The 141,673-nt window shown below is 50.2% G+C and overlaps 2 protein-coding genes across 7 annotated transcripts; both read left to right on the top strand.

Annotated features, from left to right (window-relative positions):
* On the top strand, positions 31,031–85,173 carry IGSF9B (immunoglobulin superfamily member 9B). 6 transcript variants are annotated; one of them, XM_021063168.1, is made up of 21 exons: positions 31,031–31,291; positions 40,232–40,429; positions 41,856–42,002; positions 47,261–47,412; positions 47,644–47,761; positions 48,941–49,082; positions 49,209–49,354; positions 51,820–51,962; positions 52,451–52,591; positions 52,672–52,788; positions 53,035–53,185; positions 53,964–54,087; positions 56,364–56,539; positions 57,810–58,036; positions 58,800–58,884; positions 60,660–60,821; positions 61,210–61,255; positions 61,818–63,488; positions 64,139–64,228; positions 64,911–64,956; positions 70,578–70,699. In XM_021063168.1, the coding sequence occupies exons 1-20, from the start codon at positions 31,228–31,230 to the stop codon at positions 64,954–64,956; spliced, it is 4,146 nt and encodes a 1,381-aa protein (XP_020918827.1). In that variant the 5' UTR covers positions 31,031–31,227; the 3' UTR covers positions 70,578–70,699. The 6 variants fall into 6 exon arrangements, with proteins under 6 accessions (XP_020918827.1, XP_020918824.1, XP_020918823.1 ...); XM_021063165.1 differs by lacking the exons at positions 64,139–64,228; positions 64,911–64,956 and adding an exon at positions 73,297–85,173 and having other exon boundaries at positions 53,964–54,075; XM_021063164.1 differs by lacking the exons at positions 64,139–64,228; positions 64,911–64,956 and adding an exon at positions 73,297–85,173.
* On the top strand, positions 119,036–125,874 carry SPATA19 (spermatogenesis associated 19). Its single transcript, NM_001177920.1, is given in 7 exon segments — positions 119,036–119,195; positions 119,361–119,417; positions 119,895–119,987; positions 120,163–120,254; positions 124,233–124,310; positions 124,571–124,646; positions 125,708–125,874. Coding segments are annotated over 6 exon segments (465 nt in total). The 5' UTR covers positions 119,036–119,117; the 3' UTR covers positions 124,638–124,646; positions 125,708–125,874.

The raw sequence follows: 141,673 nt of genomic DNA, 5'->3' as shown, positions 1-141,673 counted from the left end.
TTTTCTAACTAGACATTTATCACTCCTGCCTCTCTGTCCTTTCTATGATGAAGAGGGGCTGTGAACTTGGAGGGTGTTTGAACTCTGATGCTCTCCTAAAAAACAAAGAAGCGGCTACAGGGACCATGCCCTCTGGATCACCCCCTTTGGCGGTCCCAGCAAATCTCAGGTAGAGAAGGTGTCAGTGCATTTTGTCCCCCAGCACAACATCCCCCAAGGGGCCCAGGACACTCTTCCCACTTTACAAGGTTTCCTTCTGAGCCACATCTCTTTCTGTCTGCCTGGTAGGGAAACTGAGCAAATGGACTGGAGTTTGCCCCAAATTCTGAGCAGTTTTCTGTACTTCAGGTTGACGTGGACTGTGAGAAGCGACTGCCCAGGAGCAGGGTTGTGGCCAGATCTCTGCTCATGGGAGGGTCACCAGCGTGACCCCACCCCAAGGCCATTGTGTTCTACTGTCAGCACCAACTTTTACTGACTGGCCCCGGAGTGGCAAAGCATCATGCTGGCTCTAGAATCCTCCTCCTACCTCTGTGGTGGCAAAGATCTTCTTTCTATATGTCTTCAAGCACTCCCATCTCGCTCCGAGCCAGGTCCTAGTTCTCTTTTCTGGGTAGCAAAAGAGATCAGACGCCTCTCCTGCAGCTCTGCCCTTGATGACGTCGGAAGTCTCCCCGGGTCCTTTGCAGAAACCAAGCTGCAAAGCCGGCTCCCTTAGCCCTGCCAGCTCACTGCCATGCTCTCCCTGCACATTAACAGCCCGGGAAAGAGGAAAGGAACTCTGGAAAGAGCCCAAAATGCCCATTAGGTGATTGTTATTATGTTGGTGCCTGTTGCAAAGATGTAAGTCTGAGGTCTTCATAAAATCCAACAGTTTCTAGTGAGCTGTTGCTTAATTACCACCGTGAATACCGAGAACCTCTTGCCTTCTGCACCCTCCCCCCTCAAGTCTCTCCCAGTCCCGATGGCTCCATCAGCCCCAGACCGCTCCGTCAGCCTGCACACCTGACATCTGAGTTTGGGAGGTGGGGACCCACAGAGCTCAGGTCTCCCCTGCCTCCGAGCCAGGTCCTAGTTCTCACTACCTCCCCTTTCCAGGGGCCAGAAGGCTCTGGCCATCAGAGATCCCCATTTGGGTAAATGAAAAATACACAGATTTCCTTACTTGCCATGAAGCCTGGGGGACAGTTACTTCTGGAAAAGGCCACTCTGAGCTCGAGAATCTGTGGCCCTTCAAGCACAGGCTGTTAGAACAATTAGAGGTCTGGATGCTCCTGGCTGTTGGCATTTCCTCTCTCCCTCTCTCCCTTCTTTCTTCTTTCCTCCTCCCACCCTCTTTTCTGTATTTTTGGGGTCCGCACCCACATGTGGAAATGGGTGGGGGTCGAACTGGAGCTGTAGCTGCCGGCCTACGCCACAGCCACAGCAACGCTACCTCTGAGCCACATCTTGGACCTATACCACAGCTCACAAGCAATGCTGGATCCTCAACCCACTGAGCAAGGCTAGGGATTGAACCCGAGTCCTCATGGATACTAGGTGGGTTCGTTACAGCTGAGCCACCATGGGACCTCCCTTTCCTTTTTCCCTTCCTCCTTTCCTTCCTTCCTCCCTCCCTCCCTTGTCCTCACTCCCCCTTTTAAATTAGCTCCAGTACCTTTCCCTCAAAAGCATCTTCCCTGGGACCTCAGAGTGTAACAGGCAAGGCAGCACCGCTCTTGTTACTGTGCAGGCGAAGATGAGAGGCACCTCCCATCAGACCAACTTCGGACGTCTTCTGGAAATCAAAGGAGCACAGTGCACAAAACATGGATTTTAGTCTTTTCATTTTTTTTCTGGACAGAAAATGGATGGCCCGGGAGGGGAGGTCAGTTGCCCACTGTGGAACAGTCTGTTAGGAGCTGAAGGAGGGACTGGGTCTTGGGCTTGCTGCCCCTTGTCCAGTGTGTTTCCTGGGCGGCTAAGCTGGGAGGCCAGACCCAAGTGGGAGCCCAGCGGCTCCCACTCGGCTGGAAGGAAGAAGGTTCCCCCGTTAGAAAGGGGGCGGCAGGACCAAAGTGGAGTCACATGTGCTGAACTGAGCCTGAATACCCCACTTACAGTCTCAGCCTCTCCAGGAAGTGGAGTCTTGAACCAGTCAGTCTGCAAGGACCTGGTCAGCACTCGGGAGGTGGTCTGCCTGCCTCCAGCCCCCTGAGGGAAGGTGACCTTGCCACAGCCAACCTGCTTGTTGCTGGCACGATTTCCTTGTCTTGCCCCTCCGCATGCAGAAATCTCTCATTTTGCACAGCTCCTTGGAGCTCCCTGTCTGCTGGACTGGATGCAGGCGATTCATGAATCTTTGGATAAAGCCAATAAGAGCTTTGACATCTATTCGGTGGAATGTTGTGTTTTAAACACCCCAAACTGCACTAAAACCCATGTTCCTCCCCACCAGGCAGTGATGGCTCCTGACTGTGGGGGGAGAAGAGGGGAATCAAGCCGTCCTGTGCCCTCCAAGTCCTTCCCAGCAGCCTTTCCCCCCACGAAGGCCTGAGTGTGCTGCAGTGGCTATAATTTGGGCTGAGCTTGGAGGTAATTTCCCAGTGGTGCCCGCAGCTTCTTAATGCAGGCTGTCAAAATGATGTAAAATTGTGCTCTGCCAGCCGCCCGGCTGACTTTATTCAGATACAGCTAATGTGACAATTTTGTCAAAGCTCGTTTTAAAGAGCTGTTTTGACTGGGTGTTAATGCAGCCGTTCTAATCAGCCAATTGCTGCAGCTGATCCCCCATGCCAGGAACAGATGATTTCTCTGGGGATGAAGGTCTCCATCAGGGGGCGACCCGGCCTGGAGGCACAGGCAGACGGACGGTGGCCTGAGCCTGGCCCAGCTCTGCCTTCCCTGGAGACTAATAGGCCTGGGGCTCACATGCTGAGCAGAGAGGAGCAGGCTGAAGGCTGAGGGGCAGGTGGGGATGGGGCTTCAGGGAGGGAGGTGGGGGCCTCAGAGGCTCTGAGAAGCTAGAACCAAGAGCACGGTCAGGAGAGGTCCAACCTCTTTGCTGGATCGAGGCCTCCCGACTGTGTGTCTGGGCAGGAAGAGCAGCCACCCAGTACTGGGCTGACAGTGACAGCCTTGCTCAGAATCCCAGCCTGGTCCAGGTGTGGCCAAGACACCTGGCTCCTCCGAGTTTTGGGTTCCTCACCTGCAGACCTGTGGGGGTGGCACCAGCTGTGGAGGGGAAGTGCTGGCTGTGGGCAGAAGATGCAGGATGGCAGCCTCCATCCTCCTGTCCCACCTCTGCTTCTGGGCAGGATGGAGTCCAAGCCGAGCACCGTGGACGTGGGTAGAGCTTGTATACTGCTTCCCCTCATTCTCAGTAGACTGTTGTTTGTAATAGCCGTCTGGTTTTGAGCTGGTGTGGTAAGAGTTGAGGATTTATCATTTACTGCATGTTCCAAGGGCCTCGCATATCCCAGCAGAACCCCTGGCACCTGATTAAGTATGAGGCATTCCATCAAGATTCTCTTCTGTAATTTAACCCCTTTCTCTTAACAGTGAATCTTGTCTTCTGAAGGGCTAGAGAAGGGCTTGTGGAGACTTCCCCAGGCTGGCCCTGGCCCCACGGTGTGCCTGCCTCACACCTTATCTGAGGCCCTGGGAAGTGACTGAGCTTGGGCTGGAGCTGTCGTCCAGCACCAGGTCCAGGTACTTTCGAGGAGCATGATGGCGATGCTGAAACTGGCAGCTCCTTTCAGGGCTGGATCCCAAGAGGTGCGGGGAGAGGCGGCCTCCCAGCATCCCTGGGCCAGGCTTGCTGCGGGGTCAGATGTTCCATGTCTGCTTCTCAAAATGTCACCTCTTCTCTCTAGGCTGCTGGTTGGTTATCGATGTTTACTTTTGACTTACCTGTGATTAGGATGAATTGGAGCTGCTGCCACCAGCGCAGACGGTCCTAATTGGAGTGTTAGGGGTTTGGGCCTCTGCATCCCCTTTGGGGCTCCTCTCTGTCTCCACCCAGTTGAATTGAGTCTGGCCACTCTGATGTCCCATCCTGTCTGGCTCCCTGGACCCATAAGAAATTCTTTGGTCCTGTTTGAACCCCCAGGACCCCTCTTTCCCCTTGGCGTCCATGGGAACCTCTGTGCTGCTGAAAGCACTTTATTTCTCTTCATAAAACAAGAATTAAAAATAAAAATCAGGGAGTTTCTGTTGTGGCTCAGCGGTTACGAACCCAACTAGAATCAATGAGGATGCAGGTTTGATCCCTGGCCTCACTCAGTGGGTTAAGGATCCGGTGTTGCCATGAGCTGTGGTGTAGGTTGCAGATGCAGCTTGGATCCCCTGTTGCAGTGGCTGTGGTGTGGGCCAGCAGCTGTAGCTCCGATTCGAACCCTAGCCTGGGAACTTCCATATGCCACGGGTGTGGCCCTAAAAAAAAGACAAATAAATAAATAAAAATCAATAACCACCAGATTATCAAAGGAGGATTAACTCAACTTTTGGAAATGCTAATGAGATCTGGAGACCTAGCCAGTGATGCAAGGATTAACAATCTTCTGCTGGTCTAGGAGGGCTTTGCGAGGCTCTCGAAGGGGAGGCCTAGGGGCTTGGTCCCCTGTGACCTCAGCCTGATGAGGCCTGAGCCCCCAGGACCCAGAGTGAGACAACCCTTGGCATTGCCCTGCTCAGGGCACTGCTGGCAATGTGTGCCAGAACGCCACTTTCCTGGGAGCAGGGTACACTCTTGGGTCAGGACCCTAGAGTCTTTGGTTTGGGGGCTGTTTGCAGGGCAGTATGTAGGTATGGTGGGGCCTGGGGAGGCTGCTGAAGGCCCCCTCTATGAGCAGGGGCTCTGGCCAGCCTTGGGCACCCTTCTGAGCTTGGCTCTCAGGGATGTTTGTGATGTCACAGCCCAAGGGGTGGCGGAGCCCCGTCCTGCCGAAGCCTGTCCCACCCCCAAGCCCTCGTGGACTTTGATCCAGCAGGACTCTCCCCCACTGTTTCCTCGCCAGGACGCTCTCCCTTCAGGAATCATGAAGCTCCCCTCTCCTTCCAGTCTGGGCCTGAAAGTCTCCTTCCCCATTTCTGAGCCTGGCCCTGGCCCTGGCCCTGCACCACTGACACATCCTGCCCTCCCCATTCTGCCCCAAAGCACCTAGCACCTCCTGATACTCCATGCTGCACATTCATTAGGGTGGCTGTTCCATTTATGTGCACCCAATCACAGGGTATGTTAGCCCACGGGGGACCCCAGCCCACACTCACTCAGGGAAAGATGTAGAAAGTCAAGGCGTTTCTTCTCTTCCTCAGCCACAGTGAGGAAGAACAAAGGATTTACGAAGAGGACCCAAGGGTAGGGAGCACCCGTGGGTCCATCCCCCCAGGACACTCCTCAATGCACAAAGCATGAGCTGCTGGTATAAGAGACAGTGAGTGTCTTGCCTAGACACTGTGCTGGGTGAGAAAGCCAATCTCCAGAGAAGGCTAGGACCACGTGATTCCCTGTCAGGCATCACAGGGGAAGGCTAGGACCATGTGACTCCCTGTCAGGCAGCATGGCTTCAGGTTGGTCCCCCAGGGCAATGGAGAGGGTGAGGGTTTGAATACAAAGGGCTGGAGAAGGGAGTTCGATGAAGCTCTTATGGACCTGATCAGGACAGTGGTTACAAGGACATATACATGGATCGAAATTCATAGAACTATTCACCAAAGGGAAAAAGAGCCATATTTGCTGCTGTACAATAATGATAAGGTAATGAAACTCTCTTTAAAAGAGGAAGGGGGAGTTCCCGTCGTGGCACAGTGTTTAACGAATCCGACTAGGAACCATGAGGTTGCAGGTTCCATCCCTGCTCTCTCTCAGTGGGTTAACGATCCGGCGTAGCCGTGAGCTGTGGTGTAGGTTGCAGACGCGGCTCGGATCCTGTGTTGCTGTGGCTCTGTCATAGGCTGGCAGCTACAGCTCCGATTCGACCCCTAGCCTGGGAACCTCCATATGCTGCGGGAGCGGCCCAAGAAATGGCAAAAAGACAAAAAAAAAAAAAAAAAAAGAGGAAGGGGTGGAGTTTATCCCGAAGCACAAGTCCTAGGATTACTCATCGCTGGATTGTGGGCCCGGCAGACACCGCAGACCCTGTGCGTATGAATGGAGGGGTGTGTGCCTCCCCCGTCTGCGTGCACATGGCAGACATGACGCACGGGTGTCTGCGTGCCGCTTTGAAAGGACAGGAGGGTTTTAATACAGAGCAATAACTCTTTGGCGGACCATTTACTGTGATAAGAAGGAAATGCACCATGAATAGAATTTTCTTTGCAAATCCCTTTCCTGGCTTCAGACCCAGTTATGAATTTCCTGCTGCTAATAGATTTCAGCTCTTAACTTACTTCTTTGTGCCTGAGCTGCTGTGGTCACGCCACCTCTGCCTCCCGACGGTTCCCTTTGCCCTACACAGTCACCGCTGGGCATGAGCTGGGATGCTCCCAAGCAGGAGCAGCACAGATCCAGCCTGTGTGTGGTGCCTGGGGGATACAGAGCTGCTCTTGTCACTGTCACTCTTTCTGCACTGCCTGCCCTGCTGCGTCCTCACTAGGTCACATGTACCCGGTGTCTTGGGTGCTCAGACGCTGTGCTGGAGTGAGGGTCCTGCAGTGAGTGGGACACATCCGGCCTTGCCCTTAGGGGGTTATGTTCTGGCTTCTTCCTCCAGCCAAGTCAGGGTCCCAGCAACCATCCCCCTGGCATTCCATCTCTGCTCCGACCCAGTCCAGCTGACCCCTGTCCTCCGTGGCTGCCTGAGGCCTGGCTCAAATCTGTCCCCTCCTTTCTATCCTCTGCCATTGCCTCAAAGGCAGGAGGAGCCTGTCCTCGGGTCTCTAACCTCCACTCCCTTACACCACTGAGGCCAGAATTATCCTTGTTCAGAGGGGCATTGAATGTTAAAACTTCCTAGGGGACAAAGGTCAAATTCTTCCACAGAGCCCTTCATCCTCACAGCACCAGCCCTTTCTGGCTTCCTTTGAGACCCGTTCCCTGAACACAACTTGCCCTCTGGCCCGCAAGCGCCCTGGACCACTTGGGACCAGCATAACCCCCTGCCCTTGACAAAGCTGCTGTCTTTGCACCACCCCCAGCTCACTGCCAAGGGTCACAAGTCAGGTCGCCTCCGAGCTCTGCTCCTCCCTGCAACCCCAGGCTGGATTTACCTTTCCCTCCTCTGGGCCCTTACCGCACCCATTCCCAAAAGTGGGTGACCAGTTCTTCTGCCATGACCTTGGATGAGTTTACAGAGGGCATTTCATGCACCAACTGATGCCTGGTGAAGAAGAGAGAATTCAGTGCCTACAGGTTTGGAGAATCGAGTTGATTTCAGGTTCTCAGGTAGTCTTTTCCTGACACTGTGTGTGTGTGTGTGTGTGCGCAGATGCACTCCTGTGTATGTGTGTGTAGCTGCAGTGGGAGGGTGAAGCATGGGGAATGGTTCAGGGCTGAGATGAGTCCTCTTCCTTACTCTCTGGCCCCAACCCCCCACCCCCGGCTTTAAGCTTCTGTTCTTTCAGGAGGTGCAGGTGTTAGTCGGTCCTGCCTGACTGCCCCCCTCTCGGAGCCTGGTCACTATGGCTTCCAGTCTCTCTGGGGCTGGCTTCCAGAAGCTTCTTTTCGGCCCTGGGGGCCTGGTGCAGGTGGGTTTGGTGCAGGGGAGCCGTCGGTTGCAGCTTCAGAGGTCGTGTGAGTGGAGGGTCAACTCTGATACCCCTAAACCACCCTGATATTCACACCACATCATCTTTCTTGGTCAAGGAGGAGCCTTACAAGTTAGGGAGAGTTTCTCTTTTCTTTTTTTTTTTTTTTTTTTTTGTCTTTTTAGGATTGCACGTGCAGCATATGGAGGTTCCCAGGCTAGGGGTTGAATCAGAGCTACAGCTGCGGGCCTACACCACAGCCACAGCAACTCCAGATCCAAACCAAGTCTGTGACCTATACCACAGCTCACAGAAACACCAGATCCTTAACCCACTGAGTGGGGCCAGGGACTGAACCTGAGTCCTCATGGATACCAGTCAGATTCATTACCGCTGAACCGCAACAGAAATTCCTGTGGAGAATTTCTTTAGTTTTTGTCAGGAAATTCATGAGTTCTTCTGAATCTGAGAGTCCCCCTCACCTCCCATCTGCCCAAAGATCCCAGCTGGCACTGGTGACAGGACGGGAGCTGATGTTCTGGGGCTGGTTGATATTTTGAGAAATTAGTTTTTGATCCTGCTACACTTTCCCACCCCACCCCTTCCAAAGAGAGCACCCAGGGCTTTTGTATTCCCCCGTTGGCACAGATGTCTCTCGCAAAGAGAAGTTGTTCATAAACTTCCTTCCCAGCTCTTATTGTCTAAGAGTCTGGGCTCCTTGGAGGGATTCTGCTTCTAGGGAAGGAGGAGCTGGGGAGGGTGTTCGCAGCCTGCAGGTCTGTGAGTAAGATGCCCCAGGCTCCCTGCAGATACAGACTTCATATTCAGCCTAGAATGCTCCTCCCCCAGGTCAGAACTTGCTTCCCCACTTGTTCAGGCCTCTGCTCAGGAGCCTTCCTTCCGCTGACCCTCCCCAGACACACAACTAAAGCCACCTTCACAGCTTCTGCCCTTCACCGATGGGTTTTCCACTTAGTGCTGGAGCTGCCCAGCATCTTATATACATCTTGGATGGTTAGTTTGCTGTTTTCTCACCTGTGGCACGTAAAAGCTCCTGTACACTAAAGACTATGTTCCTGCTTACAGAACCTAGGTCAGTCGGCACCCATGACAGTTCACTTTAAGGGGCACCCTGGCTGGGTCTTGGTACCCAAAAATGTGGTCTAAACTGGTTGTTGCTATGAAGATATTTTTTTGGGTGAGATGAATATTTAAATCAGTAGGTTTTGAGTAAAGCAATTGTTCTTTATTATGGGAGAGGTGGGCTCATCCAATCTGTTGAAAACTTCAAGAGAAAAGGTCTGAGGTCTTCTGAGGAAGAGGGAATTCTGCCAACAGATGGCCTTTGGACTCAAGCTGCCACGTCACCTCTTCCTGGGGGCTCCAGCCAGCTGCCTGCCCTGTAGGCTTTAGATTTGCCAGCTCTAATCTCATGGGCCAGCTCCTTGAAATCCCTCTCTCAATCCCTGCCCATCTCTCACTCTCTCCTTCGCTATCTATCTATCTATCTATCTATGTCATCTCCATCCATCCATCCATCCCTCCGTCCATATATTTCTGTATATTTCTCTCTTTTTGTGGAATGCCTCATGATTTTGGGGTCATCCTTGTACAGGGCCATGCTAATCTCCATATCCTTCCAATTTCAGTACAAGTGCTGCAGAAGCAAGCATTGTGTATTTCTATATACATCCTATTGATTCTGTTTATCTGAAGAAATCTGACTACTATATCACTAATAAGAAAATATAGTAAATATTTGTTTTTTTCTTACAAATGCTTTTATTTTTATTTTTTTGATTGTTATTTCCCCAATACAATTTTTTTCTACTGTACAGCATGGTGACCCAGTTACACATACATGTACACATTCTATTTTCTCACATTATCATGCTCCATCGTAAGTGACTAGCATAGTTCCCAGTACTACACAGCAGGATCTCATTGCTAGTCAATTCCAAAGGCAATAGTTTGCATCTATTAACCCCAAGCTCCCCATCCACCCCACTCCCTCTCCCTTGCCCCTTGGCAACCACAAGTCTATTCTCCAAGTCCATGCATTTCTTTTCTGTGGAAAGATTCATTTGTGCTATATATTAGATTCCAGAAATAAGTGACATCATATGGTATTTGTCTTTGTCTTTGTCTTTCTGACTTACTTCACTCAGTATGAGAGTCTCTAGTTCCATCTGTGTTGCTGCAAATGGCATTATTTCATTCTTTTTTATGGCTGAGGAGTATTCCATTGTGTATATATACCATATCTTCCTAATCCGATCATCTGTCAATGGACTTTTGGGTTGTTTCCATGTCTTGGCTATTGTGAATAGAGCTGCAATGAACATGCGGGTGCATGTGTCTTTTTAAGGAAAGTGTTGTCCAGATATATGCCCAAGAGTGGGATTTCTGGGTCATATGGTAGTTCTAGTAAATATTTGTTGAACGAATGAATGAGTGAATGAATGAGGTGTGAGACCTCAGAAGAGAATGGCTTTATTGTATTTCTAAGAGATAAGAGTCTAGATTCTGGCTATCCCAAGAAAGCCCCTCTAGCTGTAGAGCAAAGTGGCTTTAAGGAATCTTGCTATGTGCACTTTGAAGGATTGGGGTGACCACAATAGATTTGGAATATAGGTGCTCTTTCACCACATGGGGTTCTTTCTCAGATTCTTGAGTGAGGTCCAAGTCAGGCTCATGGAGGGTCTTGGGTAACAATAATGACTTAGAGACTATTTATTTTGGTTTAGCAAAAATGAGGTATTATGACATTTCTTGAATATCAATATCTATGGATTCTTATCTTTCTAAGTTTTGAACATTGGCTCTCCTGGCTATGACCACTTTGCTCTTGTCAACAGTCACAGTGTTTGACTCATGATACCTCTGCTGGGAGTTTCGTTCATTCCTTCAGTCATCAAATGCTTCCTGAGCACCTGCTATGTTCTGCGAACTATCACAGCCAGGGGTATATATTGGCTACCTCAGCTGCAGATCACATCATACCAAAACTTTATAGCTTAAAACAGCCACCAACTTATTACCCCTTATTACTGCTCATAGTGTCTGTGAGTCAGAAATTCAGAAGTGGCTTGGCAGGGGTCAGCCTGGGTTGTGTCATCAGGTGGCTCAACTGGGGCTGGAGGCTCTGCTTCCAAGGGACTCAGTCACATGGTTGCAAGATGGCCTGGCTCTTGGTGAGGTCTTGCATTCCTCTCCATGTGTGCCCTCCACAGGGCTGCTTAATGTCCCCATAGCATGGCAGTGACTTCTGAGTGAGTAATCCAAGAGACCAAAGCAATGGCCACATGCCTTAATGGCTCAGCACAGGAGGTTACACAGCATCCTATGTGTGACCCTGGTCAGCCCAAAGGAAGGGGACTACATAAACACATGGGTACCAGAGGCCACAAGCACTGGGAGCCATCTTGAAGACTGCTTCCCCAAGGATACAGAGATAGTAAGATGAGCAAAGCCCCTGCAGTGCTCATGTCCTGTGGACAGGCTGGGGTGGGCTGGGCTGGGCATCATCTCCAGGTGATCCATCCTCCCAGCCAGGAAACTCTCCTCTCACCCCCAGGATCATCCTCCCCGATCTCCCATCCCTGCCCTTACCCATTCCCCCCAGCAGCCTCCCCCTTCTCTCTGTGATGCCAGCATTAGTAACTACTAAGCATAGGATGTCTTATGTCTGGGGATATCCTGGTGAGTGTGTGCAAATGACCTTCAGTACAGGACTCCTGAAAAAAGATACAGGCCTGCAAGGGCAACATGTAAATCCTAGGTAAGGGGTTTGACCCCAAAACAGGACAGATGCACTTAGTGACACCCTCCTCAAAAGCGCCATCAGGCCCATCCTGATGCATGTTTTGGTGTTTTGCTGCCTCATTGGTGCATCTGTAAATTTTTCCTCTAAGTGTGGGGGCGGGGGCGGGGTGGTTCTTCTCTCTCTGGCTATTTCTCCCTTTTAAGTCCAGGCACTAGGGGGAACCCAGCCCATGCCCTTGATTGACTGATGTGATTATTGTCATGAGGGGGTCAAAGACCAAGACCTCTCAAGGTTGCATCCCCAGGGCGTGACATGGTACCTCCATCAGGAATGAAGTTCCAGGACTGGATGATGCTTGCCAAGTAGAGGCTTAAGAGGAATTCTTTAAAGGCACAAATGAGTGCCGAGTCAGCTGTGGACCAGGGAACAACTCCCAGGTTAGCATGGTTCCAGCTTCACGTGCCTTATTCTGGATCCCAGCAAACTGTCAGAACTTTCACCTCTTTTGGACCTTATTTTTCCTCCTAGAACTTTTATACCTGAGGTATGAAAGAGGGGCTGTTGGGGGGCAAGGATATGTGGGCTCCAAACCCTGGCTTTGGATGCAAGAAGATGCCCCTGTGAGCTCTCCTGCAGGAAAAGGGGCTGACTGGCCTCCGAGGCAGGTGGGGTGCAGACACAGGGAGAGCAGGTGTGGAGCCCAGGAGTGAGGCACCTCATCACTGACAGCGAGAAGCAGGTGAGTGTGCATCGTTATCCTATGATTAATATATAATAATACGGTAATCACCAGGCAGAGCTGTGTGAATACAACATTAGGCTGGAAACAATGCCCTCAGGATACACCATCTGAAGCCTCCCACAGCATCAGCAGTTTGGCTTCTTTTTTAGCTCAGGTGAGGGTAAGAGGACCCTGAAGATGCAGAATAGCAGCCAGCTTCCTAACACTCATCAGCTGAAGGAACTTGGATCCCACTGGTTGCCAGGGGATTCTCCAGGGTTCCTCTGCATATTTCCTGCACAAGCGGGAAGGAGATGGGTTTTCATGCACCAAGGACAAGAATGGATTTGGGCCAAGGTGCTACAGGTGAGGTCTCTCCCCCAGGACACTCGGGCCTAGGAATCTCTTTCTCTTCCAAGTCTGACCTATCCTGACCTGCGGGTTCCTGGCAGGGGCCTCAGGAAGAAATGCTCTGATCTCCTGGTGTGCTCTGCTGTGCTTTCCTGTGCTGCTGGGGAAGTGGGTGTGGACAGGGAAGAAGGAGATGCCAGCCTCAGGTCTGGGCCACAGAAGGCTTCCTTGAGTGTAGCTTCCTCCCCAGGGGGTTTACAGCACAGACTTTAAGACCACGCTAGAGTTCCTGCTGTGGCTCAGTGGGTTAAGAACCCAACATAGTGTCCGTGAAGATGAAAGTCCCATCCCTGGCCTCGCTCAGTGGGTTAAGGATCTGGCATTGCTGCAAGCTACAGTGTAGTTTGAAGATGTGGCTCAGATCTGGTGTTGCTATGGCTGTGGCGTAGGCTGGCAGCTGCAGCTCCGATTTAACTCCTAGCTCAGGAACTTCCATATGCCATGGGTGTGACCATTAAAAAAAAAAAAAAGACTATGCCAGACTGGCTTTGATGGAGGCGTGAGGGCTCAGTCTCCTGGGGGAACATTATCTTCTAGGACAGAGTAACAGAACACCAATTCCTATAGGAGGTGGGGATGGGTGCCTTGACCTCTGCATGATCTCAGAATCTACAGAGTCTTCTGCATCCCTGGTTCCAGCAAAGGCTTAAGAAAACAGCTCAAGTGAGAAGAAATGGTTTTCCACCAGAAGCATCATCCAGAGGTTAAAGAGGCAGGTGGGTGATGCTTGCCAGGTGACATAGGGGACACAAAAGGTAAAAGAGCAGAGTCCAGCCTGGGAGATTGACCAGGGCCACAGTGACCCAGGCAGACTGTCTGTGTGCACCTGCTCTGCCGGACACCCCTCCCCCTACTCCATCTGCCTCCCTAAATTCCCCTGGACCCTGAGTCCTGTCTTCTTGGCTAAACCTCCATTTCTACCAGTTTCCCACCAAATGGGGTATGGTTGTAATTACTGCAAAATGTGACCCTATCTCCAACGCTTTTCTCCATGCTCACCCTGTAAACCAGAGCCCACCTGGCTGTTGCTGGTGTGATGGCAGCCCAGTGAGCGGGAAGCCACTGTTGGTCTTGTCTCCTTAGCAACCAGAGTCGGGTGTCACCAGGGACCCAGGGCAGTCGGGGCAAGTGCAGGCGTCACTGCTCTGCCACCAGAGTCTCCAGACAGATTCTCCGGGACCTGTTGCTGCCACTTTCTCTTCTTGGCCAGAGGAGATTGTCCCTTGGGCCACCTCCACTCTGAGAAGAATAACTACCTGCTTCATCAGGGCATCAGAAAAAGGCAGAAGGAGGCAGGAGAAGAGAACGTTGTGAGGCTGAGGGCCAAGGAAAGGGACCAGATTAAAAGAGGCTTGTGCAGAATTCCCTGAGCACTGCTATTCCTGTTCTGGAGACCATGGCCTCCCAGAAATCTGTCCAGGGGCTTGGGTGGGGCTCAAGATTCCAGGCTTAGAGGTGAAAAAATCAAACAAGCCAAGGCTAGCGATTCCTCCAGGCAGGTAAACGTATGGCCTTGGTGACAATCCCATGGGCAGAGAGTCCCGGACATCAGGTTGCTCTGGCATTGTCCTCCACCTGCAGGCTCCTGGTCTGTCTGCTCTCTGGGAAAGGCCAGCTCTGGCCAGCTCTGCTCGTCCTCTTTCTGAGCTAAGGGAACACTACAGACCATACAGTCTCTGCTTGCTGTGTCTTTTCAGGGCTGTATCCCAGCACTTCTGAATGGAAGAGACACCCCTACAGGCTGGTCAGAAAGAGGGCCTGACAGACACTCTGCTGCCTCCTGGGAAGATGCTAAGATGATGTGGCCTTGGAGAGCAAGGCCCCTTCCACCTGCTGTGCCCTTTGGGGGTCCATGGGTCCCAATATACTGTTCAGAATTCACTGCAACCCAAACAAGAGGTCTGCTTGTGGCAGGTAATAAAACACAGCCTGAAGCTTTATGGTGCCTAATTAATAAGCTCCTCATTAATCCCCAAACACCTGCAAGTATAAACTGAGCCTTTGTTATGACCATCTTGTTGCCTTAGTGGGAATCTGCTTTGCCTGCTCTGGCTCAGCTGAGGCGGGAGCCAAGCAACCTGATTATGAACCTGCCGTTTTTCCCTCAGTCCTAGGAATCCTGTAGTGCATTTGCTGTCTCATACCTTATGGGGGCTGCTTCTCCCAGGCCCTTTGCAAGGCTGCCCACCCGCCCCAGCTGCTCTGCTGCCTCACAGCTGCAACCTTCCCTGCAGAACCTTGGGAGGCTCTGCCCCCACCTGGGTGACCTGCAGCAATGCCTGACCACGCATATCACAAAGGCCAGATGCTTTTCTTTAAGGCAGAGTTCATGCTCTGGTATTCCAAAGGTGGGCTGGATATTATATGAAACCTGTCCTTCCTGGCTTCCTGCCCTGCCCATCCTCTCTGGTTCCTCCTGGGACCCCTCCCTTAATAAATCCCTCATATAGGAATCCCCATCTCAGGCTCTGCGTCTAGGGCACCCATCCTAACTCTGTGTGTGTGTGTGTGTGTGTGTGTGTGTGTGTGTGTGTGTGTCTGAGAGAGGAAGAGAAGAAATATTGGAATGGGAAGAAGGTAGATTCCATCCACTGAACAGTTTTCTTTCCTTTTTTTTTTTTAAGGGCCGCATTCGCGGCATATGGAGGTTCCTAGGCTAGGGGTTGAATCTGAGCTGTAGCTGCTGGCCTACACCACAACCACAGTGACGCCAGATCCAAGCTGTGTCTGCGACCTACACCACACCTCCAGACAACGCCAGATCCTTAACCCACTGAGCAAGGCCAGGGATCGAACCTGCATCCTCGTGGATCCTAGCCAGATTCTTTTCTGCTGCACCAAGACGGGAACTCCTCACTGAACACTTTCCATGGACCATGTGGCAAGGGCTGTGGGAGAAGTTAGCAGAGAACAGACGCACCAATGGACCAACGGCGGCGTCTTGCTGTCTTGAGTCTCATGGGCTGAATGATGGAGAGGAGGGGCAGCAGCAGGAGCCTAGTGAAGGGGCAGAGATTCAGATGGACCCAGGCTCATGCTCAAGCAGCTGGGCCTCAGTGGTCTATTGCCTCCTGAGGCAACCTTTCTTCCACAGGCATCTCTCCCTTTAGCTTGGCCAACTGGGTGAGTGAGACTCTACTCCCTTGGCCTTCCCGCTCCTCCCCGTTCATATGCAGTGTTTGTGTGGGCACCAGGCCAGGGTAAGCAGTTTGTGTCCATTGGGTAATTGTTTGACTGAGATGATACCTAAACTGCCCTTAACCCAGCATCACCTTGTTTGTCAAGGTTCAGCAAAGGACGATATCTCTACTCCAGAGATTCTAAGCAGAAAGGGATTTGCTATAGAAACACAGGGGCTTAGGCTCCTATTGGCAGGCAAGAAAAGCAGGGCCAGTCAGTGTCCACTGGGACATCCCCGAACAGTGCAGAATCTGGGGCGCTGTAGCTTCGAGGCTGCTGGTGGGCTGCACCCCATGAGGTCAGAGCTGCCACTGGCTCCCAGGGAACAGATATGAGACTCCGGGGATCAGAGAATCAGATGGAGAGGATGCTTTTTACCAAATAACAGACAGTAAGGAGTGAACACAGAAGCCCCTGCAGGACTTGTGACCCTAAAGGCCACCACCGCCAAAGCTGCAGGGACCTTGCCTCTATCCCTCTTCTCCAGATCCTGTGCAGGTGCGTGAGGTGGATGGGTCTCATTACTCCGGGAACCACAGCTTCAGGTGGTGTGGGAAACAGCTTCCAACCTCTTCATGTAGAGGTGAGGAGGGGAGCCGCAGGGACAGAGACATCTCTGGGGTCTCCCACTGGCCCCCTTTCCTCCCTCAGGCAGGCTGATGAATGGTAGTTATAGCCAGGGCCTGGGGGTGGGGGGCATGGTGCTTAGGCCCTTGAGGTGGGGCTAACAAAGCTCTGCATGAGTAAGGAGATACCACAGATCCCACAGAGGACAGTCAACCCAAGTGGAGAAGTGAGTTCGGGGACTTCCACTTCACATGCTAAAGCTGGGCTGAGGCTGGGGGTATATGCGTTTCCCAGATCCTGGACATGTCATCTGCTATGATCCTATGAACTGGTTCTATCTGGGGGGATGCTAAACCCAGAGGACTCCCACTGTCACAGAGGAAAATCAGCGGACAAAATGAGAGATGGAACCCTAATCAGGCTTCCTCCAAAGATTGAAAGCATCCTGGACTTTTCCAACATCTCCTCTTGCACGAGGGAGATCGAAATCACCAGCACATCCTTCTGAGGGTCAGACTCCTCCTCCTCCTCCTCCTCCTCCTCTGCTGGGGGTCCCAGGCATCAGTTCCCTGCAGAATTTCCTACTAGGAACTGTGAGCAGAAATGTGAAACCATGGTCCTTCCTGGAACAGCCTCAGTAGAAGGACTAGCTGTTTATGATTGTAATGATTTTCTTGGAGTTCCTGCTGTGGCTCAGTGGGTTAAGTATCTGACTGCAGTGGCTTGGGTCGCTACAGAGGCACGGGTTCGATCCCTGGCCCTGCACAGTGGGTTAAAGGATCCGACATTGCCGCAGCTGTGGCATAGGTTGCAGCTGTGCTCAGATTCAATCCCTGGCCAGGAAACTGCTGTATGTAGGGGGTGTGGGCATAGACATGAAATTGAGAAAAATTGTTTTCCTTCTGCTTCGTGCAAGTTGGTGGACATTGCGGGGAGGAAGATTTTGACTCTAAGAGAATTTGAGAACTTTTTATCCCAACCCTGGATGGGGCTGGTTCTCCATTTCCCAAGTGTTCAGTAAATGTGTTTATATGATGGACAGACACTTGTCCAGAAAGCCGTTCAGGAAAGGTGGGTACTGGGAGGCTGGGGCCAGGTGCCTGATACTACCTGGGGCTTTTCTGTTGTTCTGTTCTTCTATGACTTGACCCAGAGGTGGACCTGGCATGAGGCCAGTAGCCTGGGGGGTGTGTGTGGGAGGGTGAGTGGATGAACTTGACCTCAAGGGTAGGGGGCCGTGCCGTCTGAGGCCTTGGGCCATATTGAGTGGGGTTCCATTCTGCCTGCTCTCTGCTCTATATTGACATTGTCTTTTTGTCCCCACATCTGAGCCAGATGGGAGTGGGCTGCCAGCTGTCACTGTGCTTTGGCTTCTGGAAGGCTTAGCACCTCATTTCCCATTGTGGGGGGCCCAGGTGCAGACACGAGCCGTGCTCCTCTGCGTTTGGAGGTGTAGAGAGCCCAGCTGAGTTATGATGGGCTCTGCCTGGTAAAAAAGTCACTGAGTGTTTCTCCAGCCCCCAGAGAGATTAGCAGGCAGGGCACGTCCCAGAGGAGTGGGAGCCACCGTCCCACACAGCTGACAGACGGGCTTCTGCCCGAGGTGTGTCATAGGCACGTGGGGCTTACCACACCGTGACTCAGGCCTGTGAGCCCCTGAGGGTGCAGCTCCGGGTGGGAGTGTGGGATGGGGTGGGAGGGGCTGGGGAGGAACTAGAATTTTGCTCTCCGCTTGGCCAGAGTGTGCTTTCTGAGGCTCCAAAGTGCCTCTTCTAGCCAATGGCACGTGTGTGTGCCCATGTGAGTGTGCATTTGTGTATATTTGGTAGACATGCACAAGACTATCCAGGAATGGGTATCAGGCTATTTAAGTGTCCACATGTGAATATTTTGTGTCCTTCCTGGGCACGTGCGTGAGTGTGCATGCATAGTTTGGGTGAGCAGGTCTGTGCTGGGCTTTGCCTCAGGCTGCTGGTTCCCTAAAGGGTGAGTTTGGATTTGTCCTCCCTGTTCCGGGTCGATGGCATTGATCCAGCAGGAGTGAAGAATCAATTGTAATTTGGTTGGAGGGCTGGCGCCAGAGTGTGTGCAGAGTAATTAGAGGCGAGGAACAGATGCAGAGGATGGGGCCCCTGCCCTTGACCTGCTGGTAGCCTGGGGGCGGGGTGGAAAGAAGACTTGATCAAGGAGGTCCAAGCGATTTCCCTCGAACCCTCATGCTAGCGAGCCTCTCTTCCTCCACCGGGGTTGGGACAGGCTCTGAGGCGACCACTGAGGCTGAGCTTCTTGGCTTTGGCCTTGGTGCTGGCAGCGTGGGAACAGGGTCCCTCGACAGATTCTCTCCCATCCCTAACATACAGCGCTCGCTTACATAATAATAAAAACATGTGTAATTTATTCAAGGCTTCTAGCTTTTCAACAAGCTTTCACTTTTCTTTGCTCGTTAGAAGATTACAGCACAATTCGGAGCTGGAAGAACAAGCATCGCCCCCATTTTACAGATGAGGAGGCAGAGGACAGGTGACTGTGAAGTCATCACAGACAGTCAGGGAGGGGTTGTGCACTGTCCTGGCTGAGCGCTGGGCTGTACCAGTGATTCTCAAATGGGGCACAGACTTGCATGTGTGAAGGCTCATGAATAAGGACGGCTTTGGAGGCTGTTAGAGCAGCAGGTCCGCAATTGTGTGGGTCTGAGTGCAGGGGCCCTGCAGGGTGAATCCTCAGGCTTTTCCTGTCTCTCAGCAGGACTGGGTGCATCTGCGCTGGGCTCTAAATCTGAGATTTTCACCAGTACTCCAGGTGATCCTAATGCAGGTGGGCCAGGAGCCATGTTTGGAGAATCACAGTGTTAGGGGCTGGTAGAAGAGGGAGGATGTCAGGAAAGGCTTGTTCCAGCTCAGGGCAAGGATAGCTAGGAGGAAGCATAAGGAATAGGTACCCTGTGTTCCTGCAGCAGGTGGAAAGAGAAGGAAAGGTGCCACAGATAAAGAGGGGTGCCAGATGACCATCCTTTAAGGCCCAGGATGTCTGGACCTCACTGCAGCCCCTCACAGTGTTTCTAGCCTCACCAGTTTAGTGGGTCTCCTTATGAACTTTGTTCTTTGGGATATAGAGGACAAGCTGCAGCACCTTTCTAATGCAGGAGGCAGGGTTCAGACTGAGTTGAGGGGGACATGATAGGAGAAGGAAAAGGAGCGAGGACCAGACAGAGCTGGAATGCTTGTGTGCTTTCACTGCCCTGCTAACACTGTCAGGCTCAGAGCCATTCCTAATAAACACCAGCTTGAGGGACAGAAGAACTCTGTCCTGACGGCCATCAGCCAGGAGAAGAAGGGAGGAGGGGCCAGGCTGGGGAAGATTCTGGAAAGAAAAGGAGAATTGGGAAAAGGAGGAGGTGGGGGTGGTGTGAGGAGTTGGAAGGACCCTCCATCCCTGGCCAGTGACTAGTCTGTCTTAAGCAGATCCGACCTTTGATGGGGGAAGGAGGCTTCCAAAAAGATGGTGCCTTTCCCCACATCTGTGGAATGATTCTCTTGTAAGAATCAGAGAATCTTCTCAGGATGGGTCAGATTAGGGATCACAGAGTGTCCAAGGGTCTCCTTTTCCTGAAGTGAGTTGCAGAGTTCCTTGTTGCCACATTCTACTTTCAAAGACAGCAGGGGACCAACTCTGATCCACTCTTGACTTGGTTCTACTCTGATACCACCCTCTGCACCCTGGATGCTCTGGGCTATGACAGTGGCTATCCCATCACAGCAACTCGCATACATGTCACAGCAGGTGACACAGTCCACCCTAGGGGCTCTGCTTGAGGCTGCAAACAGGAAAGGGCATTGGTGAGACAGAGGTTAGGGTTGGGAGGCACATTTTAGGGCAACTTGGAAGTGATCTTAATGCTCCACAGAATTATTTGAGCTCCAAGCCAGTCATAGACTAAGGAGAGTGAAGGCTCACTAAAGGATGGCCGGGCTGTGGCCTCTGGGGCCCAACTTCTGCTCCTTCTCTTCTTGTGCCCGTCTCAGGTGGCACCATCCCTGTCCTGTTTCCTCATCCCAGTTCTCACTCCTGTGCATCCCAGTTCTCACTCCTGTGCATTACCCACAGCACAAAGCCTGGCCGGGCAGGGGGGCATAACAACCTGCGCTACATTTGCATTCTGCCTAGCCGTCTTCAGACTACTTTTATACCCATGATGTCATTGGTGCACAGGCAGGACAGTGTCACAGTTACGATCACCCATTTGGAGGCAGCTGCCTGAGTTCCAATCCTGTCTCAGCTCCTACTGCTGGTGAGAGCTTAGGCAAGTGCTGTAATTTTTTCTTCCATAAAATGGGGGTGATAATGGATCATTCCACTTAATGTCATGAAGATTCAATGATTTGCTCTTTGTAGGTGCTTGGAATGGGCCATGTGTGTGGGAAGCTCAGTGAGTGTTGGCTATTCCAAGTCAATGGAGAGAGAACCCAAGACTCAGCTGGGTAAGTGAGCTGCCTGGTTTCAGAGCTACAATTTGGTGAGGCTGGAGCTTGAACTCAGATCACCAGCTTATAGTCCCATATTACCAGTCAAATCAATATTCTCTGCACAGACTAGTCAGCTCTTGGTCTAGAGGTTCATGGAATGGAATCCAGAACTGCTGTCTGGTTATGGGAGCTTCTTCTGGGTGGTGATGGTACAGTGTTGGGAGCTTTATTGTCTTAGCTCATGTGGTCCTCACGGCAGCCCCCAGTGGCACGTGTTTTTAGACCCTGATGAGAGCCCAAGGTCCAAGGATGGGGACTTGACTCTCTCTGACTGCAGTGTTCTTCTGAATGCAGACTGGGAAGCTGCAGGGGCAGCCCTGGGCATTTAGGCAGGAGGCGCTGTCCACAGTGCTGACCCTGTTCTCCCACAAGCCGCAGACCCGAGCTCTCCTTGCTCAGAAATCAGGCTGCTGTGCTGGCTGGGAGAGCCATCCCTCCCGGGAGTTGGGGCGCCGAAAACTCACAGGTACAGCATGGAATGTGCAAGTGTGCGCACACGTGATGTGGATGCCGGTGCGGGTCTTGGCGGCATCTATATGTATCCCTGTGGTTCTGCGCAGGGCCGTATATATGTGTGAAAGCGCGTGGGTGGGCAGGTCTGTACGTGGTGGTGCAGCACCTGTCCGTGTGGGCGGTGAAGCGTGTGTCCCTGGAGTGTGTGGTGTGGAGAGTGTGGGCGGGGGTGAACAACTGTGGCGTGTGGTGCCGGTGGTGCCGGAGTGGAGAGGAGTCCCCTATGCTGGGCTTCAAATCTACCCTCCCGCCCCCACCCCGTCCCCACCAACACACACACACAGAGGCACACACACGCAGCTGCACCCCGGAGCCTGTCCTCCACATCCATGGGCATATGTAGCCCAGCAGCGTTCCAGGGCATACGTCCACACCAATGCCCGACCGCAGAGGAGGGCTCGCTGCCACCCTCTGCCTTGCCTTTCCACCCTAACCTCCAGTTTCCCTCTTCCCTGGAGCTCCCAAGCATTGTCCTCCCCTCCTCTCCCTTTGGAGTGGCTGTGTTCCGTCGGGTGTTCATGGTAGATCCATTCACCGGCCTTGGCCGTGGCACAGCCAGGAGGGTTATGCACCTGCATGGCCTCTTTTCCTCCAGAGACCGGGACTTACTCTCCTTGGTACCAGATGGTGTCACAGGAAGCCCCTACTGGCGCCACCTGCTGGCGGCCATTGCCCAGCGTCTGTAGCAGGTGAGGGTGGGAATCTGAGCCCAGGGACATGAATTGAGGCAAAGCCTAGGGCTTCCTGGACACAGGCCTGGGGTGAACTGAGGAAGGTGGATTTCACTGGACAAAGCTCCCTGGGGCCTGACCTAGGAGAGAAGAAAAGACTGTTCTCTGGATGCCATGCTGGGAATTCTGTCATGGAAGGCAGGAGGTCCATGCATGGGGGGTTGTGGGCCTGTGTGCGAGCATTGGGTGTTCGGAGCAAGGCCATGGCACCCACCTGTCAATGTGTCAGCTTAGGAAGATGCGGACATTCAGATACGTACAGAGGGGGACACGACAAATGCAGAAGAGATCCTGTCTGTGGCTGTGTACATAGATATCTCCTACGTTGTGTGTGTGATTTTGTGTGTGGGTGAGTCCCTACAATGGCGTGTGCACCACATATGTGCTTGTGGAGAGTTGTGGGTTCCAGCTGAATGAACACACTGTGTGATAAAGCCTTATCATGCCAAGCCCTCAACCTAGGCAGAGCCTGGCCTGTAAACTCCTGACCATGCACTGTAGAGGTTCTGCCTAGTTTCCTAGTTTCCAGCTGCTATTCCCTTCTCTCCCTTTGTGCCTCTCCTCCCCTTAATGTACAATTCATGGGGGCCAGACTCTGGAATTTCATGGAGATACTTCCCAGCCAGTCACCTTGGGGGTCTGAAGACAGCAGAACCAGCCACTGATCCCCTTCTCATTGGCCAAGAGCAGACCATTTGCTGCTAATAAGTGCAAACCATCCACTCTGCCCCCCGCCCTGTGCTTTTTCTCAGGGCTCATGCCTGAAAGAGCCTCCACAAAGGACAGCAGCCCAGGGCAGATAAAGGCCCTTTCTCCCCACAGCAAATGCTCTTTTCAAACCAGCCTCCCTCCTGTTGGAATGGCGCAGAGCCTTCTTGGTGCCCCGGAGTTAACCTTGGGAAGTTGCCAGGAGAGCAGCCGGCAGCAGCCTGCCCCCCATTCCCCTCCCTGTACATTCCTCCTTCCATGGGCTCATTGTCTTGGATCCCCCATGGGATTCTTTTCAGAGCCTCAACTCGTGTCTTCCCACAACCCTCCTGCCCTGGTCTTCCCTGGCAGCCATGACCCGCCAAGGCCACGGGCTTTTCCAAGTGGGTTTCCTAGAAAAGGCGTGGGGAGGGCGCTTAGCCTCTAAGCCCTCAGAAGTCGGGGCTCTGGATGAATTCTCCTCCTTTCCCAAACAGTGCCCATCCCTGTTGATATGTTTTCCCCATCCTACACCCAGGAGCACAACTTTCGCAAGCACACACACCAGAATCTCCCGTAAAGCTGGTCCTTCCCAGGTCGGGCAATTCTCTCTCCTGTATGGTTAAATCTTTAAGACCTCACATTGTATCCTGGTTTCTAACTACCTAGATACAGACACTGGGCTGCAAGCAGGGTGAGGGGTTCAGCATCATCTTCTGATTTTAACCAGCTGCATCCGAAGGAAGATAGAGAAGCGAGACTGCTCTCCTCACTGGGCTTCTGGTATACCTCCTGCACACAGCACCTCTCCAGCCCCTGCTACAGACTGGATATTGGGTGAACTCTGTTCTTCTGAACAACCCTGTCAACCATTAACTATAAATTCTATGATGATACGGATGTGTCTGTGTTGCTCATCCTGCACTTAGTAGGGTGCTTGGCTCACAGTAGGTGCTCAGTGCACATTTGCGAATGCCAGCTGCTGATTAAATGATTGGACATTTGTGGAATTTCCAGTGAAGCTTAGGGAAGTCACATGACTTTCTTAAGGATGTGCTGCTGGCAAGACAAGGAGGGTATGGGACGCAGGCCTCCTAACTCTGAGTTCAGCATTCGCTTATTTATAACACATTTACCTTGTGTCCAAGCACCATGGAAACTTGTTGCTGTGGTACCCTCTGTCATGGATGCTTTTTCCAAGAATAAATCCAGTTCTGTCTCCAGGCTCCCCAAGCAACTCTGAAACCCAACAAGGGGAGGAACAGAGAAGACGGGAAGGAGAGAAAATTGGGAAGGGAGGTCTCAAAATGGGGGGCAGTGAGAAAGGATGGGGCAGGGACAAGGGGTAGGGCTGCCATTTTCACCCGACCTCTGGCTCCTGTCTGGTCCCCAGCCCTCTTCCTGTTTCCTGCACCTGGTGGCGCGATGCTTGTGCCAAGGCTCTGGGGAAGGGTGGGGGGCCCGGAATAAAGACACACTGGGATCTCCCAGTATGCCCACACAAGGCCCTTTTGTGTGGGGGCTGAGAACTGCGTGTGGAGGGGCCCAAGAGAGGTCTGGGGGTCGAATGTGTGCCAGAAATAGACCCGCTCAAGCCCTCCAGCTGTGGCTGTGGGCCACTCCCGCCCGTCCATCTGTGGGTCCAGAGCAGCAGCACAGACCTCCTCACTCCTCTGCCTTGGCCTCTCATCCCTCCCTCCCCCACTTTCGCCTTGGTTTTATTGGAGCAGAGAAAGGGACAGAGAGGGAGAGAGAGAGAGAGGTGCTTTCTCTTCAGCTTGTTCTCACCTCCGCCCTCCTTCCCCCTCTATTTAACCACTAACTCACCCCCTTACTCCTGTCTGCCTCTGCCTGCTGCTCCTTCTCAACTTTCCTGGCCAACCTGGTTCCTCCTCCCCCAAGTATGGTCACCGTATCTCTGGGTCACCTCACTACCCCTTCCATACGTCCATCCCCATGCACCTCCTCTGAACACCTGTCACCTAGCAGGAACCAGGGGTTGGAGAGCAGAGAGCAAGGTAGACCAGCATTGCCCTCTGGGCTCACACACCAGCAGTTCCCCATTCCCCATTCCCCGTCCTGCCTCTTCCCCTCTGTCACTGAAAGTTTAGCTCACTCTTCACTCTCTCCACTGTCTCCACCTTTCCGGGAGGTTCCAGCCTGGGCCCATGCTCTCCCCAGGCTCCTGTTGATAGCATATTATTGCTCAGCCTCATCCTTCCAATGGATGCTAAGCTCCCGGGGGACAGGGATGGTGGCTTGTCACTTCTCTGCCCTCCTCCAGGCTTAGCCCAGTGCTGACTGCAAGCTGGTGTTCAGTGGCTGCTTGTTAACTGCAGAACTCCTTCTCCGGATGCTTCCTGAGCCTAGGCCCTTGATCTCTGTCCATGTCTTGCATTTAGCATGACTTGTTCTTTGGCTGATTCCCCATAAATTCCTGATCCTCTGCTCACATCAACCTTTAGCCAATTTCAGTGATGCCAGGAGCACCCATCCCTGGCTCCATGGGCCTCTGCAGAAGCTTCTACACTACCCTAGAAGCCCTGGTCCTTCAAGAGCCTTTGGGATAAGGCCAGGCCCAACTTTCCACCTGGATAATGCAGCTGGCACAGGACTGGACTATTGCTGTTGGAGAGACTGTTGGAGAATCTAAGATGAGAAATAGCACCTAAGACCCTCCAGATTCCTCTCTCCTGCAGATGTCATCTCTACTATCTTTTACTATTCCTTCTATAGATGGCAAAATTTTGACGCAGCAGCCCCCCAGCTTGCCAAGGCCAGAGCTGGATGGTGTCAGAGAGGCCTGACTCCTCACTGTCCTTGAGATGCCAGAAAGCCAGCATGTGGAGCTGGGGGCCACAGATGTCCACCTGCTCCAGCACCTTGCTACTGGCCTTCAAGGGCAGGCAGGGGCAGGCTCAGGTGGAGTCCTGCGAATCACATTTTCTATGACGCAGCCCTTGGTAAGTTGTGGGGTTTCTGAAGAGTGATGGCTGTGTATTCCTGTGGGCACTTCACAGGGAGGGTTGTCATTAGGGCTCCTAGGAGAGATTCCATGCAAAGCAGAGAACTTCTTTTCTGCATTCTTAGATTAAGCCACAAAAACTTGAAACATGTCTTCTTTGATCTTGTTCAGAGCTGGCCTGGAAAGCTAAGAAGAAAGAGGTGAGGGGTTGGGAAGGCTGAGAGGGTTAGAACCTGGTTTTCAGGAAAAAAAAAATCATCCTTAATTATGTACTTACTTTCTTCCTTTGGCAAGAACTTGTTCCCATTTTAGCCAGACAAGAAACGAATATAGTTTGGCTAAAATTCCAAACTGGAATTAATTGGTTTATCAATGAATTTCTATGAAAAATGCCATAAACATATCTTTGAGGCCTCCAAGGGAAAGAGTTCCTGTTGTGGCTCAGTGGAAACGAATCCAAATGGTATCCATGAGGTTGCGGGTTCGGTTCCTGGCCTCACTCAGTGGGTTAAGGATCCAGCATTGCCATGAGCTGTGGTGTAGGTCGCAGACGTTGCTCAGATCCCGAGTTGCTGTGGCTGTGGTTGGCAGTTGTAGCTCTGATTTAATTTGACCCTTAGCCTAGGAATGTCCATATGCCATTGGTGCAGCCCTAAAAACCAAACCAAATCAAACCAAACAAAAAAACCCGTAAGGCTCAGCGTATGAGAGTTCTGCTCTGCAGGTACACGGGCAGGTGTGGGAGGGGGTCACCAGCTGTCCGCCATATCCCACCATGCACATAGTGGTTCGTGCACAGCTCGGCAGCATCACACTCTGTAACAGGCAGGGTTCTGGTAGATCTTCTCCCATGCTTGGGGACCCAATGGGATGAGATACCATTAAATGTGGTGGGAACAGGTGTCTTAAGTCAGAAAGAACTGAATCTGTCTTGTCTGGTCACCACCACCATCTAACCAATATGTGGCCCTCACTTAAATTGTAACAGAGTAGGGGAACACTGGATAGTCTGGGAAATTTGAAGCATAATGAGGTTTGAGCTTTAATAAGAAATGTCTCTAGGAATTTATTTTCAGAGAGGACAAAGTGGACTGTTAGAAAAGCTATTTAGGTTGAGAAAACAACATATGGCCAGAGGCTGCAGGTAGGTGCCTGCAAAGTTCTGGGCATTTTGAGCCAAGGTGGAAAATTCTTATGATAAGAAGGTTTAGAATCCTGCAAAGCTTTCCACATTTCTCCTGCATCAGATCTTAAGATGAGATATTTATACTTCGGAAATCCAATTTCCTTTGTTTATTTTCTTCTCTCCTTCCAAGTTCTTTTAAACATGCTGACTGGTCTCTGGCATAGTGAGCGAAAACAAGACAGGATCTGCCTCACAAATGGGCTAGGCTTCTATTACGGTCACACTCACACCCCTGTGTGCCTGGGACCTGTGATGGCAGCTTGAATTCAAGTGAGTCAGTTCTAAGATCCAGATACTTTCTGTCTGCATACGATTTCTTTCTAGGGATCCTTTCAAAAGTTCATTTTGGGCTAAATTTTGGAGACTGTTTTCACAGCAAATTGCATCACCCCCCCCAGTGGTTGCAGCATGACCTCCCATCTCACAAGCTTTGGGATGTGGTCACTGCTCCTACCAAGAGGTAGGGATTTTTGCCTTGGACTTGGGCAGGGTTTTGACTCTGGCGGAAGTGACGCTATGTGTCTTCCAGGGTTAGGACATAAAGGGAAATACATCTTATACGAGGTTCTACTGGGAATACCAGCTCTTGGAACCCAGCCACCATGCTGTAAGGAAGCCCAAGCATCCTGTGGAGAAGCCCACATGGAAAAGAATTACAATTCTTTGCCTGCAGCCCTGGCTGACAGCCGGCATCACTGGCTGGCCATGTGAGTGAGCATCTTGAGAGCGCAACTTCGGTCCCCCACTTGGTCAGACGTCATATGAAATGGAGAAGAGCTGTTCCCACTGTGGAAAGTAACATATGTCCTTTCTATCAAAGGAAATCTTGGTTACTCCATTTTGCATTGGCTGAGACACCCTCCTGCAACCCCCTTCTCTTTACCTCTTCTCCCAGCAACAGTTCGTTTCAATTAGCCAACTAAGAAGAATGTGCACCATGACCTGACCAATGGGAAGGGGACAGGTACATCACACTGTTAGGGATAAATAGTGAGGTCTTTACTTCTTTGCTTTTTGGAGTACCCGCGCCCTTCTGCAAAAGTAGAGCCTTATCAAGATCTCCCCTTGTTCACATGTCTCACTTTCTGACACTGACGACCGGAGCCAGAGTCATTTTATTTCCCCAACACCACCAAGCCCTCCCCAAATTGCAGATGTGTGAGCAAATATGACTCTTGTTGTTTGAAGTCACAATATTCATTTTGGGATGTTTTTTGTTACACATATATATATTTACACACACACACACACACACACTCGCACACAGCAAAATAACTGATAAGAGTTCTCTGCTTAAAGAAACACTAAAAACACACTTTGCTGATCTCCCTGGGGTGAAGTGCTCTGAGTTGGAGCTCCCTCTCTTCCTCACATGCAGCTGTTATGATGGCTGTCCTAACCTTTTTTCTACAAAGAGGTCTGGGACCACCGAGGAAGCAGGGAGGCAACAGTGAGTGATCTATTGTTTTTGAATCCTATTTGCTCAATGGACATGGGGAGGGAGGAAGGGTCTCAGTCTCCTCTTCTTCCAGCCCTCCCTCATCCTCCAGGGTTCCAGAGGGAGGGGTAGGTAGGTGGTAGATGGTTTTACATGGAGGAACTGATAAGACTAGCATTTTGTATTTCCAAAAAGCAGGAGGGAATGACATCTACTCCCTTACCTGATGTACAACCTGCTTTATTAGAGACATAGATGGCTAAACAGTAATACCTGGAACTGCTCCTGGGAATGGCTTACATCCTTCCATTATGTCCCTATTAGACAGCTGGGGTCCATGCTCGCCTTGAGTATGTTACTGGATGTGTACCATCCTTCTTGGGTCTGAAGATTAGCCATATGCCAAGAGGAAAAGATTTAATTGGCCTCATCCCTCACCATGGCCCAATACTGTTGTCTCTTTTGAGCTGAAATGAAACCAAACTGAGACGTGTGATGACGCTAACTTTTCCCTTTGAACCTCAACTTTCCTTTCTGTCTCACTCCCTGGACCTACTTCATTTCGAACAGACTTATCCAGAAGAAATTTAATCTCCTTTTTAGATAGTTTGTTTGAAACCCTTTGCAACCAAAGTCATGGTCTTAAGCTCTTTCTGTAACTTTTTTCCCTTTCAATCTTAGTTCCCTAGCAGAAACCACCACACTGAGTAGGACAAAGTCAGTGGGCAAGTAAATACAATCAAGATGATGGTGAGAGTGGCTCCCTCCCTTTTTTAACCCCAAAAGTCCCTAGAAGAACCTGAGCACAGCACCGTTGCCATGTTTATACCTAAAAAGGGCTGGGGACTAGGTCAGCCCTGGGAGATCCAGCACTTCTCTTCAGGTCAGTTAGCTGCTTAGAGGTTTTGGAAAAATCAAGTGAATCCCACTGAGGCTTATCGCCTAGGACTCTGGATGCCTGTAGGTATGTGTGGAGGATGGAGATGCTGTTCTTGGGCATGCCAGCTGGGAATCAGCCTGCCATTGGGGGCCTAGAGATTCCAACCTTCTTCATATCCTTAAGGAAGGTATCTTGGCAGAGAACGAGACCCTAAAGTGATGGCTCAGGGAGAGACATCCTGCCTCATCAGAGTTACCTTTCATGACTGGAGTGGCTGGGTAGAGGAGGAGGTCATTCAAGCCTTTTGTTTTCTGGGTTACATCCAGATGCTAAAACTTTACCATACCAGCATACTTGCACTCTGCTGGGAAGGGAGGAGGCCTGGCTTCCTATCTTCTGGCTGGCGGTGAGCTAAGAGGGTTCATGTTTCAGGTAAGGCTGTTGTTCCTCCAGTGTTCTGGCCACTTTTGATGCATTGTGTGTGTGTATGTGCACACACACATGCTTTCTTTGAGGCAAGCTTTTTGGAGATTTATGTCCAAGATCCAGTGCTTTGTGGTCGATGAGTGCTTTTGCCAGGGTGACATTTCTGAGCTCTCCTTTGCTGCCCCTCTGTCTTCCCTCCTTGGCCAACAACACATCGTAGGGCGCTGTGCCACCCTTCCCACACTGCTTTCACTCTTTGAAAGAACATACGTCTTCACTGCAGCCTCAGAAGCTGGTGTGAGGTGATTGTTTGTAGTAGATGTTTCCATGACACTCGTTTATTTCTTCTGCAGATACAACTGTATTGGGGGAGGGGACGAGGTTGGGAAACATGAAGACTTTCAGCTTCCTCCTTATCATCTTCTGTAGAAATAGGAAGCCCACCTTCGCTTTCCTGGGTCCCCCTCACAGACCCTGGCACTGCTCCCCAAGTCCCTCAGCTTTGTGCTGCCAGGGTGGGGCCTGGCTCCCAGTCCGGTGAGGTTGGGGGAAGGAATCTTGTGCCTGAGGAGGCAGCCTTTGTGGAGAATAAGAAGAAACACTTTCACTGCTCAAAGTTGAAATTTAATGGTGATGAGCAACTATGACCCACACCGGGGGTGGCAGTGTGCACACGTGTGTTCCCAAAGGGGCTTGTGACACTCCCGCAGCTGAACCAATGACTCACCCCAAATCTTAGCGACTTTTAGAGGTCATTTTAGTCATTCCCCTGCCGTCAGTCTGGATGGAGCTTAATGTAACCACACATTTGGGTGGGAAGGGGTGCCTTGGGGAGGCAAGAGTGGCTGCGTGTAGAAGGGAGTGGGGAGTGGAGGTAACGTGTGACCCTTTGTAAAAGATCTCCAGCTAAGGACACTTCCAGCTTCCCCAGGCTGCCTTTTCTGGGTTTCCCCATCACTGAATCAGCACCGTCCTCCCGGGACGGCTTTTTGCTGGAAGGAAACCGGATGCTGGGTTCCCTACGTGGGCGGGAGCTCCAACCCCTTAGACCCGCAGGGTAGCCGAGACCCCAGGATCTCGTTAGCCAGCCCTGCAGCCACATTCCCTCCCCCAGAAACTTGCCATGCAGCGGGAGCGGGGAGCCGAGCCGAGCGGAGACGCGGCAGCGCCTTCTCTCCGGCAATGCGCATGATTCTGCGGCTCTGGGCTCGCCACACGTCAACGCACCTTGAATGGGCTCGCCCCCCTCGCCGCGACGGGCAGAGATTGTGGCCAATAGGACTCCGGGATCACCGGACGCGTCCAATGGGCGGGCGACAGGGGCGGGTCCGGGGCGGTGCGGCGGGGCTTCTCCGCGGCGCTGCCTGCGCTCCTCCCGGGCTCCAGTGCAGGTGCCGCTGCGCCGGGCGGGAGGCTGTGCGCCGAGCTGAGCTGAGACGCGGAGGGATGGGGAGCGGGCCGCCCGGGCTGCAGGAGCCGCAGGAGCCGCGGGAGCACCGACGCTGGGCGTAGGCGGCGCGGGGCACTTTGAGATAGGATGAGGCTCCTGGCTGGCGCGCGGTAGTACTATGATTTGGTATGTGGCCACTTTGATAGCAAGTGTGATCAGCGCCCGAGGTCTTGCGGCTCAAGGTGAGTTGAAGTGCAGCGTCCCTCCCCTGCGCCTCCCGGCGCTCTTGGCCGGGTCCTCCAGCCGAGCCCGCGCCTTCCCGCCGGGCGCGCTCCGGGCACCGCGGGGAGGGCGGGGGCCGCGGCCGCAGTCGCGGCAGGCGGAAAGGGCCTGAGCTCTGGCTGCCTGCGCTTGGGAGAGGACGCCTCGGGATCCGGTCCGCTTCTCCACCTCTGGCCCCAGGGCTTCACAGCGGGTGCGGCGCCCGGTGTCCTTCGCGGGCGCAGCCGCCGCCTCGAGCGCAGGGGGAGGCGGCGGCTTTCCTAACTCTGCCGCCTGGGAGTTTGCAGGTTCTCCGGCGGCTGCGGCACGCTGGAGCTCCGTGCAGCGCCGCGGCTCCGCAGGCTAGCCCGTGCGGGGCCCGGCACCCGCGGCTCATGGTCCGGGCTCCCAGCTCCAGCTCTCGTTCCTCCGGATCACACATCTTGGTAGCTGGAGGTCGGATCCCTTCTCAGGGCGGGGGCGCACGGAGCCCCTAGAGAGGAGAAAGCTGGTTCTGCGCGGGGTCCCTCGGCCGGCTGCGAGGAGTTTCAGCCTTCGGCTGGCCCTGCCCGCGTCCCGCTCAGCCGCACCAGAGCATGGCCGGGCAAAAGTTCCCTGGGAGCGCGCCGCAGCCAGGCACAGCTGGCCGGGGGCGAGGGCAGCGGGGAGGGGGTTCCCTTTGCCGCGTCTCGGGAGGAAGGAGGTTTTTCTTTCCGTTTTTCCGGTCTGAGGTGGGGAAGAGGCGAGAGGGAAGCCAGCGAGTTGGGTGATGCGCGCGTGAGCGCGCGGGCTTTTGCTTTGGAGACAGCAAAGCGACCTGCTCCTCTCTATGTGGCACCCCGGCTCCCAGCCCTTGTATGGAAACAGCGGCAGAGCCTGGAGGTTCCAGGACTGTGAGCTCACAGTGCTCAGCGCATAGACAAGACCCAGCTGCTGTAAGGTTCCCAAGGCCGGAAGGGATGGCTTCCGGGGAGATCCGCCGGGTGGACCGCAGCAGGGAGAGACCCCGAGCCCCGCAGGTTGCTAGCGAAGAAGGGTCCTCTCCACACCTTGTTTGGGGGTTGTGTAGAGGGAGGGGAAGTGATTTGGGAAAGTTTTTGGAATGGAATAGATCTCCCTGCTATTGGGGGGGGGGGGGTGGTATGAGAACAGAAGCAGAGGAAGGCGACCAGTGATTTTGTTAAATGGTATGTGATCTGGATGGTTTTACAACTCCCCCTTTGTGAGGTGGGAAACTGAGGTCAGAGTGGCAGCAGGAGCTCGGGGAGTGGGGGTGGGTGTGAGGTGGGTCCAGTTGCTTTGAGAATCCTCTCCAGCCTCATCCTCCCCCTACCTCTATCCCCTTGTAGTCTTCCAATGCCCTCATCTTCCTCCCCTCCAGTTTTTGGTATGTTCCTGCTCTGGGACTGTGGCTGAGAGCACAGAAGGATGTGCTGGGATCTTTGAATAAAAAAGAGACACTGAAGGGAGGCCCTGGAATAGCCTCCAAAGCTGAGAGGTCAAAGGGAGGTGCGTGGACTTTTTGCAAGTGTAAGCATAGAATCCAGGAAAATAGGTTTCTATTACAGCAGCACACAAAACGGCCAGACAGAAGGAAGGACTTTCCAACATTGAAGGTTGTTGGGCTGGAAGCTTATGCTTTCTTTCTGCTATGGGGAGATCCTTCTGTCTGGGGTGGCTTGACATGAACCTCTGCCTGCCACCCCTAAGGGTCTTGGTGGTCTTTTTAGTCTTAAGGGGCTCTGTGTGGCGGTGAAGGACCTAGGCCTAGTCATGTGACCTGGACTCAAATCCTGGCTCTGCCACTTGCTGACCTGTGACCTTGGACACCTTCCCTAACTTCTGTAATTGTCATTTGCCTCATTGGGGGTTAAGAGGATGAGCCTGTAGGGTTTTTGTGGACATTAGTGCTATAAAGCAATGGAAAGCTACCTGTTCTGTAGTAAGTGCTTGGGAGATGTTGATGATGGTGTGGTTTCACTGTTTGGGGGCCTGGGGGTGGGGAGTCCAAGCCCTTCTCAGCTTCTTTCCCTTGGGCCATCCAGGGAATCCCACCCAGGGAATCGGGAGCTAGGAATGTCTTGGGGGAGCCAAGTTTGCTTTCACGGGCTGACCTTGCCCAGGGAGACATGGAGGACTGCTCAGAAATCCTTTGAAAGATCTGCAAACCTGGAGTTTCGTTGGTAGCCAGAGCCTTGTAGGAGGGATGAGGGGGCCTCAGAGCCAAGAAGCTCATCACACAGCCTCTGGAAGCGGGAGACAGGGCTTGTGTGGCAGCCACCTCTCAGAAGCATGGCCAGTGTTCAGATGCTGCTGTGTGAGGGCTCAGCTGTTCTCCGACTGGCAGAGGTGACTTCCGGGAGATTCCTGAGGGGCGGGACTTTGAGATGCCATCTTAGGGCTTGGCTGAGCAGGGGCTGCTCCAGCAGAGGGGTGAAAGGGCTGGGGCAGAGTGAGGGATGGGCTTTAATCACGTGTGTCGGGGGGGGCGTGGAGCGGTTGGGGGGGCTGTGCAGAAGAGCTGGGAAGATGGCAATTGGAGTCCCTCCATCCCAGACATCTATGAAACAAGCTTGTGGGGAGGACCCTGGGCCTTTACTTCCAAGGCTGCATCCTCCTGTTGACCACAAATTCTGCGCTTGGATTATTGCTGACTAGCATCCCCAAATAAAGTGGGGTTCTGACTCAGATCCTGCTGCTAGCTGGACCAGAGCCCTCTACTCTGCCTGGCCTTGACCCTTCCTCCTTCCCGTTGGCGGCAAAGATGGGAGGGATGGGTTTAGACTTGGAGGCTGCTAGTGAGACCCACAGGTGCCTCTCAGCTGAGCAGGACTTGGCTCAGGAAGTGGCCAAGTGGCATGTGCATGTCCCCAGCATGCGTGCTGGAGGCAGGGGTGTGTCTGGCTGTCTGCACTTGATCAGGACAAGCTAAGGAGGGAACTCGTGGGAAGAATCAGCTTTTAGCTGCTGGCCCCAAGCTCGACGTGTGCTGGACCTGGAGTTGCCTGGACCCAGGGCCTGAGACAGAAAGCCGGGGTCTTGTTACCCAAGGGGCAGAGGCTACTTTCTTGGGAGATGCTGAAAGCCAGCATCTCTCTGACTGCCCTCTGTCCTGACTCCTGGCCCTGTACCCTCTGTCACAGCCTCGCTGTGCCGAGGGAGTAAGAGCAAGACCTGGGCTCCCAAGGGGGCAAGGAAGGCCTAAGATGGACAAACTCTTTTCTCCGTGAAGGGCTCCCTCTCCCCCTGCACATCCTGTGGTGCCTCAGGCTGGCCAAGGGTCCCTGGGAGCAGCTCCTGCTCTCTGTGCCCTTGGTTGGGTAAAGTAGCCTGGATGGAGAGTGGATCTGAATTGTGGAAAGAGCTGTCTTTGGTGCGAGCTCCTGGAGGTGCCTGCACATGCCTGAGAGAGCGTGTGTGTGTGTGTGTGTGTGTGTGTGTGTGTGTGTGTGTTTGCATGCCTCTAAGTACAGCTATGTGTTTGTGTGTGCATGTGAATACAGTGACAGGGGATCCAGAGTCTCCAGTTAGGAGGTGGGGTGTCACTGCCCTCCCAGTGTGGGTGCCATGGGTGGCACTAAGACTAGGCTTGCAGCAGACGCCTGGATCTCCCCATCCCCCCACTCTATACCTGAAACAGGGCAGCCCAGATGCTCCCAAAGTTGGAGGCTCAGCCCAGGGGCTCGGAAGGATGCCTGTGTCCCCAAGAGAAGCTACAGTGGGGAACACACACAGGCAGAACCCAGGGACAGGAGGAGGGTCTGTCTTGCTAAGGTGGGCTCTGGCCTCAGCTGCCCTGTACCCCAGACTCCCAAGTGGAGAAGGGGCTGGGTCCCTGGGGACGTGGGAGAGGGTGCTGGGGTACAGAGGCAGCATGGAGCCTGGCCTGCCGGGGCACTGCCCAGGGGGGCAAGCCCAGCCTGCCCGAGGCAGCTGACCTATTTTTCTTAGGAATCTTCCTGCTTTTCTGTTCTCTCTTGCGTGAATAAGCAGGAGACTGGTGAGCAGAGACAGGGCCTTTGTAAGGGTTTTGGAAAATAGTTCCTTGTGGGCCAGGCCTTTGAGTGAGGTCCCAGCCAGCCTGTTTGTCCTCCTGAGAAGAGAAGGGACTGGATGGTACCCTCAGGCTGTCTGTCTATCCTGCTTCTACCCCAGAGCTCCCTCCTGGTCACAGGCCCCGACACGGCTCATTGTGTAAGCTGAGCCTCTTGTCAGTCCTCCTTTTCTGGCTTCTTGGAGTAGGGAGCACTGATCCTTTACCATGAGTAAACATGGCTTCGGTCCCCGCCCCCCCTTACTTCTGCCCACCTGGCACATTATGCCAGGGTCCTCCCCTGGCTTTTGTGCACTTGGACCAGGCCTGCGTCCAGGTGGTGGGCAGGGTGGGTGTGGCTAGGCCTTTCTGCAGAGGAGGTGCTGAAGGAGCAGAGCCGGGTTGAATTACTGACTGCTTCCTGCCAGTGGCTCCTAGGGAAAGGGCTCGTGGAAATACAATCTAGCTGAGAGCAAATTAAGGTTGCTAATGGTGTAGCTGCTGCTCCGGGCTGGGCTGCAGGGTGGGAGCATTAGGGAGGAGAGGTGTCCACGGAGGAGGAGCCTGCTGTTCCTGCCCTTCCCCTGTGCCTTGTTAGAACCAGAAGTTTCCTGGCCAGGGCTGGTCTGGGCTCCCCTGACCTCTGACTTCTGTCCTGAGAGGTCTGATGGGGCAACGGGGCCCAAGGGCTATGAGGACACGGATGGTGAGACCGCAGAAGGTAGGGACTTCCCGAGGGCCAGTCTATGCTGGGTGTGGGGATCCTGGCTGGAGGCAGATTGTCCAGGTGACTTCTGGCCCACCTGCCTTCTGGAAAGGACAACTGAGATGTGACCTGACGTGGACACGGCTGTTTCTCCATCTTACACTTGGCTCTGGGTGGTATGGAACCTGTCTCTGCTTTCCTCTTGTAAGCCTCTGGGGCTGCACCTCAGGGGGTGGGGGTGGGGTTCCATGGGAGTCCCATCGCAGGCTTCCTGGAATTCCCTGGAACCCCCTGGCTTGTCAGGGAGAGCGATTGGGGGACTATTGGGGGCTGTGCCTTTTTTGGGCTCAGCAGGGATTATTTTTAGGCTGGCAGATGGAGGTGGCGGTGGCTGTCGCTGGTATTATTAGACAACAGGCCTGTGGTTTGGGAGTCTGGTGCCCAGAGGGGGAGGGGGGTGAAAGGAGGAGGAGGAGGAGGAAGTAGCTCCCGAGGACTGGTACTCACCTTGGTGGAGGTGGGTGCTCACCGTGGTCTCTCCTGATCACAGCCTCCCCCAGACCCAGCCAGAGCTCCTGGGTCTCTGGCGGAATGGGCTCAGTCCAGTGCCAGCCAGAGCCAGCCACCTGCCTTCTGTGACAGGCCCACCCAGTCGTCTGTCTGTGATCCAGAGCTGCAGAGGTCTGACTGTCAGAACTGTCCAGAGTTTGCAGTGGGGGAGGGGCTGGCCTCTGGCTCTACGAGGAAAGGGGAGGCACCGCTTCTTGGGTCAGTGCAGGGCCTGTGGTGGGCAGGATGGTGCGAGTGATTACGGGCAAAGGGGAGACACCATAGCTGCCACCTGCTCCCACCGGCTGCCTGGGTGGCTGGCCCAGCTCCGGGCTGGGGGCAGTTGGCTCACTCGTGAAATGGAGATGGTACTACTTCTGGCAGGTGGGCGCTGTGGGTGTTAAATGAAACTGGTGTCACAGCCCAGCACAGAGCTGGTGTGGCGCAAGGACCCAGAGGAAGTGGGGTTTGCCTGGCGCTGGCGCTCTCCCTGCCTGGTTCCCAGACCTCTGCTGTCCCCTTCTCCCCCAGGCCTGCCAGGGTGGGTGAGCTCCAGCTTGGGAGCGTCTGAGTGGCCGGGCCCTGGATGCCTCGTGGTCCTGTGCTCACAGGGGATCCAATGGCAGCCCTGGGTTCCTGCTGGGGACCACCTGGCCCAGAGGGCAGGAGGTTTGTATCCTGGGGCTTTCTGAAAGGTCAGCCAGACCACAGGGTACCTTGTCCTCCTTTGCCCTCCTGCTCTGTCTCCCTATCAGAGCCCCAAGATGCAGGTGTGCTCTGCTCCTTCTCTGAATCCAGGACACCTCCCACCCCCTGTGGTGCTCACCCTGCAGATGCCAGTATCCTTAGGAACTTCTGTGGTGGGGAGGAGTCTGGGTCTCCCCTCCTGCAGCCCTCCACATCTCAGGCCCAGTTGGCTGGGGAGGAGCCTACTCCTCCCTGGGCCCTGGGACCACCTCTCTGTCTCCTCCTGGTTTGGGGTCCTTGGAAGGCTATGTGTCTATGTCCCAGGCTGTCCTCTGTCCCTTGGGCTCTCTGTCTTTTTCTTTGGGCCTGGGGACTGGGCTCCGCTTCTGTCTGTTGGCACCATGTCCATTCCTGTCTGCTTTCTTGCCCCTGGAATCTCCTTCCCTCCTTGATGTGGGTTCGTGTCCCCCTAGGCTCGAGGCCACCGCTCCCCTCCATCAAGCCCCTCTTCCCTCTTGGCTGCCAGCCTATTTACTTTTTTTTTTTTTTTTTTTTTTTTTTGCAGTGAGCTTTTCTGGAGAAAGTGTTTTATTAGACAGACTTTGGCTCAGAAAGGCTTAGGCTGAGGGGGCAGCGCTTGTGGGTGATGGAGTGAGCACTCGCTGTGTGTGTTGAGGGGGGCGAGGAGATGAGGAAAGATGATAAATATTTTAGGATTCGGAAAGCCAGGAGGGCTGGCCCGAATACAAGGGGGCTGCAGCAGGGCCGCCCACCCCCGCCTGCTTCCTGGAATCCCTTTTTGCTTCGCTCTCTTCTCATCCCACTGGGTCCTCTCCCCAGCTGCTCGTCCCTGGTGGGAGAGGGCAGAGGTCTGGGTGGGCCTTGGGTGGGTGCTCAGCCCTGAGCCCAGGAAGGGGGCAGCCAGCTGTGGGAGCCATGTCAGACCCACTGCCTGGGCCTTGTCCCTCAGAGCCCCCCGCCTGCAGCTGAGCCTCCGGAGCCTCTGTGAGAGATGGATGAGCGCCCCTTTGTTCCCCCACCCCAACCCCCGCCCCTGTTCCTTGAACTGGGCCTGGTGACTGGCCCTGGGAGGACCCCCCCCCCCACTCCTGTCTCTCCACTTTTCTTCTCCTCCAGAGTCTACGCACTCATCTGTGCATGCACACACGTACACACACGCACATCCATATGCACACACGACCTCTGGCCAGGAGCTGCACATGCACACATGCACATTCGTGCACACACGCTCCTCTCTCTGCTCATTGTGGTGGCCTGCTCCTTGCCCATTTCCCCTGGGTCCAGGAGGAGCAGCCTTTGGGTGCTGAGGCTCAACCCTATCTGGTGGTGCCCCCCCACCCGGGAGGGGCAGTGGGGGAGGTGCCCGCTGTGCTTTTCCTGTGGGGCTGGGATTCAGACTTAGTCTGCAGCTGGGCTGGGAGGGTTGGGAATCCTGCTGGGGCCTCAGGCAGGTGAGGGCAACACTCTGCTCTGCTCCAAAAATACTCTGTGATCTTAGCTCTTTCTCTAGAAAACAGTGATGTCACCGGTAGCCAATCAGCTTCTGGAAGGGTTGCCTCCTCCCTCTTCCGCAATTTGCAGAAGGAGCTGGAGCGGGAGAGAAGGAGAGACACAGAGAGATACAGACACGGAGAGACAAGGCAGAACACGCAGGCATGCAGAGCAAAACCCCTTCCCTGCACAGGCGAACAGACACCCCCCTCCCTTCCCCAGCACAGCCCCCAAAGGCACACGCGCTGATAGATGACAGGAAGACAGTCACCCACTAGAGGGGGAGCTAGAGAGAGAGATAGAGACACAGAGACTTGAAGAGAGACAAGACATGGAGGAGGAGCCAGAGATAGAGACAGAGACAGACATAGAAGGGACAGGAGAGACAGAGAGACAGAGAGAGAGCGAGAGAGGCAGAGATAGACAGAGAGATGGAGAGACAGACAGAGACAGACACAGAGAGAGAGACAGAGGGAGACAGAGACAGACAGAGCTCCAGAGCTCCAGAGGCATGAAGGAGACGGTTGAGAGCAGCCCAGCGGGAGCCCACAGGGGTGAGAGGTGTGGTCAGAGTCAGACCCAGAGGCATTGGACTGACAGAGTACAGGGGCTGCTCTCCTGGGCATCCTCCTTTGTTGTTCCTGTGCTGTCTGGAAGGCCCACCCCCCCACCAAGGACACGGGAGGGTGGGGTCTGGTGGGTTGTGTGCCTACAGCAGGGGGGCCTCCTGGCTGCAGGCCCCTTAGGGGTCTAGGAGCAGCCACCAGGAGGCAGAGGTGGTGCCTGGGTGAGCCTCTTCTCTCTGGCGGGGGATGGAGGTGGTCCCTTCCAGGAGAATGGCTATGTCCCCATCCAGCTCGGTGCTTTGTCTTCTGCCAGAGGTGGGGGTGTTCCCCTTAGTTGGCTGAGGTTGGCAGCCGCAGGGTCCCCGTCCCGAGTCCCAGCATCCTGCTGTCCTGCGGTGATGCCTGGGACTTCTCAGCCTGATAGGCTTGGGGCTTGGAAACTGGGGACCCCTCCCGATGCCCTCTGTGTGGCAGGCGCCGGGGAGGAGGGGCAGCGAGGCCAGCTCAGGCCTTAGGGCTTTTCCTCTGCTGGTGTCCCGAGCAGCCTCTGCTCAGCTTGCTTAGGGATTCCCGGTTCCTTCCTGCGTGGAGTACACTTGTGCTTGAAAGGCAGGCTGAGTGGGGGTGGGGCACAGGAGGGCGGCCAGCTCTGTGCTCCTACCAGGCTCTGCTGCTGTAGGAGGATGTCCCACGTTTACGCTTAGCTGCAGCGCCAGGGCCAAGGCCCCTCTACCCCCTCAGTGGCACGCTCCTCAGACTTGGCTGGTGTCATGGAGCAGGGGAGGGCACCATCGGGCTCCACTCCCTGGGGTTGGGAGGGGAGGGGGCAGCCTTGGGCAGGATCTCCTGTCATCATCTTTTCCGCCAGGCGCCCACGGCCTGCGAGAGGAGCCCGAGTTTGTGACGGCGAGGGCCGGCGAGGGCGTGGTCCTGCGATGCGACGTGGTCCACCCAGTGACAGGGCAGCCCCCGCCCTACGTCGTGGAGTGGTTCAAGTTCGGGGTGCCCATCCCCATCTTCATCAAGTTTGGCTACTACCCGCCCCACGTGGACCCTGAGTATGCAGGTAAGGGCTGCTCCCACACCTCCCGCCGGGCTCTGCCTGTCCTCCCATCCTCTGTACCCTGGTAGGTGTGAATTAAGTGTTGGGGGTGGACAGAGCCTCCCCAGCAGCACCGCTGAGGCTGGAGGACGAGAAGGGAGGCCCAGGAGCCCATCACCCTGTCGGAGAGGAGGCTGGCGGGAGGAAGAAGCTGAGTCAGAGCCGCCACCGGCAGCCCAGCCGCCGCAGGGTTTGCTCTGTCTGGCTTCGCCCACCCCCTCTCCCTGCCTCTGAAGTCAGGGCCTCTCATCCCGTCTGTCCCCGAGTGTGAGGAAGTGTCTGGGCGCTGCTCTGCCTCCTCTGCCTCTCCGGCCTCCCTGCTACTGTATTGCTCTGCAATTACTCCTGCCAGCGGTGGCCTCACTGAGTCACTGCCAGGGCCTGCCCTCCAGGGAGGAGGGCGTGGGGCGGTGCGCATGGGGGTGTGTGCGGGGTGTGTGCATTGTGCAGGAGTGTGTGTGCACGCGTGTGCGTGTGTCAGGGTTTAAAGGAAGAGAGGAAGCTGAACTGCTTTTATCTTTACTTCTGGCATCTGAGGCCTGGATTGCATTTTTCTCAGCTTCTGTGTCTCTCTGTCCCTCTGCCTCTTGTGGCTGTGTCTCTTTGGCTGGGGTTGGTTGAGACTGTCTGGCTTGTAGGCAGATTGCCATTGTCCAGGAGACAAGCAGGAAAGCAGAGGAGGCGACGTTAGGGCAATGGGTGGGCCCAGTGGAGGGAAGATGCCAAGAGCAGCTCTGGGGATGGGAACCCCCTTCTGCTCTGCTTCTGCTTTCAGATGGGAAGGGGATGAAGTTATGGAGGGCAGCCCGGGGTCCTTGCTCTGCCTGCCAGCTGGCTCCTCATTCTTGGGTATAGGTCCTGTGGCCGTAGCTGGAGGCCTGGGTGCTGCTGGATGAACCTCTACTCTGGACCTGGCAGCAAGACTGGGGGGCAGGGAGATGCCAGCATCCTGGTCCCCAGCTGCCTTTCCTCTACCCACTGTGGGGAGGCCAGACAGACAGGGTGCTGGGCATGGCAGCCATGGGGACCAGCTGGGGCAGGGGGTTACTCAGCCTGCATGGGGTTGCCTGGGACTGCCCAGGGTTTGCCCCCTGCCCCCCAATCCCCTCCTGTGCTCTCTCTCAGGCCCCTCCCCCCAGCTCTCTATCCTCCTGCCTTCCTGTTGCCCTGAGAGATCTCCAAAAGGAACTGAGGCTTTTCTCCGTGTAGCTGGTGGGGCAGCAAGGCTGCAGGCTGGGAGGGGACGGCAGCTCCGGGCTGAGGCTCTCTGCCTCTCCTTCACTGCTGAAGGTGGAGCTGCTGCTGCTCTGGGGCCCAGCCAGGAAGTGGCCTGGGGTTATTGTGGGCACAGCTGTCCCTCGCCCTGAGCAGCCTTGTCCCCTCTCTACAGGCCGGGCGAGCCTCCACGACAAAGCTTCCCTGCGGCTGGAGCAGGTGCGTGCTGAGGACCAGGGCTGGTACGAGTGCAAGGTGCTCCTGCTGGACCAGCAGTACGACACCTTCCACAACGGCAGCTGGGTGCACCTCACCATTCACGGTATGTGTGCCTCCTCCCAGGGCCTGCTCTGGGGGTGCCCATCAGATACGAGCTCTGCTTCTCAGGCCCCCCCACTTGTCCCTTGCAGCCTCTGGAGTCAGTGTGTGTCAAGGTCGAGCAGCTCCGGGGCACAAGGGGGTTTTCCCTGAGCCCCTTGGAGGGAAGTAGGAACCTGGTTCTGGAAACCAGGAGGGTTGAGGCTTTGCAGGGTGGAGTTGGGAGTGGCTGGTGTATTTCCTAGCCTCAGGGAGACCTTCTCTCAGGGGTCCCTGGGTGTCCCACTGCTACGTGTTCCTTTTACATTAATACTTGGGTCCCTTGTTAAGTGTGTTTACTTGAGTAACCTGTCAGGTGCCAGGCTGTGCACTGGGTGATGGGAAACCACAGAGAGCAAACCCAGAAGCCAGAGAGGGTTCCTGCTGCTGTTGCGTTTGCTGTTGATAAAACCTCAGAGTCCTGCGAAGAGTAACCCTTGAGGTGCTGAGGCAAAGTGCCTTGTGCTGTGTGTCAGTGCTTTGCAAGCATCTGGGGGGCCCGTTGTGGGGCCCTAGTGGATCTGCTGAGCTCCTGGCGTTGGCCTGAGCTGGGCCTTGGAGTCTCCTGAGATGAAGGGTCCCCTGTGCCTCTGGGAGCCTTCATTTGGGAGGGGACATTCTGGAGGAGCCAGGGGATGCTGGGACGCAGAGAAAATTGAAGGAGAAGTGCTGGGAGGGGAGCAGGGTTTTTTGCTTTGCTTTGTTTTTCTGACTAGACTCTATATTCATTTTATGACACAATGTGTTCAGCCCCCACAGGCTGCTGTGCTGTTTGTGCTGTGCTGTGCATGTTTTGTTTGTTTGTTAGTCATATTTGTTTATGTGCATGTTTATGCTGCGCTGGTTATAGAGGCTTCAACAACATGGGTGCTTCGGACGTGCCCCACACAGCTTGGGTCCTTCCGGGTGTGATTAATGTCTGTGACCCCAGATCCTAAGTCGGGAGAGAGGAATTGGTGGTGTCCTGGCTCGCAGGCTTCTCTGAGAAATCGATGGGCCTTGAAGGACAGCTCTGGTGGGGCCATGAAAAGCCATCTGGGATCCTGGAAGAACAGGAGGTTTGGCCAGAGCACTGGCCTCTGGGAAATGCAGACTTAGGGATGGTGGCCTTGAGTTGGGTCCAGGCTGTCTGACCCACTGGATGTAGGCGGCTCCTTTTTGTCAGTCCCACGAGACCGATGGGAGGCTTATTTTAAATCTTGGGTGGGCTGTCCCCACCACTCGCAAGCTTTTGAGTCACCTCCTTCTGATGCCAGCTGTTGTGTGTGCCGGGAATGAAAACTCATCGTAATATTAGCCCAAGCAAAACATAATTAGGAAGGTAAATCTGCTGCCGAGAGCGTCACTGACTGAGCGCCGAGCCAAGAGTCCCCCACGCTGCTTGCTTTCTCGTGCCCTTTCCCGAGCTGGGCTGCCGTCTCCTGCAGCCCCTCCTCCTTCCCTGTCATCCCTGCCCATGTCCGGTGCAGCGCAGACACTCTGAGATGATGGGGACGTGGAGCTGCGCTAGGAACCATGTGTCCTGTTTGAGTGGGAGTCCACCGTTGGGAATTCCTCGCTACTGGAATGGACCAGCTTGGAGCGCGATCCAATGGAACTCAGTTTATTTTGTGAACCCGCCTCGTAGGCTGTCCGTCACCTCTCAGAGCTTCACTTTTCTGCTTCCAAAAACAGTGCCTGTTTGCAGGGCTCTTGTGAAGATTATGGGAGAATACGTCTGGCACTGCGTCTGGAAGGTTGGCTGCATGGGGTCACTGTGTATAGGATGCTGGCCAGCCTCTTCCTCCAGAGAGAAGTTGGAACCTGGTGGTGGTGCCATAGCAGGGCTGCAGAAGTGCAAGAGGGGTCTCAGGCTGGCAGAGGCAGCTGGTGGTGCTGGGAAGGCCCTTGAAAGCTATTCATGATCATCCATTCAACATATATCCCCAAAGTCCAGTTGGTGGCAGGCTCTGGGGACACAGCAGTGGGTGTAGGGGGAGTCGGGGAGGTGCAGAGGCAGGAGGCAGGAAGGATGTGGCAGAGTGGAGGGAACAGCATGCCTGGAGGGCTGGAGGAAGGAGACCTGCGCATTCAGGGATTAGAAGGCTATTGGGATGGAAAATCAGGCTTTAGCCTTGGGCTCATGGATGGATACTCTCCACCCTCCCACCCCCACCTCCACCCCATCCTCCCACGTTCTAGGTTATTTCCAGTGAAAATGTTTTCTTTATTGAAGGAAGAGTCTTGAGTACCAACATTCCGATGCTTCCAAACTAGAACATTTAATGTCATGAATTTCTGACTAGTATCACCTTTGGAAAATGAAAGGCCAGAGAAAAATTAGAATTACAGATCGTCTCATGCTCCTTCTGTGCTTTCTTGAAGGCCAGTTGGGTAGAAATAAACCCGATTATTTCTTTATTGCACATAAAATACCTGAAAAGTCCAGGTCTAATCATGCTTTGGGTTGGTGAATGACTTGGAGGAGAGGCCAGCCTATTTCTAACCTGCACGATTAATTATAGGGCACTTGTAAAACAGAATTAAGCCTGGAAATGCAGCTGGCAAGCTCGCACCTAATCCAGTAAATAATCGGGAGTCAAACCATTATTTTCCTGAAAACTCGAAATTGTTCAAAGTGCTTTCCTGATTAGCACCTAAATAATAAAGTAATTATATAATTAGTAATTAATTTGTCACTCCAGGACATACTTTAACGTATTATCTTTTCTTTAAGCATGACACGGAGGTAACAGAGGCCGTGGCTGTAAGCTGTATTTCATAGGCAGGCTGAGTACGGAGCTCTGCAGGATGAAGGTGCGGGCTGGGGCAGGAGGGGGGCCTGGACCTGATGCCAGTTCCCTTTGCAAGGATTTGGAATGAGTTTTAGATTAGATTAGACATGGGTGAGGGTTGACTTTCTTGAGGTTGTGTGTCAAGTGCAGAGGAGATGGCTTCTTAATCACTCAGAACCTACTCCTGGTGCCCCCTTCCTGGCTCACCTGTGCTGGGGGTTTGAGAGGCTGTCACAGATGCTTATCTTAGTCTTGTGCTCGGTTTTATGTTTTTGTTGGTCTGGTGTGTGTGTGTATGTGTATGTAAGTACATGTGTGTATGCTTATATCCTTGTGTATGTGTGCATGCGTATGTATGCACGTACATGTGTGTTTATGTGCATGTACATTTGTGTGTATGCTTATGTATGTGTGTATATGCTGGTATGCACATGTATGTGTGCATGCCTTTATATGCTTGTGTGTATGTGCATAGGTGTGTGTTCATATGCATGTGTGTATGTGTATATGTGTGTGTGTGTATGCATTGTGTTCATGTGTATATGCACGTATCTGTATATATGCCTGTATGCACGTATATGTGTGCATGTATGTGTGTATGCCTTTATGTGCTTGTATGTGTATGTGCATATGTGTTTGTATGCTTATGTGTATATGTATGTATATGTGTGTGTGTACACATGAATTGTATACATGCGTATATGTGTGTATATGCACGTGTCTGTGTATATATGGTTGTATGCATGTGTATGTGTGCATGTATATGTGTATGCCTTTATATGCTTGTATGTGTGTATGTGCATATGTGTGTTTGTATGCATATGTGTACATATGTATATATGCATTGTATACACGTGTATATGCATGTGCATGTGTATGTATATGCGTGGGGGTGTATGTTTGTGTGTGGGTGTATATGCTTGTGTATATGTGTATATGAATATGTGTGCCTGCATATGCCTCATTCATTGCCTTCATCCGTCTGCTCAGCAGTTGTTTGTTGAGCCTCTAGTACATGTCAGGAACTGTGCTGAAAGCTGGGTACATGCTGGGATTCACAGATCTCTGCTCCCAGGAGACCCAGTGATAAGTGCTTTGAACAGTCCAAGGGGACAGGAATGCAAGTGCCTTCTTGGTCTGGCTGAGCAGGTGAGGCAGAGGTGGCATTTAAGCAAAGACATACAGGAAGTGAAAGGGTGACAGCTGGGGACAGCCCTGGGAGGGGAGGACCTGGCAAGTGCAAAGGTCCCAGGAATGGAAGTTCTTGGTCCCTTTGAGGAGGACAAGAAGGCTGGTCTGGGAGCAGAGTTGAGGGATGTGTGATGGGGGGTGAGGAGGGCTCAAAGCTGTGGCATCTGCTGGGTCTGGAGTGGGCTGTCTCAGAGGAGACCCCTCCCACAGCTTCTCCTTAGGGCCTCCTTAAGCCCTGGGCAGCTGACAGTGATAAGAATAATGGCAAAATGACCACATTTTAACGTTTTAACATTTTGTAAGCTCCCTTCACAGACTTTATCTTGTTTATTCCTCCCATCAAGCTGCAGGGTGGGGAATTAGGTAGATCCCGGAGAGGCCGAGCAACTTGTCCAGGTTACACAGCAAGAGGCAGACTGGACTTGAACTCTGAGCTACTGGTGCCTAAGATGAGGTCAGAAGTCCCACCTGCCCAGTGTTGTGGACCCTCAGGCTGGTATCTAGCAGTGTCTATATGCTCCGCCCCCCCCCTTCAGAAAACCCCAGAATGATCGTACACAGGGTTAGGGTTGACCAGGTGACTTCTACAAGCAGCTCAGAAAAACAGGACTGAGTGTTAAAAATTGAGTATTCAAACAGGATGGGATTTTAGTCAAAGCCTCAAATGCAGGTGCTGGGGAACAGTCTGGCACAATCATAGTAGACTTTGGAAGGGAGCAACCCCCCAGAGTGGGCTATCTGCATCGCCCCTGGAAGCCAGCTAGGGAGGAAGGTAGGTGATTTTCTCTGCAGAGTCTGGGCAATTCCATGTCACCTGGCCTGTGACGCGAGTTGGCCCTGATGGGACTCAGGTGGCGAATGTCCCAGAAGTGGGCACCTGGCTAGGCTGGGGTTATGGAAGGAGGGTGTCTGGATGCTGACTGTGGGTGAAGGACTGTGGTTGATGGGCTGTCTATGGCGCGGGTGGCAGGTGAGCCCTGGAAGGGCCTTGAGGAAGCGGTCTTGTTTATCGCTGATCCCTGGTCTGAGCCTGATGGCCTCCCTGCAGGTGCTGGCCAAACAGTATTTTATGGGAATTAGGTGGTTGCTGTGGGGAAAATTTAGAATGTGACCCAGCAAGACTGTCCAGGTCGCCCTCCTGCAGGTGGGCAGGCAGAGCTTGTCACCTGTGTCCACCTCTCACTTTCCAGTGGGTACTGGACTCTCAGGGCAGCCAGCTGATCCCCCCACCTCTTCTGGCACCTTGGGTCTCTTGCAGCTCCTCCCACCTTCACAGAAACACCCCCCCAGTACATCGAGGCCAAGGAGGGTGGCAGTGTTACCATGACCTGCACGGCTTTTGGGAACCCCAAGCCCATTGTCACCTGGCTCAAGGAAGGGACGCTCCTGGGTGCTAGTGGCAAGTACCAGGTGAGTGTGGGTCTGCTGCCGGCTGCTGCACGCACTCCTTGCCCTCTGCCTCCTACTCCACGTGACCAGCTGGCGGAGGCACGGGGAGAGGGGACGCAGACTTCAGGGGACTGGCTGGCACCTGAGTTGTGGGAGGAAGATGCCTGTCTCTGTGTCCCCGGCCACCTCCACCTGGGATGGCTCTGGTGGGCCCAGGGATGGGTGCTGAGCCCTGTCTCTGGCTGGCCCTAGGTTAGTGACGGCAGCTTGACGGTGACATCAGTCAGTCGGGAGGACAGAGGTGCCTACACCTGTCGTGCATACAGCATCCAGGGGGAGGCCGTTCATACCACCCACCTGCTCGTCCAAGGTGAGAGTGATTTCTTTGGCCTTCTCATGCCCTGGGCCTTTTGCAGGAGTTCTGGTCCCATAGAGCTTGGGGGGGTTTTCACAGGGCATGGGGGACACAGGTGGGGGTGAGCAGCAAGCTGGGCGGGAGCTCCTCCGCATGACCGTGGCCCTCCCATGGGGTGGTGGGAGGTACCACGCTGAATGAGTTTCCCATTTCTCTCAATGTCCAGATGGTGCCCTGCCAGGCTCCACCTTCCCCAGGGGAGAGCCCTCCCCTCGGGTCTCTGTCCTCTAGTGATGGCATCTTTACCATAAGTAAAGACAGGAATTCAGTCCAAACCCCAGAGGTTTCCATAACACAAAGGGCATTTGGCAGGGCTGGTGTCTGCAGGGTTAGCACCTGAGATGCCTGTCTGCCCTGCTCGGGGCCCCAGATGCTCCCCAGTAGGGGTGGCATCCACCCACACTCCCCACCTCCCACCGCCACCTGCTGGAGGAAGAGGGTTGGTAGTGTCTGTGCTGCATTGCTCACCCCACTCCAGGAGAGCTGCCCTCTCTCCATGAGGGCAGGCGGCAGCTGTGGCCTCTCTGGTAAGCCAGCACCAGGTCTGTTGGAACGACACCCCCTTCCTCTGCTTCTCCTGCCCCCTCCCCAGCTGCCCTCTCCACCTCCGGCAGGTCCACAACAGCCTCTTACTCCTCCAGAGGCAAGACTATTCCCTGCTCTGGATCAAAAGAGTGGCCTTTCTCCTTCCTGCATGTGTGCTGCTCGGGGCTCAGCTGCAGAGAAGGATGGGCAGGGAGAGCTCTGTGTGCGTGTGTGTGTGTGTGTGTGTGTGTGTGTGTGTGTGTGTGTGTGTGTGTTGTGTGAGGAGGGCTTGGGTGCCTGCCTGGGGAGCCAGAGTTGACAAAGGGGCTGTGCATGGGGCAGGCACCTGCAGCAGGCTGAGGGTGCGTGGCCACACCCCTGGACCCCTCGCATCCCTGGGACCTGCAGGAAGAGTAAGAACCTGAGCACAAGCAGTAGCTGGGGCATCTTCATGGTGACTGCCCAGTTGTGCTGCCAGCTCCTGGACCAGTACCGTCCCTGCTGTCCTTCCCAGAGCTCGGGGTGCCCCTTCCTGAGGCTCAGCCTCCTGGGAGCCTGGTATTGTCCCCCCTACACCAGGTGAGGTCATGTTTGTTCCTGTCCCCCCAGGGCCACCCTTCATCGTCTCGCCTCCTGAGAACATCACTGTCAACATATCACAGGATGCTCTGCTCACCTGCCGGGCGGAGGCCTATCCTGGCAACCTCACCTACACCTGGTACTGGCAGGATGAGAACGTCTACTTCCAGAAGTGAGTGCCCATCCTGAGCTGGCGGGTCCGGGCCCCTCCTCGCCCATCCCGTGGGGGAGACCCACTGGCACGGTGCCCTGGTGCCTCACGGAAGACCCTCTCCTCCTCCGCCCCATGTCCCTGCAGCGACCTGAAGCTGAGGGTGCGGATTCTGATTGACGGGACCCTGATCATCTTCCGGGTGAAGCCGGAGGACGCGGGGAAGTACACCTGCGTCCCGAGCAACAGCCTGGGGCGCTCCCCCTCGGCCTCAGCATACCTGACCGTGCAGTGTGAGTTGGGGCGAGGCTCAGGCCAGACTGGGGCCCAGAGGGTGGCAGAGATCCCACACCACTGAGGGGGTGTGGGCACAGCTCAGGAGGTGGCCTGACCCAGGCTGGTCCACGAGGTGAATTGAGCCCCCCGCTGGACGTCTTCTCAGAACTGAATGTCTGCCTGTGTCCACTATCTGCTCCATCCAGGTGTTCAGGCTGGCTTAGGGACAGGCGGGCCTTCTGGATGCCTGACCTTGTGCTGAGTGTGGCCAGCACTGTCTGCACCTGAACGAGGTGCATTTTTATCAGTACCTGGGGGCGTGTACACCTGGGTGAGCTCTCCCGCCAGCTCTCCGAGTCCACACGCAGGGGACAGACCTTCTTCTGGGGTGGCTGACCCACTTCTGCCAGGACCTGGCCCCCTTGTGCTTCCTGGCCGCACCTCTCCAGGGCTGCCCAAGGCCCGAAGGGGGAGCTGCTCTCGGGCTTTTGTGCAGCAGTCGCTCAGCTTGCTAATCTCGAGTGCCTCTGCGGAGTCAGGGCTGTCCCACTCCTGGCAGGCAGAGGCTGCAGGAGAGATGATCAGTAATGAGGACTAATCTCTCCCTCTTGATTTGCCGATGGCTCCGTCACTCAGGCAACAGAGGCCCCCCTTGATGTGGTAGGTGACAGGCTCTCCATCACATGAGGGCTGGTGTGGGAGAGCCACGCTCCCCCACAGCATGGATGGGCAGGCGAGAGTGTGACAGTATGGAGAGGGTGGGCTGAGGACGTTAGTGGAGCACAGGTGTGGCGGAGGGGCCAGCTGACTGTGACCTTGTGTCCTCACACAGTGATGTTGCTGGTAGGGACAGAGGCAGCCTCTCTTCCATGGCCACAGCTGAGGAGGGCTTTCAGCTGCTCTCTCTCTCTCTCTCTTATTTATTTATTTATTTTTGTCTTTTTTGTCCTTTAGGGCCGCACCCGAGGCATATGGAGGTTCCTGGGCTAGGGGGTCCAATCGGAGCTACAGCCGCCTGCCTATGCCATAGCCACAGCAGTGTGGGATCTAAGCCGTGTCTGCGACCTATACCACACTGAGAGAAGCCAGATCCTTAACCTACTGAGAGAGGCCAGGGATCAAATCTGCATCTTCATGGATACTAGTCAGATTCATTTCGGCTGAGTTACGATGGGAACTGCCCAGCGGCTCTTTTACGTCCCCAGTTCTTAGGAGCTGTGAGGCCCCAGGACATCAGGTCTGTCCTACCCAGACCTGCAGAAGGAAACCGCAAGCCAGAGCTTCTATAAATGACTTGCTGTGTGCCTAGGCTGTGTGGGCTGTGGTGGTGCCAAGGGATGGCAAGCTCCTTTCAGAGCAGATCCCATCTGCTTGTCACCTGGGCACGGAGGGGCAGTGGCAGAGGGCGAGGACCATCCGGGGTGGTCTTCGAAGGATGGCAGTGCAACAGGATGAAGGTCCCATCCTTGCACCGTGGCCATGTTTCTGCTGAGAGGGGAGTGAGGTTTCCCCACCTGCCTCCGGCACCATCACCCACTCCCACTTGCCTTCAGAGAGAATCCGGGGGGTGAGATTTTCAGGTGGGTGAGACAAGGATCTTTATTTCTGCTAAAAAGCAGTGTTCAGAGTATTTCCCATTCATAAACCCTTTGAAAACTTGGAGAAAAAAAAAAAAACCCTCAACCATACAAAAGTAGGAAGCTGTGTCTAAATATATACCTCGGCCTGGTATTTATGTAATGCTATTCTCTGAAGGGCTCCAGACGCTCACAGAGCCGCCCCTTCATCCCCACAGCCTTCTGGGGAGTTCTGGATCCTTCTCCCCCGTGGTCCTCAGGGGAGCCTGGGAGCCTCGGGGGGTGACTCACCCACGTCAGGGGTTGCTGTTCTTGTTCTGCCAGGAACCTTCACTCCACTTTGTGGCCAGCTTTGCTTTCCACCTGCACAGATGGGAGACCAAGGCAGAGGAGGGCAGAGCAGGCTTGTGGCCCTGCCCCTGGTCGCTGTCTGCAGAGGGTGTGGAAACAGCAAGGGCTTAGTGCCCAGCAGAGTTGTGGAAGGTGGTGGCCAGAGGTTGGCTTCGTGGTGCGGAGTCTAGGGGCTGGGGAGGTGGACACTGAGGGTCCCCGCCGCCTGGAACGTCCTCGCGGGAGGAGGCGTTTGAGGAGAGTACAGACGGGCCAGGCAGGCTCGGGCTTGACTGGCTGGCTCCTCAGGAGGGCGAGGCTGGATACTCAGGACGTCTGTGGCTGGCACTGGGCAGTCTGCTGTGGCCTCTGGGCTGTCAGCTAGGGGGCTGGGCTTTGCGATCTCTTGCCCACGCTGGGCCTGTGCTGAGTGTGGGGACATAGGCAGCAGTGTGCTCAGTGGGTGGATGCAGCGAAGGCCTGAGTGGGGCCCTGGGCTGGGTGGTGGCTCTGTGCCCCTCCGACCCTGCGATTTCTCACCCTCTTCTTCCCTGCCACCCCTGCGGTCCCTGCAGACCCAGCCCGTGTCCTCAACATGCCCCCTGTGATCTACGTGCCCGTGGGGATTCACGGCTACATCCGCTGCCCTGTGGACGCAGAGCCGCCAGCCACCGTGGTCAAGTGGAACAAGGACGGCCGCCCCCTGCAGGTCGAGAAGGTGCTGCAGGGATGTGTGTGGTCGAGGGAAGTCCCCAGCCCTGAGGTGCTGCCTCTGGGGATCTGGTTCCTGCCAGGACTCCTCCACTCCCTGACAAAATTCTGGGAAAGTGGAGTTGCTGTTGTGGCTCAGCGGGTTAAGAACCAGACCAGTATCCATGAGGTTGCAGGTTCAATCCCTGGCCTCGCTCAGTGGGTTAAGGATCCGGCTTTCCCCTGAGCTGTGGTATAGGTCGCAGATGCAGCTTGGATCTGGCATTGCTATGGCTGTGGCATAGGCCTGCGGCCGCAACTCCAATTCAACCCCTAACCTGGGAACTTCCATGCCCTGGGGGAAAAAATACAACTCTGGGAAAGCAAAGCACTGCTTCCCATGGGGTTGAGTCCCCCAGGGCCTGGTCATCCTGCTTGTGGAGGGGCAGCTTGTGGGTCTGGGCTGAGGGTCCGCCTCTGACCACGGCTCCCACTCTGCTGTCTGTGCTCCGGCAGAACCTGGGCTGGACCCTGATGGAGGACGGCTCCATCCGAATCGAGGAGGCCACAGAGGAGGCCCTTGGCACGTACACCTGTGTGCCTTACAACACCTTGGGGACCATGGGCCAGTCTGCTCCCGCGAGGCTCGTCCTGAAGGTGAGGCCGGTCTGTGAGTGGCCTCCATGTGGGCGGGCCCCTGAAGTGCCCAAAGTCATGGCCTTGCCATGCTTTCCTAGGATCCCCCGTATTTCACGGTGCTACCAGGCTGGGAGTATAGGCAAGAGGCTGGCCGGGAGCTGCTCATCCCCTGCGCTGCCGCTGGGGACCCCTTCCCTGTCATCACGTGGAGAAAGGTACCTCTGGGCTCTGGGGCTCCCCAGGAGCATGGGGGGGTGGCACAGCCTGGTGATGGCTCCCTGGGGGTGAGGGCCGAGTAACGAGGGTAACTTTTGGAGGTCTAGGCACCCTGGAAGAGGGCAGCGGAGGGCTGCAGGTTGAGGCCCGGTGCTGCCCACCCCCCCACCCCACTCCTGGACCCCCGAGTGTCTGTGGCTTCTCTTCTTCCCTGCCTGACCTGGCTGCCCCCTTTTTTGGCCAAGGTAGGGAAGCCCAGCAGAAGCAAGCACAATGCCCTGCCCAGCGGGAGCCTGCAGTTCCGCGCCCTGAGTAAGGAGGACCACGGGGAGTGGGAGTGCATCGCCACCAACGTGGTCACCAGCATCACTGCCAGCACCCACCTGACCGTCATCGGTACGGGGCGCGGGTGGGAGGGCTGTGCTCTGGGTGGGGGCTGTCTGCTCTGTGGTCCTTTCTCTGAGTCTGGGCTGGGCCTGGCACAGCTGTCCTGTCAGCTGGGGCTTTGGGCACCTATGCTCCCTCCTCTGCCAAAAACGCTGTCCCTAGGACCTTAGTCCTTGGTTTTGCCTTCCCCTCTGGGGACAGACAGCATAGTCATAACAGCAGCCAAGACTTTCTGAGCATTTACTGTCAGCTTTAGGGTCAGTACAAGTGGTGACTCCTCATTTACAAGCTGCAGGGTAGGAGCTGGTGTTCCCCTTGGGTGTTCACTGAGACCTAGGCTCACCTGGGTTGGACACCTAGCTCAGTGTCACACTGCTCAGAGGTGGTGGGCCCAGGACTCAACTCCCCTTGGAGTTGTTAACTGCTGTGCTAGGCTGCTGTCACATTGGTGTTTGGGCCTTAGGAGGCTAGAGAGTTGCACGGGGCCTTTTGGCCTTGCTGTGGCCATAAGGAGTGTTTCTTTGCCCTCCTGGGCCTGGGCTGCTAACCAGGTCTGGTTTCCCTTAGGCCCTTATTCTTACTGCTCATGCCGTCTCCTGCTGGATGGACTGACTGGCCCTGCAGACATGGTTTCCTCCCCTAACCCATGACCCAGGAGGGCCAGGGCGCAGCTCCTTACAGCATCCTCGTTGCCATCACTCCACCTGGGGCCCCACATTGGCCCAACGCAGCGAGGTTGTGGGCACCCAGCTCGTGGCCTCAGTTCTTCTGTCCGCTTGGTTTCCAGGCACCAGCCCCCACGCCCCGGGCAGTGTCCGGGTCCAGGTCTCCATGACAACTGCCAATGTGTCCTGGGAGCCAGGCTATGACGGAGGATTTGAGCAGACATTCTCAGTTTGGTACGGACCTCTGTGAGTCACCCCTGCTTGCCTCGCTCTCTGCTTCTCTCCCCCTGCCCCCCTCTAGTCAGTCCCCGGGGTTGGGGAGCAGGTTACGAGGAAGGTGTGGTTCTTTGCCTGCCCAACCTCCCTCTGGTCAGTGAGGTGTGCCAGCTTGGCGGCGAGAGGGGGAGGATGTCTATGCTGCCAAAGGGGCTGGTGCATGGATGGCCCATCACCCTGGCTGCGCTTCCCCAGCTGATCTCACGGCCCCTTCTGCGTTTGTGGCTCTTTCCTAAGCTTCTGCTGTCCTCTGGGGTCTGGAAGAGACTCCTGATCTTCAAGGGCATTGTGACAGCCCAGCTGGGAATGCAGGATCTAATTTTTATTCTGTCCCTTCCCTAGTGGTTTCAGAAACCAGGGTGAAGTGGCAGTCACCTTCCTGGCCTTGTCTGCACATGTGCGTTTTCTCTCTAGGACCATGTGTCTCTCTGTTATCTTCGCCTCTAGTTACACATTAATTTAGCCAGATGCAGTGATGTCAGATCTTTGCCCAAACCTCGGGGCGGACAGATCCCGCGACAGTGCATGAATTAGGCCAAGGACAGGAAGTGTAGAAATCTGAAAGAGGCCTCAGCTGAGTTCCACCCTCACTTCAGGATTTCCTCTCCCCACATCCCTATCCTGAGCCAAGAGCCAGCCACCTGGATCAGGGCGACACCCTTGAGCGGGGTGCGAATCCCCAACCAGGATCACCAGGCCTGGGGAGGAGGAAACATACTCGGGGGCTCTGGAAATTCAGGGAGAGCCCTTCCCACATCTCTTAGCAGCAGGCAGGCTGAGCAGGAGCCGGCCTCTTTCCCAGACTCTGAACACCTCTTTTTTCCAAATTTAATTTTATTTATTAACTTTTTTTTTTTTCTTTTTAGGGCTGCACTCACAGCATTTGGGGGTTCCCAGGCTATGGGTTGAATCAGAGCTGTAGCTGCCGGCCTGTGCCACAGCCATAGCAGTGCTGGAGCCAAGCTGCGTCTGCAACCTACACCACAGCTCATGGCAACGCTGGATCCTTAACCCACTGAGGGAGGCCAGGGATCAAACCTGCGTCCTCATGGATACTAGTTGGGTTCATTAACTGCTGAGCCACAACGGGAACTCCCACCTAGGTGTTCTGTGTGGAGCACCTTCTACCCATCTCTTCCTTGGGCAGGCGGGGTGCTGCCAGGTGGTGGTGTGGCCTGGGCAGAGCATGTAGCCATCTTTGGGGAGGCCGAATGGAAGGTCTGGGCACGGACTGGGTTCCTTCACCGCTCTGGGAAGCTTCTCTGCTTCGCTCTGTCTCTCTGCTGGCCTGTTGTGGTGCCCAGGGAGGGTGGCGGGGCCAGAAGGGCGGACACAGGCTGGGGAGGCCTCCTTCCCCTTTTTTTCTGACTGCACCCAGCTCTCCTTGTCCTGAGTTTGGTGCTGGCTTCTTCTTGCTGTGCTTTCTGCTGCCTCAGCTCCAATTCCTGGGCACAGGTGGCTGTAAACCTGCAGGGACCTGGCCTGGTCCTTGGGGCTGCACAGGGCTGTGGCTGCTCCCATGGGACAATGTCTCCTCCCCGTGGTGGCACTGAGGCACTGCGCCTGGGCACTGGCCTCCTGGCAGTGGGGTGTCAGGTGAGCTGCACAGCAAGGGTGGACTGTACCCTGAGTTTCTGTGCTCTGCTCCCTCAGTGTGACCTCCCTTGGTTGGGACCTCTCACCTGGAAGGTGAGCTCCTGGTCCCTGTGGAGGAGAAACGTGGGTTATTTCTATCCTGTGCCCAGGACCTCCTCAGTGACTCAAGCCTGCTTGGATAGAGTGATCCCTCTGGATCACTCCTGGTCCTAACTCGTGGCTATCCCCAGGAGGCCAGGCAGTCAAGGGCACCTGACCTCCCCCTTGTCCTGTTGGTGCCCATACCCACGTTCCCACTTTGGCACCTGCCTTGTTCCCAGAGTCCTCGCTCCCAGGGCAGTGCCACTCTTAGGGCTGTGACCAGAGTGAGATTCTCCCAGAATGCAATTCGTAATGTGACCTGTGTCTCCAACACGACTGATACCAAGGATCCCTTTTATAGAAGAGGCACCAGCAACAGTTGGAGACTTGGCCTTGTAGGGACCAGCACAGCCAAAAGCTCGGGTGGATCAACTTGTCTGACCTGTTCCTGACCTCGAACCTGGGAGGGCTGGGATGGCCCCCCACCTCCAGGACCTGCGTACCTTCTCGTGTCTTCAGTGTAACCCACCCAGCCCCCTTGTCCCCGACCCTCTCTCTCTTTTGGTCAGGATGAAGCGGGCACAGTTTGGGCCCCATGACTGGCTGTCCCTGCCCGTGCCCCCAGGACCCAACTGGCTGCTGGTGGATGCCCTGGAGCCTGAGACAGCATACCAGTTCAGCGTCCTGGCCCAAAACAAGCTGGGAACGAGCGCCTTCAGTGAGGTGGTCACTGTGAACACTTTAGGTGAGGTGGGGCAGGGGATGCTCCCAGAGGAGCTGGGGTAGAGAGCAAACACTTCCTGTCCACTGTATGCAGGCATCTTGTTAAGTGCCTTATAGGATCAGCACTGACCTCCCAGTGAGGTTCTGTCCTAGTCCTATGGGGTCTGTCTGGACCCAAGTGCCTTATGCACATCAGAGCCACTTTGGGCTGGCTTGATGTGTCCTCAGATGGATGGAAGAGCTTCCAGAGTCCTCCTTCCTTGTTGGTCACGTGTCTGCATCTTCCTGTGGCCTCATGGGGAGCAGGGGTATGCCTCTCCTCCTCTGCACCACTGCTGGGACCTTTCTCTGACCCTGAGCCTCATGTGGTGGCAGGTGTGGGGCCGACTCTTCCTTTCTGGAACCAGCTGCTCACTCCATCTGTCTGGTTGCATTTGTCCCCTCTTTGGGACAGGCAGCTCCACACCAGTCTTGTCCTGGGTCCTTTACTGCTGCCAAGGGGGCAGCTGTCACAGAAGGCTTACCTGTCCTGGAGCTTCCTGCCCTGGGGCCTGTTTTTCCACCTGTGCTTGAGGGGACTGGATGGAGAGAGCAGGGTGCCGTGGGAAGATGCTCCTCTTTCCTTGGGAGAGAACTAAAGATGTGTTTTATAGTATCTTTTTTTTTTTTTTTTTGGTCTTTTTAGGGCTGCACCCACAGCACATGGAAGTTCCCAGGCTAGGGATCGAATTAGAGCTGCAGCTGCCGGCTTACATCACAGCCACAGCAACTTGGGATCCGAGCCGAGTCTGTGACCTATACCATAGCTCACAGCAACGCCGAATCCCCGACCCACTGAGCAAGGCCAGGGATTGAACCCATGTCCTCATGGGTACTACTTGGGTTCATTACCACTGAGCCACCATGGGAACTCCCTATAGTATCTTTTTAAAGATACTGTCTTATTGAAGAGATAATTACATTTATTTTCTCTATCTTCCTTGTAGTTCCTGATTTTATTCCTTCCAAGGGGCTTGATTCCTCACGTATGTTTTTAGAAGTGCTCTGGAGACAGGATCAGGAAGCTCAGGGTCCCCTTGCCCTGCCTCCTTCCCTTGGATTAAGAGGGCTCTGGATGGGACACTTGTCCCTGAATTAATGGCTGCACGGGAGCTTGGGGATATGGCCATCCTCACCTTGGGGTCGTGGTGCCTGCAGGGGTGCCTGCTGGGCCAGAGGGTAGCATGTGGCTGGAGGGGGTGCAGTGGCCACAACATCCCTGCCAATTGTGTGTCCTCCCCCCTTCCTCCCAGCATTCCCTGTCACAACTCCAGAACCCCTGGTGCTGGTTACCCCACCGAGGTGCCTCACAGCCAACCGGACCCAGCAGGGCGTGCTCCTGTCTTGGCTCCCACCTGCCAATCACAGCTTCCCCATTGACCGCTACATCATGGAGTTCCGCATCGGAGAACGCTGGGAGATGCTAGATGATGCCATCCCTGGCACTGACGGGGACTTCTTTGCCAAGGACTTGTCACAGGTCAGGGGCTTAGCTTTTCCCTCCTTCTCGTTTCATGATTCTAGAATCACTGGGAGCTCTGAGTGACCCACTCAGGTATATGAGGGCCGGCTGCATTACCATCCCAAATCTGCTGCCAGGGTTTGGGATCCTCAGGTCACCGCGGCCAAGGTCCACAGGTTCAGGGCCAGCTTTTTGGTAGCAGGGAGTCCTGTTGCCTTGCGGAGTCTCCTTGCACTGACACAAGCTGGGGAGAACGGGCAGGCTGGGAGCCCCGCTCGGTCACCAGGTACAGACTCAGCTCCCTGCTGGAGTCTGACGTGGGTTGGGCAGAGGACCCCCCAGAAGGGTGGTCTTCTAGCTTGACCCAGGGTGGGAGCACCTCCTTTAATGATTCTGAGCCCCAGGAGGAAACACATCATTTTTTTCCAGCTGACTCCCCTTAAACTTGAACATCTCTCTAGCTGGAGAGAGGCACCAGCTTGTTTGAAGGATGCCACGAATCTCACCCAGCTTCCCATCTTCCCGCCCTGGATGCTCTGGAGCTGGGATTGGCTCATGGTGGCTCCCCAGGACTCCTGTGTGCCTCTCTTCCCAACACTGCTCCCAATGACCTCACATCCCTAGCCTGAAATCAGCCACGGTGGGAGGATTTATCCCACGGAAACTGTTGGTGTCCTGTTCCGTGAGAGATGGCTGCAGTGTCGCGGGGCGGGGGGTTGGGGGGAGGTCAGTGGCTGTCTTGGGTCGCTCACCTGACAGGGTGTTGTCCCTGGGGCTGTAGGACACGTGGTACGAGTTCCGGGTCCTGGCCGTCATGCAGGACCTGGTCAGCGAGCCCAGCAACATCGCCGGCGTCTCCAGCACAGGTACTTGGTGGTGGTGGTGGGGTGGGGGGGGTTCTGGCTCATGTGGGAAGAGGCTGAGCTGGAAACAGGAGAGTGCTAGTTGTTCAATCAGTGTGAGTCTTAGCCTTTGTGAAGCCCATCAGGTGGGTACTATTTCTTCACCAAAGGAGCTACGTTTATGCCTGTTTCTCTAAGGGAGCCACAGAAAGAAATAGAGCTCATCTTCACGTTAAAGTGGTCAAAAAGGACTTAAGTCCTTTTGCTCTAAAATTTCTGTTCCTCCAGTGCTGTCCTGTGCTGTGGGCTGGGGGGCAGATGGGAGCAAAGAGACAGTAAAGAGGTCCGCCGTACTTACTGACGCCTCTCCTAAGGCAGCTTCATAATTATGGTGGTTTCATTTGGAAAATTGCTGTTTGGTGTTGTTTTCCTCTACTTCTTCCTCTCCCTAGATTTTTCAGGCTAAATAAAGCAACTCCCTAGCATTTTCTCCATTTATCTTTCTTTCTCTTGGCCCTGGTCCCATTTCCATGCGTCGTCTTCCAGCTACAGTCCCTGACACGTAACAGGTCCCTCCCCCAGAAGTGGTTCCCTGGGTTTGGGAAGAGGCTCTTGCTTCATGATCAAGCAGTGGCACATTTCCTGAAAGCTCTTGCTCGGGGCTCGTAGATGCACTGGGGCAGCTGGTGGGCAGCTGGGGAGGGCAGGTAAGAGTGCGTAGGGGGGAGCGTAGTATGACTTGTCTTGTATGTTAGGCACCACAGGGCTGTATTACCTTCTCCACATGAAGACACCTGCTGTAGGCAGCAGGACCCACCCAGCATACTTGTCGGGCTTCTCCCCAGGAAAGAGGGCTGCAGCCAAGGCCAGATCGGAGGACTTGGGGGTTTTGGGGACGCTTCTTGCCAAGTGTTCTGTATTTGACGGCTTCATGTCTGATTCCTGAAAGAAAACAAACGTAGTCGGAAGTGTCCTGTGGTGAATGAGGATGCAGCTACCTCAGCATCTGCCTTTAAGCCTCCTGCTCCCACAGACTGGGTACTCATTTCCTACTCAGCCAGTCAGCTTGCTTGGATTATTTTAATCCATTGTTACCATTGACATGACAATGAACTCTGGCTGAATATATCATAATACATAGGTTTCCCTTTTGATGAGGCTGAAGGGTGGCACTGACTAGCATAACTGTCAGGTGGCAGTGGAACTCAGTGGACTGGTCCAGTCCTGGCTCGGTCACTCTTAAGCTCCGCAAATTTAGGCACAAAGCAAGACTCACTGCGGCCTATAGAACAAGGATACCGTTTGCCGCCCCTGCACGTGCTGCCAGGATAGGTCGTGCTGATCCCCCTGTAGAAGCTGCAGCCTGCACTGGAATGCATTAGAAAGGGGTGCCCGAGTTCTAGAACAAGAAGGCCTGCCCCTGCTGCAGAGTTTCGCCCTTGTGTCCTGTTGTGTAGAGAAGCTGGTGGGAGTCGCCGTGATTATGTTGGCGCTCAGGCCCTGTGGCAATGTCCAGTCACGGGGTTTCCATGTAGACAGAGTGTGTGCTGGGCAAGTACAACCCATCATGGAGCTGCCCTCCCACAGGTAGGAGATATAGATGGCGTTTCTTCCTCACAAGCCAGGTAGCGATTCCTTGGCTCTGTAGAACCTCCTTCTCTGTCTTCTTGTCAGTGTTAAGGGCTGAGCCTTAGTGAGGTGTGTCCCCCGCAGGTAGGGAAGCATCTGGGCTGGGGTGGGCACAGGTGGGGCCGTGGGGAGGGAGAATCTCACCCGTGCTCCATCCCCCCATCCCCCAGACATCTTCCCGCAGCCGGACCTGACTGATGATGGGCTGGCTCGGCCGGTGTTGGCTGGAATCGTGGCCACCATCTGCTTCCTGGCCGCAGCCATCCTGTTCAGCACGCTGGCTGCCTGCTTCGTCAATAAGCAGCGCAAGCGGAAGCTCAAGCGCAAGAAAGGTAAGTGGAAGTCCCGCCCCTACCCACGTGGCCCACAGTCCCAGAAGCTCCCCCTTTAGGAGAAATAGTCAGTTTTCCTCATGTCCCCCCCTTGGAAATAGGGGAACTGGGGCCTTGTGAGCTGCCTTGGGCCTCCCCTTGGAAATAGGGGAGCAGGGCTGCCAGTGAGACTCACTTGAAAGGGGGAGGAAGGAAGGATGGTGGGGAGAGTCAGGGGGACCAGAGAGAGGGTGGAGGCAGGGCCCGGTGGGGTACAGGATCCTGGATCCAGATGTGCCAGACACTGAGCAGGCTGCTTCCCTGAGGGCTTTGCTCTGGGCTCTGCTGATACCTGGGGTGGGCTGTGTGGCCTCAGCCCTCAGCAGGCTCCCCCTCTTTACCCCTCCAGATCCTCCGCTCTCCATCACGCACTGCAGGAAGAGCCTGGAGTCTCCGTAAGTGGCCTGGCCCCGGGAGGACAGGGCACGGCTGTCTGGGGCGGAAGTCTGGCTCAGCCTCATGACAGTGTTTCTAGGTCATGTACCATTAATGGGTCTGCATGGTCATTTTAAGTTGTCCACACGAACAGTGAGAGCAGTGGTGTAGATGGCTCCAAAGAGCAGATAGGTTGTTTCTCTTTGACTTTGGAATGTGTTTCTTTGATTCCCTCTCACCCCATCCTAACAGATTTGTCTTTTCTATATGTTTTGCTTAAGTTATTATTAAAATGAGCTTGCATTTCTTGAGCAACCTGGGAATGAAGTTGCAGATGAGACTAGAGAGAGGTGGCAAACAATAGCAGCAGGCAGAATAAACGTAGAAATGTGGGCATCTGTTCAAAAAATGGACAGTCCACATCAGGGCAATTGAGCATTGGCCAGAGTATCTCATGCTGAAACGCGTAGTTCAGCTCCTCACTGTCATCCTACCAGGCGCTTGTGATTGTTTGCAGGGAGAACAGATAGAAATAGTGTCTCTGTGCTCCTCTCATGCCTCCTGCTCTCTCCCCATCCCCAGCTTGTCCTCTGGTAAGGTCAGCCCCGAGAGTATCCGCACACTCCGCGCCCCATCAGAGTCCTCCGATGACCAGGGCCAGCCGGCGGCCAAGAGGATGCTGAGCCCTATGCGTGAAAAGGAGCTGTCCTTGTACAAGAAGACCAAGAGGGCCATCAGCAGCAAGAAGTATAGTGTGGCCAAGGCGGAGGCTGAAGCGGAGGCCACCACACCCATTGAGCTCATTAGCAGAGGCCCCGATGGCCGCTTTGTGATGGATCCCTCCGAGATGGAGCCCTCTGCCAAGACCCGGCGCATAGAGGGCTTCCCCTTTGCCGAGGAGACTGACATGTACCCTGAGTTCCGCCAGTCAGACGAGGAGAATGAGGACCCGCTGGTGCCCACATCTGTGGCCGCCCTCAAGTCCCAGCTGACTCCTCTGTCATCCAGCCAGGAGTCCTACCTACCACCACCAGCATACAGCCCTCGGTTCCAGCCCCGTGGCCTAGAGGGCCCTGGCGGCCTGGAGGGCCGGCTCCAGGCCACCGGTCAAACCAGGCCGCCGGCTCCCCGGCCCTTCCACCACAGCCAGTATTACGGGTACCTCAGCAGCAGCAGCCCTGGGGAGGTGGAGCCGCCCCCCTTCTACATGCCGGAGGTGGGCAGCCCCCTGAGCTCCGTCATGTCCTCCCCACCCCTGCACGCCGAGGGGCCTTTTGGCCACCCCACCATCCCTGAGGAGAACGGAGAGAATGCTTCCAACAGCACGCTGCCCTTGACTCAGACACCCACCGGCGGGCGCTCCCCAGAGCCCTGGGGCCGGCCTGAGTTCCCCTTTGGGGGACTGGAGACCCCGGCCATGATGTTCCCCCACCAGCTGCACCCTTGTGACGTGGCGGAGAGTCTGCAGCCCGCGGCCGGCCTGCCCCGAGGACTGCCGCCCGCCTCCCTTCAGGTGCCTGCCGCCTACCCGGGCATCCTGTCTTTGGAAGCACCCAAGGGCTGGGCTGGCAAGTCACCTGGCAGAGGCCCCGCCCCAGTGCCCACCACCGCCAAGTGGCAGGACAGGCCTGTGCAGCCTCTGGTGAGCCAAGGGCAGCTGAGACATACCAGCCAAGGCATGGGCATACCCGTGTTGCCTTACCCCGAGCCAGCCGAGCCGGGGGCGCACGGCGGCCCCAGCACGCTGGGCCTGGACACCCGGTGGTACGAGCCCCAGCCCCGGCCGCGGCCCAGTCCCCGGCAGGCCAGGCGCGCCGAGCCCAGTTTACATCAAGTGGTGCTACAGCCCTCCCGGCTCTCGCCTCTGACCCAAAGCCCCCTCAGCTCCCGCACCGGCTCCCCCGAGCTTGCCGCCCGGGCCCGGCCTCGTCCCGGCCTCTTGCAGCAGGCCGAGATGTCGGAGATCACCCTTCAGCCACCGGCCGCCGTCAGCTTCTCTCGCAAGTCCACGCCATCCACGGGCTCCCCGTCCCAGAGCAGCCGCAGCGGCAGCCCCAGCTACCGGCCCACCATGGGCTTCACCACTCTGGCCACAGGCTACCCCTCCCCTCCGCCGCCGCCGCCGCCGCCGCCGCCGGGCCCTCCGGGGCCCGCGGACAACTTGGATGTGTTTGGACAGACGCCTTCCCCTCGAAGGATGGGGGAGGAGCTGCTCAGACCAGAGCCTCCCCCTCCACCGTTACCTACTTCAGGGTGAGTGTGAACTGGTCTCTCCTGCCCACCTTCCCCTGGTCATCCTCCTCCCCCTTCCTCCCCGCCCTTGTCCCTTCCATCCACTGAACGACAGGGCTTGTCTGGACATGCTACAGCATCCCTTCGGGAGGGGAGCGCTGGTCTTGGCATCGGCAGGGTGTGGTCACTGGGGTGGGGGTGCTGCTTACCTGCCCAGGTACCCTAGCCAGGAGCATGAGGGATCTTCTCCACCCAGCCCAGAGCTCCCAGGAGGCCCTGAGGGTGCTGGGGACGGCACCTGTGGACAAGTGTTGGGGTGTGGCATGTCCCAGTGAGTGGTCACGCAGTGCTTCTTGGAGTGGAGGGCCCACCACATCCCGGTGATCCTGGCTTTGGGTAGTTCCAGGGTTTTCCTAGAGACCTTGTATCCAGCCTCTTTTCCTTCCCTGGCCCCTCCTCCTTGCAAGCAGGTCCCTGGGGCCTGACTTCTCCGGATGACCAGGCTCCTGTCCCCACCCTCCAGTCCTTAGCAGTCTAGTGAGTGCCAGCCCAGCCCCTATCCCCACCCCCATGTTCCCCAGAAGCCGCGTCCTAGAGGCTGGGAGCAAAATCTCAGGTCTGTGAACCTGTGCCCAAGCCACATACCCCATCCCAACCTGTGTGCCTCGTAGGGAGCTGCAGACAGACAGACAGACAGACAAGCCCCTGCGATCAGCCGGCCTGAGGGAGCCCACTGTAAACTGTAGCAGCTGGTGTTCCAGGTACCAGTCAGCCTGGACGCCTGCCTAAGTTCTTTCTCTCTGGTCTTTCTCCCCACCCTCCCCGCCTCCTCTTCCCCAAGTCTGTCCTTCTCTCTGTCTCTTTTCCTTCTCCATCTTCTTTGGGTTGGCCCGACTTGCTCAAAGAGCCTGCACCGTCTGTAGTCCCCCATCCCTCCTGCCCCTTCCCTGCCTCTCTGGTTCCGTCCTTTGGTCTCTTCTTGATGTGGCCGCCTGTGCAGGGGAGCAGAGTCCAGAGGAGGCTGGCCTGGTGGTAGGGAGGTGGTCGAGAGGAGGGAGCCTGGCGCCCTTCCCCTGCCCCCTGCACTCCCACCCTCTCTGGTACCTGGAAGCACAAGCCTCACCTCCCACCCCCACCGGCTCAGGTGGGAAGGAGGCTCGGGAGGTGGAGGAGAGCTCTAGCTGGGCCACCAGGCGTGGAGCCGTGCGCTGTCTGCAGGAGATGCTGGGGGCCGTGCCCTGTCGTCTGTGCTTTGTGCAGCCCTCATCTGCTTTGTCCCATTGTGCCGTCTGGGTCTCTGTCTCTCTCCTCTCCTGCCCCTCACCCCATTCTCTGGCCTCGCTTGTCGGTTCTCTGGTCCCCGTGCTCCTCCCCCCTCTGGGTGTGCGTGGGTGGTTTCCCCGCGCCCGTGTTGATAACTGCTTTGTTTCTGATTGATCTCAGCTATCTGGGCAGTGTTGTCGAGACAAGCCTCTCTTCAGCTCAATAGGTAAGGGAGCTCCGGCTGGGTGGGCGGGGGGCGGACAGGCGGACGGGCTTCGGCAGGGCCATCGCTTCCTCTACAGGGGAATCCAGACCATAGCCCCTCACCCTTCTGTGGGGCGGCAGCCCCCACTCCGATTCCCCGCGGCTTCTGGGTTCCCCACATCATGCTGCTGCCACAGCCCACCAGGCCATGCTCGGGCACCACCTAGCTGCAGCTTTCGAGCGCCCTCCCAGAGCCTCCCTGCAGTCTTCGCATTCAGACACCTCGCCATCCTGCTGCCCAGAGCTTCCCACAGAAGCCCTTGGGGCCCTGCATGCACCCTGAGGGGCCTAGAATGCCTACGAGCGCTTTGCATCTCTGCACCTTGGAGACCTGTCTGGGCCACATGGTGTCCAGGAGCACCCTTCTGCCCTGTTTCCTCAGCAGCCTTAGGGGTAGAGACCCCCTTCCTCTAATCCCAGGATGCAGATCTTCCCCGGGGTTGCTGGCCCTCACTGTCCTCCTGGGGTCTTACGGATAAATGGCCCACTTAGGAGCACGAGCGTGGGCTGTGGCCCTGCTCCTTTCCCCACCAGCCAGGCTTTCCTCAGGTCCCGTGAGGGCAGGGGCAGGGAGAGGTCACTGCTCCCTGAGCCTGCTCTGCAGCCAGTTCTCGGTGGCTGCAGGACCGAGACGGTACCTAGCCCAAAGGCTCCTGTTGCCCTCAAGGTCTTGGAGCTCCCTTGGAGGAGAGGACAGAAGGAAGCTGAATTGGCAAGAGGCTGGTCAAGCACTGCTTTCCTTCCTCTGCTCTCCACGTGGGCCACCCCTCTTCCAGGTGGAGTCTCAGGACCTTGACAGCACAGGGATTTCAAGTCTCGAGAGAGGCTTTGTGGTCACCTGAGGCTCACTCACTCTCACCGTAACTGAGACGCTTCTTTTTGCTGTGGATACCACTCCCCTCTTCTGGGAACAGGCAAGTGCAGGCTCCAGGCCCTCCGATGGGAGCAGGACCTCCTCTGGGTGCTTCTGGCTTCCCAGGTTGAAGCCTCTGCATTCCTTCCCCACCTGGAAACACCAGGGGGTCTAATGTCCTAACTCAGGACTGTCAGTCTCCTCCAGTCATAAGAATGGCCTTCCCTAAAAAGGATGGCTGTGCCGTTTCTTCATGACCGGCAGTCATGCAAGTGTTAGCAGCAGAGACCCCGAGGTTGTGTGAGGCCGGCTGGGTGCCTTGCTGCGGCCATGAGCTCCTGGAGACCAGGAAGCATGTGGTTATGAGTGCCTGTTCTCAGGGCTCCTGGGGTCAGCTGCCTGCAGTGAGTGGACCGCCGTCCTGCTCTCCTCCCTGCCCCCCAGTTGTGGCACCTCTGCTGCCCCCAGAGGAGTGATGGCTCCAGGGCCTGCTCTCAAGTCCACCCGTGAAAAGTGCCTGGGCCTGTTTTCGTTTGAGACCCCCTTCCTGGTGTTCCCACTTGTCAGGCCCTCGCCAGGCCCGGGGGCTGAATGTCCTCTCACTGCTGTGGCAAACCCAGAATCCAGGGGCATGATGTGGGAGCACTGTTTCTGTTGGCCTGGCCAGCACCCCGGCCTCAGGGAGTCAGGTCCTCCGCAGCCCTGGAGTTAGGCCTCGCCGTGCTGGCTGCTGGGGCCCTTGCAGGCGCCAGGCTCCCCCAGACGCTGCCCTCATGCTGCGCCTGTGCACGTGTCCCCACTCAAGTCTTGTTGGAGGTGTGACTCGTCTTGTCTACGTGCGTTCTTGCTCTGTTCTTGTTTCCTTCACTTTCTCCTGCTCCTCCTCCTCCCTCTCCCCCTTTTCCTCCCTCTCCTCCCTGCTCCCTTCTCAGGATGGGCCGTCGTGGGTGGTACTGCGTGGACCTGTCCCTTTTGTAGCCGATCTTCTCAGCTCCCTGACTGATACCAGTAGTGGCCCTGTCCTCACATCCCCTCTAATCCCGTTTCCTGTTCATACCAACCTTGGCCTCCACTGGGCAGGTGGGTTGAGAGCGTGCTGCAGCCCCTTTTACTGGGTGAACCCCGGCAAGGAGGTCTCCTGAGTTCTGGGGAGAGAAGGGCCGTCTGTGGGCGCTGATCTCCAGACTCTGGCTGTCTGTGCTGTGATAGATGATCGGTGTACTCTGGCCTGGCTACACCGTGGATGTGAGTGGGTTTCCTCGGTCCCTACCCTTAGTCCTGTCGTCAGGACAAGCAGAGCGCACTCAGGAGAGGAGAGAGTGCTCTTTAGTCACAGCTCTATCGCTGGGCATGGTGGCAGCTGGTTGTTAACGGTCAGCTCTTGGGGCAGGAATGTCCAGAGGATTCTGACCATCCTGTCCTGTGGGTTTGTCTTTTTGAACCTGGTTGTGTCTTTCCTCCACTGTGTTGGCTGAACAGAGATAAGCAGCTAAGGCCTCTGGGGCTAGATGGTTGTGATGTGGGTTTTGTATGAATTTTATGATGAGTGAGATAGAGAAAAATGTTCAGGCTAATTCCAGGTCATTTTTGGTAGGTCTTGATTGCAAAGAAAGACCTGTGGGACAGAGAACTGGGGTCCATGGGGGAACATGGCCCAGAGAAGCCCTGGCTTTGAGGCCTTCACCTTCCAGTAGTGCTCGTACTTTCTGGGGAAGGGGCTCACAGCTGCTGCATTCTGTGTTCTGGAAGAATGGAGGCTGACTGGAATGAGAACTCTGGCCACCCCTCCCTCCCTGGAGGGCAGCCCACTGGTCAGCATGGGCTACCTGCCGCCTTTGTTCCAGGGGGAGGATGGAGCTGCTTTGCCCAGCCTCCTACTAAGAGTCATCAGCACCAAATGTCCTTTATCTGAAAGTCCCCAGATGGGCTTTGCCTTGATAAGGGGACACAGTCCCTCTTCCTAGAGAAGGGAGTTCAGTTTGACTCCAGTCTGCTGGAACCCACTTCATGTCACTTTTCTGCAAAATTAACTGAAAAGAAAGACCCATGTTGCCCCTCCCCATCACCATCCGTTCTTCCAGACGCTTGCAGAGCGTCCCAGTGCCTTCAGGAGCCTTCTTCTATCACATGTCCGTGTCTGAGCACTGAGCCAAACGTGAAAACAGGTGGATGGCAGGTGTCCTGGAGGGGCTGGAGCTTGGCAGCCTCGCGAGGGAAAACTGGCTTAGCCCCTTGTTAGATTGTTGCTGTCTAGGACTCACTGCCTGAGGACATCACTTCCGCCAGCTTCCTCCATCCCTGGTCTGTCTTCTCTGGCTCTGCCACTAAAGCAGAGCGTGTCAGTGACTGACAAAGAGTGCTTCCAGGGCAGGCTGGCTGCTCAGGTGAATGTGGAAGCTGTGTTTTCCTCCTCCAAGGCTTCGGTATCTGTTTTCATTAGGAGGAAGGTGGACAAGCAGCTTACCTGATGTTGAGAGTCCTGGCTCTGTCACACGACAACTGGATTACTAGGCAAATGGCCTAACCTCACTAACTTCAGTTTCTCCATCTGAAAAAATGGGGTCCTTATAGTATTTGCCTCTTAGGGTTGTTGTGAGGAGTAAAGAAAATAACTGCAGGGAACATAGGTCAATGCCTGGCATGGTAAGTGGTAAACAGCTGCTACATGATAAAAACAATAGTAGCAATAATATGTTGATTATAATAATATCATCTCTGGACATTTCAGCTGGCTTGGGGAACCCTGAGGAATTTTCAGGGGCACCCAGTACCAGTTTCTCACATGCCCAGTGGGTCCCCTGAGTTGTGCTGTTTAAGCTGGGCCCACTTGCTTGTCATACACCTCCTCAGACTGTCCATCACTCACTTGTACCGTCTTTTGGAAAAGGCTGGCCAGGACCGGGAGGCAGAATAGCGGGAGTGGATTCATGTCTTTGATTTTCCTTTTAGGCAGCACGAAGACGCCCTAATCTGGGATGACGAAGGGTGCTCCCTTGTGCCTTAGCCATCTCCATCCTTTGGTCTGCCTTCCAGATTTCCTTCCAGCTGCTGCTGTGTAGGGTCTCTGTGGGTGGACTGTGGAGTCTGTGAAAGTGGAAGCAATGGGAGTCGGGGGTATGTTGGTCTCAGGGCTGGAAGACCTGGCCTTTCCTGGTGAATTGGACTACTTCTCTCTGGAGGCTGTGTGTGTATGTGGGTGGGTCCTTCGCTCTCTGCTGCCAGGGGGCTGCTGAAAATCAAGATGCTGTCTCTGACTTGACTTGGGAGGAGCTTCTCCATCCTTTAGCTACTAAAGGGTGATGGAAGGATGGCATCCATCACAGAAGGTGCAGGTTGCTTCACTGTCAGTGAATGCAAGAAACCCCAGGAACCAGAGGCTTATCTACAATTATTCTGTATGTTTTCCTGTCTGATGTTGGGGCGATGCAGCTGTAGTCTCCCCCCTTTTTTCTTTACCTCACATGGCTTGCTCACCCATGGGGACTTCTCTTCCCTCACAGGTTTGGCTGTGCTACTTTCAGTCAGGACTTACCCAGCACTGTGATGGAGACGGAAGAGGGAAGTGTGGGGATTGAGGGTGTGTGACTCTCCTGCCCACATGGTCCTAGAGTGTCCCGGCTTCCCCAGTGGCATGCTAATGCCAGCACAGGCAGGAAAGAAAGAGTGGTCCATTTCTCTCTTACCCCCTATTATTCCTTAGGCTCCAAGTTTGGCTTACTTTGAGAGGAAATGGCATTGATAACACGTTGTCTAGATTTTCTTTTTTTTTTATGACGCTTGAACAGTTCTCTCCCATAAGCACAGGTTGTCACTGACAGTCAATCCTCTCAGCTCTTTGGACCCCTTTGTCACGTGGGCCACACAGGCCCACGTGTGTGTTCAGTTGTTGCTTTGTCCTAACATGCGGTTGCTCTGTCAGGCAAATGGCTACATCCACTCCACAGGTGGAGCAGAGGCACCAATGTCGGTGGTCTCCTCTCCCAACAGCCTCGGTTTCTCTGTCCAATCTTAAAATTGGAGACCCACAGCTGGATACTTGCTGCAGATGTCAAGGGCTTTGCAAGCTGTCCGACCTGGCCATTGCAACCACTATATTCCATCCCTTCCATTCTACCACGACTGGTGAGGTCTGAGCCTGGTCTGCTGCTGAAAATGTCATTAGATGACAGCTATTTGTTGCTATTGGCTGCCGGGGTTCTGCCTGAATCTTGGAGATGGAGGGGAAGAGCCTGGTGAAGTTCCATCTCACTGGGCACTGGGTTCCCATCTGGCCTGGCCGTGTCTCTCCTGGAGGAGGACAGTCAGTGGGGTCAAGTTTGCTCTCCCCCCATTTAATCTGCCTCTTTACTTTCCATCAAGGCCTTGCTTGTGATGCTTTCCACGAACTTCAGACATGGAAGCTGCTTCTTCCTGTGACCTTCCTTGCCCCAGCTTGAGTGTCCTGGGACGGGACTGCCATTAATGCCTGTCTCCCCCATTCCTAGGTCCTCTGCTGGCTCTGCAGATTGGTGTCCACCTGAGGCAGGCCTTCCGCTGCTGGCGCTGTGTGCTGGGTTTCTGTCTTCCAGGAGCAGAAGGGAGGCAGGTGTTGAGGAGTGGCCTTGGGTACCTGGGACTCGGCAGAGCTGCGCTCTGTCTCCTCCTGGTCAGCTACTGGCTTTCTTCCAGCTCCTCTTCAAAAGGTCCCTCTTTTGGGAGCTGACTCGTGCCTCTCCAATTGTCCCTTCCAGGACACATCCACCTGCACCTGGGAATGCTGCTGTACCTGAGAGGCTGGAGGCTCTGAAATACCAACGGATAAAGAAGCCCAAAAAGTCATCCAAGGGCTCCTCGAAATCAAAGAAACGATCCGGTAAATGTTGAGATGCGCCGGCCCCTCTCCCCCACTTTGACCGCCACCGTGGGCTTGTCTGCCTCAGGATCCCAGTCCTGGGTTCTCTGGAGTCAACTCTTCCAGCTTATCCTGGTCTTTGCTTCTCTAATACTGTCAAGTAGTATGCAAATATAATTTTCATATCAAAAGTGAGCAAAAAAAGGTTAAAATCTCTGATTGTCCTCCTAATTCTGTTTCATCCCACCTGGAAACCAGCCTTCTTGGGGGCATGTGTGTTTAGAACCCTTCTGTGCATATGCCCGTAGACCATATATAGTATTGTTTTAATGTACTTTGTTTAATACTATAAACAGCATTTTTTCCCCATTCTGCCGTATGCCTTGGAAATATCCCTGTCTCCTTATGTACTTCCTTTCTATCATTTCAGGTCTCTAGTTGGATATGGGAATACTGGGGTCCTTCTCAGGGTTAAGGGGACACTGTGGCATGGACTTGGTGTCTGCAGGCTGGCCAGACTTTTCTCCCTGAGGCAGAGTGAAACTGCCTTATAGAAAGGAGACTTCTACTGAGATGTGTGCTGTGTGTCCAGCAGTGATAAGTAGCTTCTAAGATAGTGCAAAACTAATCCAGTCCTTTTTTAGACTGAGATAGCTCCTTAATATTTATCACGCACCCTCTTTTTACGGTGCTTTTAGGAGTGCTGTGTCAGGCTGTCCAAGAAGGCCACCGCACAGCTTTCTGGCTGGTCTTTCCCGTCTTCTAAAGAGCAGCTTTCTGTAGAGGCTGGTTATGGAAGAGTGCTATCCAGAGGCCCCTTGAATCTCTGGGAGACAATGAGCACTTAGTTCACACTTAACCTTAGGGTGGTGGTGTTACCCTATTCGTTTATAGTTGGGAACACTGAGGTGGAGAAAAAAAAAAATGGATTTTTTAGGTTCTGGGTGAGAAATCAGAACCCAAAGTTGAATTTTCAACCCATTTAAGCTCATTTCAGTTTAAGACCCTCTGTCTACCTACCACCTTCCTGCATATCTGTTACCTGTCCATTATCTTTTTTTTTTTTTTTTTGCAAAGAGTCCTCTTGTTCTGTCCACAGGGGCCCTGTTCCCTGTCCTGTGCCCACAGTTCCCAAATGCCTGTCTTTAGCCCAGATCTCCTCCATGAGCGCAAGTCTCATATTTCCAGGTATCTGCTGAATATGCACTTGGATGTTTTAGAAGCCTCTGCAATGTCCTCAGAAGAGTTACTGATTCTTCTCTCTGTATCTACTTCTCCTTGGTTCTGCCCCAGTTTCATAAACAGCACTGCTACCGGCCCCATCACTCAGGCTACTTTAGCCTCCATTCTTCTCTTGCTCTCACATCCTGATCCAGTCCATTTGGTAAGGTCTGTTGGCTCAGCTTTCAAACACACATCCTGAATCTGACCATGTTTTTCTGTCTCAAATGCGGAGACTAAATTCTGAGTCATTCCCGTTTCCCACCTTGACCAGAGCAGCAGCCTCCTGTTTGGTCATCTGGCCTCCTTCCTGGCCCCCGCAGCATATTCTACACACAGTGACCTGAGTGATCTTTAGAAAATGTAGTAACATCTTCTTGCTTTCACAGGAGTGTGCGCACACACACTTCTGACTAAAACCTTCCAGAAGCTTCCCCCTGCAACTAGAACAGATTTCTGTTGCCCTTCCTACCTCACTGACTCTACTCACTCTGTGCTACCCTCCTTTGGTCTCCGGCATGTGTCACGTTTGCTTTTAGCCCAAGGCTTTCACATTGGGGACACTCTCCCTGGGGTCTGTGGAAGCTCATAATTCGAGACTGGCATCAGTGTTACTCCTTTGGAGAGCAGAAGCAGTGCCTCAGTCATCTTCTGTCTCATGATCCTCTTTTATCTTTCTTGGTAGTTCTTGCAGTACCTGAAAATTTTGTATCTGTAGTCTTTATAGTCTGTCTCTTCTTCCCCATCCCCACGCTGATGTATAATCTTCTAGAAAGCAAGGGCATTACCTCTGTTTCCCCAGAAGGACCGTGAAGCAGAGGGGTGGCCCTGGCCATTCAGGGAGGGCCAGAGCTGACTCTCATGTGGATGAATAAAATCCTGTGTGACATCCATCACTGCTTAAGGAGAGAGTGGTGGTGGGGAAGTGTGCCCAACCTCAGTACCCAGAATGATGCTTGGCATCCAGGAAGCACTAAAAGAGATGCATGGATATTTCTTCATTAGAAAAAAAAAGAAACATTAGATAAAAGATACTAGATAAATATCCTGAATATTAACAAGATGAAAAAGAGCTGTTGCTTGACTAGATATGTGACTCTGCAGGAAGCTCAGCCACACCCATCCTGCTTTCTGGACTCTCGTTAGAATAGCACTTGGGGCGGCCCTAAGTGTGGGTCCTTCATGGCTTCTCTGCTGCACTTTTTGCTCCCATCTCCTGGGCAGTGTGGTGATGCCAGCATGTGGTTCTAGAGACCAGAAACCAGGCCCTGCGGAGGACAGGTAAGTGGGTGAGGCTACCTTCTCCCTTTCACTGCTCTCTTCTCTTTTCCTGTGTGTATACCTGCTCCTCCCCAGACGGTTCTGCCTCCCAGGCTCAGCACCTTCCAAACTCTCAGGTCCTGTGGCCCGACGAAGCTGTCTGCCTCCGGAGGAAGAAGAGACATTCCCGGCCCGACCCCTTTGCCCGCCTCTCAGATTTGTGCCACCGCCAGCTGCCGGAAGACCAGACGGCGATTCTCAGCAGTGTGGAGCACGACGACCCTGGCCACGCCACTCTGCTGTGACGCTGCCACTTAAATGTGCCCCGAGTGAGGATGCTCCCCAAGGGGCAAGGGCGGGAGATGTGGGGCGATGGGTGTGTGGGGCCTTGTCCTCCACTGCTGGTGGAGGGGTGGCCTGGCTGTTGGTTTCCAGGGCTACTCAGACCCTGGTTCTGCTTGTTCTCCCTCTGGCCTGAGTGGGCGTCTCCTCTGCATCCTGGCCTGCTGGCCTTGTGTCCGGGACAGAGGGCTGGGGGCAGACTGGCTGCTGTGGGTAGAGCTCGGGAAGTGAACTGGGTATGGGGGAGATCTTCGCCCCCCACTCCTCTCTTCACTAGATTGATTTTTACCACCTCCTCAAGTATCTCTGGAGTAAAGAAGAAGAAGCAGTGGCCTTTTACTGCTTCGGTTTCAGTTTCTCTAGTCCTGGAAGAGGGCTGGACTTCCCATCGTCTTCCAGACACTACATATATATATATAGATATAGATGCAAATGCATATGCGTGTAGTTTGTGGGTTTCTCTATGTGTACATACGTACGTGGAGGCAAAGTGCCGTTTCCTTCTGTGGTCTACAGGCGAGGGAGGGAGAGGGAGGTGGGCATGTGGGCTTTGTGAGCACAGCTGGTGAGAGCAGGCTGGGGACCTGGTGTCTGTCTCGGGTATAGTTTCTACGGAAACAGGATTCATGCCTTCTTAGCCGAATTCCCCATTTGTCTCTACCTTCTCCCATCCAGAGCAGAAGTGGGAGCTTGCCATGGTCCTGCTGCCTGCTTTGGGAGCTCCACAGTGAGGTACCACAGAACTCAACACAGCTTTTCTTTATGTCTTGGTCTTGGATGAAGAAGGGTGGCCAGCTAATGGCCAGACAAGCATCTTTCTTCCTTTCATGATTTGTAGATGTAGAATCTGCTTAGCAGCAGGGCCAGGAGGTAGCCCAGTGCCCAGACTCAAGCTCATCATTAGCCTCTGTGGTCCAGCCAGGCCAGGAGCCCTGTGGCCGAGGGCCTACCGCCCCAGAGCCATCTGTGCTGAGCACCCGGCGCCGCGGCTCTATTTATATCCTGGCCTGGCTCCGCACCCTCTAGCGCTGTTGCAAAGCCCTGATTGGATCCCTCCTTTCCTTTTGTGGGAGCTAATTCCCCAGATTGATTAATTGCCACATGCGAGGAGCCCGCCCGCTCCTTTCCCGGCTCCCTACGTGCTGCCTGTCAACTCTTCTTTGTCCCCTGTGGACCCAACCTCCCACAGGATGGGATCAGATGAAGCTGGGGTCGGGGGGCAGATTCTGGGTTCTGGGGGTGTTCTGGGGCTCCTCTCCCCCAGTTCTGTTTATGTGGAACTGGCTGAGGCCTGGGAGTGAAGGTGGAAGGTGGGGGGAAGCTGGGCTCTCTCCTTTCTCTGCTGAATTCTTGTCCTAACTCCAATTCTTAGCACCCAGAAGCTCCTGTGAGCTAATCTTAAAGCAACTAAAGATGTATCTCTCTCTTCCAGTAAGGCAATGGTGCTGCCCACAACAGGGCAGGAGGCCTGAGTATGGATGGGGTGCGTCTAGCCTCTTTTCCTCTTGTGCAGGAGCCTGCCCTTTTGGCTGCTGAAAATCAAGATAGCTCTCAGTTTCCTCCAAGTACTTCTTTCTTGGTGCTGCTGTCTTGGTGGGTTTGGGGACATCCCCTGTCCCCAGTAACCTGCTTGGATGTTGGCCTGGTTGAAGCACTGGAGGTTTCTGTGGGTCTTGGCCAGTGACCCCAGTGAGGTGGTCCGAGAGTAGGGAGCGGCTCCTTAGGGATGTCCTCTGCCATGCAGACCCTGCCTGTGCTTCCTTCTCTCGCCCAGTGAGTGGGGACCAATTCTACCCTTGGGGCTCTGCCTCACAAGTCACACCACCACAGTTCCTTTCCTGATGTGACGCATTGTAGAGAGAGAAGTGGTAGGGGCAGTGTTTGTGGCCTCACCTTGTCTGCTGCCCAGAGCCCTGGATGGAACCTGCACCTCTGGCCAATGCACTTCACTGGGCACCAATTCCCAAGTCTAAGCCACCCTGGGCGGCAGCTCCAGTGAAGAAGTGACTCTTCTTTTCTGAGGCAGCACTACCTCTGCTGCCATGCCCAGCAGGTGACTCATAGGCACCTCTCTTCGGGCCCATGGGGTTGTGGCCTTTGTCCACTCTTAGTCGTTGTTTCTCGAGCAGAGCAGTTCCTAGTGGACTGTACGTGGGAGCCAGGGCTGTGCGTCTACAAGGTGAAAGGCCACCCTTTCTGAGCCTCATGCTGGGACTTAGGCCCTGAGGTTACAAAAGAAGGGAAGACAGAGGTGAGTGGCTCTGCTTCTTTAGGATGTCATCCAAGGCTGGACGTGCTTTCTGGAGACCTGCCTGTGCGCCATCTCCAGTGGTAACAAAGGTGCTGACTCCTTCCTTCCTCTGGCTGTGCCCCGTAGCTCAGCATGTAGCTGGGCTTTTTGCAGGTCACTGGGTAGCAGCTGTGCTGGGTGACCACAGGGTTGGGAAAGGACACAAGGCTGACTTGTCTCTGAACAGCCTTGGACTCATTTCTCCTCCCAAGAGAACTTCCTTCTTGTGACAGTGTGCATGGAGGCCAGAAGCGTTTCTGAACCGTGGGGAGCTCGCTCAGTCCTTCCTTCAGAGACTGCTCTGGAAATGGGCAGCAGACAGTCCCCTTTGCCCATGTGATAGAGGTAGGGATGTCACAGGCACACACTGAAGTGCTGGGTGTGTGCACGAGTGTGGGGTGTGGTTGTGAATGTGTGCACAGTGGCAGTGCGGCCATTTCTAGGGACCACAGAGACCTTTGCACTCTGCCCTTAAATAACTGCAGTGATGATGCTGAAGCTTCCTCTCACTTTCATGCTCAGCGAGCGGGAGAACAGGTGTCTTCCAAATTGGCCCTTGTGTGACCTGGTTAGGCCCTGAGGTACAGTCACATGGCCCTTCATCCTGCATCTTGCCTGGGCACTGCAGCTGTTTCAGTGTAGGTGACTTGAAGACCAGGGAAAGGGTAAAGTGATTCCAGAAGGGGCCAAGGATGCAGTTGTTTGGGGAGAAAGTGAGCAATAAGGAGAAGGTGGGTCCTGTTTCTCGATTTGCTGGCTGACCAGGTACCCTGACCAGCTGTGGTGGTGGACTCAGTCCCTGAGCTCCCGGCCTGTCTCTCTCAGCTTTTCTCAGGGACATGGGTCTGAGAAGCCCTTCCGAGAAGGGCTCCATGGGAAGGATGCTTCGTTTCACAGGGTGTGTAGGATCTGCGTGCTCTTTGAAGAGGGGGCCTGTGTCCCATGATTGTACTTATGGATGGGTCTCAAGCAGGGGTGGGTTCCATGAGTCACCATCAATGTTTTTCAATGCTTTCTGTCTTTGTTTTTGACTTATGATCTAAAATATTTGGGACTGAACTGATTTCGGCTGTTTTCCTGTGCCCTTTTCATGCAGAGGAAGACCAGTAGGATTCTGATATGGAATTTCTCACTAAGGCTTTTTTTGTTGTTGTTTTTTTCTTTCAAGGTTGACAAAATAGCTTCAGGGAGGAAACAGACTTCACAGAGCATCAGAGTGACTTTGTCACTTCCTAGGACTAGAATCCAGGGCCAAGGTGTGCATGGCTGGAGCTGTTTCTTCCATCTCTGTTAGAAAAAGCCTTTTAGGGGATTGGGGTGGGCTAGGGGAAAGAACTGTACATAAAGTACATTTTATTGTTATACAGAGAAACACAGGGAAAGAAAAACTAATGGTTAATCTTGGGCTTGCTTTGCTTGCATGTGACAGAGCTTTGGGGGGCATCACAGGGATTGTTGGGGGCAGCAGGAAGACAGAGGTGGGAGAGTGCCTGGGGGCTCCCAGAGTGTGTCCTGGCTCCCTCTGGGAAGCAGGCATCCTTGGTCCAACTCTGCCTTTCTATCTTCTTCCAAAATAAAGGCTAGAGGCTGGAGGCTCAGAGCCCCATGGGCTGCATTGCTCCTTTGAGGTGGGAGGTCAGGAGTGTCTGTGTCCAGGTCTACATTAAATAAGGTAATTGACCTTATTACCTTATTTAGGAAAGGGGGTTGGAGAGTTGAGGTGTGGAGAGGCAGTTAGCTTCTTTGCCATGTTTCTGTAAGGCTGGAAGGGGAGGAGACTGCTAGGTTGGCCCTGGGGTAGGTAGCGGGGATGCTGGGATGTGACAGTAAGGCCAAAGCCAGGGACATCGAGCCTCACCTTTTCCTCTGGTCATGTGCTAACACAGTGCACAGGGTGCAGTGTGCAATCTGGGAAAAGAAAGGAGAGACTACCCTGGGGTGGGGTGGGCTGGGAGTGCAAGCAGTGAGAAGCACCAGGGGGCAGGTGTGTGTGGGGGTGATGCAATCACTGAAAGAAGTCTGTGGGGGTGGGTCTTGGCACGTAGACCTGGACTGGATCCTGAAGGGATCTTGAGTCTTAGCTGGACCTTCTCACTCCCTCTAGAATCAGCCTATGGCACTGAGTGACCAAACCAAGCCAGGGTGTGTTCTTTGTGATGTCTGTCTCTGGGGGATCCTCTGGCCCAAAGCAGGGAGACTTGCCTTCAGGTTTCCACTCTACCAGCAGTTCTGTGTCAGTGGAGAAAAAAGATCTGATCTCATGAATTCATGTCTGTTCTCCTAAGCAGAAGGGCAGGTGGCCTCTTCTTCCTGTCCGTGATCTGAAACCGATCCTGAGACACTGTTGCTGGGGGTAAAGAGAAGGCACTAGGGCTTGGCTACTCCTGTCCTGCTGAGGGCCAGACTACTTCAGACCACAAACTACACAGTGGCTCTGTGCCTACAGCTTTTGTGCTCATCTTCTCTTACTTTGTGAGGTTAAAGTCACCAGCTTGGAGGACACAGAAGGGTGAACAGTTTCACCCTGAAATCAGCCATTTCTCTGTCCTCTGTGTTGTCTCCAAATCTGCCTCCTTTCAGATCAAGAGGCAGAATTAACAATCTCTTCTTTAGAAGGAGTTGATAAACCAAGAATCAAAGCCCAGATTGGACTTCAGCCCTGACTAGCAGTGAATCTACACTGGCCCAATGCTCTATTCAGGGCCCCCCATCTGTGCTTTCAAATAAGTCTTTCATGAGCAAATACAATATCCCCACCAGTTGTTTTGTGTGTTGGGTTACTAAGAGGGTAGAAGTGTTTTCATGACTTCGTTTTAAGCTAGAGTCTCAATAGGTTGAGTTGGATCCAAAGACACTCCCATACACCCAGGGTTTCTGTGTGGGATGAGGAAAAGTGAGGCATAAGTGCAAACATCATTACTGGCCACCCATACCTTCTAGACTAGCCAGAGCGTCTTGACTGTGAAATACCGGTAGAACTGCAACCACGAATGAAATCACTTGGATGGTCTCTTCTGTGGTGGATCCGTAGAAGTAGTTAGTTCTGAAGAAGGCTGATGAAAAGGTGACGCTTTGATCACTGGCTCGGAGAGCTAGATTGAGGGGTTAGAAGTGGTACAAGTTCTCAGTTCTTGTCCCTGGTTCCTTGCCACCTGTCTTTCCCACCCCACTAGAGGGTGGCATGGACGGCTTTTGGGTCTTGAAGAAATGTGCTCCACCCATCCCTTTCCCCTCCCTGGCACTGGATTCTTTGGATTTATTTTAGGAGACAGGCTATGCTCTCCTTTCTGTCCCATATAGATATCAGTTATCTCCCTTTCCTTCCTTATCCTACTGCTTCATGGCTCCAGGGATCTTGACCTTGTGCATGGTTTATGATGGAGAGTGGTTGGGTGGGAAGGGGAACCTGGAAGGGGCTTGGGCTGAGGAGAGAGGGGTTGCATTTTCAGTCTTAGAAAGACTGCGAGCTTGCTTCTGGATGATGTATGGGGTTTTCACATACATAGAAGGAAGGGGCAAATGCCAACTCTCCTCGTATTGGTAATGAGGGCTTAGAGGCTTTTGCTTCCTCCTGGCTTAAGGCATTTGAGAGATCTTGTTCCTGGCATGGAGAATAGACCTCCTTGTGATCATCTTGCAGTCTGTGGAAGGGAAATTATCAATCACTCTCAATGAATATTTTTATTGCCTACTGCAAACCATTAGGGGTCTGTCATGAGCAGACAGTGTCCTGGCTTGGGCAAAGAAGTGGGACTGTCTCACCTGTCCCTCTATGGTCACCAGGCTATCTCCCTGGTCTCTAGCCCTAGCTAGCTGTCTATCCCATTTTCCTTTCCTGGGCTCAGGAAGAAAGTGTGTGTGTCTATGCCAGTGAACATGCCTATGGTATGTGACGTCTGCATGGTGTGTGTGTATGGTGTGTTTGTGGTGTGTATGGTATGGTATGTTTGTGGTAAGGTGTGTTTGTGATGTGCTATGTGTATGTGTGGTAGGTTTGTGGCATGTATTTGAGTATGTGTGTGTATAAGAGGTTTGTAGGGACACACTAATTTGCCTGAGTAGCCTCAGGCCTAGGAGACCCTCTTCAGTCAACTCTTTCTTTGCGAGGCAACTCCTGTTTTGGTAGGAGGGTGAAATTAGTAATGTACCATCTTTAGCGTATTTTTTATGGAGACTGTACATAGAATTATATACATATATATATAATTTGTTCTATTTTAAGGAGAGAGGGGAACTTATGTTAGGGGGTGGGTGGGGTGCAGGGCTCCAATGCAATAGTCGAGGTTGGGAGGCTTCAGGTAGTGGGATGTCTGGGGAGTGGGAGATGGGAGGGGAGGAGACTAAAGCCGGGTAAGAAGAGTGGGGAATCGTGCCCTTGGCACACATATATAAATAGAAAACCTATATAAAGTCTATCTATCTAGCTTGACTATATATCTATATATCTATATGAAGTCATAGTTTGCTTTATTTTTGTACCTGTGCTTAGAGATGTTTGGAGCAGGACCACCTGGGGTGGCCTGGGAATCTAGCTCATGCCTTGATGCCCCCTCCTACCCCATCCTTCCTCCATGCCGCATCTTTTGAGTTGCCTGGGTCTTTCTGATGGAAATGTGTATATATGAAAATTTTAAAAAGTAACAAACAATCCTCTTATAGAAAGGACAAATGAGCCAAGGGTTGTGGGTGCTACTGGATCTGATAGCCCTGGAGAGCCAGGATTCATGGCATCTCTTGTCACTGGGAGGGGACACCATGGCTTGAAAGCTTTGGCACATGTGCTTCGTATAGTGAGTGTGGAGAGCTAAATACTCTGAGTCCGTCCTAGTACTGCTGGGGTGGTGCCCAGGCCCTTGGAAGGGCTCTGGCTTGGCATCACTGAAAGGAAAGTTTACCTGGGGGCCGACAGCAGCACCTGTCCTGGCTGGCAACACCCTGACTGGAGCACCCCTGAGGGGTGTGGCATCTCAAAAGAATTTTGTGAGGCTGACTGCATGGACTCAGTCTTGAAAAACAACTTGGTCATTTTTGCTGCAGATTCTTGGAACCAGTGTGGATGTGATATCTGGTATAATCATATCATAGATGCTTTTTCCAGTTATTATTTTAATTGGAAAGTAGGTGGCATTGGAATGGTCCAATCCTGGGGTACTGGGTGGAGGAGGAGGAATGAGAGGAGAACTCAAGGTGTGATGAGAACCATGGGGCCGGTGGAACTCCTTCTGGTACCTGGCCTGGGACATCTAGAGCTCAACAGTGTGTTGGAAGGGCTTGACCCAGAGCTGGAGATTCTGGGGAGTAGGTGCTCACTTGCATTTGAGCAGGAAACCTTGTGTGCCCTGAAGAATACCTCTCTGAGAACTTAAGACCTCACATATGCTGCAAGGACCATGTACCTTGTGGCCTCAACAATTGCCTCTGGGTGCTAGCTCTTTCTCTGACTTGCTAAGAGCTCAGAGTGATGTGTCTGAAGCTGGCGCAGGGCCAGATAGTGCAGGCAGCCAGGAGAGACTTGTGGCTGCAATCCCTCTGTCTGCATCCTGCTGGTCAACTGAAAAAAGGCAACACTAACTCCTCCTTCCCAACCAGAGTGTCATGCTGGCTTTTGGATACCTCAGCCATAGGAGGGCTTTTTACAGTTTGGGGTATTATGCACAAAGTAGGTGGGGGCGGAGCTTAAGTTTGACTCCTGACCCTTCTGTGGGGACAGTCATTGAGTCCCTGGCACACCTGCTCGAGACAGTTCCCATTTCCCAAGGACACTGAAGGAAAATGGGCTCTGTCCATGCATTACTGGGAGAGCTCCAACACTGGGTCCAACTGGCATGTGTCTGTCCTTGGCAGGTGACTCCACTTTCCTATGGTCTTCTCAGGAGGCCGAAGGAGCATACAGCCAGAAGTTTCTTATATGATTTTTCAGGGAGGTTGATCAAGAGGAAAAGCAGCACATTCAATAGCCCTTCCTAGCTTGCCGCCTCTTCCAAACTGCCAAAGCCTCCACACCAAGAGGGCTTTCCATTACCATTATTTTGGCTCTTAGAGTGACCCTCTCTCTCCACAGACCCTGTCCCATTTGTGGTACCATACAAACTGCAGGATAAATCACCTTAGCATCATAGGGCCCTCATAGGGTCGTACTCCTCCTAGGTCTGGGGTTACTCTAAAACTCTGCTTCTTTCCACATGAAACCCCAGGCTTGGTCTCTAGCATCAAGTTATACAAGAGCAAGAGTCACTGACCCATGCATCCCCATCCCATCCTTCAACCTCCAACTGGACTCTTCATCTATGGGAAGAAAAGTGAACAAGGGGCATAGCTCCTATCTTGAAATTCTGGAGTCTGGAGGGGATGTAATGTTTATCTCTACCCTTTCCATGATCCTGGTTCTTAGCCCCAGAAGGACGGTGAAAGGGTAGACACTGGCACGAAAGGACAGACAGCCCAGCCAAGAACTTCAGTTTCTCTGAAGAGCCAGCCTTTTGCAGACAAAAATGCATTGAGATCTGATTATATGTGGGGTAAGCACAACTTCCTACCTTTGAACTTCTCAGTTAATGGGATAGGTTGGTGGGACGGGTGCTCTGATTAGGTCTTAGAGGCCCGTAGCTACTATCAGGAACAGGAGCTGTCCCATGTGTTTGTGCCACACTCCTCGTTCCCACTGTGGTGGAAGGGATGTTGACTTTTGGTGCTTTCCCCTTTTGGTAGGTGGTGGTGGTGGGGTCTATAGAGTTGTTTCAGTTTTGCTACCTCTGCTCTATGGAACAAGAGTTTGGAGTAGACAGATTCACTGCAAGCTGCTCACCCAAGGATCAATGTGGGCCATAACATTTCCCATTGGTCATCAAGCAGTGACTTGGGGAAGAGGGGTCTGTCCATTGCTCTTTGGCCCTTCCACTCCTCTTTGATGTAGGTGTTCATGTTAACCCATTCTGGGCAACATCAGAGCAGGAGGTGGGAGAACAGGAGAACCCACATAGCACACTCCCTGCCCCTAAGGGACTGGCCCTGATACTGGCACATGGGAATCTCTTCTGTGCTGCTGTGCCAGGGCTTAGAGAGGGGATGCTCTGTGCAGTGGTCTTGATCGCTGGGACCTTAGACTCATTCGCTGGTTTAGGGAAGAATAGCAGCTTAAAGCTCCACTTGCCAAGCCACATACATCGATCTTAAAAGGTCTAAATGCCTCATTCAGATTTCCTTTCTGAATTACCATCTGTGGGGCCAGAGATAGAGGGTGCAGATGGGTGTGCTTTCACCAGTTGCTCCTTCTTTTCTGCAGCCACTGACCTGGAAGGAGTCCATCAGCTTCATGTCAGTGCCACCCAGTTCCGCTTGTCTCCAACTTTTTCTCTTCTACTGGAGAGACTTTATCACCCTGGGTATAATTCTTCCATCTCACATCTTGGAAGCAATGTGTATGGATTTTTTTTTCCCATTTCACCCAGTGGTCTGTAGACATACAGAGGGTGGGCTGGGAGGGGTCTGATGCCACTTCCCAAGGCCCCGTTGGCTCCGTACCTCTGGATGCCTAGCGGCCTCTTGGATTAGCTCTTTTCTGAGGGATCTGGGTATGACCCTCAGTTTGGTTGTGGGAGTTCTTGCTCTCATGGCAAACTTTTTTTCTTCTTTAACTTTCTTTGGGGGTTGCCCCCATCCATGCCTGGTCTTCTTGTGAGACCTTCCAAACCTCGTCTCCATTTCTTGAATGTCGAGTACTACAACGTAACTGCGCTAGGGTGCTTTATGGTGCTGTTCTTGAAGAGGCCAGCTGGACTGAACCTCCTTTGTCCCACTGGTTCCTTCAATCTTGCTGTATTTTGTCTTCTATTTGATTTTTTCCCCTCGGGGTTTGGGGTGGGAGACGCAGGGGTGGCTTTTGTGTTCTCTTTCTTCTGTATGTATGGACTGGCTAAAGTCAGTTATCATGGGCAGCTGACTTCATGGTATTGGTTGGCTGACTTTGGTTAACTATTAAAGACAAACCAACAAATTGTACAGCTGCACACAAACACCTTTGAGTGTGAATCTGAATGGCAACTAGAGGCTTACTTTTTGAACTTCAGGTATGTAACTCAAAAGTAAATAAAAACACTATTTTTTCAGTAAGCTTTTTTTTTTTCTTCTAAGAGACAACTTAGAACTCAAATGATAAGAACATTTAATCGGTGCTGTACCAAAGCCTTATATGAACATATTCTACACTCTGTACAACCTGTCTCTGGTGAGCGCCCTGCTCTGTCACCTCTTTTCAAAAGCCTGGGAATGCCAGCATGTGCCAAGCCTGGGGCTGGGTCTGGGGACCTGTGGGCCAGGGAGACCCCTTGGAACAGAGGATGATGATAAGATGGGACACAGTTCTGTTTCCTGAGTGGATTCAGGAAAGACACCAGGCATGAGTGTGTGTGTGCGTGTGTGTGTGCATGTGTGCGTGTGTGTGCACTGTGTAGGGGCTGAGGTGTATGTACACATGTGTGGGTGTGCCACAGGTGCACAGTGCCAAAGTGGATGCACCAACTGGGGGCCTGAAGGGGAGGCCCAGCTGGCTCTGGGAGTGGGCTGGTTGTAATGAGAGGGGAGGGTGTCCTCCTCTGTTTCCTGTCTCCTTCCTTTTCCTGTCATGGGATGGAGGTTTATGGAAACAGCTACACTCTCAACCAGGTGCTTTCAAAATCTCCAAAGTCTAAGCACTTACAAAGGGCCTGTCCAAGAGACAGGCACTTTCAACCACCAAATTACAGACTGTCAGGATAGGGAGGAACTTTTCTCCTCCCCACATCCTGCTTGCTTTTCTGGAGAGGGAGTTCCTCCTGCAGGGCCCCCTGACCTCCGGTCCAGGGCCTAGGCCTGTTCTAGCTGCCACCCCTCCAGGCTGTCCAACCTTTTCCTTCCCAATCCACCAAGAAGACCTGGCTGGAGGTGCCCCTCAGCCACACTTGCTCTGTGGCCTAAGCAATAACGCCTGCCCTGCCTACCACAGACAGTAACCTTTGGCCTTAGACTCTTGCCAGTTGAAAGCTGAGTGACAGCCCAAACCCAGTTAGGAGAGGACCTGTGGCCAGCCTTGGCTCAAGGCACTGTGCCAGGCTCCCCTCGCTGGCATTTCCAGGCTTGCCAGATACTAACCAATGCATCGCCAGTAACACTGCATGTTCATATAGTAAGTTAAAGAGCAAAACAAGCCAACACGGATATGGGCAAACAAGCAAAGGGAGAAAAAAGGGCACATCAGGAGACAAGATGTGTAGCCAGTGAAGGTATGCTGGGAGTGTTGCAAGTTAAACTATTAAAAAAGATTAGGATTTAATTGCTTCTCATGTAACATTACTCTGCTTCAGAAATGTTTTGTATTTTGATATAAATAAACATTTGCTAAAAAAGTTCATTTTCTAATTTTTATTTATACCTAGGAGGTAATTTCTGAGGTCTCTAATCTCATTTGGTCTCCCTAATCAACTCCAGATTTTAAACTCATGGTTGAACGTGATTCTGAAATGATCCGAGTCTGGAGATGGAGGAAGTACTCTTTACTCGTTGAGCAAATAGACTGAGGGTAGATTATGTGTGAGTCACTGTCCGATTCTCTCAGGATCCATCACCAACAAGTAGCTAAGGCTCTTGCCCTTCTCGGCTTATATTCCAGTAGTGGGGAGAAAGACAACAAGCAACTATGGCAGTAAGAAAATCACAAAGAATGTAAGACAGTGAGAAGAACTTCAGGGGAGAACTGGGGCAGGTGCCATGACAAGGCATCGTTGCAGTTTAAATCCATGCTGGGAGCAGGCCTCACTTGCTGAGAGAAGCTCCTGAGCAAAAGCTGAGCTGGGTCTCTTTTATCATAAAGTTCTTAAACTTGTATACTTTTCACAATGCTTGAAATCTCTTCAGAACGGGAAGATACGTCAGTTACGTAATAAAGTTTTCTGGCCTGACTCTGCCTGTGTAAGTGGGTCCCAGCCCTAGCAGGCAATGACTGTTCTGTGATGAACCACACCCTCCGCTCACTTGGAGGAGCTATTGTGTCTGGGGTGGGTCTGCTGGATTCCACTATCTAGATCAGCACGCCCTGCTCCTCTGTAAACACTGCCGCTCCTGTTCCTTAATGTTCTTTCTTCCTTATGTTCTATCTTGGCAAAACTCCTGTAATCTACCAGCTCCTCCCATGCTTATTTTTAGTTTCATTTGGTCTTTTGGTGGAGGGCAAATACCAAAATATGATCTCCCCGTTTATGCTCAGGGTTCTGAGTGAAGAAAACAGCTAACCCACCAGCCAAACAAAAACAGGTCCATCTACAAATTTAGAGACATCTGCCATGGTATAAAAGTCTTCCTGAGAGCCGTGCTGAGGCCGCCATGCCAGGAGGGTACCTCCCCCAGTCCAGCTGGCTTTCCTGCCTCAGCCAGCAGCCCTAATTTCCCTAGTTTGCACTTCCTATTTCCTTCACCTTCCCTTTTTCTTATCAGGCCTTAATGAAAGTCTTTTTGATATTTCATACACTCTGGTCTAATTTTTAAAAGCAGATCCTGAGAGTGTTTTGTAGTCTTCTGTTTCCCACAAATGAGACTGCCAACCCTTCAAACTCCTCTGTGCCAGGCTGTGAGCCTGGAGTCCCCTGAATTATTAATGGTTGAGGGTTTGGACAGAAATTAACCTTTCTGGTTAGATCTGTCAACTCTGTAGGCAAAGCTAAGTTTAAAAAAAAATAGGGAAAATAAATATTTTGGGTCAGGAGAAACTTCTCTGTATTAAATTGTGTTATTTCAGGTCCTTTAATCTGTTTTGAAGATGTCCCTAACTTCATGCTGACCCAGTGCTCCACACTTTAGAACTTTCACATGTTTATCATTTGTTGTCCATGGTGACTTTATGGGTTAAGTAAAACAGATGTTTCTCTTTTTGAGAGATAGTTATGGGTGGTAAGACCCAGTAGAGCCAACCAAACAATGTCTCTTCTTTCCTCCCCTCTCCCCTTCCTCCTCCCCTCCCTCTTTTCTCCTCCCCATTCCATTGCCCCCCCCCCAACTGCCTCCTACATCAGTCCTTCTTTCCTTCTATACCATGCCTCTCTGTTCCATAAAGGCTTTAAGGCAGCAAGAAGTTAGTTGCCTAGGAAGCAAGAAAAGGCCACAAACTTGAGTTCTGGTTCAGTACCTTTTCCCCCTTAGGCTAACTTTCAGATGGACATGACCCAGTCCCAGGATACCTGTGTCCCCCAGCAAGGTCATGTACTCCTTGAATCTGGGAAATGAAATTCTGGAGCCCTACTGAGCAATGTCAGTATGCTTATTAGTGGAAATTCACATAACTTAGTCACAAAGGAACGTGGAGAGAGACTATGTGACAAGAAAACTTCATAGGCTTTATAAATCTCACGACAATACTGATTTCAGAAGTTAAGACCCTTTGCCTTTAGGCTGTGGGGATAAAGTGGGCTGGTCCTAGGATAGAAAGGACCCTTGTCACCATGTAGGTGGCATGGTACAGGGTGGGGTGCAGGTCAGATCTTTAAACCACCCATAGCTCCTTTTGTGTCCCCATCCTCCCCTTTTGGGGTTCTTTCCCTTATTTTCACTGAATCCCTTTTCTCTATGGTCAGGGGCCTTGTACCGTTTGTCTACAAACATGGTATCATGGAAGGATTTCAAGATACTTTGGTTTCTTCATCAGTCAGGGGAGGTGGGCAGGATCTTTTCCCTGGGACTCTGAAATCCCAGATCATAGATCACCACTCTTGAGAAACCATGCATTTCTCCTTTATGCCTCAGTCCCAGCCCATAAACCATCTGCATTTATGATGTTTGCTCCCTATTTAGTAATTGGTGAATGTGAGCAAACCATTTAACCTTCCTGAGGGAGCTGATCTTGCTGGGTTCCCTCCTTCAGAAACATGGTAGTGAAGGGTGTGTGTGGGGGTGTACAGGCTCAAACATCAGGGGTCATGGGCACTGGTTGGTCCCCCGGACCTCCTTAGACACCAGGTTGAGTCATAGGCTCTGCAGCTCAGCCAGTGGCCATTCCCAGGAAAGAGATGATGCTCTCTCCTGCTGGCAACCCCAGCCTCTGTGAAAGGAGCCCTGGTTTTGGAGTCCTGTTTCATTTGGCTCTGAGGGGAGCACACCTTTCTGCCCACACAACAAAGAAGATGTGCCTGAATGTTTTCAGGCTCTCTTTGTAGTGTAGCTGCTCAGCACTGGAGCCTCCCCACACTGCCCCTTGGGAGGGTGTACTGGAGGGAACCAGCCCTCTCAAGGAGAGGCACGCAGCTCCTGTTTGTCCTCTGTTTGGGACCTGAGTTGCCAATCTGAAGGCAGCAGGAGTGTTGCCAACGAGTGCCCTCAGCACTGTTACACTTGCCTACTGTGTGTCTGCCTCACTAGTATGTGAGCTCCCTGGAGGTGGGGCCCTGTCTGTCCTGTTCACTGCTGGATCCTGAGTACATATCACAAAAGAGATCCCTTTTATTAAAAACTCACCAAAAGGTTGAATGACTGGTCAGAAAATGCCCATTCTATTTGGCAGCACTGCATGAGGTTATTGGTAACCTTGGCAAGAGCAGCTTCAGTGGAGTAAAGTGAAGCACATGAAGTGAGAGATGAGAGACACTATCTGCCATCAACACTTCTGAGAAGCTTGGTGCTTTAAAATATAGGAAATTTGTGTACAGTAAGGCCAACACATCAGGAAACAAGTGTCACTGAAAAGACACCCTGTTAGAGTTCCCAAGACTGGGGGACATGCCATATGCCATAATGGACCACATGAAGAAGCAACAGGGTGGTTAGGAACCAGGGGAGGGGCTGTGGGCAGTTTCCTTATTGTGGTTTCCATGGGAAAGGATGGGTGAGGCAGGGTGGCAGGCTGAGGATGGGCTGGTTTGAGTAATCTCAGCAGGGCATGGGGCTGCTAGTTGTCTGGTACCTGGCTCTGGAGTGATTAGGGTGAGGGAATAGCCTAGAGTGTGAAAGCCTGATAGAGGAGGTGGCTAGGTGGTAGAAACCGGATTGGTTCACCTGTATTTTAAAAGTGCACATGTGGGCAACTTATGTACTCTTTCTGAGAAGTGGCTAATCCTGGTGCAGTCCTTCCAGGTCAGCAAGGCTTCAGACATGAAAGCATACAGAAATACAGAAAATAAGAGACAGCTAATACACCCTGTAGCAAAGGGGAACATAGAAATGGGATGGTAACCAGTGAGGGCATAGTGTCACAAGGGTGAGCTTTACTCATTTTTAAGTCAGGAGATGTTAACGTATGTTTTTATATTTCAATAAAAAGTATGTTTTTGTGCTGCTGAAATGAACTGACAGAGGAGGAGACTAATGATAAAAGAGAAAGATGGTAACACAAGTAAAAAGTAATAAGGTCCTTAATACAATGGCAGTAAAATGGATTGAGAAAACCACATGTGGATAAAATGGCCTTTGAGAAAAACTGGGATATTTTATTGTTTGTGACAGGAAGGAGGAAGATGTCAAGATGGCATAGGAATGAAGGGAATTCTCATTTTTGCATTTTCTTATGAAGTTAGAGACAGGTTATAAGATGAAAGATCACAGGGGTTACAATGGTGGTGGAAAAAGTATGAAGAATAAATGAACTTTCTTGAGAAATGCTGAGAATTGCTGGCTGTCTTGTGTGTTAATTTGCTGTTGGTGGTAATACATTGGGGGTGGGGGTTTATCCAGACTTGTGGATTTTCTCAGAAAGTATGATGGTGGTAAAGGGACAAGGGAGCTGAAAGAGATTATAAGTTAATAACCATACTAAACCATTGGAGTGTAAGGCTGATTAGGAAATAAGACAGATAAATACAAATATAAAGTGATGAGTCCGGTGGTTTGGAGTCTTGATTAATACTTGCTCTTGAGGGAGAGGCAGTACTGAGCCACTGTATTTGAAGAATAGGCACTTGTGATGAGATCTTGGTAAGAGCATGTTCATAACTTAAAGGAAGAAGAATTTCTAGTAATGACTAGATTCATGGTATGACTATGGGAGTGGATGGCTCAGGTAGGATGACAGAAAGTACAGTGAACATGAGGAGCTCAAAGAGCTTAGAGGTGGTAGGTGGATCACCTAGGTAGGTCATCACTGAGAGGGATGGCAGAGTTGGGAGGAGTGGAAGACTGCGAGGCAGGTGCTAAAACCCTCAATGAATTAAAGGGAGTCTTGAGGAAGGGAGGTATCAGCAACGAGGAGAGGGGAAGGCAGTAGATGGGAAAGGCTCACACCTAGAAGGAAGAGGTTGAAGGGGAGAAGAAGGGCCAGAACCAGCAGATAGAGTCTCTGCTTTCCCACAGGCTACTTTCTGGCTAAGGTGAACCAGCTAATCAATCAATCAGTCAATCAGTCAATATTACATGGGCATTACTGTAATGGGCATTACTGCTAAGAGAGCAACTGATTTGCTGCCTCAGACGGGGTGGCTGGGGAAGACCTCTACAAAGTAACATTTAAGCCTTATCTCATTGGTGATAACAAGTGACCAGCCAGGTAGAGCTCAGCAGAGAAGAGCATTCCAGATAGAGGTGCAGTTAATGCAAAGACCCTAGAGCGTGAATGAGTCTGGTATGTTTGAGGGACAGAAAGGTGAGTGAGTGGCATTTAGCGGCTGACTGACACCATCCTAGGCCTGGAAGCAAGAGGAAAAAGAGAGATCACCATAACTGGGAAGGAGAAGGAGTCACATTGAGAGGAGCAGTGACAAAGGACACAGCCAGTCCCAGACAACCTCACTGGTATGGAACCAAGGGAAGAAATACCTAATCTCATTCTCCTTTCTCCCTTCAGTCTCCTAACAAGGATTCTAGCAGCTGAAGTCAACTAGTACAGAAGTCCATTGATGTAACCTACAAAATGGAAGAGGACAGGGAGAACAGGGTGGAGAATGGGTCTTGAGGGGCAGTGAGAAGAGTCTGGCACAGACATCTGCCTGAAGAGTCAGTACTCAGATTAATGCTCAACTCTCATGTTCTGTCCCACAAAGTAGGACCAAAATGCATGATGGATTTGGCAATTTTGAGCCCATTGACACCTTGTTGAAAAGAGTTCTAGTGGAAAGACAAAGAAATGAAGCAGTGGACTGGGTTAAAGGGGAGATAAAGAAATAGATATTGGGTGGTAAAGACTTTCAAGAAGCTGGAGAAGATAAGAAGAGATCTAGGGTGAACTAGACCCAGGAGACTGTAGGACTTAGTAGATGCCCTCAATTCTTTATCCCTCTTGTATTCAAACCCTTTGCTGCATAGCTTTTTAGGGCCTTCCCTCTTTGACTTTGCACCTGATCAGTTATCCAACTTTGGCCCGTGGGATTTCAGCAGCTGCTACACAAGTAAAAGCTTGAGTGAGCGCTACTGTGCTTCTGCCATTGCCATGAGAACATGCCCATGGTAGCTACTGAAAGATCACTGGGCCACGGAGCAGGGCCATGTTGCTCTAACTGCTCCATCTGGAGACAGCCTATATAAGAAGCCAGAGTAGGTTGGCTGATCCCCAGGTATGTGGGTGAGGCTAGCTAAGGTCAGGAGAGATGCCTAGCTGACACCCAACTGATTCTAGAAAGATCAGGAATAAACACTATTTTTCTGTGCCACAACATTTTATAATTGATTTTTTTGGCCACGCCCATGGCATGTAGAAGTTCCCTGGCCAGTGATCGAACTTGCGCCACAGCAGTGACAACACCAGACCCTTAATTGCTAGGCCAACAGGGAACACCCTATAGTTGATTTTTAATGAGGCATTACTGAAGCAATCAATAACTGATGCATGGGGTAAATTGATATTCTTAATGAACTCCCCCTAAAGTCAAGACAAAAATGTGAAAAAATATTTACCCTCACAAGCACTAAATGAAAACATAGATGAATTCCTATATAATTTACTATGACACGAAATTCAGGTGCCATTAAAAAATTAATAGATTTGATCACATGAAAGTTAGGAAAAGGCAAAAAAGGCCATGCAAAGCATGGACAGAAGTATTTAAAGTGATAAACTAGGAGGAAATATTTGCAACATAGAGTATAAATAGAGAGCCGATGTACCTAATATATAAAGAACTTTCAAGAAACAAAGAACTAAACATTCAATAGGGAAATGAGTAAAATGTAAGGACTTCACAAAAAATGTAAATGGTTCTTGAACAAATGAATAGATGATCAGTTTTCCTCAAAATTACAGAAAGGCAAATCATAGTACACAAATACACCATTTCTCATCTATAAGGTTGGCAAAAGTACAAAAACTTGGTAAAGCACTCTGTTCGTGTGGCCCTGGAGAACTAGGTATGCTCTCTGCCAATGGGAGTAAATGGTACAACCCTCAGCAGTGAAATCTAGCAATGTCTGACAAAACCACAAATACAGTACACATGGAGGCAGCAATCCTATCCCATGGATTTACCCTGAAGCCCCACTCCAATGGTGATATCAATAAATACACAGAGGGTCAATAACTGTGGTATTACTTCAGTAGCAAAATATTAGAAAAATATTCACAAAAGACTGGTTCAATCAGTTACACAATGCAGTGTTATAAGCTACAAAAAGAATAAGGAAGACCTTTATGACATTGTATGGAATAATTTATAGGATATATTATTAAATTTAAAAAAAGGTTAAAAATGCATACATACGCATTTAATATACATCTATTGCTTCATAATAAATTGCTCCTAAACTTAATGGCTTTAAGCCATAGTAAATATTTGTTATCTCAGTTCTTTTTGTTTCTTTGTGTCCCTTTTCTCAGTTGTAAGAACACTTAACGTGAGATCTACCCCCTTAACACACTGTGGGGCACACAACAGGCCCTCTGCTGCCTGCAGATCCCATTTTGCATAAATGAAACTACACACCAACAGAACAACTCCCCTTCACCCAGAATCAGGCTGCTTCTATGTGGATCAGGAATTTAAGAGCAGCTTCCCTAGGTGGTTGTGGATTAGGGTCTCTCATGGAGCTGCTGCCAAGCACTTAGCTGGGGCTACAGTCATGAAGGGCCTTCCTGGGGTTGGAAGATCTGCTTTCAACGTGGCTGGTAAGTTGATCCTGGCTGCTGGTGGAAGGCCAGTGCCTCTCCATGTGAACTTCTCCTCAGGACTGCTTGGAAGCTCTCCAATTTCCCTCAAATCAAGCAATCAGAAAGCCCAAAGCAGAGGATGAAATGTCTTTTATAAACTAGCCCTGTGTTCATAGAGTCAGTCATAGTCAAAGTCCAGGCAGGACAAGGCATGAATACCAGGAGTCAGGGATGGGGGTGCGTTTTCAAGGCTGGTGTGTGTGTGTGGGTGTATACTACATTTTTTAGTAAGAGGAAGGGGAAATAAGGGTAGATTTCAGAATTTCTGCTTCTGGGTTGGATGACTGCAACCCAACTTTAAAAAGCTGGACACATTACAAAAGTGTATCTTTTGGAGATCATACAAGCAACAGTAAAGAAGATAATTGGAATTCCAGAAAATCATTGCTAGAGATTTTTCTTCTCTGGAGGCATTCATTGATTCCAGGACCAGCCTTATGTTTAGTCTGTGCCCCTTCAGAGGGATTTTACTGGGAGACATCAGGAAACTTTAGGGATCACACAGAGCTAGTGTGACAGATAGGAAACTCAAGAGACTCCCAAGTGTACAGTAAGTTCTTCCCATAGGACTTTTTTCTGAGATTGGGGCTATGCAATAGGAGACTGGGGTTGGGGGCGGGGGGTAGGCCAAAGACTTGGAAAAGGCAGAGTAAAGCATTCTGCAATCTCATGGCACTAAGGAGAACAAGAGGGGCCTTCTCAAATACACAGCCAGCCTCTTCCTCGGGAAGTCTGCTTGATTCTGAAATTGCATGGCGGAGGTAGCCTGAAATGCTAAACTTAAAATCTTCAAAGGGCACAACTAAATGTTTAGTGGAAAAATATATGTGAGAACAGATGAGACATGGTAGAAGAAAGGGCTACGGTAATAAGAAATAGCCAACCCGAAGCGGGGAGACAAGAAAGAAAAGGTAAAGAGGAGGATCGATCAAAAGAGGTAAGTGGGACACAAACAAAAAGGTCTAATGTGTGTATAAGAGGAGTTCTCTGACAGAGAAGAGAGAGAAAGTGGGCAGAAGCATGGAAGAGATCTTGTCTGAGAAATTTCCTAAACTGGTGAAAGATATCCTGCAGATTCAAGATGCTCAGTCAATCAAAGAAAATACACCAGGCATGTCATAGCCATTAGAAACCAAAGATAAAAATAAAAATCTTAAAAGGTTCAGGAAAAAGATTATCTTCAAACAAGCGACAATAAGATTTATGACAACCCTTTCCAGATAAACAATGGAAGAGATAGTGAAGATACATCTTTAAAGTGCTGAAAGAAACAGCCAACCTGTGGGTCATTAAACAATGAACTAATTTAGAATATTTGATCTCAAATAAATAAGGAAGCAATAGTAAAGAACAGATTACATAAATAGGAAAACATACGATATTAATCTTAAAGCTATCTAAAATACATTAGTAATTACACTAACATAAAATGGACTAAATGATCCAATTAGTAGATAAACATTGTCAGCCTGGATAAAAACCATAACTGTATGTCCTTTATAGGAGCATATTATATAAGTAAGTAAAAAGATGAGAAGTAATAAAATTTAAAAATATATACCATGTAAATCCAAACAAAAAGAGAGCTGCTATAGCTATATTAAAGTCAATTTTAAGGTAAGATTTTTTTCTTGATCAATAGGGCTATTTAATGATAATAAAGTGGCAATTTAATAGTAGATACACCAGTTCTAAATTTGTATATATTTAACAGCATACCTTCCAAGTTGATGAAGTCAAATTGAAGGACCAAAAGAAAAAATACACAAATGCACAATCATAGTTGGAGGTTTTAGCATATTTTTCTCAAAACAAAGAACAAACAAAAAAATTAGTGAAGACATAGAAGGGAACAACACAATCAGTTAACTTGAACTAACTGACATATGTAGACCTCTACACTAAACACTTGCAGTGTACATATTCTTTTTTTTTTTTTGGCCATGCCCACAGCATGCAGAAGTTCTGGGGCCAAGGATCCAACCCACACCACCGCAACGACCCAAGCCACAGCAGTGACAACACCTGATCCTTAAACTGCTGAGCCATCAGGGGACTCCCAAGTGTACATATTCTTTTAAGTGCAACCAAAATAGACCATATATTGGGTCAGAATTACAATCTCAGTTAATTTCTTTTTTTTTCTTTTTTTCTTTTTGTCTTTTTAGGGCCACACCTGCAGCACATGGAGGTTCCCAGGCTAGGGGTCTAATCGGAGCTGTAGCCGCCGGCCTACACCACAGCCACAGCAACGCGGGATCCAAGCCACGTCTGCAACCTACATCACAGCTCATGGCAGCGTCAGATCCTTAACCCACTGAGAGAGGCCAGGGATCGAACCTGCAACCTCATGGTTCCCAGTTGGATTTGTTTCTGCTGCGCCATGATGGGAACTCCCCTCAGTTAATTTCAAAAGACCAAAGTCAGAATAGTCTTCTGACTACAGTGGAATTTTTTTTTTGCTTTTCAGGGCATACGGAAGTTCCTGGGCTAGGGGTTGAATCGGAGTTGCAGCTGTTGACCTACCCCACAGCGCACAGCAATACTGGATCCTTAACCCAGGGATCTAACCCACATCCTATGGATACTAGTTGGGTTAGTGATGTGCTGAGCCACAATGGGAACTCCAAATTACAAATAAGTAACTAGGATATCTCCAAAAGTTTTTCAGTTAAGGAACATACTTCTATACAACTTAAAGGTCAAAGAAGAGACCACAATGTAAGTCAGAAAATATTTTGGGTTGGAGGATAATGAACATATTTATGAAATGCAACTAAAGAAATTGTTCTGAGGCAATTTTTAGTTCTAAATGCATATATTAGAAAAGGAAGAAAGCTGAAAAGACAATCACTGAAAAGACAACCAGTGACAACACTATCTTGAAAAACTAAAACAATAACAATAAGCTGATTCTAAAGAAGATAGAGGGAAAGAATAAGGGTAGACATTATGAGATTAAACACACAAAAGGCAATCAACAAGAGATTGTTATATGAAAAAAATAATATTGACATACTTATAGCAAAACTAATGAAAATAAAGAAAAAATCATAAATTAGTATTATCAGCAATAAACAAGTAGAATCACAACAAATTCTATAGATATTACAAAGATGTCAAAAGGGTACTGTGAACACCTTTATGTGAATCATTTTGACTACTTAGATAAAATGGATACATTCCTTGATAAATACAGTATTAAAACTTACACATCAGAAAAACAAATAAGAATAATCCTATAAATATATTAAAGAAGTTAATTTTGTGGTTTAAAACTATCCAATAAAGAAACCTCCAGGTTCAGAGAGATGGATTCACAGATGAATTTCTCCAAACATGTAATGAAGTAATAATATAAAACTTACATTTATTTTTCCAGAGAACAGAAACAGTGAGCACCTCTAAATTTATTTTATGAGTTCAGCATAACATTGATACCAACATCTGACAGAAAATACACGAAGGAAAAATTACAGGCTGATATCCTTTATTATCATAGATGCAAGATCTGCTAAGACTATATATATATGTATGCGTGTATATGAATATAAACACTGAACAAGTGGGTCTGTCACAGAATTTCAATGTTGGTTTAACATCTGAAAATCAGTCACTGTAGTTCACTATACTAACAGAATAAAAGAAAGCCCATTAAATCATCTCAACAGATGCAGAAGTGGTAAAATTTATTTTTTTATTTTTATTTTTTGCTTTTTAGGGCCACACCCGCAGCAGATGGAGGTTCCCAGGCTAGGGGTTGAATCAGAGCTACAGCTGCCGGCCTGCACCACAGCCACAGCAACATGGAATCCAAGCTGTGTCTGCGACCTACACCACAGCTCATGGCAACGCCAGATCCTTAACCCACTGAGCGAGGTCAGGGATGAAAACCCCTCGACCTCATGGTTCCTAGTCGGATTTGTTGCTGCTATGCCACGACGGGAACTCCATGAAGTGGTAAAATTTAACATCCTTTCTGATCAAAACTCTCAGCAAACTAGGAATAAAAGAAAATATATTTAATTTGATGAAGGGAATCTACTCAAAACCTAGTACCCATTTAATGGTGAAACACTTTTAAGTTTGTTAACAAGGCAAAGATTGTTTATACCACTTCTATTCAACATTTAACTACTAAGATACTACCTAGAACAAAAGGGCTAGAAAAAGAAACACCATAATAATTAGAAAGGAAGAAAAATTATCATTATTCACCTATGACATGATGGCATATGTAGAATATCCAAAATAATCTATAAATAATTATTGCTAAGAATTGAATTTCACAAAGTTACTGGATACATGGACAATGCAAAAATTTTGTTTATTACCAACTAAGTTGAAATACAAGGAGCTGAAATAAGAAATATAATTGAAAGTTGCACTAAAATATCAGCTGTCTTAGAGATAAATCTAATGAGATATTCAAACTCTAAATGGAAAGATATAGCATGTTCAAGGATGGTAATCTCATTTTAAAAATATCATTTTTCTTCAATTTTAGCTACAGAGTCAATAAAATACTAATAAAATTCTAAAAGTTTTTTATGTTGTCAATTTTATTTTAAATATACATATGGAAATGCAAAAGTCCTAGAATATCCAAGATGATCATGAAGAAGAATAAAAAAGCAGGAGGATTTGCATAACTAGATATCAAGACCAAAGATAAAATAAAAATGAAGAAGAATGCCATTGGAGTTCCTGTGGTGCCTCGTGGCAATGAACCCAACTAGTATCCATGAGGATGTGGGTTTGATCAATGGCCTTGTTCAGTGGGTTAAAGGATCTGGCATTGCCATAAGCTGTGGTGTAGGTTGCAGACAAGACCCAGAACCTGCATTGCTGTGGCTTTGGCGTAGGCTGGTAGGTGTAGCTCCAATTTGACCCCTAGCCTGGGAACCTCCATATGCTGCAGGAGCGGCCCAAAGAAATAGCAAAAAGACAAAAAAAAAAAAAAAAAAAAAAAAAAGAAAGAAAGAAAGGTACACTTCTAAAATATTTGCACTTCTATGTATATTGTACGACAAAAATAAAACTTCTTACAAACAGGATGAGATTTCTCCAATTGCAGTTAATTTCCAAGTTCAACATAAAAACAAAATAAAATGACGTTAAAAGACATCACAAACCATTAAAAAAAAAAAGCCAGAGCTACAACTTGAATCTCAGACAAACTTTTATTTAGGGACAGAAAAAGAAAATAAGAGAGAGAGGTGAATACTTTTTATAAAGTTTGAAATATACAATGATATCTAACAATTTCGCACATATGCAAAAAATAACACAAAATGTTCATTCATTAAGATGGGATTATAATGACCTCTGAAAAATTGCACCTACATAAAAGCAACAAAAATGCCCAAAATTCTTATAATCAACACTTTCAGAACTCTGGAAATTAATCAAATGCTGGCTACGGTAATAAAAAATGATATGGTATTGCCATAAAAACCGACATTCTAGTCCATTGAAACAGAATTGAAAATTCAAAATAAGCCCATACATCCATGGCCTATTGATTTTTGACGAGAATGGCAATACCAGCCAATGAGTATGAATGGTCTCTTTAATAACTAGTGCTTCGATTAACTGGATATGCAAAAGAATACCAATGGGCCACCTGCTTCAACTATATACAAAAATGATCTTAAAATAACTGGAGTTCCCGTCATGGCGCGGTGGTTAACGAATCTGACTAGGAACCATGAGGTTGCAGGTTTGATCCCTGGCCTTGCTCAGTGGGTTAAGGATCTGGCGTTGCCGTGAGCTGTGGTGTAGGTCACAGACGCGGCTCGGATCCCTCGTTGCTGTGGCTCTGGCGTAGGCCGGCGGCTACAGCTCCGATTAGACGCCTAGCCTGGGAACCTCCATATGCCGTGTGAGCGGCCACAGAAAAGGCAAAAAGACAAAAAAAAAAAAAAAAAAAAAAAAAAAAAAAAAAAAAAAAAAACAATAACCAAAATGTAATAGCTAAATCTGTGGAACTTTTGGAAGAAACTTAGGAGTAAATTTTCATGACCTTAGATTTGGCAATGAAATCTTAGATATGACATCTTACATATGAGTAACAAAAGAAAAAACAGGTAATTGGACTTTAAAATTGAAAACTTTTGAAAGCTTTAAAGGACATGATCAGGAGTTCCTGCTGTGGCACAGTGCGTTAAGAATCTGACTGCAGTGGCTCTGGTTCCTCAGAGGTGTGGGCTGGATGGTCAGGCAGTGGGTTAAAGCATCCTACATTGCCACAGCCTTGAAGTAGGTCACAGCTGTGGCTTGGGTTCAATCCCCAGCCAGGAACTTTCACATACCTAGGGTGTGGCCATTAAAAAAAAAAGGACATGATCAGAAAAGTGAAAAGACAATCACAGAACCAGGAAATGAATGCACACACACACACACACTCAGACACACTCACACACACACATATTTGCAAATAGTATATGTAAAAGTGATTCGTGTTTAAAACATATAAAAAGATCCTCTAACTAGTCAATAGAGAAATGCAATTTCTTTTTTTTTCTTTTCCCACTGTACAGCAAGGGGATCAAGTTATCCTTACATGTATACATTACAATTACATTTTTTCCCCACCCTTTGTTCTGTTGCAACATGAGTATCTAGACATAGTTCTCAATGCTACTCAGCAGGATCTCCTTGTAAATCCATTCTAAATTGTGTCTGATAAGCCCAAGCTCCTGATCCCTCCCACTCCCTCCCCCTCCCATCAGGCAGCCACAAGTCTTGAGAAATGCAATTTAAAACCACAATGATAAACCACTTCATGCTCACAAAGATATCTGAAAGAACAAAAATAAATGAAAACCTAAGAAAATAACTGTAAACTAATGTGTCTGTGCGGACGTGGAGAAACTGGAACCTTCATACATTGATAGTGGGACCGGAAAGTAGCGCAGCCGCTGTGGAGAACAGTGCGGTGGCTCCTCAAACAGTACAATGAAGAATAAGAAGCCCACCTAGCAGCTCCAGTACTACGTGTGCGCCCCAAAGAGCTGTAAGCAGAGACTCAAGAGACTCAGAGAGTGGGGCTGGTCAGTAATTCAGTCACTAATGTAATATAGCCACATGGAAAAATACCGATTTTTGGATAATTCTTAAGTCAAAACAATTCTGAGTCGAGAAACAAAGGATAAGGTAAACAAGCAAAATCATAAAAGAACTGACATAACGTGTGACGTAATCTAGATTAAAGGACGTCCTTCTATTTAATAACTAACAACATTAGAAAAAAGCTACATCACACACACACAATCTTCAGGACCAAACAACCAAAACCAAAAAACTGGAGTCACCGTGAAGTGGTCACAGCCACCCCTGAAGGAGGGCCAGCTCCAGGAACAGGCGCCCCCGCCCCAGCCTCTGGGGCCGCGCGGATGAGAAGCCCTGGGCCGAGAGGGTGGCAGTCACCCCACTACCTGCCCCCCACCCCCAAGTCAGGAGGAGCAAGGTTTCCAGCCGCAGACCCTTCCCCTCCCCGCCCCCACCCCCCGCGGAGTCTGGCTCTGGGACCCACCTCTGAGCCGCGGACTCTCTGGCGGCGTCCTGTTGGAACTCTTCGGGGCCACCTAGTGGCCTAGGGCCCACCTTTTGGTCACAAGTTCCTCTGAATCACAGGTTCCTCGGTGGAGGGTTGCAGTCTCCTGAGGAGCCTGGCCTCTAGCCTCTCGGTCATGGAGCACAGCGTTAGGAGCTCCGCTGGTGTTTGAGGTCATCGTTACGTCAGGGGGTTTACGTCAGGGCCTCAGGTTTATGGCTGGGGAGGTTTACATCTGGTCCCCAGGTTTATAATTGGGTGGGTTTACGTCTAGGCTCCAGGTACAGCTGGGCCCCTGGTTTACGTCAGCCCGTACGTCCCCAGATTTACGACTGGGAGGCTTATGTCTGGGCCTCAGGTTTACGGCTGGGGGGGTTTGCATCTGTACCCCGTTTACGACTGGGTGGTGTAGTCTGGACCTGGTTTCGTGCTGCCACAGGGGCCACCTTTACAGCTCCCAGCTCTGGTGTCCCTGGCGGTTATCGCACCCTGGTTCCCACAGTAGAGTGACCGGTGGAGAAAGAATCTTTCAGCGGCCACCACCTCCAGGGTGCGGGAGCCCGTTCTTCCCGGTGAGAGGCCGCTAAGCTTCCAGTCACAGCTGCACCTGAGGCTGAAGGTAACCCTTTTTGGAGATCTGGCAGGGGGTGGTGGTGGTGGCAGCGGGGGCGGGCAGGCCTTGTGTTTTCCTCGCCTAGCTGCCGTGCCTTTGTGTTCTTTTGCACTAGACCATGGGCAATTGGGGTGCGGAGTGTGTGGGTCTGCTTACAGTAAGCATGAACTCTGGCATTATCACTGGGTCTGTAAGTCAGCACACGATACACAAAATGAGTTTGATATGGATCAGAGGTAGAAGTAGGAAAGCTTCTGAAATAAAGTTTCTAGGAACAACATGAGAACTTCTTCATGACAGGGTAGGGATTATTTCCTTAAACGTTATATAAAAGCATGATATGAAGACAGCATTGGTGAATTGAGGAAAGGGTCTGGGCAGTTAGTAGTTCTGCCTGAACTGGATTGTTGTAGTTGTCCATGATCTTAACCACAGGTCCTGGCAGTGCCCAGAGATACTCCAGTGGCTCTGCTGCAGTCCATCTTACTCTTCCTTGTCCCAGCCAGACAATAACTTTGCCTGTTGATTTAGAGGCAAGGAGCCCAAGGTGGCTGGGTGATGGCAGTAATGACCATATCCATGGAATCATTGTGTTTCCTGGCGGGAACTTCCCTCCCTTTGGAGCTAAGTTCTCTGGACTGGGAGTGTAAGATCATGGGAAGAAGAAGAAAAGATTTTGCTGGTGGGTCACTGGGGTTAATAATAGTGCCACTGCCATTTCCACCCTTTAGTTAACACAGACCCGTGAACCCTGGTTATGGGAGCAATAACACAATACATTGGCTATAGCTATAGAATGTGTACCACTTCCTGGAGAGCACTGCCCCAACCCCACAAGGTACTGTCGCCTAACTGATGCTATAATTGAGTCTTCAAAATGCCCTTCTACTGTTCAGTCAAGTCAGCTGCTGTAGTGTGGTAGGCAACAAGGTAAGATGAGAGAAGATCAGAGAATAGGCCCACGGCTGCCCTTTATCTGCTGCGAGGTCCCTTGATACGAATCAGTGCTATGTAGAACCATGTAGGCATTCTGTAAGTCCACTGATGGTAGTTGGGCAGAAGTATGGTATGGAGGGAAGGCAAAGCCATATCCAGGTAAGTGTTTGTTCTAGTAAGAACAAAATATTGCCCCTTATGTAATGGAGGTAGCCCAGTATAATCAACCTGCTGTCAGTTGCTGGCTTGTCACCCCTGGGATGACTCTCTAGCAGGGACTCAGTGTTGTTCTCTGCCGCTGGCTGACTGGAATGCAGCAGTGGCCATAGCCAGGTTGGCCTTGGTGAGTGAGGTCCATGTTGCTGTGCCCATGTATCACCTCCATCCTTGCCACTGTGGGTTATTGAACCAGTCTCTTGTGAATGTGCAATTCTAATATTTTGCTACTGAAGTAATACCACAGTTATTGACCCTCTGTATATTTATTGATATCATTGTTGTAAGTGGGGCTTCAGGGTAAATCCATGGGGTAGGATTGTTGCCTTCATGTGTAGTGTATTTGTGGTTTTGTCAGACATTGCTAGATTTCACTGCTGAGGGTTGTACCATTTTTACTCTCTCTGGCAGAGAGCACACCTAGTTCTCCAGGGCCTCACGAACAGAGTGCTTTGCTTAGTTTTTGTGCTTTTGCCAACCTGATAGATGAGAAATGGTGTATCTGTGGTCATGAGTCCATTGGGTGATGCCAGGGGTGGCTGGGCAAAGAGGCTGACTGGTATCCACAGAATGGGTAATCTTGTCCTCTTGATTAATAAAATCCTCCTCAGCTGAGGTCACTCTTTGGTGGAAATGTGCACGGGACACAAATGGCTTCATGTGTTCTGCCCATTCTGAGAAGTCTGTCCACACACCTCTTTCACAGACTTCCTTATCACCAGTTTTCTGATCATGTTCCTTCCAAGTCCTTGACCACCTAGCCAAACCAGTGGCCACACAGCCTTTGAATTAGTATGCAATCACAGTTCTGGCTACTTCTCTTCTAAGCAAAGTGCACAACCAGGTGTGCTGCTCTAAGTGCTCCTGCTAGGAGGATTTCCCTTCACCGTGACCTTCAGGGACATCCCAGAGAGGGCTGCAGTGCTGCATCTGTCCACTTTGAGGTGGTGCTTGCATATGGTGCAGAACCATCTGTAAACCAGGCCTGTTTTCTCTTCCTCTGTCAGCTGATTATAGGGAGCTCCCCATGAGGCTGTTGGTACGACTGGGAGAGAAGGCCCTGTAGCAGGAGTGGGGACCACAGGCATTTGAGCCACCTAACTATTTTGTGTCTTGGGGTCCGCTTGAGCTTGGCTCAGCAATACCACTTCCATTTGAGGATGGGGTGCTGCCGTGCATGCCCAACTTTATGGCTTGTTGGGTCAGACAATACCCAGTTCATGATAAACTCTGGTCCCAATGTAGCTTGGTGGTCCATGATTAAGCATTCAATCTCTGCCAGGGCCCAGTAACAAGTCAAAAGCTTTCCATCAAAAGGAGAGTAGCTATCCATAGACTGTGGCAAAGCTGTGCCCCAAATCTCAATGATTCTCATTGTGACTCACTTGTTGGGGCTTCCAGAGGTTCCAAATAACATCCCTACCTGCCACTGCCACTTCAAGAACCATTGGACCTAGTGGATCATATGGCTCAAGTGGCAGAGCTACTTGGCGATGGTTTTCACTAACAGGTAGTAAGAAAGAAAAAGCCAGAGAGATGTCTACCTGTCGGTACAAGGGAATATGTTAATTTGCTTAAACATTGAAACCACACCTGAGACAGCAACTGAGTTGATGTCCCCATCTGGTTAGATTTACAATAATCTACAATCATTCTCCAAGATCCATCTGTCTTCTGCATAGACCAGTTAGGCAAGTTGAATGGGGATGTGGTGGGAATCACTGCTTCTGTACCACTCAGGTCCTTCCAGGTGGCATTAATCTCAATTCCTCCAGGAATGTGGTACTGCTTTAGGTTTACTCTTCCTAGGTGGAGGAAGTCCTCGGTGGCTTCCACTTAGCCACTTCTATCATAATAGCCTTCACCCTGCCAGTTAGGGAAGCAATGTGGGGATTCTCCCAGTTGCTCAGTGTTTGTATTCTGGAACTAGAGAAATAACCATAGAATAGGTTCAAGGGTTCACTGGGCCCACTATGAGGGAGACATGAGCTAAAACTCCATTGACCACTTGACCTGCATGAGCCCTGACTCTTACAGTAACATTTTGGATCTCCTAGAATTAGTATAGTTCTGAGTCAGTGTCCAGTGATCTCTGAAAAGTTTATCTCCTTTCCCTTGATGCACAGTCATCCTGTAAGTTACAGGTAAAAACCTGTAAGTTCCTTTGAGGAGGGCTGGGAGAAAGATTAGTAGTACGCATATTTTGTAGTGTATTAGGGTTCTTTGTCATGGGGATCTGACCTCTTATTCATGGAGTTCTGGGTCTGTACACTGGCTCAAATCAGAATGGGTCAAATGGCCATGACTCTGTTTTTATGATTCAAATTAGACTATTGTTCACTTGATCTGAAATTCTTCCACTTAAATAGATCAAGCCAGAATTTAGTAGTCTGCCTGTCTGTTCCACATCTAAGGATACCATGGGTAACTAGCCCACACCATAGGTAAGTCAAGCTTTTTATTACCACTTTGACTCAGCTGTCTATTACAGTAACCATGCCCACCTTGCCTATGGCGATTAATTGTTGCCACTTGGACCCTGCTCCTTGAGATCCAAATATCCCCATTGCATTTAGATCCCTCCCTTCAGTGTAAGCAGCTGCCACTGTGATTTCTGACCTATAGAGAAGTGTGGCCTCAGAGTTCTTCAGGGGTGCTGAAGCTCCCTTCACAGGTTTATTTCTCATAGTCACGATGAAAGGTATGTCCTCTGGAGCCTCCCAGGGTGAGTGAGCATGTCTTATATAATAAATGCGCTGTAGAATTCCAATCTCCCTAAACCTTTGGACACTTTTACCCAAAGTACACTGAGGCAGTTTTGGCATTTCAAATTCATTGAGTGTAGGTCGCCTTCTGGTCCTTGTTTGAGTCGACAACCAAACTGTTAGAACCTTTTCTAGTTACTCAAGCTGTAATATTAAATGAGAATCTTTTCAGGGGACCTTTATCAATAAATTAGTCCAGATCTGACTTTACGTTCCTTCCACCATTATCTTATACCATAAGATTCACCCGTATACACTCCCCAAATTTACGAATGTTAAAAGTTGGGAAAATCATGTTCTTCTTTTGGAATGTAGTACAATTCCTCATGGGACACACTTTGTCCCTCACCTGTTAAGGACTGCTGTGACGTGAGTGCAGTTATAGATGTAAGAAGCCAAAGAGGTAACAAGGATAGGTCCCTCGTATAGGTCCTTGAGGCAGGCCATTATGCTTTCCTCAGGTAAAGTGGGATTAATCTTCAGACTGGGGAGAAGGACTTCTTCTGCTGGCAAAGAAGACTCAGCAGAATTTGAGGGTTCAGGGTCCCTGGCTTCATCAGAATCTTCCCATGTGTCCCCAATCCAATTTCAAGATCACATTACTTCTCTCTCTTTTTTAAAAAAATTATTTTTATTTTTTCCATTATAGCTGGTTTACGGTGTTCTGTCAGTTTTCTACTGTACAGCAAAGTCACACATACATTTATACATTTTTTTTCTCACATTATCCTCCATCATAACTGTCTAGATTCTTAATCAATACATTCACATTACCAGCTGGCACTTTTCGACGCTGGAAATTCAACGTGTGTTGTAATTTATCCGCTTGCAAGGTGAGTTACTGGGTTTGGCTTAAGGTGGTCTCAGCATTGTGACAAGAGATAGTTTTCTTTCAGGCAGGGCAACCATAGAAACTGTCAGGTCATTTATGCAGTGCTTAAACTGGGAATCTGAATGCCTAAGCTTTTCCTTTTCTTTCCCCACTTTTTCTTCTGTAATTAGGAGCAGCCAGCAAAACTTATTTATACTTGTCAGTTTGATAAAAATGTTCTAAGTTATCAAATGTAAAGTCACCTAGGACCTTGGCTCTTAGAAGTATTTGATTAGGACCATTGTAATGGTTGTATTTTATCTAACTCTGTTACCACAGCTTGCCATGAACTATTATTTCTCTCTCTTTACTACTGTAGAAAGAAACCCCAGAGCCAATTCAGAAAATGTCCTTAAGATTCTGTTCTTCTAGAACTATTCTTGGTGCTAAAGTCTGTATTATGTCTTCTCTAGAGAAACATAATAAGATAATATCATCTTTATATGTCTATCTACCTGTCTATCTATGGGATTTATTTTAAGGAATTGACCGTGATTGTAGAAGTTGGCAAATACAAAATCTGCAGGGCAGGTCAGCAGCTTGGAAATTCAGGCAGAATTTGTATGTTCCAAATTTGTATTTTTTTTGATAGAAACAAAACTAGATTTTATTTAATAAACACATTAAAAAAGTCATCTTGAAGTAACATGTACCCATTTTTGTGGTTGATAGAGAGGCTCAGTGATAATTAAGGAAATTGTTCTCAAATGTGGAGTCAAGTTTACTTAAGTGGTCTTGCCCAAGGTAGAAAACTGTGGAATGGCTTCCTCAGGGATGAGGGTCTGTGTAAGAACTGGCTGAGCCTTCCATCCGTAGATAGGACTTAGTACGTGAATCACTTTATTTCACTGTTCATATTTTTAAGTTGAGGTATAGTTTATTTACAGTGTTGTGTTAGTTTTAGGTGTATAGCAAAGTGATTCAATTATGTATATAGAATAGGTGTATTTTTATCCCTTATAGGTTATTATAAAATACTGAGTATAGTTCCTTGTGCTATGCAGTAGGTCTTTGTTGGTTATCTATTTTATATATAGTAGTGTGTAATATTAATCCCAAACTCCTAATTTTTCCTCTTTGGTAACCATAATTTGGTTTTCTGTGTCTGTGTTTCTATTTCTGTTTTTGTTTTGTTTTGTTTTAGGCAAGAAACAGATTTCTTAGGATAGGACACTTGTGAGAGATACAAGTGGGCAGGCAAGGAAGCTCTGCCCCAAGGATCCAGTGGGCCACAGTTTTATCTCTATTTCTATTTTGTACATAAGTTCCTTTGTATCATTTTTTTAAAGATTACATATATAAGCAATGCCATGTGATATGTGTCTTTGTCTTGCTTAGTGTGATAATCTCTATGTCCATCTGTGTTGCTGCAAATGACATTACATCATTCTTTTTTATGGCTGAGTAACGTTCCATGGTATATGTACACACACAGCACATCTTTATACATTCATCTGTTGATAGACATTTAAGTTGCTTCCATGTCTTGGCTACTGTAAATAGTATTGCTATGAACATCAAGGTGCATGTATCTTTTCCAAAAAAAAAAAAAGTTTTCATCTTTTCTGGTTGTATGCCAGAAGTGAGATTGTAGGATCATAGAGAAACTCTATTTTTTAAAGGAATCTCTAGATAGTTTTCCATAGTGGCTGCACTGATGTACATTCCCGCCAACAATATAGGAGGGTTCCTTTTTCTCCATACCCTCTGTAGCATTTGTAGACATTCTGATGATGGCCTTTCTGACTAGTGTGAGATGATACCTTGATGTAGTTTTGATTTACATTTCTCTAATAATTAGTGATGTGTTGAGCATCTTTTCATGTGCCTTTTGGGCATCTGTATGCCTTCTTTGGAGAAATTTCTATTTAGATCACCTGCCCAGTTTTTGGTTAGGTTGTTTCTTTTTTTAATACTGAGCTGTATGCACCATTTGTATATTTTGGAGAATAATCCCTTGTCAGTTGCTTCATTTGTAAAAATTTTCTCCCATTTGCTAGGTTATCTTTTTGTTTTGTTTATGATTTCCTTTGCTGTGCAAAAGCTTTTAAGTTTAATTAGGTCACATTTTATTTATTTTTTGTTTTTATTTCTATTACTGTAGGAGATGGATCCAAAAAGATACTGCTGTGATTTATGTCAAAGAGTGTTCTGCCTATGTTTTCCTCTAGGAGTTTTATAGTAGCTGATTTTACATTTAGGTCTTTAAACCGTTTTGAGTTTTGTTTGTTTGTTTGTTTGTTTTTTCCCCTGCACTGTGGCATGCAGAAGCTCCCAGACTGTGGATTGAACCCATGCCACAGCAGTAACCAGGCCACAGTAGTGACAAAGCTGGATCTTTAACCTACTAAGCCCAGGGATTTCCTAATTCATTTTGAAATTATTTTTGTGTATGGTGTTAGAGAATATTCAGATTTCATTCTTTTACATGTAATTTTTCTATTTACCTAGTATCACTTATTAGAGAGACTGTATTTTCTCCATTGCATATTCTTGCCTTCCTTGTTGATGAATTGACTGTGGGTGCCTGTGTTCAGGGCCTTCTGTCCTGTTCCAGTGATCTACATGTCTGTCTTTGTGCCAGTACCGTACTGTTTCAATGAGTGTAGCTTTGTAGTATAGTCTGAAGCCAGGGAGTGTGATTCCTTCAGTTCTGTTCTTCTTTCTCAAAATAGTTTTGGCTACATGGGGTCTTTTGTGTTTCCATACAAATTTAAAAAATTTTTGCTCTAGTTTTGTGAACAGTGCCATTGGTACTTGATAGGAATTTCACTGAATCTATAAATTGCCTTGGGCAGTATAGTCATTTTGACAATATTGATTCCTCCAATCCAAGAACATGGTATATCTTTCTATCTGTTTGTGTCATCTTTGATTTTTTTAAATCAACATCTTATAGTTTACAGAGTATAGGTCCTTTGCCTCCTGTGGTAGGTTTACACCTAGGTGTTTTATTCTTTTTGATGTTATGGCAGATAGGATTGTTTCCCTAATTTCTCTCTGATCTCTTGTTAGTGTATACAAATGTAACAGATTTCTGCATATTAATTTTGTATCCTGGAATTTTACCAAATTCATTGATGTGTAGTTTTCTGGTAGCATCTTTTGTATTTTCTATGTATGGTATTATGTCATCTGCAAATACTGTAGTTTTACTTCTTCCTTACCAGTTTCGATTGCTTTTATTTTTCTTCTTTGATTGCCATGACTAGGACTTCTAAAACTATGTTTACAAAAAGTATCTGTTTCTTGATCTTAGAGGCACTGCTTTCACCTTTTTCACTGTTGAGGATGATGTTAGATGTGTGTTTATCATATATGGCCTTTATTATGTTGAGGTGGGGTCCCTCTGGACACTTTCTGGGGAGTGTTTTTTTTAAATCATATATGAATGCTGAATTTTATCAAAACCTTTTCCTGAATCTATTGAGATGATCATGTGGTTTTTTATTCTTCAGTTTGTTAGTGTGTATCTCACTGATTGATCTGCAGATATGGAAAAATCCTTGTATCCCTTGGATAAATTACATGTGATCATGATGTATTATGCTTTTTTATTACTCAATGAATTTTATTACATTTATAGTATACAACAATAATCACAAGCCAGTTTTATAGCATTTCCATCCCAAACCCCCAGCCCATCCTCACAGCCCCCAACCTATCTCCTTTTGAAAATGTAAATTTTTCAAAGTCTTATGAGTCAGTATCTGTTCTACAAAGAAGTTCATTGTGTTCTTTTTTTAAGATTCCACAAGTCAGTGAGAGCATATGATGTTGGTGTCTCACTGTCTGACTAACTTCACTTAGCATGATAATTTCTAGGTCCATCCATGTTGCTAAAAATGCCAGTATTTCTTTCCTGTTAATGATTAGTAATATTCCATTGTGTATACGCACCACACTTCTTTTTTTTTTTTTTTTTTTTTTTTTTTTTTGTCTTTTGTCTTTTGTTGTTGTTGTTGTTGTTGTTGCTATTTCTTGGGCCGCTCCCGCGGCATATGGAGGTTCCCAGGCTAGGGGTCTAATCGGAGCTGTAGCCACCGGCCTACGCCAGAGCCACAGCAACGCGGGATCCGAGCCGCGTCTGCAACCTACACCACAGCTCACGGCAACGCCGGATCGTTAACCCACTAAGCAAGGGCAGGGACCGAACCCGCAACCTCATGGTTCCTAGTCGGATTCGTTAACCACTGCGCCACGACAGGAACTCCGCACCACACTTCTTTATACACTCCTCTGTTGATAGACACTTAGGTTGTTTCTATGTCTTGGCTATTGTATATAGTGATGCAGTGATCATTGGAGTACATGTATCTTTTCAAGTCATAGTTTTTTCTGGATAGATGCCCAGGAGTGGGATTGCTGGATCAAATGGTAATTCTATTTTTAGTCTTCTGAGGAATCTCCATACTGTTTTCCACAGTGGTTGCACCAATGTACAATCCCACCAACAGTGTACTAGGGTTCCTTTTTCTCCACACCCTCTCCAGCACTTCTTGTTTGTAGACTTTTTGATGACGGCCATTCTGGCTGGTGTAACGTGGTACCTCACAGTGGTATTGATTTGCATTTCTCTAATCATGAGTGATGTTGAACATCTTTTCATGTGTTTTTTCGCCATCCATATGTCTTCTTTGGAGGACTGTCTGTTTAGATCTTCTGCCCATTTTTGGATGGGGCTGTTTGATGTTTTGGTATGGAGCTGCGGAAGGTGTTTATAAATTTTGGAGATTAATCCCTTGTCAGTTGCTTCATTTGCAAATATTTTTTCCTATTATGTGGGTTGTCTTTTTGTTTTGTTTAGGGCATTCATTGCTGTGCAGAAACTTTTAAGTTTAATTAAGTCACATTTGTTTATTTTTGTTTTTATTGTCATTACTCTAGGAAGTGGATCTGAGAAGATACTGTTGTGGTTTATGTCAATAGAGTGTTTGTCCTGTTTTCCTCTAAGAATTTTATAGTATCCAGTCTTATGTTTAGGTCATTAATCCATTTGGAGTTTATTTTTGTGTATGGTGTTAGGGAGTGTTCTAATGTCATTCATTTGCATGTAGCTGTCCAGTTTTCCTAGCACCACTTATTGAACAAGCTGTCTTTTCTCCATTGTATAGTCTTGTCTCCTCTGTCATAAATTAGTTGGCTGTAGGTGCTTGGGTTTAATTCTGGGCTTTCTGTCCTCTTCCACTGATCTGTATTTCTGTCTTTGTGCCAGTACCATATGGTTTTGATGATTGTTGCTTTGCAGTATAGTCTGAAGTCAGGGAGCCTGATTTCTCCAGCTCCATTTTTCTTTCTCAGGATGGCTTTGGCTCTTCTGGGTCTTTTGTGCTTCAAAACAAACCTTAAAATATTTTGTTCAAGTTCTGTGAAAAGTGTCCTTGGTGATTTGATAGGGATTGCATTGAATAGATTGCCTTGGGTAGTATAGTCATTTTGATAATATTGACTCTTCCAATCCACGAGCATGGTATGTCTTTCCATCTACTTGTGTCGTCTTTGGTTTCTTTCATCAGTGTCTTATAGTTTTCAGAGTACAGGGTCTTTTGTCTCTTTAGGTAGGTTTACTCCTAGGTATTTTATTCTTTTGGATGTGATGGTAAATGGGACTGTTTCCATAATTTCTCTTTCTGATTTTTGTTGTTAGTGTATAGAAATGCCATTGATTTCTGCGTATTAATTTTGTCTCCTGCAACATTGCCAAATTCACTGATGAGCTCTAACAGTTTTCTGGTAGCATCTTTAGGATTTTCTAGGTATAGTATCATGTCATCTGCAAAGAGTGATGGTTTTACTTCTTCCTTTCCAATTTGGATTCCTTTTATTTCTTTTTCTTCTCTGATTGCCGTGGCTAGGACTGCCAAAACCATGCTGAATAGTAGTGGCCAGAGCAGACATCCTTGTCTTGTTCCTGATCTCAGCTGGAATTCTTTTAGCTTTTCACCATTGAGAATGATGTTAGCTGTGGGTTTGTCATATACGGCCTTTATCATGTTGAGGTAGGTTCCCGTTATGCCCACTTTCTGAAGGGTTTTTATGAGAAGTGGGTGTTAGATTTTGTCAAAGGCTTTTTCTGTGTCTATTGAGAGGATCATATATGGTTTTTATTCTTCAGTTTGTTCATGCGGTTTATCACACTGATGGGTTTGCGGATATTGAAGAATCCTTGCATCCCTGGGATAAATCCCACCTGATCATGATGTAGAATCCTTGTAATGTAGTGTTGGATGTGGTTTGCTAGTATTTTGTTGAGGATTTTTGCATCAATGTTCATCAGTGAAATTGACTTGTAGTTTTATTTTTTGTGTGGTATCTTTGTCTGGTTTTGGTATCAGGCCTCATAGAATGAGTTTGGGGGTATCCCTTCCTCTGCAATTCTTTGGAATAGTTTCAGAAGGAGAGGTTTTAGCTCTTCTCTAAATGTTTGATAGAATTCGCCTGTGAAGCCATCTGGTCCTGGACTTTTGTTTGTTGGAAGTTTTTAGCACAGCGGTTTTTTTATTTTTTTGTTGTTGTTGTTGTTGTTGTTGTTGTTGTTGTTATTGTTGCTATTTCTTGGGCCGCTTCCGCGGCATATGGAGGTTCCCAGGCTAGGGGTTGAATCGGAGCTGTAGCCACCGGCCTACACCAGAGCCACAGCAACGCGGGATCCGAGCCGCGTCTGCAACCTACACCACAGCTCACGGCAACGCCGGATCGTTAACCCACTGAGCAAGGGCAGGGACCGAACCCGCAACCTCATGGTTCCTAGTCGGATTCGTTAACCACTGCGCCACGACGGGAACTCCTGTTGGAAGTTTTTAAATCACAGTTTCAATTTCCGTTCTTGTGATGGGTCCATTCATCTTTTCTATTTCATCTTGGTTTTTAGTCTTGGAAGATTGTACTTTTCTAAGAATTTGTCCATTTCTTCTAGGTTGTTTCTTTTTATTGGCATATAGTTGCATGTAGTCATCTCTTATCCTTTGTATTTCTGTGATGTTACTTCTCCTTTTTCATTTCTAATTTTATTGATTTGAGTCTTCTCTCTTTTTTTCTTGATAAATCTGGCTAAGGGATTATCAATTTCGTTGATCTTTTCAAAGAACCAGCTTTTCGTTTCATTGATCTTTTCTATGGTTTTCTTCATTTCTATTTCATTGATTTCTGCTCTGATCTTTATGATTTCTTTCCTTCTACTAACTTTAGGTCTTGTCTCTTCTTCTCTCTTGAGCTGCTTTAGATGTAAAGTTAGCTTGTTTATTTGAGCTTTTTCTTGTTTCCTGAGGTGGACTTGTATTGCTGTAAACTTTCCTCTTAGAACGGCATTTGCTGCATCCCATAGGTTTTGGACTGTCGTATCATTGTTGTCATTTGCTTCTAGGTATTTTTTAATTTCCTCTTTGATTTATTCAGTGATCCATTGGTCGTTGAGTAGCATGTTGTTGAGTCTCCACGTGTTTGTGTTTTTTGCATTTTTTTTTCTTGCTGTTGATTTCCAGTCATATAGTGTTGTGGTTGGAAAAGATGCTTGATATGATTTCAATTTTCTTAAAGTTACCGAGGTCTGATTTGTAGCCCAGGATGTGATCAATCTTAGAGAATGTTCCATGTGCACTTGAGAAGCGTGTGTATTCTGTTGCTTTTGGATGAAATGTCCTATAAATATCTATTAGGTCCATGTGGTCTAATGCTTCATTCAGGGCCTCTGTTTCCTTATTGATTTTCGGTCTGGGTGATCTGTCCATTGCTGTAAGTGGGGTGTTAAAGTCCCCCACTATGATTTATTGTTGTTGATTTCTTCTTTTAAGGTTGTTAGCAGTTGCCTTATATATTGTGGTGAACCTATGTTGGGTGTGTAGATATTTAAAATTGTTATATCTTCTTCTTGGATTGATCCTTTGATCATTATGTAGTGATCTTCCTTGTCCCTTAAAATATTCTTCATTTTAAAGTCTATTTTGTCTGTTATGAGTATTGCTACTCCAGCTTTCTTTTGATCCCTGTTTGCATGGAATATTTTCTTCCATCGTCTCACTTTCAATTTGTGTGTGTCCCTAGAAGTGAAGTGGGTCTCTTGAAGACAGCATATATATGGGTCTTTTTTTTATCCATTCAGCCAGTCTGTGTCTCTTGGTTGGGGCGTTTAGTCCATTAACATTTAAGGTAATTATTGATATGTATGTTCTTATTGCCATTTTATTAATTGCTCTGGATTTGTTTTTGTTGCTCTTTTTTCTTCCCTTCTTGTCTTGTTCTCTCCTCTTCTGGTTTGATTACTGTCTTTAGTGTTGGATTTGAGTTGATTTTTCTTTGTTTGGTTCCTTTCCCATGTTAGTGAAGTTTTTGGCTATTAAAAAGTTATGGTCTCCGGAGGAGACACTTGGGAGGGTGGGGGGATGTGCTTGGGTTGTGGGATGGAAATCCTATGAAATTGGATTGTGATGATCATTATACAACTACAGATGTGATAAATTCATTTGAGTAATAAAAAGATTAAAAAATAAGAAAATAAAAGAAATAAAAATAAAAATCCCTCATTTAGCACCGTAATCAAAGACATTGGTTTTCTCTTAAAATCAGGGGCAAGAAAATAATATCTGCTCTCTCCAGTTCAATTTAACAGTGTATAGCCAGGGCAATTATGCAAGAAAAAGAAAGAAAAGACATCCAGGTTGAAAAGGAAGGAAAATTATCTCTACTTGCGGAAGACTTGATCTTGTACATAGAAAATTCTAAGAAAGGTACTAAAAAGTATTACAAACAGGAGTTCCTGTCGTGGCACAGAGGAAATGAGTCTAACTGGGAACCATGAGGTTGTGGGTTCGATTCCTGGCTTCACTCAGTGGGTTAAGGATCTGGCATTGCTGTGAGCTGTGGTGTAAGTTGCAGATGTGGCTCAGATCTTGCATTGCTGTGGCTGTGGCATAGGCCATCTGCTACAGATCTGATTAAACCCCTAGCCTGGGAATCTCCATATGCCACAGGTGCGACCCTAAAAAAGCCAAAAAAACTCCTATTACAAACAATGATTTCAGCAAAGTTATAAGTACAAGATTAATATTAAAAAATCCGTTACATTTCTATACACTAGTAATGACAAATTCAAAAATGAAATTAAAGAATTCTGTTTACAATAGCATCAAAAAATAAAATGCTTAGGAATAAACTTAGTAAATGAAGTGCAAGATTTTTACATTGAAAACTACAAAACTTATTTGAAAGAAATTAAAGATATAAATAAATAAAAAATACTCCATATTATTGGAATGGAAGACTTGTTGTGAAGATGGCAATACTCTCCAATGAACCAACAAATTCAGTGCAATCCCTGTCAGAATGCCAGCAGACTGTTTTTTTCTTTTTGCAGATCTTGACAAGGTGATCCTAAAATTCATATGGAAATGGGAGTAACCTACAATAGCCCAAGCAATCTTACAAAATAAGAACTGGAGTTCTCTTGTGGCACAACAGGTTAAAGATCTCCCGCTGTCACTGCAGCGGCTCTGGTCACTACTGTGGTGCAGGTTTGATTCCTGAACTGGGGAACTTCCATATGCTACAGGTGTGGCCCCCCCCCCAAAAAAAAACACCAGACTTGGAGACTCACACTTCCTAATGCCAAAACATGCTAGAAAGCTACAGTATTCATGACAGTGTGGCAGTGGCATAAGGATAGATACATATATCAGTGGAAAGAAAATGACAATCCAGAAATGAACTCTAAGAGTTAATTAATTTTTGACAAGGGTACCAAGACAGTTCCACAAAGGAGGTAATTCTTTTTAACAAATGGGGCTGGGACAAGTGGTTTCCATATGCAAAGGAACGAGGTTGGACCCCCCCCCCCAGTCACACCATATATAAATAAAAATAGGTCATAGACATAAATGTAAAAGCTATAACTATAAAACTCTGAGAAGAAACAAAGTACATTTTTATGACCATGGGCTAAGCAGAAGTTCCTTAGGTATGGCACCAAAAGCATAAGCAACAGAAACAAAAATAGATAAATTAGACCTCATCAAAATTCCAGCTCAGGAGTCCTGTTGTGGTGCAGTGGAAACGAATCTGACTAGGAACCACAAGGTTGCAGGTTCAATCCCTGGCCTTGCTCAGTGGGTTAAGGATTCATTGTTGCTGTGAGCTGTGGTTTAGGTTGCAGATGCGGCTCAGATCTGGTGTTGCTGTGGTTCTGGCATAGGCTGGAGGCTACAGCTCTGATTTGCCCCCTAGCCTGGGAGCCTCCATATGTTGCAGGTGTGGCCCTAAAAAGACAAAAAAAAAAAAAAAAAAGACCAAAAAAAAATGTCCAGCTCATCATTTTGTGTGATAAATGATGACTTTACCCATCAAATTTGTTCTTCAAATGATATCATCAAGAAAATGAAAAGACAACACATGGAATGGGAGAAATATTTGATAAGCATATGTTTGATAGACACTTACGCAGACTATATAAGGAACTCTTACAACTCAACAATAAAAAATAAGTCAATTATAAAATGATAAAGGATTTGAATATACATTTTTCCAGAGAAGATCTACAAATGACCAATAAGCACATGAGAGATGCCTGGCATCATTGATCATTAGGGAGATACAAATCAAAACCACAATGAAATACCATTTAATAGTCACTAGAATGGCTAATGTCAGAGTGACAGGTAGTAACAGTGTTGGCAAATAGACGAGAATTTGGAACTCTTATGTATTTATGGTGAGAGTGTGAAATTATGTTGCTGCTTAGAAAAGATTTTGACAGTTCTCAAAAATAGTTACTGTGTAACTCAGATGCTTAACACTATTACTTAAGTGCAAATTAAATTATTCTTGATTACCATTATATCTCCAAATATCTGTCTAAACTTTAAAAGAGTGACAGTAACAAGTGTTGGCAGAAATATGAAGTAACTGTTACTTTCATACATTACTTATAAGCAGTAGTTGGTACAACCACCTTGCAATACTCCTTGTTATACACTAGTACTAAATATATGTAAAGCCTATGACCAAGCAGCTTTACTCTTTGTTATGGGTATGTACAGAAGATTTAGTGCTTATGTCAAGCAAAAGATAGGTATAAGAATATTCATAGCAGCATTACTTTAAAAAGCATCAAACTAGATGTAACACAAATGTCCACCAGTTGTACATTTGATAAATAATTTGTGTTATGGTAGTACAGTGGGATACTAGGCAAAACATTTATGGATAGACATCAAGATGCAGGTCCCTGTGTGGGTCGGGGGCCTGCTGGTGTACCGAAAATGTTTTATATGTTGATTTGGTTGGTGGATAAATGTGTGTGTGTATGTGCGTACACGTGAGTATGTGCTTAAAGTTTTTTTCTGAGCTATGCATGTATGTATTCAAAATATACGTGTGACCGGGTCACTTTGTAATACAGTAGAAAATTGACAGAACACTGTAAACCAACTATAATGGAAAAAATAAAAATCATTTAAAATTATATCACTAAGGATAGAAACATAGTTTGTAGGAGATAGTGGCAGAAACAGAGATGTTGATAAGTAGTTTCATCTTCTCTTTCACAACTTCCATCTCCATTGGCATTAGTTTGGGGTCATGTGCGTAGTATTTCCCAAAAAGCTTAGAAGAAGGCTTTGGGCTGAAACAGACAAGAGCTGATTTTATTCCTCTGTGTTCTTTTCCCTTGCTTTGGCAATCATGGGTCACATCCTGCCCCATGGAGCCAGAGGATGGATTCATTCATCTCTGGATCTCTGAGTCACCACATGGAACACAACTACCCAGAAACTGTACTTTGAGAATGAGAAATAAATCTCTTTCATCTGGGGACTTGTTTGTTGTCTCCTCATAGTCTAGTGCATTCTGACAATATAGAAAGATGTAAAATTGAGGTGACTCATTGAGAGTGAGGAGACATAATGGCTATTTTAGGGAAGTTGGGGAGAGTGAGATAAAGGTTTCCAGACTCTTCAGAAGAATGAGAATGAGGACATTTATAGATTATTAGAGCTAGAAAAAAACTAGAGACGTTATTCTATTCTATTCATTTTGAAGGCAAAGAAACTAGGACTAGAGAGACTAAAGATTGCGTCAAGATCACATAAGTTGGACAGGACAACATCCCTCATTTCTGAGACTTTCCAAATAGTCTTGATAACAAACCTAAGTTTGCTCTGCTAGCTGTACTACAGGGCAGTAAATTCAGAGATGAGTTGTTGGGGCAAGGAATAGCGACTTTAATCAGAAAGCTAGCAGACGGAGAAGATGGCAGACTAGTGTCTCAAAAAACAATATTGCTTCCATCTATAAAGTCAGGCTCCCTTTGTACAGAGGAAAGGGGGGCGGCGGGGCCCTCAGTCACTAACCGTTATTTGCTTGGGGAAAGGGCCCACTGAATGCTGACCACTGGCTGAGCAGGAGCACTAAAGGTCACTTATTAACAAAGCTCTTACAGTCTCAGGGTTAGGCTACAACTACTTTTGAGAGTAGCTAAATGTTTGCTTTAGGATATTCTGAATTTCAGTTCCCTGGTAAAAGTTCTAGATGGCAGTAGCAGCTGTTCTGTTTTGAGTCCCTGTCAGTTGTTTGCCCCCAACTCTGAAGTCACAGGATAATCCCCTTTTTATTTTCACTTTACTGTCCTTCCACCTGGGTAGTCCACCAAGGGTGATTTGGAATAATCGGAAACTAGCTTTCACAAGAAATGGTGCTTTCAATTTTTACCCTATCCCTCTTATTGTTTGGATTATTTTTTATGGTTTGAATCACTTGTCTACACAAAGTAGACACTAAAATAAAGAGAATGTCCTTTTTGAGAATTTTGCTCTTCCATCTTTGATGTTTTTTGGGTGGATAAGCTCCTTTTCCCCCATAGGTAAGAATAAGACATGCCTGTGGCATGGTTTGAGCAATGATCTAGAGGACCCAGGTAATTTTATTACAAATTTATTCTTTTGACTTAACAAAAGCTTTCTGCTTCAGCACTGCTCAAGACTGTGTGGCCAGCCATAAGCCACACCCCAAATTTCTGTCTGTGATTTTGGTATCTTCCTCCTTGTATCTTCCTCATATCCTGATCTCCTACCCCTATCTCTTCATTTCTGACCTGTGGTATCACTAAGGTGGACACTTTCTGACCTCTCTTTTCCATCTCTACTCTGACCCTGGAGATTGAAGGAGGTCATTGTCACATCATCATTGGCTGGCCAATCAGGTGGCCACCTCCCTCCAAGGACCTCTGTTCCAGAGGAGTTCTGAGGCAGCTTCAATGGAAGGAGGGAGCCACAAAGGAGGATTGGCATAAATCCAAAGATGATCATTACAACATGGATAGTGTACATCCTTGCCCGGAAACATACTGGGTTCCCCTTCCCACCGAAAGTCAGTTCAGTAAGTGGGGCTGGTAGATAGGTGGGAAGTTTCTCAGGCATCTTCTCCCCTCTGAACCCTAGCTTCACTTCCAGAGAGAAGATCTTATAGTGTTGACTGGATGAGAATGGAGGAAAGGTATGGGTCTCTGTATTGTGAGGGCATCAGCTTATCAATTTGTTGCAGGATGTGGAAGTTGTGGAGAGTGAGGCTGTGTCTGTAGTACAGCACTGGTTGAAAAAGGTGAGTAAGATTCCTCTGTGACTCAGGGTACCTCAAATTTTAGAGAGTGGCCTCAGTGGGTGCAGGGGGCTGGACTTCCTTCTCCCCACAGCTGGGAAACCCAAGTTCATTGCCCAGCAGCCTGCCTAAAGCTGTGTCTAATCCACCAAATGTCCTGGAGGACACAGGCTGTCTCCTTGCCAGAGATATGCTGGCATTACCACCAGCCCTGCCCTGCTTCTTAAGCACAGGTTGGGGGTTTCAGATGCTTGCCCCCCTGCAACGGGTGTCTCAGGAGGACCTTGGGATAGGGACCATGACATGGTGATTCCCTGGAATTCCACGGGAAGGCAGCAGCATTCGAGCTTGTTGCAGGAACTGTGATACAGTGTGTATGTGTGGACATGCACAAGTGTGTTGTGAGGGAGAAGAAACAGGAAGAGGAGGGAGAATTGGGGCCAGATAGAGTAACACTTTCCGAGGGAAATTACCTTTCAGACTGAAGAAGAGGCTTCCCAGGACATAAAGGAGAAGATGTCTGCCAGCTGTCCTCCCACACATGGCCAAGATGTACATGTGACCAGAGATGTGGTAATGGAGCCTTAGACAGGGTCATCCAGGGGGAGTAGGGGGAGGGGCAGGAGCAGGTGGGATCCTACTGAAGAGGGTCCTGTGCAGATGGGTGGAGATTGTCTGGGCTGAGCTCCAGCCTGGCCGTGGAATCCATACTGAGCAGTAACCGTTGGACCCCACCCGGATGTTCTAGGTGAAGCACCGCCTCTCAAAGTCTGGTTTGTTAACAAACCAGAGTCAAGAGGTCCTGGAAGAAAGAACAAGAATCCAGTTCATAAGATGGAGGTAAAGCATCTCATTGACCAGACCCAAGCTGTGGGAAGGGGGAAATAGAGATGGCACAAGCCACTCGCTCTCTTTGGGATTCCTGGCCAGCAGAAACCCATGACCAGCTCCTTCTCTAGAGGTGTCAGCTCCTTTGGCTGAGAATTTTTTGAGCCTTACTTTGGGGACTTAAGAGAATATTTTCACTATCTTGAAAGCCCAGCTCATTCCTAAATTTTAAAATGACTGGAGGGGTTGCAAAACTGGGCTTGCTTACCATTTCTTAAATGCTTCTGAATAAATTTCAGACTTCTCTTATTTTTGCACTTGATTTGTTCAGAAGTGGCTGCACTTTAAAGAGCTAAAAGAAAATAAGCTCTTAAAATGCAAAAATCCAAAGCCCTCAACTTCCACTGAGGTGAGATGAGGTTTCTCAGTGCCCTATGCTAGACTTCTGTGTTGCATAGGCCAGTGCTTTGACAGCCTCCCACTGCCTGCCAGCTCAGACCCACACCTGCCTTTCCTGGCTTCCCAGGGCTAAGACTCTAAGCAGTGGAGCTGGGCCTGGACCCGGCTCAGTACTCTGGCACAGGCTCCCCTGTTTCCTTCTGGGATGTGTTCACTTGGGTCTCTTTTCCCAGTAGAATTATTGAGGGATTCCACTGGGCTTCCCTACCTGTGGAGGAACCCCTCTCACCTGCACTGTCTTCCTGTCCATGCTCTTGTCCCCACAGCCAGCTTTGCTCTCTCCCATCAAGGAAGCTCCATTTCTCAAGAAATGTGTTTTTGCTTCAGGATGTACAGTTTCCTGTGTTTACCCCTTCCAGTGGCATTAGCATTTTTTAAAATTTATTTTTATTTTATTTTTATCAAGTAGTCTTAATTGTAATCAATTGTTTTTTCCCCAATACAACTTTTTTTTTCAGCATGGTGACCCAGTTAACACATACATGTACACATTCTATTTTTGCACATTATCATGCTCCATCATAAGTGACTAGACATATTTCACAGTGCTACACAGCAGGATCTCATTGCTAATCCATTCCAAAGGCATTAGCATTTTAAAAGAGGATTCAGATACTCAGGAATTGCTTAAGAGAAATGGTGGAATTTGAGACCTCCCTGGGAGAAGTTTTTTTTTTTTGCATGGGAAACCTTCCAAGGTCCCCCAAATCAAAAATATTGGTGACTCTCCCTGAGCCACTGCTCTGCACGTGGGAGGCTTGTCTGTGCCTGACCTGGCTGTGCTGCCAAGTCCAGATGTTGCGGTTCCTTGGTTTGGATGATATGAACATCATTCTGTGGTATTTTTTATTTATTTTTTTATGGTTTAAAAAATTATTATTTTTTTATTACTCAAATGAATTTATCACATCTGTAGTTGTATAATGATCATAACAATCTGATTTCACAGGATTTCCATCCCACAGCCCATGCACATCCCCCCACCCCCAACTGTCTCCTCCGGAGACCATAGTTTTTCAATGTCTCTGAGTCAGCATCGGTTCTGCAAAGAAGTTCAGTCTATCCTTTTTTCAGATTCCACATGTCAGTGAGAGCATTTGATGTTGGTGTCTCATTGTATGGCTGACTTCACTTAGCATGATAGTTTCTAGGTCCATCCATGTTGCTAAAAATGCTGGTATTTCGTTTTTTTTAATGGCTGAGTAATATTCCATTGTGTATATGTACCACATTGTCTTGATCCACTCCTCTGTCGATGGACGTTTAGGTTATTTCCACGTCTTGGCTATTGAAAAGAGTGCTGCAATGAACATTGGAGTACATGTGTCTTTGCGAGTCATGTTTTTCTCTGGATAGATGCCCAGGAGTGGGATTGCTGGATCAAATGGTAGTTCTATTTTTAGTCTCCTGAGGAATCTCCATACTGTTTTTCACAGTGGTTGCACCAATGTACAATCCCACCAACAGTGTACTAGGATTCCTTTTTCTCCACACCCTCTCCAGCACTTCTTGTTTGTAGACTTTTGGATGATGGCCATTCTGGCTGGTGTAATGTGGTACCTCATCATGGTTTTGATTTGCATTTCTCTAATAATGAGTGCTGTACTCTGAAAACTATAAGACACTGATGAAGGAAATTAAAGATGACACAAATAGATGGAAAGATATACCATGCTTGTGGATTGGAAGAGTTAATATTAACAAAATGACTATACTACCTAAGGCAATATACAGATTCAATGCAATCCCTGTCAAATTACCAAGGACATTTTTCACAGAACTTGAGCAAAATATTTTAAAGTTTGTTTGGAAGCACAACAGACCCAGAATAGCCAAAGACATCCTGAAAAAGAAAAATGGAGCTGAAGGAATCAGGTTCCCTGACTTTAGACTATACTACAAAGCAACAATCATAAAAACGGTATTTTTTAGACTTTAGTGTGTAGTGTACCTAGGTTAAAGCATGAGGGTCATGGTACAGAAGTCAGTCGGTTATCTACATATAAGTTTTCCACTCTGGATATTCTATGGATATTTTAAACCAGTGAATTCTGCTGGTTCCCCCTAAGATCCACCTGTTTTGCTATCTTCCTATTGGTTTCATTCAGTACGCAATCAGGGTTGGTTGCTCAATATCCCACTATTGAGCCCCATTGAATACTCATTTATATGGTAGATGTGTACTGGCCACCTGATGTTTGCAAGACCCTCTGGAAGAGAGAAAAGGATGAAAGTGGGAGTTCCCTTTGTGGCTCAGCAGTAATGAACCAGACTACAAGGAATGCGGGTTTGATCCCTGACCTTGCTTAGTGGATTAAGGATCTGGCATTGCCATGAGCTGTGGTGTAGGTTGCAGATGCGTCTTGGATCTTGCTGTTGCTGTGGCTGTGGTGTAGGTCAGCAGCTACAGCTCTGATTCGACCCCTAGGCTGGGGACTTCAATATGCCTTTGGTGTGGTCCTAAAAAGACAATAAATAAATAAATGAAAGGATGAAAGTGAACTGGGTAGAGAAGGCATGTGGACATTAAAGGACAAGTTGGGATGCCACAAGGAGCACCTGAGGGCACAGTGGGGGACCAAGCTGCACAAGTAGTTGGCTTTGCTGCTTCGGCTCAGAAGAGTTTCTAGCAGGATTTTCACCTGGACTGACCCATGTCTGAGTGGGAGCTGGATGAACAGGAGCTGGACAAACAGGAGCCCAGTGGGGCCTGTTGCCTCAGACAGACGGCAAGAGCCTGGCCACTTGGCCAGCCCTGCTGGCCCTTTTTCTGAGGCTTCCTTCTTACCCTCAGCCCCTTTATCCCTTCTTATCTTGCTCTCTGGGCACTGACCAGCTCCACCTTGTAGGAGCCACATTCCTGGGCATGTTTATCTCCCCTGAGCTGCAGATTCTCAGAAAAGTCTCAATGCTGAGTTCATATGGAGCACCCCAGAGCATCTAGAGCAAGGCCTTATCCAGAAGGCACTTTCAATAGACACAGGAACAGGGGGTCCAGTAGGCACTGGTGTAGGGGTCCAGTGGGCAGGTTGCTTTAGGTGGAGTGGAGGGTTTTTGAGGCAGAATAGGAATGAAGTTGGGAAGGACATGAAGTGGACTGTAGAGAGGAAGGCAAGTCCAGAACAGCAGGATAAAACAAAAGCAACAGGAGCAAAGAGGAGCTTGCAGCTTCTTTGTGACAGAATGTTCTAGAAAGATCTCTAAACCATATGGCATAGTGCTGATCATAGAGAGCTGGTAGTGAATCTGGAGAGGAATTCAGATGGGCTATGCTCATGGCCTCAAGACCTCTGACTTGCCAGTAACTAGCAAAGGCTCTTAATCTGTCTCCTCCACTCTCCTTAGGACCATTTGCAACCTGCCCAGGGTCACTGGGGGTTGGGGGGGCCAGGGCCACTTGGTAAGTAAAAAGAACAGTTTGTATTCCTGGTATGTGGTGATGGTCAGAACTGTGATCCACATGACTCCAACCCTGGCAGCTGGTTAATAAAGAAGGAACTTGGAACCCCACCGTTTGGTGGTGTTTTGCAGCCACACCCGTATCTTCCAAGTGCCGAGCGAGGTGAGAAATGAAGTCATGCGAGATAGGATAGAGCAAGTGAGACGAAGGTAAGTGTTTGGGATGAATTGATTTGTATCCTAATTGGGGGAAGGGGAGTGGGGCTATTGGCTTCTCTCTGTGGGTCTCCCTTAGCTCCAGCCCTTGGGCCTCACCAAGCCTGAAGCCCTTCTGGGCTGAGCATCTCTTCCTATGACCCGGCTCCTAGGTCCAGGCTCAGGCTGCCACCCCACCCTCCCCCATGTTGTGGTCTGGGTCTGCTCTGGGAGGGCTCTGACCCCCTGCCTCTCCTCTCCTCTGCCTCTTGTAGCATGTGCCATCTTACAGATGAGTCATCTCAGGAGCTTCGTGACAGAAATTCCTGCAAAGACTGCTGAGAGCAGCAGGTGAGCGCCTCCAGGCGAGGGGCCAGGCAGGGAGATGGTGTGCTGAGTGGGGCTTGAGGAAACCAGTGAGGGCCTGCACCTGGGCCAGTGAGGGGTGGAGGTGGGGTGAAGGTAGCTGCCTGGGGCTCCTGCCACATCTCTAAAGTTTGAGGAAGGACTTGGAGTCAAGGTCAGATTTGTGTCTTTGACTTCACTGTGGTGTCACAGACCATCAGTTATCCATGGGCCCAGGGGTCTCAGGGGTCTCGTGGTTGAGGCCACAGTGGGGCCTATAGTTCTGAGTTGGTAGTACTCCCTGGCATGGTTGCTGCTGGTCTGCTGAATCTATTTTGAATCACAAGGTCACACAGCACTGGAGTGGGGAGCAAGGGTGCACAGATTTTGGCCCTGCCACTGATTAGGACCACTTTGGGTTATATGACCTCTTGTCCTGCCTGTGGCACCAGTGGTCATGGTAGTGGCTGTTTGTGCAGCCTTGGAAGGTGACAGCCAATAACTGGCGATGCCTCTAGTGGAGGCATCCATTTAGGAAAGGTTACTGCACCCCTGCTGTATGGCAGAGACTGCACTAGCCATCATGGGGGTCGACAGGGTGACTACCAACATGCTTAGAGGAGGGCCACAGAGGTATATGTTGGCGTTTATCAAGCATTTACTGTATGCCAGCTCCTACACAAAGTACTATGAACAACTGAAGGGTAGGACGTGGTTGTGCTGTTGTTCGTGCATCAGAGATGAAGCCACCCTGGGGAGCAGATGCTGGCTTCTGTCCAGCTCCAGTGTGGGCTTCATGCCCTGGTGCCTCAGTTTCCTGACTTTAAGATGTTGCATGTGGCAGGAGCTTTGTCAGTAGTTTGCTGACAGTAGGGATGAGGAGTCAGAGGTACTTGCAGAGCCAGTCTCCCATCCCAGCTCTGCCCGACACCCCCACCCCCATCCCTTGTGGGTCTTTTTGCTCTTTGTATCCTGCTCTGTGAATGTCACAAATAGCAAGCTTAGGAGGCATCACCAGTCCTGCCCATCAGCCGTCCTACATTTCCACGATGGTTTATGTTCTTCAGGGTCAAGGAGCAACCTGTGTCAGAGGATGTCCATTTCCCCCCTTGACCTGAGGAGTGACCACACCTGAGCAGAGAGAATCCAGCAGGTGAACCCTTCCTTGTGACAGTGGCAGCACTGGAATCTTCTTGCTGAATTGCTGATAAAGAGACGCACTATTTAACCACCACCCAGGTCTCTGGTGTGAGTGCTTTGCCCTCATTCATTCTTCGGACCTCAAGCACCCCATGGGCTTGCCTCTGGGGACACTATCTGTGCTGGGCTTCTGGACTTAGTCTGGGCTGAGGCAGGAGGACTTCCTGTGGGAAGTGTGGCTGGGCTGTTTCTCTCAAGGATTTTGTTTTATCTTTATTCATTCCTTCTCTAGTGCACTTCCTTTCCTTATGCGGATCCATGTTTCTGCCCTATAGCAGAAATATGGATCTCTCTAAAGAATTGCTAACATTTCTTGCAAGGAAGGTCTAATGGTGACAGTTTCCTTTAAGGAAGTATTTCTGCTTCATTTTGAAGGACAATTTTGAAGGATACTGAAGTCTAGGGTTTTTTCCTTCTTTTAGCACTTGGAATATTTCACCCTACTGTCTTCTTGCTGTTATGATTTCTGAAGGATGTAATTTTCATCATGCTTCTCCCTCTGGATAAAGTCCCCTCACCCCTGACTTTTTTTTTGTCTTTGATTTTCTGCAGTTTGAATGTGGTATATTCAGGTGTAGTTGTTTTGGTGCTTATCCTGCTTGGGGTTTTGAGCTTCCTGAATTTGTTTGGAGTCTGTCATTTGTTTCAGAAAATTCTCAAGAATTATTACTTAAAAATATTTTTTTCTGTTCTTTCTGTTTTTGTTTTTATTGGTATTCCTGTAACTTAAATATTACATCTTTTGTAATTGTAAATGTGTTGGATATTCTTTTTCCTCTTTTTTTTTTTTCTCTTTGCTTTTTTGTTTGGGAAATTCCTATGACAGTTTTAAAAAATTCGCCAGTTCTTTCCTTATCTGTGTCTAGTCTACAGGTGAGCTCATCAGAAGCATTCTTTATTTCTATGATCATTTATAGCATTTCCTTTTTTAAAAAAATTTTATTTATTTTTTCCGCTGTACAGCATGGGGACCAAGTTACACTTACATGTATACATTTTTTCTCCTCCCTTTGTTCTGTTGCAATGTAAGTACCTAGACATAGTTCTCAATGCTACACAGCAGGATCTCATTGTAAATCCATTCCCAGAGCAATAGTTTACATCTGTTAACCCCAAGCTCTAGATCCCTCCCTCTCCCCCAGGGCAGCCACAAGTCAATTCTCCAAGTCCATGATTTTTTTTCATTTCCTTTTGATTCCTTCTTAGGGTTCCCATCCCTCTATTTATATTACTCATCTTTTCTTATGTGGTGTCCACTTTTCCATTAGAGCCCTTAGCGTATTTATCAAGGTTGTTTTAAATCCCCAGTCTGATAATTCTACCATCTCTGCCATGCTAGAGTCTAGTCCTGATGCTTGCTCTATCTCTTCAAACTGTATTTTTTCACCTTCTATCATATCTTGTAATTTTTTGTTGAAAGCCAGGTAAGATGTATGAGATAAAGGAACTGAGGCAGGGCTTCAGTGTGAGGTTTTTATATTTGTCTGGTTAGGAATCAGATTGTTTACTCTTTTCCAGCAACTGAGGCTAAAATTTCCTTTTGTGTCCTTGCTTTTGTCTTTGGGTTTCCCTAGCGATTCTTCCTCGACTAGGCCCTGGGCTTCACAGTTCTTTGAGCATTAATGCCTTCTTACTATCCAGGAACCCTGTTGATGTAGTGAGGTGTGAGGGGCGGGGGGAGCATCCTATAATCCTCTGGCTAGGATTATAGGCCAGCCTGTGCCCCTGGCATGTGATATGTTTTTCTTGTGTTTCTCAGCTATTCCCCCCACCCCCACCTTAGGAGAAATGGGAAGGCTGGAGGTGGCTATAGTTGAATATTTTCCTTCCCCTGGGTAGTAGGCTCTGGCAAAAGTTTTCCTTGATAGCAAGATTTTGTTAAGGAAAACAGAATGCTCTAGACATATTTTAAAATGGCTGTTTTCCCCTCCTCTTGCTGGGATGCAGGGTTTTTTCTCTCATCTTCACTGTGAGAACCTGTTGGGGATCCTGGAGGTAAAACTCGAAAAGTGTGGAGGCCTCACTAAGACCCCCCACCAGACTTGTTAACTCTCAAGCTTGTGCAGACTGGGCTACCAGTAGTTTATCAACTCTAGTTTAAACCTTGCTCCCTGGCCCTGGTTCCTGGAGGTTCTGCTCTGGCATTCTGCGAGTCTCTATATCCATCTGTCTGTGTCTCCATTTTTAGGGTCGCAATTTTCCCCGTGACCGAGTTCTTTAATGGATCTGAGAAGGGTTGTTGCTCCTTGGTTTGTTTAGCTTTTTTCTTACTGTGAGGAAAGGCGAGGACTTCCAGACTCTTTACACACAGACCAGAAACTGGAGATCTTGTTCACATTTATTTTTTTTTATATATATATTTTTTGTCTTTTTTTTTGCTATTTCTTTGGGCCGCTCCTGCGGCATATGGAGGTTCCCAGGCTAGGGGTCCAATTGGAGCTGTAGCTGCCAGCCTACGCCGGAGCCACAGCAATGCGGGATCCGAGCCGCGTCTGCAACCTACACCACAGCTCACGGCAACGCCGGATCGTTAACCCACTGAGCAAGGGCAGGGACCGAACCCGCAACCTCATGGTTCCTAGTCGGATTCGTTAACCACTGCGCCACGACGGGAACTCCCTTGTTCACATTTATTGAGTGGCTGGTAGGGTAACAGCCAGAGTTGCTGTTACCACATGCCAGGGACTATCTCAGCACTTAATCCAAGCAGCCCTTTAATATAGATACTGTTATTATTAGCGAGGAGACAACGTAAGACCCAGAGCTGGGTTCCTTGACCAGAGTCATTTTCTAACTGAAGAGTAATGGAGCCTGGACTGGGCTTCTGGCTCCAGACTTCCTTTCCTCAGCCACTTTGTTACACTGTGTGTGGGCCCTGGGCCACGCAGGGGAATGCAGCGGTGAACAATGTCCCTGCCCTACGGTGGGGGAACTGTTGTTTTGACCATCTATTTATTAGTCACAATTTTCACAACTACCATGAAAAGAAGTACTGTATATAATGGGAACTTTCCTTAATCAGATAAGAGAACTGAGATTTATTTTCGATTATTTTAAAATTGTCACCCCATTTTGGAGATGAAGAACTAGAAATTCAGAGAGGTTAAATGGCCTTCCTGATGTCACACAGCCATTAGATGCATGGTCAGGATTGGAATCCAGGCCATCTCAGGACACACCACTCTGCAGCTCCGCAGGGGTGAGGTGGGTGGCGATGGTGGTGCCCTGGGCTGGCCCGACACTCTAGAAAGGAGCGGGTAGAGGGACAGGTCCTCACCCATCTGCCCCACTATTCCTAGAGGTCAGGAACACTTCCACTTCCCTCCTCATCACTGTCACCTCCCAGCCTCCCTCTGCCTGTTTGTTCAGAGAAGGAGGCAAGGCAAGGGCTGGGGAAGAAGAGTGGCAGTAGGACTAGCTGGGCAGGGGCTCCGAGGAGAACAGGAGAAGAACTGGTGCATACCGCAAGGCCACTCGCCATAGCGGGAGGGAAGGGCCAGGGTCAGGTCCCGCAGGTTGGGCCTTCCCCAGCAGAGTTGGGAAGAGCAGAAGTGTGACCTGTGGAGCCAGACTGTGGTACAGGATGGAGGTGAGGAGCCCAGGGGGGCAAGGGGATAGATTTGAGTCAGTACTGAGGTGACCTGGTGCAGGGTGGGAAAGAAAGGATGAGGGGCACAGCTGGTGATGGGGCTGCATTGCTCAGGCAGGGGTCTCTCGGGGGTAAGTCCAGTTTGGATCCTAATGTGGCCTTAGAGGTGACATCCAGGAGATGGATGGACAGATAGCACTGGGCTGACAGGCAGGGTTGGGGTGGAAGGGTGGCCTGTGAAGAGGCCTGGGGCAGGCCCAGCCTGGCCTTTTGGGGAAGGGCTGCAGTCCAGACCTCAGCAGAGGGAAGGAGATAGGGAAGAGATAAGTGGGCTACTCTCAGTGGTCCTGGGGGCTTTGCCCTGCTGACCCCTCTTCACACGCCGGGGAAGGCAGGGAGTGGTGCTGGATTGGCTAGACCAATAGTTCCATAGTCCAAACTGAGTGCCAGTTTTGCCAGAAACCACCAGATGGTGCTGTTTCCATGCAGAAAAGTTTTACTGAAGGTGAACTTGTCTCCACTTTGAGTCAGAGCCTGTGTGTGACACAGGGTTTAGATTTCTGTCACCACTTGGGAGGCGTGAACAGATGGGAGGCCTTTGAGCATCCTAGTTTATTGATGACTGCATTTCACATCCACATACATGAACTATCCAGGGGCTGCTCAGTCACATAAAACATACTGAGCATATACCCAGCGCCGAGCTGGGGTGCAGGAGTGCTCAGGTGAACATGCTCTCATGTCCTCAAGGGCTCAGGGTGGAGGGCTGACAGGCAGACAAATCATGCGTGTGGTGTGAAAATAGACCAGAAGCGTCATCAGTGGCAGAGCAGAGGAGCGGGTAGTTTTCTCTGCTTCAGAGAAAACATGCAGGCTTCCTGTCAGAGGTGACGTTTAGCAGAGGCTTCTCAGGTTTTGGCAATGAAGAGGGGTCTTCTAGGCAAAGGGCACCCACAGGGGCAGGAAAAGTGTGGAGGACGTTGAGGGAATTGGGCCTTTGCCCTGATTGTTCAGACTGCAGCAAACAGTGGGGATCTTGGTGAGAGAGGAGGTTGGGTAGAGGAGACCCTCCAAATGGGGGCAGGAGGACCCTGTGGAGCCTGCCGGAGCCTCAGAGGAAAAGGGTCAGTGTGTAGGCTGGTGGGAGGTGGGGAGGTGTGTGGGGCTCCAGCTTCAGGCCTCTGGAAAAGCAGAGTCCCCCTGGCCCTTAGGAGGAAGAGAGGGCTGTGGCTCTGGGCTCTGGCCTGGGAGGTGACAGTAAGGAGCCTATCTGCTCACACAGACCCCTGGAGTTTGGGGCATGTGGGACCTCCATTAGTATTGGAGCTGCAGCTCCTCCCAACCTAGGGTGGAAATGAAATCACTAAGTGGCTCAAATGGAGTTTTGTTCTGTGCATGATTAACCCCAGGAGGGGAGTTTGGGAACAAATATGCCTCCTCTACCTGTATTACAGGGGGACTGAGCCACGGTAAATTAAAAGAAAATCACTGGCAAATTTGGGACTAGTCAGCTGTGACCAAGCCATTTGTGTAGTTAAATGGAGCTGAAAGAGCTAATAAAGGCTTTGTGGGTCATGGAGCCTTTTGGGAGGGGGGGCCGTGGGCTAGAGGGTGGGCAGGTGGGCGGGGTCCCGGCTGCTGCACTTGATGGTGGTGGTGCCAATGGTGGGGTGTGTGTCATTTCCCAATGCTGACTTAAGTCTGCACAGAGACAGGACCCAGACCAAGCTTCAGCCTCTGGTGTCTCAGAGGACAGATTGGTTCTCCGCAGAGCAGAGCCTTGGGACATGAGGGACGTGGGAGCAAGAACCTCCTGAGTCTCTCTCTAAGTGTGAGGTGTGAGAGGGCCTGACTGTCAGTAGCCCCAGTGAGTGGCCCAACATTGTGGGCGACCCCAGGGACAGAGGCCCAGCCAGGGCCCTGGGTGTCCACCAAGAGGCGGCGTAGCTCTGGTCCACGTCCAGAGGAGGGTGTCGGACACCTAGTTAAACCAGGACTTGGTCTCAGAGGCTGAGGCACCGGGCAGGGAGGAGTGGGTGGAGGTGTGGAGACCACAGGGAAGGGACAGGTTCTCTTGTCTGCAGGCGCGTTCTTCAAGCTCTGAGACCACTCCAGGGCCCACAGCGGAAGGGAGAAGTGGGAGCTGCAGCACAGGCTCTGCTCAGATACCCACCGGCAGCGGTGGCTGTGCTGCCCTGCTCTGTCCACACTTGGCCTGGGTGTGCCTACATTGGCCTGGCCTGTACCTGCCCCCCCAGGTGGCAGATGTAGACCAGGAGCCCTTGTGCCTCCTGGATCGGGAAGCCCAATCGCTGGGCAGGCAGCCACATGCAGGGGTGTGGTTAGGCCTCTCCCCAGTCTGCCTCCACCCTCTCCCTGCTTTCTTCCTCTTCCTTGCCTTCTTCCTGCCCCTCCTGGGGGGCCCCCGCAGGAGGGGTGCACTGATTCAGTCAAGGAAGGTGGGCTCAAGTTCTATAGATGCAAGGTCCTCAATCAGTGGGCTAGGTTAGGGTGCGGAGCCTGTGGGGAGCTTTAGGGGAAGATGGCAAAGGCAGGGGGCAGCGCTGTCCAAACCAGCAAGGTCTTACAGCCCTCTTGGCATGGCCACTGCTGGTGCTGACCCTGCTTCCTCTGCCTTCACAGGGAGCGCTGCGGAGGGCAGCCTGACACAGGTGCTCCGCATACCGTGGGAGGAGCATCATTGCGGGGTCTCAGGTGAGAGTCTGAGCCTCCAGGCTTGTAATACCATTTTCCTAGGGCTCCCCTTGGTACTGGGGCCACCTCTACCCTTGCAGGGCTGTCATTTTGGGCGCCTTCCTAAGGTACCTCTTTGTGGGTGGACCTGGAGGCTCCTGAATGACTTGGTCCCAAGAGGAGTAGTCTAGTGTGAGAGGCCACTGGGGAGCCAGCGGCCAGGGCAGGTCTTGCCTTCCAGAGCTGCAGGCAGGGTGGGAAAAAAATTCCATGTGGCAAAGAGGATGCATCCACTAAAGATGTGTGCTCATGTGCTTTCTTGGGGGTGATGTAGCATAAGTGCTAACTAAGAAGGAAGGTATGCTAGTGCTAGGCTGCTTGGACTGGCCCTGGCGCCACCACTTTCATAGCTGTGTGACTCTGAGCAGCTGCTTATTAAGTCCTCTGTGGCTTGGTTCTGGGAGTCATTGGGAACCTTACATGAGGGGCTCCTTGGTGATTATGCCCTGGGAGAGGCGTCTGTCCCAGCACCCCTTGCAGACAGTGAGTGATGGCAGCCGTTATTCTTCATATTCATGAAATACTCTCACAGTGCTCAGCTCTGAGGTTGGCAACCTTGTTATTTCACAGAAGAATGCTCAACCCCTCCCACAGGAGCTGACACTGGACAGTGAAATATTCTGGGTGCATCTAAGATGCTTTGGGTACCAGACAAACATCTGGTGAAAATACAGCTATTGGGGTGTGTTTGGCAACCAGTGTGTGAGGGGTGTGTTGTCAGAGACATGCATAGTCAACTCAGGGTTGGTACTTGCTCATGGGTGACGTTTGCCTAGATGAAGCCAGTCTCAGCTCTGCAGGCTCTGCCTTGAGGACCAGCTGGACCACAGGTTCACCCTCACACTCTGGAGAGGGGTCTTCTCTGGCCCACATGCCAAGTGAGGAAAGGCAGTTCCTCTGGCTTTAAGTTCCCTTGGGGCCTGGGGAAAGAGGCCCCAGCATGCCCTGGACCAGGTGGGACATGGCACACTCTGGCCAGCAGATGATGCTGTTGACCCAGTGATGCCAACTGCTGGTCCCAGTGGTGCCTCTGATCTCAGATTTCCACCACAAGCAGGGCACACCAGCCCCCAGCACCTGCCTCAGCTCCTCCTCTGTCCAGTCAGAGCCCCTTGTTTGGGGAGCAGAAGACAGCAGGCTTTCCTTTTCTGGAGGAGGAGGACCCTTGTCTCTCTGACTGCCTTTCTCATCCACAGAGACCAGCCCCTGGCTGCACACCACTAGGGGCTTCCAGGACCCTCGTAATGAGGGGAGGAGTGGGTGGTGTACAGTGTGTGAGCAGACGAAGGAACGTCACTCCTTGTACAGTGCTGGGGCTTCAGAGCCCCTTTTCGGGACCTGAGTCCTGCGTCCACTTTCTGCAGAACTGGTGAGTGCCAGAATCCCACCAGGATATGAGGGTGCTTATTAACCATGGGGATGGCCGAGCACCACCTGACTCATTTTGCTGGAGGACTTGGAAGGGAGCCCAGGAACCTGCATTTTTATTAAGCCCACATGAGTGAGTCTAAGACAGCTGTCCTCAGGCCTTTCCTTAGCGGAAGAGAACTTGGGAACTCCCTGTCAGCCCACGGTGGCTGCTTCCTCTTCCTGATCTCTGGGGGCGTCTTTGCCCAAGTTACCCATGACCACCTGCAGGCACCCTGCTCTGCTTTGCCAGGGAGCTAACAAGAGGGAGAGAAGCAGAGAGGAACAAGTCACATGGAAGGCAGTTCCCGGATCTTCCCTCACTTTTAATCTCCCTCATCCCCAAATTTGAGACCCTCCCAGCTTCAACCCCAGGACCCTCAAGGATTTGTGTCAGGAAGTAATTATGGGCACGATTGTGCGTACATTGTTCTTTTCTCACGCCTGTGCATTTCTGTACTTCCTAGAGTTGTTTTGGATGATGAGAACTCCTGATTAGGATGGAGTTCTCCTAATCCATGTTCCATGCCCCGCAGGTAAGACCCACCCTCCCAGATGTTGAGGGCCCTGCTTCTCCACATGCCTGTGGGCCCTCATGCAGGTGTAATCCTCTCCTAAAACAGGTGTGCATCATCAGTCTTCAGGCTGGAATGTGCCACCCCATTCTCTGTTCTGAGCATCCCACTCTCCCTTTGAGCCCCAGCTCAAAATGCCATATCCCCTGTGAAACATTTCCTCTTTCCTCCTTGCCCCTAACTTGCGAACAGGATTGCATTTATTTCCACATCTCACTGTCTGTTTCTCTGTGTAGCATAATTTCTTTTCACATTGTATTAACATTTTTTTTTCATTTATGGGCCTGTCAAACTTGCTAGACTGTAAGATTCTTTAGGGCAAGATGGAGGTGCCCAGTAAAGTTTGAACTCATTCAGTGCAGCCTAGCTGGTTTCCTGGAGTTGCAGACTGCTTTGCCTCTTCTGTCCTTACACCCCAGCTGACTCACACCCCTTCTGCAGTACTGATCCCTGCATCTCTCCACCCTGCCAGCATCCACACGCTGATGTGCAGGCTGCGGGCCTCCTCCCTGAGTGGAATCTGGCGTGGATGTGAGGCCCAGAAGGATCCTGGCGGAGGAAGCATCTTCCCACGTGTTGCTTGGGCGATGGTCTCTGTAGTGATGACCAGCCTCCAGGGCCATCCTTGGGGTCGCTGTTTCCACTTGTTACTCAACACAAAGGCCTTTCCAGGGACATGGAGGCCCACAGAGCAGACTTCCTCTACTTGATGCCTCTTCCTGTCCCTTCAGTGTCCCAGGCCTCATCCTCATCATGTTGCTTGCTCTGTTGCCAGGACTAAGCCCTACCCACTCCGCATGGTCTGGGTATAGGCAAAAAGGCAGGGGGGTTCTCCAAAGAAGATTTGGTCACTTGGTCATGATCCCCTGAGTATGAGCTATTTCCCTCCCATCCTTCCACCATCCATCATGCCAGTGCTGCCGGACGTTAGTGGGTGGCTATAGGCATGGCTACTTCCATCTGTGGGACATCTCAGACCCTGGGAGTCCTCTTAAAATTGCATTTATTCAGAACTTAAGTCTTCCTGTGGTAAAAAGAACATCAAACTTGAAGTCCCAGTTCTGTTACTTCCTAGATATGTAATCAGGGCAAGTGGCTTAATCTCTCTGAGACTCATTTAAAAAATTAAAAAAAACACACACACACATATGAATATTGATTTCTGTGCAGCCTATCCTGTAGGGCGATTGGGAGGTGGTAGGAAAGACTGCAGCTGTGCTCTGTGAGCAGAGTACAAAGCAAGTGCCTTCCCGAGGGCGAGGATGGTCGCCTTGGGTCACAGCTGCCTTTCCAGCAACCAGCCTGTGCCGCATGGGGCTAGTATTCGTGAGAATGAATGAAGGCCGCTGGGAGGGGTCCCAGCTGGATGTGAGGCTGTGAACATGGCGGCTGGTGCTAGAATGGAGCATGGAGTCAGTTTTTTCAGGAGATGCTGAGGACAGCTGGGTGAGAGATAGCTTGGTTGTGGCAAGCAGTTGTTAGGAGTCACATAAATCAGTAAAATAGTCCCAATTTCAGCTGTGCCAGTGCTGACTGGTGTTAACAAGGAAGAGACAGAAATGGGGTCAACCCTAGAGGGGTGATTCAGGAGAAGAATGGGTGCTCCAAGGTGGGGGGGATTGGGGTGCTTGTGGCATGTGACAAGGCTCACGATGGACAATCAAGCCATAAGATCATCTTGTATCACAGCCTCCAGGTTTAGGCTAGCTGTCCAGTGTTGGCATGAGGGCTGGACGGCTGTCCTTCCTGTGTCTTCAGAGTGCCCGCTGCCCACTGTACTTCTTCATTTGTGCAGCAGCCCAGGGAGGGGGCGTGTGATGTTTCCTTGGGGGCGGCTCTGTGCTTTTATCTGCGAGGAAGTAGTTTCTGTAAATCTTCTCATTGGCCAGTAACAGTAAACGGAAATTCAGGTTCTGTGATTGGCTCAGAACATAATAATCCATCACTGGGCATGAGTGTTTGGGGCTGTCCCAAAAAAACAAGGTTCTGCTGCAAGAAAGGAGAGAGGAAGTGGCTGCTGGGGAGGCAACAAATAGTGTCTGTTAGAGGATTGGGGAGAAGAGGGTGTGCACGGCAGTCGCCGCTCTGTGCAGGTGGCACCGGGAGGGGTCGCCCGCTGCACTTTTGGAGGCTATGCATCCCATTGTGGCAAAGGGAGGCTGAGGGGGCAAGAACCCTCACTGTGAGAGCTGAAGGGTCTCTTGTTCCTCTTGAGCTGGAGGCTTGTTTATGACTTTGTGCTCTAACTTCTCTGAGTCTTTGAATGTTTTTATCTTTATTTCTAGGGATCATTATGTTTGTTGTGTCTAACTCACAGGGCTAATGCTGCTGCTGCTGGTAACGATTATTGTAACTGTAACAGCCTTGCCGTGAACTCAGATCATCTGCTTCTCCAAACAGCCCATGATGTTGGTCCTTTCAGTAGGCTCAGTTCACAGATGATGAATCAGAGAGGTTAGGAAACTGGCTCAAGATTATAACGATTATACATGGAGGAACCAGGATTTTAGCTTATATTGTCTGGCCCCAAACCTGCTCATTTAACCATTAAACATCTTGCCTCTAAGTGGTTTGATTATTGTGAGGATGAAGTGTAGTAACAGCCATGATCACTCCTGTTGTGTGTTGAGCACATTTTATTTGCCAGGTACTCTTATAGGATCTGACTTAGAGCAGTAGGTGAAAGAAAGTCCCAGCTCCTAGTTCTGGTGAGGCAGGAGGTGGATAGCAGTCAAACTGATGGGTGGGTAGGTAGTTGACAGTTGGTCTGGTGGTGCTCCATGGTTTGAAGGAAAGAGAAGCAGAGAGAGGAGAGAGGGAATGACCGGACCTGGCTCTTTTACGGACAGCCTTGGTGCAGAGGTGAGAGTTCAGAACAGACTGTGTGAGCTGAGGAAGTGAGCCCCACAGATCAGGGGAAGAAGATTCCAGGCAGAGGTCCCGAGGCACAAGGAGCAGCTGTGTAGCTGGAACTGTATGAGCAGAAGGGTAGAGGATGTGGGATGGCAGGGGGTGCAGCATGTGCTGGGACACGGACAAGGCCACACAGCTGGTGTGGAGGTGGGGACATGGCCCAGGAGGAGGCCGTGAGGAGGCCCTGGCTTGAGTGAGATGGGCCTTAACTCTGATGTGACTCTGCTGCCTTCTTCCTATGGTAAACGTTTAAGGCAGCAACAGAGTGATACAGTCGGCTTTGGTCTTAGAAGATCTCTTGGTGTCTCTGTGATCCAGTTTTCTCATCTATTAAATGAGGACAGTGACAGCTCTGCTGCCAAATCTTATAAGGTTTGTCAAGATCAAATGAAACGTTTGATAAGGGCAACTTAGAGCCGTTAACATGCAATACAAATGCTGCTGCCGTTACAGGAGCAGGCTCTTCCTGATTGCTGAGTGGAGTCCATCTCTCCAAGGCCAGGGGCTGCTGCCAGTCAGTCTCCAACCCTGAAGAGCACTTTTTTCCCCTGTAGATTACTTTATCTTTATACCTTGTCCAGATGGCTTAAATGATTATCATTCCCATTCAACAGAAAAGGAAACTGAGGCTCAGAGAAGTCTGAGAGGTTACTACACAGCTAGCAAGTGCTGGGGGGTAGGTTTTTCAACAAGCCCCTTCTGATTCTAGATTAAGTTCCCAAGAAGAGGGTGTTTGTGGAGGTGGGTATGGAGGTGAGTGGAAGGTCAAGATATAGATTTAAAATATGATTGTATGTGGGCAGATGTGGACATAAGATTGACAACTGTTGTTATGGTCACACACACAGTCTCTGGAAAAGAATACAGCACTATAGACAGCACAGATTAATACACAGTAGAAACTGCTGAAGATACTCCAAGCAGATGCTAGCCATAACACAGAAAGCTTAGCAAAATAAGGCAAAACCATAATGTACCAGCTGATGGCAATTAAATACAGAAGACAAAAGAACAACGTAATTCAGCTAAGATCCAAGAGAGCCTAGCTCTAATCATGATGGTGGCTCTGAGAAAGATCAGGGTGTATGGGAAGGGGGGCGTGTGGAGGCGGTGCTTTCACTCGCCAAGAAATGCCACCCCCATCCCCCTCAGGAACAGTTCTTAGGAAGCCAGGCGGTCAAGAAGGAGCCACAGGTAGTCTCTAGGAATCTCACTGCACACCCTGCTGGTTTATACCCTGACACTCTAAAGGAGTTCCTGGTGTTCTTTGAAAACTGAAGTCCCTGGCTTTTGCTTTACTTTCGGAAGTGTCAGAGGGCTGGGGAACTCTGCATGTCCAGTCTGTGATGGGCCACCTAGCAAAGGACATTTCCACAGAGGTCCCTTAAGGCAGCCCTTGCTTCCAAGCAAAACTTTCCTCCCCTGGAGGCGATGTGTATCTGGCCTGTTCTCAGAGGCTGCGGATGATTTCTGCCTGATTCAAATATTCTCTGCTGACACAGAGACCAACTTATTGCTCGTGTTCATTCTACATCTGCTGTCCTGACTCTGGTCATTCTCAGAAAGGCTCACAAATGCTGAGTGTGCCAGCTCGCAGGGAGCAGTGAGACAGGAGTCCAGGCGAAGAGCAGGAGAAGGAGGAAAGGGAGAGGGTGAACGTGGGGCCGCTCTCACAGCAGTTCAGGGCCGCAGAGGTGGGGAGGTGTCCCTGGTGTGCCTTTATCAGCATCACCATGCAATCTTCCCCACTGGCTTTGTCTCAGCTTTGCATTTTATCAATACCTCTCTCAGATCCTGCTGTCCCTTTCTGTGGGTTTATTAATATTGCCCTCTGATCTATGGGTGGCTGCCATGCTTTATATTCCAGCCCATCCCGGCTTCTCCAAACTCAGACACCATATTTAATTAGGTTTTCTCCCTGGCTCAGGCAAACAGAAATTGAACTCCCAGTATATCTCTATTGCTCTGGAGCTCGTGCCTGACAGAAGTAGACAGCTCTCTTTCCCTCCCTGGCATCCTCCGCCTCGTCCCCTCCATTCCTACCTCTGACATTAATATTTCAACTCAAGCTTATTTCTAGCTTCAATCTTTGGCCCTAAACTCTGAATTCATCCTCATGTCACCCACTACCATTCAGATGAACCATGGGCTGAAAGTTTTGCTGCTCTGTTTGCTCTTCCTCCAGACTTTGGGAAGACCTGGTGCTGACAGGTGGGCAGAGAATGGAGGAGATGGAGGGGGCAGAGAGTGTCCCTATCTGTATGCAAAGTTGATGGTACTTCTGCCTGAAAACAAGGAGTCAAATTAGATGATGCCACCCTTGGAAGAGTATTAGGGAAAAATGCTTTACAATGTTACAGTTTTTCCATCTGTAAAATGGAGACAAAAAATTGGGATTTATTAGAGTTATGAAGAATGAAGATGTCTGATATTACTTTCTTTCAACAAATGTGAGGGAATGGACAATTAAGGAGACCCATAGAGAGGAGTTCCCAGGGTGGCAGAGTGGGAAAACCCTGGGCTTACCTCCTCTCAGACTACTAAAATCAAACCTATTTGCAGAGCAGCTACAGATAAAAAAGACAGGAACCTACCAGAAAAGAAGACTGTCTACAACTGAAGAAGGAACCACAATGAGATGGCTAGAGTTGCACTATAGTCAAGGCCCACAACCCTGGGTGGGTGACCCCCAATCAGGAGAGTAATTAGAGTTGCAAAGGTTCTCCCCAGGGGGAAAGGGGTCTGAACTCCACATGGACTTCCCAGGGGAAGACAACCTCAGAAAGTTGGGCTTTGAAGGCCAGCAGGGCTTACTTTTGGGAGATTCAGAGGGCTAGGGGAAAATGAGACTCCACTCTTTTTTTTTTTTTTTTTTTTTTTTGCATCTGCAGCCTGTGGAAACTCCCAGGTCAGTGATTGAACCCATGCTATAGCAGCAACCCAAGCTGCTGCAGTGACAACACCAGTTCCTTAATTTGCTGCACTACAAGGGAACTCTGAGACTACTCTTAATGGGAGCACACAAAAATCCCACATGCTCGGGACCCACAGCAGTAGCAGTGATTTGAAAGGAGCCTAGGTCAGACTCACCTGCTGATCTTAGTATCCTGGTGAGGCAGAAGACAATTGGGACTCACCTTGGGCCACAGACACTGGTGGCAGCTCTTTTTGGGAGCTCTTTCTACCATGAGGACACTGATGTTGGCAAGTTTCACTTTGGAATCTTCTCTGTAGCTTATTAGCCTCAGAACCTAGCCCCAGACTTCCAGTCTGTAGGCTCTAGTACTAGGATGTATTAGGCTAACAATTAATTGGGAAGGGAAACAGCCCTACCTACGAATAGACAAGCTTCCTTAAGACCCCCTGAGCCCACAGCTGTCCCTGGACATGGTACCACCCACCAGAGGGCTCAGGAGTTGGCTTCACACACCAGTGTGCAGGCACCAAACCTAGGATGTCCAGAGCCTTGCAGCCAGAGACCCCAAGACCCAGTCCTGCCCATCAATCCCTGGCCCCATCCATCAGCGAGCTTACTCAAGCCTCTGGATCAGCTTTACTCATCAGTGAGCTGACACCAACCTCAGGAGAACCATAGACCTGTAGCCTGCAGACCTGGCCCACCCACCAGCAAGCCATCACCAGCGGAAGGACCAGCAGGTCCCTGGCTCCACCCACCAGCAGGCCAGCACAAGCTTTAGGACACCCTGTATCCGGCAGCTGGCTATGTTAGTATCTGGTCTCACCCACCAGTGTTCTGGGATCTCTTGGCCCTATAGGTAGATCTCAGGACCCAGCTCTGTCCAATTAGTGGACTGGCACTAGCCCTGGGACCTGGCTTCACTGCTGGTGAGTGGCCACCAGCCCCAGGAGCTCTTGGACTGTGACTCAACCCACCAATGAGACAGCATTAGTCTCAGGGCACCCAGAATTCCACAGCCAGCTGACTCATGACCTGGCCCCACCAACCAGCAGCCAGTATCCTCCATACAAGGCTGGATATGGCAGCCAACCAGACCAGGAACCAACCAAGCCTATAAGACCACCCATAGTCATCAGCCCACCATAACAGAAAAACCCATGAGCCCACATATGGGGAACCCCTAGAGCATGCAGCTCTTGTGACCAGAGGGGAGTGTGCTGCTGGGCCTAATAGGACATCTCCTATAAAAGGCCACTCTCCAAGGTCAGGAAATATAACCAACCTACATGGAAATAAACATAAAACCACAAGTTGGGCAAAATGAGGCAACAAAGGAACATATTCCAAACAAAGGAACAAGATAAAACTGCAGAAGAACTAAATGAAGTGGAGATAGGCAATCTCTCTGAGAAAGAGTTCAGTGTAATAATTGTAAAGATGATTGAAGAACTTGAGAGTAGAATGGATGCACAGGGAGAGAAGTTAGAAGTTTTTAACAGAGAAAATATAAAGAATAACTGAACAGATGAAGAATACAGTAACTGAAATGAAAAAATGCACTAGAAGGAATCAATAGTAAGACTAACTGATACAGAGAAATGGATCAGTGAGTAGGAAGACAAAACAGTGGAAATCACTGCTGCTGAGCAGAAAAAAGAATGAGACCTTGGGCCAA

Source organism: Sus scrofa, chromosome 9 (assembly GCF_000003025.6).
Source record: "Sus scrofa isolate TJ Tabasco breed Duroc chromosome 9, Sscrofa11.1, whole genome shotgun sequence".
NCBI lineage: Eukaryota > Metazoa > Chordata > Mammalia > Artiodactyla > Suidae > Sus > Sus scrofa.
The sequence above is the reverse complement of the archived record's forward strand: the minus strand, read 5'-3'. Positions and strand labels throughout refer to the sequence as shown.

What these genes read in the sequence shown, in the direction of transcription:
- IGSF9B (XM_021063164.1), top strand. Translation starts at nt 31,228, where the DNA reads ATGATTTGGTATGTGGCCACTTTGATAGCAAGTGTGATCAGCGCCCGA. An exon ending in CCGCGAGGCTCGTCCTGAAG is followed by an intron (nt 52,592 to 52,671) that starts GTGAGGCCGGTC and finishes ATGCTTTCCTAG; the next exon opens with GATCCCCCGTATTTCACGGT. An exon ending in GAAATCAAAGAAACGATCCG is followed by an intron (nt 70,700 to 73,296) that starts GTAAATGTTGAG and finishes CCAAACTCTCAG; the next exon opens with GTCCTGTGGCCCGACGAAGC.